This window comes from Rhamphochromis longiceps, linkage group LG10, assembly GCF_057381845.1.
Source record: "Rhamphochromis longiceps isolate RC_006_pf linkage group LG10, R_longiceps_female_GT1.1, whole genome shotgun sequence".
In the NCBI taxonomy this organism is placed as follows: Eukaryota; Metazoa; Chordata; class Actinopteri; order Cichliformes; family Cichlidae; genus Rhamphochromis; species Rhamphochromis longiceps.
In genome coordinates this window covers 17,003,930-17,142,382 of record NC_140566.1, presented here as the reverse complement: position 1 = coordinate 17,142,382, position 138,453 = coordinate 17,003,930, and the positions used below count along the sequence as shown (strand labels likewise).

The following is a 138,453-nucleotide window of genomic DNA, read 5'->3' as shown; positions in this document are numbered from 1 at the left end:
ACAACAGATGACCACAACAAGAAGCATGGCCAACAGGGGAACAAACGCCGACTCTGCGGTGCAAGTCTCGGATGACAGTACACCTAAAGCTGGGCAAACACTGTGCGATTTTTTTCAGTCACGTTATTCAGCTCCTGCTCAAACTGCACGATTGACTCGCAGGGGTTAGAAGTTCGTATGTCACGATGTACTCTCACACTATACGGCCCGATGCTCTGATGGGACCTGAGTGCTCACACTGTGCCTCCATAACATGAAGGTTATAACAGAAAATCTGTCGCTCGCTCTCTGTCTTTCACTCACACAGACACACCACTACCATCAACTTTGCTAAATTGCTAATGAAAAACATTGATCAGGCAGCTGTGATTGAGCAGCAGTGTAAATCCAACTATTTTCACGGTTGTTGTGGTTGTGATAATTTTGTGATGCCACATCGAAAAGGCTCGGATGAGCTTTCCAAAGTTCTACAAGTTGTGCCTCCATCGCTTGTGTCCAGATCACACGCTGCACAGCCGTGCTGCGCCGTCTTTTTCACCAACGTTTACGTTTGCGCGCGAGCAGTGTGAGCGGCTGTGGTGAGAACCTCACGAGCGATTGATGATCGGGAGCTGGTCGTGAGGTGTTAATCACTTCTCGTTACCCCACGTATACTACACGACGCACGATGAAGGCCAAAATCGGTCCGATCACTCAAAAATCGGCTCAAAATGGGCCAAAAATCGCACAGTGTGAGCCCAGCATTAGAGCAGCAATGTTTGTTCCCCTCAGAGAAAGGGAAGAATGGGAAAAGGAAAACACCTGGCTGGAAAAAGTTAATATGGGCATGTGCAGTGAATATCAGCGCTATGTGGCCAGAAGTGTGATAATATAATTTATTTTGTGTAATAAACAACTGCAAGGATAGATGATTACAACAAATTGATGACTAATACATAAAAGTAATACATAGATGAATAATGATGATGAGTTAAGATGCGTAATCATGGGAACAAGCGGGTTTACAAACAGGAGCAGCTGATTAGCATTAGAAAAGCTGAAATAATACCTCAACTGAAGCCAATTGTACTAAATGCACTAAATGTGCACTGTTACAAGAATATTTTTCTTTCTATTGTTTTCTATTATTTTAAGTTAAGCAGGACAGAGTGCTTTTAAAGAAAGATTTACTTATATTCTCAAAAGTTAAGCATGACAGGCTTCTGTTTAAGAAAGAGACCTGTTTTACTGTGTTAATGTTGTCATTTTGAGCTAAAAATAAATGGCTAAATGATCATTTGTTTCACATGTGTTCATATCACAAAGAATAGAATATGCATCTACTTAAATCAACTTCAAGTCAAATGGTTAAAAAAATAATTTCACACACAAAAAAAGAGCTAGAAAATTCACCACACTGGGAAGGGTGAAGACAACTGGGTCGCCCGGCCCTGGCCACGAGGTGTCCCTTATTTATTTTTCAGGGAGTTGACAACCCTATCTGCGTTTAATATGGCTTTTGTGTTGTTAACATGTTTAATGTTTTGTATTTTCTTCTATTTAATCTCAAAAAGCTCCTAAAACAGTCAGTGATCACTGTTGACCTCCCTCGGCTTTTATTACCGCTAATCATTTATTTAAGCTCAGTTTTTAAAACCTTAGAATGTAACTGCAGCCCAGCCCATGCAGCAGTATATGAATGACTAACCTCGTATTGTGGATGGATTATCTCAGTTGTTCTCCTGGCTGAAGTTTGGTCCTTTTACAGCATCCTGCCATGCCATTACATTTGTTCCTGACCACCGAGAACACTCACGTTAACTTTTATCGAGTGGGGAAAAAGTTAGCTTGTTTATATTATGCTAACATAGCTGTGTTGCTAGCGGTCACATAGCACATCATTATATACCAGCTAGCCCAACTTCAGTAACCCTACAAACGTCACTGCTGTTTAGCTTTCTGTCTTCATTTATGTTGGAAGTGATAGCAGAGCTGTACGTTTTCATTTGTTTCCAAAACCCGGCAGTCAGGACATGCTATATTGTATTTAGATAGAAGCTAGCGAGCTAACTCCCTGCTAACTTCTAACTCCGTTAAATGTCATAAATTCCGTTTTCATGGATGCCTGGATGTTAAACTCAATTGTTACACCTGGTAGAGCAGAACGCTGATCATTTTATTAAAGATGAAAGACTTTAGACAGTTTTTCAACGCTTAGTAATGCCATAGTTATCGTTTGATATATGGACCTGCAGCAGAGTTTAGGTCCAGACACGGCTAGTGACGTCAGACTGAACAAGGAGACGACTAAGCTCCAGTTACATCAGTGCAAGTAAACAAACAATATATATAAGAAGAGTAAGAAAATAAATATACACTTTAGGACTAGGGATAAAGGGATCAATAACAATTTAAAATTTACAGTTTGATGATTTAAAGTCTCACACACAACCGAAAGGGGAGGAGGGGGCGGCTGCTTCCAAATAGAGCGCATTTCATTCATAATGATGTAAATCCAAGCCCATTATGTATTCATGATTTGAATCCTGGGTTGTGTGAAATCTCAGAAATGCACCCTAGACAAAGTGAATCTGTGAAAGGTGTGTTAGATCATGTTGTGGTGATCCTTGGGTTGAGGGATGGGTGTTCATACTGCAGTGCAAAATTAAAACCAATGGAAGATGGACAAGAAAAGTTCAAAGCCATCAGGTCCTCAGTTTAGAAAAAAGAGAAAAGAAGAGGAGGAGAAACGAGCAAAAGATACAGGTAAGCAGATGTGTCATTGGATAATGGCAGGTCATCCTGAAACAATCAGAATCAAAATACTTTATTAATCCCTAAGGAAATTATGTGGATTACAGTTGCTCCAAGAAGAAATGGTAAAAATAGTAACAGTAACGGACTAAACTCCAAACAATACATTATATTACAGATTTTAATATTAATTAGTCATTGTCAATTGTTGATTTGTTCTGTTCTCATTGTATGACGAATTATGATGGCTGTTTGGTAGCCGTTTGCATACTATGCATACTCTCTCTCTCTCTTCATATGTGTGTGTGTGTGTGTGTGTACAACAGCTTTATGTTAATGTACAAATATGTTTATGTGGTTTCCATGGTTTTTGCATCTTCTTTAAGTGCGCGTCATTCCATCTCGGATTTGGACAAGACTGGTAAGCTCTCAACTTGCTCTCCGTCTGATATGATCAGGGTTTTTTGTGTGTTTTCTTGAGGTTTTGCGACGCTGCGTGTTAAAGGCCTAGCAGCCGTCATTTAGCCAATGTGAGCCACTCTGTAAGAGCAGGTGGGAGGGAACAGCTGCTTCTGTTGTAAACGTGCTTCCGACTTGGAAATTTCCTCGGTCGAGTGGGTTATCTGGCATTTCCCCTCTTAAGTTTTCTAAACACTAATTTTTGTCGATATTTTAAGTTTGTTAGTTGGACAGAGTTAAATTAGATGTCGAAAGTTACTCTTGTCTACTGGTGTTTGTTATTTAAAAGGAATCTGACAAGATGATTCAAATAAAAACAAACGGTCAAAAACTAATATTTGGCTCTCACTTATGCTAGTCTGTTTTTGAATGTAAACAAATCATCCAATCTAACACAATTTCTGATACTTGTTTGCTGAAAGTTTAGGCGATGGTATGAGGGCAGTGTTTAATATAGCGTTATTTAACTATAAGCTATAAGAGACTTAGAGCTTTTTATTGTCATTGTGCAGTTTTTTGCACAGCGAAATTGGGTATAATCTGTTAATGTGGCTTTTGTATTTAGTTGTTGTTGTCCAAACTCACTGTACTGCTACCTAACCAGTGTAGGATTGATGTAGTATTTAAGTTTTCTTTCCCTTTCCCTTTTTCCAAAATAACAATGAGTTGTTGTTGTTTTTTTTGTTTTGTTTTGTTTTCAGTTCATAAACGTATGTGTCTATGTTCCTAATGCAGCTATGAACAATGACCATAGTTGACAGATCTTCAGAAAAGTCTGACCACGAGTCAGCCGGACTCGGACCTGGAGCTGCTGTGTACAACAGTACACCCTCCTCTGAGGACCAGCCCAAGGACCAAGGGGCTGGTCCTCAGAGTACACCCTCCTCTGAGGACCAGCCCAAGGACCAAGGGGCTGGTCCTCAGAGTACACCCTCCTCTGAGGACCAGCCCAAGGACCAAGGTCAGAGCAAAGCCTGGCTTTTTTTCAAAATGTCTTTTTAAGCTGTTTGAAGATTTTTATTGTCAGACAGAATAGTTTTCCAACCAGTTTTAGTAAATATGGAACCACACTTTTTAGCCATTATTTACCCATATTTGTCAGAATTGGTTTTAGTAACGTACAGCTAATCTTTTTGCTTCTGCTTTCACACAAGTTTGACAACTGCTTTTGTGGGTGTTGTGTTGCTGCTTCCCTTCTCCGTTCATTCATCCAGTTATGTAATGCATCCAGCTTTGCATGATCAGTCACTTCAGCTCGTGATGCAATTGCTGTTTTTATATAAAGACCGGCAGCCCAACTTGTTTAGCAGAAACAAAGGAGAAGGCAAATTGTCCTATCTTTCTTCCTGAGGCTGTTTAGGAGTTTTTCACAGTGGCCAGAATCACATTATATAACTGTTAATAGTTGTAGCTATTACTGTGATGTCCTGACATGACTTTGCCATGTGCCAGTGTGTGGTTGTATAAGTAAGGTGGCATTAAATTATCTCCTTTTTAAAATGTATTGAAACAGATTTTTAGTAATAATTGTGGCTCTGTGTGTCAGTGATCAGCAGTGGCGATGGAATTGACTTGCCCCAGAAGGTGCTGTTCTCACCAGATCGGCTCAGCCTAAATTGGGCCCAGGTTCACCTCATTGGTGCAGGCCTCCAGAACATGGGGAACACCTGCTTCCTCAACTCAGCCCTGCAGTGTCTCAGCTACACCCCTCCTTTAGCAAACTACATGCTGACGCGGGAGCACTCCAAAACATGTAAGTTTATTTCACCAACAGTGGTGTTACGCAGTCCTGCGCTGATTCTCACATTGTATCACTCCTTACTCACTCAGTATTTTGTCTCTGTCTCTGCTGCAGGTCATGAGCCAGGGTTCTGTATGATGTGTACCATGCAAAACCACATCATTCAGGTTTTTACCAACTCTGGGAATGTCATTAAGCCCATTGGTGTACTCAATGAGCTTGGGTGTAAGTGGATGACTGTTGTTGCTGTGCTCTGTGCAAAGTGTTTACCTATATTTTAATGATAGGAGGCGCTGTGTGACTGTTTACCTTTTGTAATTTTGGAGGGAAATAATCTGGAGGGATTTTGAATTCTGTTTTTAAATAAGTGTAAACTTGCATTTAACTGTGGTATCCTTTACAATAATTCACCTCCTGCTTTGTTTTTTGGTTCTGTTTTTCCTCGTTCCCCTCACACAGGGATTGCAAACCACTTCTGCTATGGAAGCCAGGAAGATGCTCATGAATTCCTGCGGTGCACAGTGGATGCTATGCAAAGGTCCTGCTTACCTGGAACCAAGTGAGTGTCATTTTACATTGCATGCATTCTAAACAAGTTAAACACACAAAAATATTTTTACTTGGGCTTGACAGTGTTTGCACTTTATTATGTAGTAAGATCCATAATTAGCTACGTAGAGGTAACACCGTGACAGTAGGAGAATATGAAATAAATCCTTTATCCTGTTTTTCAGGAAGTGCAGTTTATACTAGTTCCTTTTAACTATTAATGCTTCAATTGCTGAGAGTATTTTTCAGAAATGCAGATTCCTCAGTCTCTTGCCTGACTGACACCTCAGTTTACATACTAGGCAAGCCACTTGATATAATACCTCATTATTATATCAAGTTTTTTAATGAACTTGACTGCTCCAACACAGAAAGTATTCTTACACTGGGTGTGGTAGCTTGTTTTGGTAACAGGGCTTGAAAAGATCAGAAGCGGCTTAAACGTGTAGTAAAACAGGTGTCTGGGATTATGGCAGAGAGCTGCCAGACTTAGTGTCTAGTATAGATTTCTTCTGAGGCAACAGGGTAAGCAGTGTGAGCAGGAGCACTCAACCCCTCAGGTCATCTCTTATTCACCCTAATGGCATTAGTGCTATTATTGCAGCAGCAAAATTCAGAAAATCCAGGTTTTTCTATGTGTTACTATAGAGCTTCGAAGTCTATGTGCACATTTAACCAAAACTACACGTTTAACAGATGCACTGGGCTGAGTGTTGTGCTTCTTGTTAGACTCCTAAAAATAATTTATTAATTCATTTATTTTTTTAAGAACCTAAAGTGTCAATTCTCATCAAATCAATTCTTCCCGTGTAGCAGCAGATGGCCTCTTAAGTAATTAATCGTGCTCCAATTCCTCCTATTGTCTTTTCTGCTACTTGAATACTGTAAAGTGATTGTCTGGTTCCAAAATGCTAAAAAATAAATGGTCAGTCAGTTAATTGTTGCACTGTCCTTATTAGTTAACTTTTGTGCTTTATCTTTTTATTATAGATTGGACAGGCAAACGCAGGCAACCTCTTTCATCCATCAAGTGTTTGGCGGGTACCTAAGATCCAGAGGTAAGTCACTGTTTTTTAAGGTTGATTTATTTTTCTTTTATTTGTCTTTTTATGTCTTACAGCTTGTGTGATACTCATAGCACTGATTTCTGTTTCAGTTAAATGTTTAAACTGCAAAGCTGTCTCAGATACATTTGACCCTTTTCTGGATATCACTCTGGAAATTAAGGTAATTGGACAACATTCAAAGTGACGTTGCTACTATGTATTCTCTGCATTATGGAGTGTGAGGTTTTTCCTCTCTCTCTCTGTTCATATAGACTGCTCCAAATGTCTCCAAAGCTCTGGAGCAGTTTGTCAAGCCAGAACAGCTGGGTGGCGAAAATGCGTACAAATGCACCAAGTAAGTCAAATCAAATCAAATCAAATCAAATCACTTTTATTGTCACATCACATGTGCAGGCACACTGGCACAGCACATGCGAGTGAAATTCTTGTGTGCGAGCCCCACAAGCAACAGAGATGTGCAAACACAACAACACAAACGAGCAAAATACAAGAATGGCCAACCTGAAACGAATAAATATATGTACAATATATAATAGTGTATGCATTTCTGGATGTGTATACTAAATATTTTCCTACGTGTGTGTGTGTGTGTGTGTGTGTGTGTGTGTGTGTGTGTGTGTGTGTATACACATTTTTACAAATTAAATAGTAAAAAAATAAAATAAAATAAAATAATAATAATAATAATAATAATAAAATATATAAAATATACAGAGTTGAATATGTGCAAAGAGATGCCAAACCATGATGAGTTTTAGTGTTTAGGTGTGATTTTTGTCAACAAGCTGAATGTTTGTTTCCTTCAGGTGCAACAAAATGGTAACGGCCTCAAAAAGATTTACAATCCATCGCAGCGCCAATGTGCTCACCATCTCACTCAAACGCTTTGCAGACTTCAGTGGAGGCAAAATCACAAAGGCAAATGGCCAATAGTGTCTGCTTAAGTCATAAAGATACATGACAGATGCTTTGTTTTATTATAAAACAGGATATTTGCATGTAATGTTTGAATTTTTTTGTTTGGTGGTCATCAGGATGTGAAGTATTTGGAGCATCTGGATCTGCGGCCCTTTATGTCGCAGTCCCACGGGGAGCCCCAGCTCTACAGGCTGTATGCTGTGCTGGTTCACTCTGGATTGAGTTGTCATACTGGACACTATTTCTGCTATATTAAGGTACTGGCTGTGCCCGAATCTGTTTGAATGCTGCTGTTGCGTAGTACAAACAAACAAACACCATAAACAACACATTTCAGCAGAAAACTACTTTGTATGCATTGAAAGAAAGAAAAAAAAGACCCCTATATAACCATAAGATTCTTCTTTTTAGCTCAAATTCAATTCAGAAACTGAATCTGCTGTGTCACATCTCTCTCATTCTGTCTCACAGGCCAGCAATGAGCAGTGGTTTCAGATGAATGACTCGTCCGTGTCAGTCAGTGACATTAGCACTGTTCTCAACCAGCAGGCCTATGTCCTCTTCTACATCAAGTGAGTAAACATCGGTATTTTTAAACATTCTAGGCTTATTCCTTCAGTAGAACTTTTCCCATCATTATTTAATAATGTAGACATGTTTATTCTCACTTTTCTTGTAGAAAATGTATTATTATAACCTAATGTTATAATGTTGATGCTTTGTCATGGTTAATATTCTTTTTTCCATGTCATCAGGTGCACAGATGTGGGAAAAACTGGGGACTACAGCCACTTGAACCATAACGCTGGCATATCTGGTCAGGCATCTCCCCAGCCGGTGGTGAGCCCAGGCACCATCGCCACCATGCCTCACAACAGTGTTGGCTTCATAGGTCCCCAGCTGCCACCACACATGAACAAGGTACTTCCTCACCTGAGGGTACTGATAATGTTGTTGTTTTTGTTAAACCCAGTGTTTCATGCAAAATACATTTGTACCTTTCAATTGTGTCTGTTTGAAAAGAATGAAATGATATCATATATTCCTTATTGGCCTACATTTGTACAAAATTCCAAATTATATACACAAAGTCATAGAAATCACTGCTCCAATTGGTCATCATGATTTTAATATTCTCTTTTTCCATAACAATGAAATACGCCTTGGACAAATATGACACGTCAATATTTCATTAGTGTTGTCACATCACATCCTGTAAGCATCGTCTGTCTGTGTCCTTTCTCTGGAAATTAATATTTCCAGCCAATATAGGCAATCCATCAACATGGCTGGAGAGTTGGTAGTTATATACAGTCTGTATAAGTGTGGTTAATCCAATGAAGATTTGTAAGGAGATGGCAGTTACTGTGAATTTACAGCAGTTACACAGTGATTAGTAATAAACAGAGCCAGTGAGAGTGAGTGGATATAAGAAAGTCAGTGACTCAGGTGTGTCGATTGGTTCTGTTTGTGAGACTGGAGGAGACGTAGAAATCTTTTGTTTTAAATCTTAGTTAGGAAGATTCCTGTTTGAAAACAAGCACTTTTTGTGAGAAATACAAGAAGTACATCTGCAGAAAGCACACAGTTACATTCTGTCCATCATGTGGACAAAATCGAAAATGTTGAGCATTGAAAAACTGAGAACGTTGGGCAAGTTCAAAATACGTGTTTGTAAGAACGAAAAACCAAATTGTTCCTAAAATAGTTATGGAAAGTCACTGTTGTATGTCTGTGTTCTACATGTTTATCTGATGGAAAATAAAGGTGCTATTGTTTTATTGCAGTTTCTTGACAATTCTGAGTGGATTTACACAGTATGGGTCAAAATGACCCGCAACAAAATCAATGTCACTTTTTTGTTTTTCAACATAATACAAGGGTTAATTTCCAAAACTTCCATATGATCTTCAATTTGTAGCAGATCCACTATCACACAGCAGCTGGAGCAGTTTCAAATGGAGGTCAGTCCACTGCTGCCACCTGTGGCCAAATACCAAGCCTACCATAGCCTACTACTAGATTAACTTGCTATGATGACATTGAGTAGAGGCTGAGTGGCTGCACTTACCCCTGGTACATCCAAATCTACCCACAAACATGTTGAAAGATGCAATGGCAGCAATGTGGCTTGTCAACACTGAAAACAATCAGTAAGCAAAGACAACAGGGATCACTTTTTTCTGTTTATTTAGCACCCACAACATTTGTAGTCGCCTTCTGCACAGGGGAAGTCCACACACACTGTGTGGTACCACTTTCCACAGAAGGTGCATTCAATCTACAAGACTGAATGAGAAAGTCAGGGTCATTGTCTGACTGTTTGACTGGGGCGATCGTGGCTCAAGAGTTGGGAGTTCGCCTTGTAATCGGAAGGTTGCTGGTTCGAGCCCCGGCTTGGACAGTCTCGGTCGTTGTGTCCTTGGGCAAGACACCTCACCCGTTGCCTATTGGTGGTGGTCAGAGGGCCCGGTGGCGCCAGTGTCCGGCAGCCTCGCCTCTGTCAGTGTGCCCCAGGGTGGCTGTGGCTACAATGTAGCTTGCCATCACCAGTGTGTGAATGTGTGCGTGAATGGGTGGATGACTGGATATGTAAAGCGCTTTGGGGTCCTTAGGGACTAGTAAAGCGCTATATAAATACAGGCCATTTACCATTTACTGTTTATTACTAATCACTGTGTAACTGCTGTACATTCACAGTAACTGCCATCTCCTTACAAATGTTTATTAGATTAACCACACTTATACAGACTGTATATAACAACCAACTCTAAAATGTTTGTTCGCAGAGAAAAGACACAGACTACGGTAACGACATGTGATGTTACAAAACTAGTGAAATATTAGTGTCATTTCATTCATTTCAAAGGTTTATTTGCATGACGCACAAACAGACACAATTGAAAGGTACAAATGTGCATGAAACGAATTCAGACGTGCTGCAGATGTGTGTCACAAGTTGATCTGGCTGTAGGCTGTGGCACTTGGCCAGTGGTGGCGCTGGTTGACTCGAGTCCATGTTAGTGCACACAAAGTAAACTGCTCGCTTTAGTTGTGAAGCAAAAACGCTGAATTCGGAGAAACAAACCGTGTGAGGGGAACGATAACGACAACAAGAGTCTCCCGATCGTTTACTCTTGTTGTCCTGTGAACAACATCGGCATGGTGTTAATTGTTTGCTGTTTTCGCGATCGCGTCGCGCATGAGGATAACCCTAGGTAAACTCGCCACATTTTTAAACATTTTGTTGTTCAACAGCATCAAGACTGACGGAGTGTGTTTGAGATAACCTCACAAGTGTCACAGATGACACATTTGGCGTTTTTTTGCTAGTCTGTAGGTAGCAGCTCCTGAAACGGAAGTCTGCCACACATCTGTTCGACTAACGCCAGTTGATCTAAATGCCAGTAGATCTGGAACACCGGCAGCCTCGCCTCTGTCAGTGCGCCTCAGGGCGGCTGTGGCTACAATTTAGCTTGCCATCACCAGTGTGTGTGAATGGGTGGATGACTGAACGTGTAAAGTGCTTTGGGGTCCTTAGGGACTAAGTAAAGCGCTATACAAATACAGGCCATTTACTTAATGCTGAAATCTAATCTATTGTATTAAATGGGTATGCTTGTAGTTTGGGTAATTTTGTTATGTCAACAAGTTCTGTTTTAAAACTTAATCTCTTGTTAACTGTTCAGATTGCTGAGGTGATTGATGATCGACCTGAGGAAGTGAAACAGATGGAAGTTTTTAGGACCAGCAACAGATGGAAAGCAATTGGAGGTAAATAAGAAGTCACAGAAGTAGGGGGGGATTTGTGCAATATTAAGTTAAGACTGTTGTTTACTATAGTTTTACTTCCTCTCCTAAAAGTGGATCAAAATGATGACACAGAGGAAGGAAATGGAAAAGAACATCAAAATACAGAGGCTGGCTCATTAAGCAGAGGTCGACATGACTCACCCGAGTTGTCTTCAAAGAGAAGAGGACAGGATTCTCCTGTCAAAAAGACCCGGCATGACTCTCCAGACATCTCTCCACCAAAGAGAAGTCGGAAGTACTCTCCGGATGTCTCTCCTCACAGGACAAGACGTCACGACTCTCCTGATGTCTCTCCTCCCAGGATTAGACCTCACGACTCTCCAGATGTCTCTCCTCCCAGGAGAAGACGTCATGACTCTCCAGATGTCTCTCCTCCCAGGACTAGACCTCACGACTCTCCAGATGTCTCTCCTCCCAAGAGAAGACGCCACGACTCTCCAGATGTCTCTCCTCCCAGGACTAGACCTCACGACTCTCCAGATGTCTCTCCTCCCAGGAGAAGACGTCATGACTCTCCAGATGTCTCTCCTCCCAGGACTAGACCTCACGACTCTCCAGATGTCTCTCCTCCCAGGAGAAGACGTCATGACTCTCCAGATGTCTCTCCTCCCAGGACTAGACCTCATGACTCTCCAGATGTCTCTCCTCCCAAGAGAAGACGTCACGACTCTCCTGTTGTCTCTCCTCCCAAGAGAAGACGTCATGACTCTCCAGATGTCTCTCCTCACAGGACTAGACCTCACGACTCTCCAGATGTCTCTCCTCCCAGGAGAAGACGTCATGACTCTCCAGATGTCTCTCCTCCCAGGACTAGACATCACAACTCTCCAGATGTCTCTCCTCCCAGGAGAAGACGTCATGACTCTCCAGATGTCTCTCCTCCCAGGACTAGACATCACAACTCTCCAGATGTCTCTCCTCCCAAGAGAAGACGTCACGACTCTCCTGATGTCTCTCCTCCCAGGAGAAGACGTCATGACTCTCCAGATGTCTCTCCTCCCAAGAGAAGACGTCACGACTCTCCAGATGTCTCTCCTCCCAGGAGAAGACGCCATGACTCCCCAGACTTGTCACCACCAAGACAGTGTTCAGGAAAGTCAGAAAAAATGCAAAGTAAAGGTGAGTGATCCATTTAAATTGTAAAGTGGAATCTGGTGTGGCATATGAATAAAAGTAAAAAGCAGAGACCCATTTAACATGAGTTTTGAATTGAAATTTATTTTAAAGACATAGCTTGATCTAATAATAAATCTTTAATTTTTGTTCAAAAGGCATTACAAAATGAAAATTAACAAATTAACTGTGTCTTTGTCAGATTCAGCCTCCAACAAAAGCAAGCTCAGCTCATCCTTGTTAAGTAAAAAACGCTCACCGGATCCTCATCGGTCAGCGGTGGCTAAGAAGGGTCAGAATAGACATGATTCAGACTCGGATCCGTCTCCCCCGAGGAAAAGGCCCCTGAAGGGAAACGCCTCAGACTCCGACCAATCTCCCCCAAGGAGGCCCTCAAAAACTAAACGGGGCTCAGACTCTGACCAGTCTCCACCCAGGGGGCAGCCACCGAGTGGAAGGGACTCGGATGGAGATTTGTCACCACCTCGTAGGCCAGGCCAGTCACAGGTAAGCAGACTGTGTTGGAACAAAGATTAATGTCAAATCTGATTTCACTCAAATGTTATTATATTTTTCAATTGTCTTTTTTTTTTTTATAACCAGGGCCAAAGGATGCTATCTGGTGGAAAGGCAGGCCTGGTTTCTGTGGACATTTTAAGGAAAGAGCAAAAGGAGAACAGACGCAGAGAAAAACACAATCAGCCACTTGAAGGTTTCATCAACTTTTCTCTCTTAAGATATTTTTACACCCATTGATGGAAGAGCTTCATACAGCTTTGCATCTCATTTCAGCTTATCATCTATATTGTCGTATTTTATTTAGTCCTAAAATTAAATAATGAAGTTTCTACATACTTACCCATTCATCCCCTTTGACCAGATGAATCGCGTAACGCTCAGACGATTTTCAGAGACAAAAGTGGCAAAAGCAGGGATCTGGATTCAGAGAGAAATGAACAGAAAAAGAAAGCTGGTGAAAAAGCGGCAACAGACAAGAAATACGCTCAGTGGGGAAAAGGGTAAATGTGCATGATCATTTCAAATATCACAGTTTATGTGATTATATCCACATAAAAAATTATAAAAGTGGTTCAATGGTTTATGTTAAAATGTATGTATAGGTTGGCACAGATCCAGATGCATCACCAGAAACTTAAGGAAGCGCTGCGCGAAGCCCTTAAGCCACTTGAGGATCTTGACCGCATGTTGAGAGAACAGGAAAGAGAAGGCGATCCTATGGCTGCAATGCTCAGGCGTAAAAAGGACCGTGGCACAAAAACACAAGATGTTTAACATTACATATGTTTTATTTTATTTATGACTTTATTTTATTTCACCAGGTCAATCCTTGTAAGAAGCTTTTAAATAGCAGCAGTTTTGTTTTTGCTACTGTTTGTATTTTTATTTATTTGTATGTTTGTTTTGATTTTTTGTAGAGAAACCTCGATATAAAGGCCCTGCTCCACCTCCAAACCGGTTCAATATTCCACCGGGGTACCGCTGGGACGGAGTTGACAGGTAGAGTTTGTGCATCGGTGACAGAGGAAAACTGTTGAGGACAGAACTGTAGTTTAATATTGAATGTTTTTAATACACACATCAGTTTGTCATTTTGCACATTAATGGTAAAGAAATTGTGATCATTTTTTTCCACGTCTATATTAAATTTGCGCCTAATTGAATGGATTGTCTTTGGCCTTTTAGCTTGTCGTATCATAATTAATAGGGTTATTTTATTTGTGTCTTGCAGGTCAAATGGTTTTGAACAGAAACGCTACCAGAGGATAAAAAGGCTGTGCAGGAAGCGGCCTATAAATGGAGTGTGGAGGATATGTAAAGGCTTTCAGAAAATGATGAATCTGGAGCAGAGCTAAAGAGCACACCTTCTCAACCTTTATGTATAATTGTTATGCTGTTAGAACAACAAGACTAGATGCATCTACGCAGCAAAAGTTCTTTTTTAAATAAACTACATAGAAGAATTTGTTTCACCTTTCCAAACCCTTTTGATACTGTACCATGTGTATCAGATGGAACTGTACAGAAAAATGAAGTGAAGCATGTTCACAATTTTTGTAAGAAGTTATTCACCGTGGAGCAGAAGCTGTTGTGGTTTCAGTGTTTTATTAAAGAATGTTTTTGTAATGCATTGTCCCAAGAGTGTTCAGGCACCTGTAACTTGGATAGCATTTGACATTCAGTCTTTTTAGATAATTTTATACACTTACCACCCATTTTATTAGGCAACAGTAACTCAAATAACCGCTTGTTACAACCAACATATTTTGGTCCTGGACATAGAAATAGAGACATGTCCCTCATGACTCCAAATGAAACGTAGTGCACAGCAACCAAATGCTGAAAGAGAGTGTCCACAGCTGACTGTCGATGGTATGGTATAGCTGTGAGGCGTTTGTGTACAAGATAAATGCACATTTGAGAGTTCTGTGGTGTAGCTAAAAAGACTGGCCTACAGAGATGTGAAAAAAGCGGCATTCAAATAAGTCATTCCTTGCCATATTAATCAGGGAGTGCATACACTGACAGGATGCTGTGACTCTCACAGTGAGGGAATCAGGTTGGGCTCTAATATTTTTTCTAGCAATGTCCGATTCAGTCTAACATCTGTAAAAGTTTTAAGGCACTTTCCACCAGCACTGTCAAAAAGAATTATGGAAGAATGATTTGTAGAATCAAGGAATCGGTGTCCTGGTTGCACATGCTAGACCAATGGCTTAATAACACAACAATGCTATTGCCTTTAATCTGTCACTATCTATGCTATTGATTATGGTGTAATTATATAAAATTATTTTTTTTTTTAAAAAAGTGACAGTATTGTGCAATGAATAAAAAGTTTTATTTATAAACTTTTTATTTTTATAAAAAGTATTATTTATTATTAATAATAATAATAAACCTTACTTCATATAAACTACACAAAGTGTTCTCTAAGTACGGAGACATCCAGCGGCTCCGGCTGGTCCGGGACATTGTCACGGGTTTCTCCAAAAGATATGCCTTCATTGAGTACAAAGAGGAGCGATCTGTGGTCGGGACAGCTAACAAGCTGGTGGTCGACCAGCATGAAGTGTTCGTGGATTTTGAGCAAGAGAGGACTCTTAAAGGATGGGTGCCGCGGCGGCTCGGCGGCGGGCTTGGAGGGAAAAAGGAATCCGGACAGCTGCGGTTCGGCGGCAGGGACAGGCCTTTCCGTAAACCCATCAATCTCGGGGTAGACCCGGTGCAGGAACGAGGTGGTGGTGGTGGTGGTGGAGGGAGGGAGTGGGGCAGACCAAGCGGGAGAGCCAGAGAGGATCGGGACCGACACAGAACAGAAGAGTGGGGCAACAGAGGAAGGAGAGATGACCGGGACAGAGGCCGAGAGTGGGATGACCGCAGGCACGGAGACAGGAGCAGGCACCGGGACCGGAGATGAAGCATGTGGCTGCACTTCAGCACTTCAGCTTTCAAAGGAGGACAGTGAATGAGTGTGTGACTTGGATAACTGTTTGTGTGAAAGGTTACTTTTTTGTATGCTGATATTCTTCAGATTGTACTGTATGGTAATCAGGACTCTGCCTGTGGCTGTCATATTCAGTTCTTCTCAGGGAAGTCTCAGGAATGACAAAGTAGGGTTGTTGTGTTTTGTTGGGGTTTTTTTTTTTTTTTTTTACAAGTCTTTATTCTAGCGAAAAAATTACAATACGGGTGGTGTCCAGCCAAATGAGACTTACATCCATCATGTCAAACATGAGCGCCAGCAGCCAGAATCACTGCTTAAGAGTCCAATTGGATTGCTTTGGGAAATCGGAACTGTATTTTTATACAGTTATCATAAATATTATTACCCCACATATACAATTCAAATTTTATTTCTTGCAATTTAAGTCCCAACAGACTTTTTTCCCCATTTACTACAGAATGTTGTTTATCATGTAGATAAACTGAGACAAACAAAACTGCATTTCTTTTTCTGATATTAAGATATTCCAGGGATTAAATGCATAGTTAAACTTCTTTTCACTGACAGAAAGGGAAGTTTCGCTGGTCCGGCCCACTCAATGTCAAAGGCTATATGTGACTCGCAATGTAAAATGAGTTTGCAGTTTTGTTTTGTTTTTAAAAAAGCATAAGTTTAAGAGCACATTGTCAGCCCCATTTCTTTTTAAAAAATGTAAATCAGATTATATCATAAACAATAAAATTCGTCATTGTTTTGAAATCTAAGGTGTTACTGTTTGTCAAAGTGTTGCAACATGTTTAAGATTTCCCAAGTTGGGTAGTTTTCCAGTGTAGCCTCATGTGACCCCTGTTTTCAGAGTTGGTAATGATGTGTTGTGCAAGATTTATACTTGAGGGAAGAAAACTCAGTATTCAAACACATTTACTCCTTTTTCCATATACATGCAACTCAGGAATTTGAATCAAATGCTTACTCAAATCAAATCAAAATCAAATCAAATCACTTTTATTGTCACATCACATGTGCAGGCACACTGGCACAGCACATGCGAGTGAAATTCTTGTGTGCGAGCCCCACAAGCAACAGAGATGTGCAAACACAACAACACAAACGAGCAAAATACAAGAATGGCCAACCTGAAACTAATAAATATATGTACAATATATAATAGTGTATGCATTTCTGGATGTGTATACTAAATATTTTCCTACGTGTGTGTGTGTGTGTGTGTGTGTATACACATTTTTACAAATTAAATAGTAAAAAAAAAAAAAAAAAAAAAAAAAAAAAAATAATAATAATAAAATATATAAAATATACAGAGTTGAATATGTGCAAAACAAGTGGCATTTATATACAGTGTGGAGTGCATAATGTTGACGTTCCAGTAGTGAAGCTGAGGTGTCTATGACGTGTTCAGCAGTCTGATGGCCTGGTGGAAGAAGCTGTCTCTCAGTCTGCTGGTACGGGACCGGATGCTGCAGAGCCTCCTTCCTGATGGAAGCAGTCTGAACAGTTTATGGCTGGGGTGACTGGAGTCCTTGATGATCCTCCCCGCTTTCCTCAGGCACCGCTTCCTGTAGATGTCTTGGAGGGAGGGAAGCTCACCTCCAATTATCCGTTCAGAGCACCGCACTACTCGCTGGAGAGCTTTGCAGTTGTAGGCGGTGCTGTTGCCATACCAGGTGGTGATGCATCCAGTGAGGATGCTCTCAATGGCACAGTGATAGAAGGTCCTGAGGATGCGGGGGCTCATGCCGAATCTTTTCAGTCTCCTGAGAAAGAAGAGGCGCTGCTGCGCCTTCTTCACTGTTTTGTTTGTGTGTACTGACCACGTAAGATCCTCAGCCAGATGTACTCCAAGGAACCGGAAGCTGCTCACTCTCTCCACAGCAGCGCCGTTGATGGTGATGGGGGTGTGTACTTCTCTGCACCTCCGGAAGTCCACTATCAACTCCTTTGTCTTTGCGACGTTGAGGGTGAGATGGTTGTCTTGACACCAGTGGGTCAGGGCGCTGACCTCCTCCCTGTAAGCCGTCTCATCACCATTGGTGATAAGACCCACCACTGTAGTGTCGTCCGCAAACTTCACAATGATGTTGGAGCTGTTAGTGGCTGTGCAGTCGTAGGGAGTAGAGTGTGTGTGTGTGTGTGTGTGTAGAGTGTAGAGTGAGTACAGGAGAGGGCTCAGTACACACCCCTGTGGAGCACCAGTGTTCAGTGTGATGAGGTGATGCTGCCCAGTCTGACCACCTGGCGTCTGTCAGACAGGAAGCTAAGGATCCAGCTGCAGAGGGAGCTGCTCAGTCCTAGATCCTGCAGTTTCCTGTCCAGCTTCGAGGGAACGATGGTATTGAATGCTGAGCTGTAATCTACAAACAGCATCCTCACATACGTGTCTCTCTTCTCCAGGTGTGACAGGGCAGTGTGTAGTGTCAGGGCTATGGCATCATCAGTGGACCTGTTGTGGCGGTATGCAAACTGTAGAGGGTCCAGTGAGTCGGGTAGTGCAGAGCAGATGAAGTCCCTGACCAGCTACTCAGCTCTTACTCAGCCATCTGATCCTCGGTCCTGCCCAGTGAGGTCAATCAGCTTTCGGTTATGGGTCACTGGGTGGATTCTTAAACTGTGCACAAGTATTTCTGAAGTCATCAATATGAAAGATGACGGGAAATGAATCTCTTATTTCATTAAAAGGTAATTCTCTAATGTACCAGAAAAAAACAAGAGGTAGAACTGACTTTTATTTCCAAGTATGTTCTGAGTAGTAAGCTGTCAATTGTAGTGTTATTTATACGAAGAGACAATGAAGTTAGTGCAAACACATATACGTCAAACACACTGAAAACTGAGGCTTTTTTCCACTGGTTTGTGTTTATTACTGTATGATTATTGGGAATACATGCTGGGACAAGACAAATTTCAAGCATTTGTTAAATATGACTTTGACATTTAATATTAATCATGCATGTATGCAAACATGCAAGATGATTTCCACTGCCACTTAGAAGTCATGCTTAGCTGGTCTTTGCCTTCCACCGTACCCGACATTCACGATGGGCCAGCCTGGGTAAGTCTCTCTTTGGACCGTGCTGAAGTTGATCCTGTGAATCAGAAGAATCAGAGCACGCAGACACAGAGTAGCTGCTCCCTACATGAAGGACACTGTGATGATGATAAACCTGCTCTCACCTGAACGCAGGGTTAATGCCAATGTTGTCAGGCTGCGGGAAAGCAGGTGTCCGCCTCCTGTGGCAGGAGGATGGGGGAGGGAAGTCTTTCTGATACTGAGACTGCATCTGGGCTGTTTCCTGTTCGTTTTTTGCTGCTGCTGACATGTGATCACGGTTGCCTTCTTGCTCATTCCCTCTCACTTCTCTGTCCTCGCGTCTGTTTCCTCTTCCTGTTTATCATGAGGATGCAGGAGGAGAATGGTGAGATTCCTGTTGTGTGTTACAGCCTGCTGAAGGGTAATCAGAACTTTGCTAAAGGCAGAATTTCATCAACAGTAATCACACTTTCCATAAATAAACTTTCTTACTTTCTTGATCATACTACATGTATTACACTATTTGCTTTTTTCATTTTAATCTTGAGAGAATAATACTTTATACATAAATGAGATGAAATGTTCTTATGAATATAAATCATTTGCTTTGGATGTCGCAGAGCTGTGTGAAGGACACGGGAACACATACACAAATAATTACTGCTGAGGGCAATCCAATCCTGTGTCTGTGAGTAAGAGTGGCAGGAATTTCACTGCACAGCAGAGAAAACAATATCACTCCTCCAGATGCTCTGTGTCTATAACAGCATTTTCACATTTAACCTTATATGGTCTTTCTTATGTTCTATTTGAGGTATTAAATACTTTATTACAGTGTTTTTCAGTTTAATGGCAGTGTAGGGTTTTTTTTTAATCTAAGCTTTAATCACAAAATCACCTTTATAATCTCTACCATCTCTGCCTTCTCACTCATAGCACACTGCCCAAACCATTTCCAAGACACACACATGCACTGAACAGAAAGCCACAGCCTTGCGTGCCATCATAAATGAGTCTTATCTTTATACAGACATGATGAGTTTACTCTCTAGGGTGAGCCAAGTCTGTTGACCTTTGCCTGGATCTTGGTCTGGGATAGGCCTGAAGCAGAAAGCCTCACGTGATGTGGTCTCCATCTTAGCAGGTGTGTCCGGGTAGAGGAGGAATCCTAAAAAGGGTGAAACGTAGACTGTTGACTCTTGTTCCCCTTTTTTAACCCACTACTTTGGAGTGATTCCAGTTAAATCAAATCAAATCAAATCAAATCACTTTTATTGTCACATCACATGTGCAGGTACATTGGTACAGCACATGTGAGTGAAATTCTTGTGTGCGTGTGTACACATATTTTACAAGTTTCACAGTTTCTGAAATCTTTCCAGTTAGGTCTCTTTTTCACAGCTTGTTTACTTTGCATATAAATTCTATAAAATATGCTTAATGACAGTGACAATTAATCATTCACACAGACCTGATTTTTGTGACAACAAAACAAAGTTTTATTTCTGTCTGTTTATTTAGTGATGTGCACCGAGATTAAAGCGAGATCAGAAATAATGACGGTAATTTTGAATCCTTTTGTTATTTCTTGACTAGGACATTGTTTCTATTTCTGTTTTACTCTTTTCAGTGTTTGAACTTTCTTTCTTTTTTTCCTTTGCCACTGAGCTTTTTTTACAAACACTAATTTAGATGATTAAAGCTGACAGTGGAGGATTTGAGAGCATAAGTAACTTTATCTGTTGCTGGTATGAAGGAGCAGCAGGACTTTACCTGCCACTGTTGGTGGTTCGCCCCTGTAGGGTCTACTGCGCAGAAAGAATTCGTGGTGGCGACGTGGTTGCTGCAGGCTGGCATTTTCAAAGAACATTTTGTCTGCTGGTTCCTGGATCACTGGCATCACCCGATGTTCTAAATCTTTGGTGTCTGCTCCTAAAAAAGTTTTAGAAAAGATGCATTAAAAAGTAAGACAAAAAAACTATCAGAATTTAATTTAAAAAAAACTACCAAATCCAAGAATAATAACTATGAAATTTAAAATGGAGGGCATTGTGACTGTAATGCTTACCTTCCTTTAAAAAAACACATAAGCTTTCTGCCGTGTTACCCTCTACTTCCTATATTTCTCTGCACTGTGAGTGTTTGTGTGCCCGCTTATACAAAGAGCTTCTTAAAGCTTGTTTACTGCAGTAGTCATGGTGTTCTGTTGTTCACCGGTGGCTGGCAGATAGAGCAGTAACCAGCTGGGACAATAAAGCAGATGAAGTACCAGAATGCTGAAACTTTGGTCCGTGAGTTCAGTCAGACAGGTTTAAAAGGGAATATGCTCCAAAATGAGAATTTTTATAAGTAATATTATTAAAATAAAGGCTGGATGACCATTTTTTAAAAACTGATTCAACTAGGTAATAAGTAAACTAGAAAGTTGGCCAGAGACTCCATTCTCCACTAAAGCCAACGATCTGTTTTTGAGTTTAAAATAAAAGTGATCTGGATTCGCTTCACCTGTCCACCAAGCTTGACTTGGTAGTTTGTCTTGCTGACAGACAGGCATAAAATATCAGCACCCGTAAGCTAGAAGTGCCGAGCTAAGCCTTGTTTCCAAAGTTAATGCGTTTAAATGTCTTGCAAGGGTGGCTGCACAGTACCAAGTGTGATGATGGCAAAATAAATTTGACCACAGCAGTGTTAAGTGACACACCAAGCCAAGAAAGGAATGGGAAAAAAGAAGGGGGGAAGAGAAAATGACAAGTTTCCCATTCAGTAGTTACCCTGGGGCATTTGGCTAGAACTCAGCAATGTTCCCTGCGTCTTTGACATGAATCCAGCATTACTTTTTTCACATTAGAGGGCTTGTTTGAGCCTGCACTTTTCAGCAGGTAGTCTTATATTTATGGAAAAACTCTTAAGTGATGCAATCCTTTTTAAGGTATTTTTTTGTTTATTGTAAATTCCTCACAAGCTTGCAAATCACTTACTATAATATATGACAACAATAATCTGAGGTGTTGGCGGAAGATGTCATTTTAAACCCTATTTGTCTGAGACTTTTACCACTATGTTGTGCATTTTCAGTATGTGAGTGTTATTTTTTTTTATCCTTTTTATCCAATTTCCCCCAATTTTTATCCGTTGTTCTCCTAACCCACATACTGAGTATGTCTCGGTACAAGGTCTACCGAACCTCTGAATCTCGTGGTGCTTCTTTTTGTTTTTCGAATGTTTTTTTTTTTTTTAAAGGGAGAGAGCGGCATGACAAAACTAATTTCAAAAAACAAAAACCCTCTGCATCTGGTGAAGAAAGTTAAAATTACAGAGTGAATCTTAGGCTTCACAAATGGGAACGAAGATGAAAATGAAAGCTGGGAAATGTTCTCAAGTCTTTCCAGGGTTAACATGGAGGTATCAGTCAGCAAAGCTCTGTTCCCACCACTGCACTCATCACCCCCCACACCACCCTCCCTCCCTCCCCTTGCACAAATAACTCCATTAGTTTCACGGCTCCCAGTGGGATCAAAGAAAGAAATACAGTAAAACATTGCATCGTTTTTTTCAAAAATGAAAGAAAGTTCAAACACTGAAAAGAGTAAAACAGAAATAGAAACAATGTCCTAGTCAAGAAATAACAAAAGGATTCAAAATTACCGTCATTATTTCTGATCTCGCTTTAATCTCGGTGCACATCACTAAATAAACAGACAGAAATAAAACTTTGTTTTGTTGTCACAAAAATCAGGTCTGTGTGAATGATTAATTGTCACTGCCATTACGCATATTTTATAGAATTTATATGCAAAGTAAACAAGCTGTGAAAAAGAGACCTAACTGGAAAGATTTCAGAAACTGTGAACAGCGTTGGGCTACATGTTCTGTGCTAACTGGAATCACTCCAAAGTAGTGGGTTTAAAAAAGGGGAACAAGAGTCAACAGTCTACGTTTCACCCTTTTTAGGATTCCTCCTCTACCCGGACACACCTGCTAAGATGGAGACCACATCACGTGAGGCTTTCTGCTTCAGGCCTATCCCAGACCAAGATCCAGGCAAAGGTCAACAGACTTGGCTCACCCTAGAGAGTAAACTCATCATGTCTGTATAAAGATAAGACTCATTTATGATGGCACAGTGCACGCAAGGCTGTGGCTTTCTGTTCAGTGCATGTGTGTGTCTTGGAAATGGTTTGGGCAGTGTGCTATGAGTGAGAAGGCAGAGATGGTAGAGATTATAAAGGTGATTTTGTGATTAAAGCTTAGATTAAAAAAAAACCCTACACTGCCATTAAACTGAAAAACACTGTAATAAAGTATTTAATACCTCAAATAGAACATAAGAAAGACCATATAAGGTTAAATGTGAAAATGCTGTTATAGACACAGAGCATCTGGAGGAGTGATATTGTTTTCTCTGCTGTGCAGTGAAATTCCTGCCACTCTTACTCACAGACACAGGATTGGATTGCCCTCAGCAGTAATTATTTGTGTATGTGTTCCCGTGTCCTTCACACAGCTCTGCGACATCCAAAGCAAATGATTTATATTCATAAGAACATTTCATCTCATTTATGTATAAAGTATTATTCTCTCAAGATTAAAATGAAAAAAGCAAATAGTGTAATACATGTAGTATGATCAAGAAAGTAAGAAAGTTTATTTATGGAAAGTGTGATTACTGTTGATGAAATTCTGCCTTTAGCAAAGTTCTGATTACCCTTCAGCAGGCTGTAACACACAACAGGAATCTCACCATTCTCCTCCTGCATCCTCATGATAAACAGGAAGAGGAAACAGACGCGAGGACAGAGAAGTGAGAGGGAATGAGCAAGAAGGCAACCGTGATCACATGTCAGCAGCAGCAAAAAACGAACAGGAAACAGCCCAGATGCAGTCTCAGTATCAGAAAGACTTCCCTCCCCCATCCTCCTGCCACAGGAGGCGGACACCTGCTTTCCCGCAGCCTGACAACATTGGCATTAACCCTGCGTTCAGGTGAGAGCAGGTTTATCATCATCACAGTGTCCTTCATGTAGGGAGCAGCTACTCTGTGTCTGCGTGCTCTGATTCTTCTGATTCACAGGATCAACTTCAGCACGGTCCAAAGAGAGACTTACCCAGGCTGGCCCATCGTGAATGTCGGGTACGGTGGAAGGCAAAGACCAGCTAAGCATGACTTCTAAGTGGCAGTGGAAATCATCTTGCATGTTTGCATACATGCATGATTAATATTAAATGTCAAAGTCATATTTAACAAATGCTTGAAATTTGTCTTGTCCCAGCATGTATTCCCAATAATCATACAGTAATAAACACAAACCAGTGGAAAAAAGCCTCAGTTTTCAGTGTGTTTGACGTATATGTGTTTGCACTAACTTCATTGTCTCTTCGTATAAATAACACTACAATTGACAGCTTACTACTCAGAACATACTTGGAAATAAAAGTTGGTTCTACCTCTTGTTTTTTTCTGGTACATTAGAGAATTACCTTTTAATGAAATAAGAGATTCATTTCCCGTCATCTTTCATATTGATGACTTCAGAAATACTTGTGCACAGTTTAAGAATCCACCCAGTGACCCATAACCAAAAGCTGATTGACCTCACTGGGCAGGACCGAGGATCAGATGGCTGAGTAAGAGCTGAGTAGCTGGTCAGGGACTTCATCTGCTCTGCACTACCTGACTCACTGGACCCTCTACAGTTTGCATACCGCCACAACAGGTCCACTGATGATGCCATAGCCCTGACACTACACACTGCCCTGTCACACCTGGAGAAGAGAGACACGTATGTGAGGATGCTGTTTGTAGATTACAGCTCAGCATTCAATACCATCGTTCCCTCGAAGCTGGACAGGAAACTGCAGGATCTAGGACTGAGCAGCTCCCTCTGCAGCTGGATCCTTAGCTTCCTGTCTGACAGACGCCAGGTGGTCAGACTGGGCAGCATCACCTCATCCCCCATCACACTGAACACTGGTGCTCCACAGGGGTGTGTACTGAGCCCTCTCCTGTACTCACTCTACACCTACGACTGCACAGCCACTAACAGCTCCAACATCATTGTGAAGTTTGCGGACGACACTACAGTGGTGGGTCTTATCACCAACGGTGATGAGACGGCTTACAGGGAGGAGGTCAGCGCCCTGACCCACTGGTGTCAAGACAACCATCTCACCCTCAACGTCGCAAAGACAAAGGAGTTGATAGTGGACTTCCGGAGGTGCAGAGAAGTACACACCCCCATCACCATCAACGGCGCTGCTGTGGAGAGAGTGAGCAGCTTCCGGTTCCTTGGAGTACATCTGGCTGAGGATCTTACGTGGTCAGTACACACAAACAAAACAGTGAAGAAGGCGCAGCAGCGCCTCTTCTTTCTCAGGAGACTGAAAAGATTCGGCATGAGCCCCCGCATCCTCAGGACCTTCTATCACTGTGCCATTGAGAGCATCCTCACTGGATGCATCACCACCTGGTATGGCAACAGCACCGCCTACAACTGCAAAGCTCTCCAGCGAGTAGTGCGGTGCTCTGAACGGATAATTGGAGGTGAGCTTCCCTCCCTCCAAGACATCTACGGGAAGCGGTGCCTGAGGAAAGCGGGGAGGATCATCAAGGACTCCAGTCACCCCAGCCATAAACTGTTCAGACTGCTTCCATCAGGAAGGAGGTTCTGCAGCATCCGGTCCCGTACCAGCAGACTGAGAGACAGCTTCTTCCACCAGGCCATCAGACTGCTGAACACGTCATAGACACCTCAGCTTCACTACTGGAACTTCAACATTATGCACTCCACACTGTATATAAATGCCACTTGTTTTGCACATATTCAACTCTGTATATTTTATATATTTTATTATTATTATTATTATTATTATTATTTTTTTTTTTTTTTTTTTTACTATTTAATTTGTAAAAATGTGTATACACACACACACACACACACGTAGGAAAATATTTAGTATACACATCCAGAAATGCATACACTATTATATATTGTACATATATTTATTAGTTTCAGGTTGGCCATTCTTGTATTTTGCTCGTTTGTGTTGTTGTGTTTGCACATCTCTGTTGCTTGTGGGGCTCGCACACAAGAATTTCCCTCGCATGTGCTGTGCCAGTGTGCCTGCACATGTGATGTGACAATAAAAGTGATTTGATTTGATTTTGATTTGATTTGAGTAAGCATTTGATTCAAATTCCTGAGTTGCATGTATATGGAAAAAGGAGTAAATGTGTTTGAATACTGAGTTTTCTTCCCTCAAGTATAAATCTTGCACAACACATCATTACCAACTCTGAAAACAGGGGTCACATGAGGCTACACTGGAAAACTACCCAACTTGGGAAATCTTAAACATGTTGCAACACTTTGACAAACAGTAACACCTTAGATTTCAAAACAATGACGAATTTTATTGTTTATGATATAATCTGATTTACATTTTTTAAAAAGAAATGGGGCTGACAATGTGCTCTTAAACTTATGCTTTTTTAAAAACAAAACAAAACTGCAAACTCATTTTACATTGCGAGTCACATATAGCCTTTGACATTGAGTGGGCCGGACCAGTGAAACTTCCCTTTCTGTCAGTGAAAAGAAGTTTAACTATGCATTTAATCCCTGGAATATCTTAATATCAGAAAAAGAAATGCAGTTTTGTTTGTCTCAGTTTATCTACATGATAAACAACATTCTGTAGTAAATGGGGAAAAAAGTCTGTTGGGACTTAAATTGCAAGAAATAAAATTTGAATTGTATATGTGGGGTAATAATATTTATGATAACTGTATAAAAGTACAGTTCCGATTTCCCAAAGCAATCCAATTGGACTCTTAAGCAGTGATTCTGGCTGCTGGCGCTCATGTTTGACATGATGGATGTAAGTCTCATTTGGCTGGACACCACCCGTATTGTAATTTTTTCGCTAGAATAAAGACTTGTAAAAAAAAAAAAAACCCCAACAAAACACAACAACCCTACTTTGTCATTCCTGAGACTTCCCTGAGAAGAACTGAATATGACAGCCACAGGCAGAGTCCTGATTACCATACAGTACAATCTGAAGAATATCAGCATACAAAAAAGTAACCTTTCACACAAACAGTTATCCAAGTCACACACTCATTCACTGTCCTCCTTTGAAAGCTGAAGTGCTGAAGTGCAGCCACATGCTTCATCTCCGGTCCCGGTGCCTGCTCCTGTCTCCGTGCCTGCGGTCATCCCACTCTCGGCCTCTGTCCCGGTCATCTCTCCTTCCTCTGTTGCCCCACTCTTCTGTTCTGTGTCGGTCCCGATCCTCTCTGGCTCTCCCGCTTGGTCTGCCCCACTCCCTCCCTCCACCACCACCACCACCACCTCGTTCCTGCACCGGGTCTACCCCGAGATTGATGGGTTTACGGAAAGGCCTGTCCCTGCCGCCGAACCGCAGCTGTCCGGATTCCTTTTTCCCTCCAAGCCCGCCGCCGAGCCGCCGCGGCACCCATCCTTTAAGAGTCCTCTCTTGCTCAAAATCCACGAACACTTCATGCTGGTCGACCACCAGCTTGTTAGCTGTCCCGACCACAGATCGCTCCTCTTTGTACTCAATGAAGGCATATCTTTTGGAGAAACCCGTGACAATGTCCCGGACCAGCCGGAGCCGCTGGATGTCTCCGTACTTAGAGAACACTTTGTGTAGTTTATATGAAGTAAGGTTTATTATTATTATTAATAATAAATAATACTTTTTATAAAAATAAAAAGTTTATAAATAAAACTTTTTATTCATTGCACAATACTGTCACTTTTTTAAAAAAAATTTTTTTTTATATAATTACACCATAATCAATAGCATAGATAGTGACAGATTAAAGGCAATAGCATTGTTGTGTTATTAAGCCATTGGTCTAGCATGTGCAACCAGGACACCGATTCCTTGATTCTACAAATCATTCTTCCATAATTCTTTTTGACAGTGCTGGTGGAAAGTGCCTTAAAACTTTTACAGATGTTAGACTGAATCGGACATTGCTAGAAAAAATATTAGAGCCCAACCTGATTCCCTCACTGTGAGAGTCACAGCATCCTGTCAGTGTATGCACTCCCTGATTAATATGGCAAGGAATGACTTATTTGAATGCCGCTTTTTTCACATCTCTGTAGGCCAGTCTTTTTAGCTACACCACAGAACTCTCAAATGTGCATTTATCTTGTACACAAACGCCTCACAGCTATACCATACCATCGACAGTCAGCTGTGGACACTCTCTTTCAGCATTTGGTTGCTGTGCACTACGTTTCATTTGGAGTCATGAGGGACATGTCTCTATTTCTATGTCCAGGACCAAAATATGTTGGTTGTAACAAGCGGTTATTTGAGTTACTGTTGCCTAATAAAATGGGTGGTAAGTGTATAAAATTATCTAAAAAGACTGAATGTCAAATGCTATCCAAGTTACAGGTGCCTGAACACTCTTGGGACAATGCATTACAAAAACATTCTTTAATAAAACACTGAAACCACAACAGCTTCTGCTCCACGGTGAATAACTTCTTACAAAAATTGTGAACATGCTTCACTTCATTTTTCTGTACAGTTCCATCTGATACACATGGTACAGTATCAAAAGGGTTTGGAAAGGTGAAACAAATTCTTCTATGTAGTTTATTTAAAAAAGAACTTTTGCTGCGTAGATGCATCTAGTCTTGTTGTTCTAACAGCATAACAATTATACATAAAGGTTGAGAAGGTGTGCTCTTTAGCTCTGCTCCAGATTCATCATTTTCTGAAAGCCTTTACATATCCTCCACACTCCATTTATAGGCCGCTTCCTGCACAGCCTTTTTATCCTCTGGTAGCGTTTCTGTTCAAAACCATTTGACCTGCAAGACACAAATAAAATAACCCTATTAATTATGATACGACAAGCTAAAAGGCCAAAGACAATCCATTCAATTAGGCGCAAATTTAATATAGACGTGGAAAAAAATGATCACAATTTCTTTACCATTAATGTGCAAAATGACAAACTGATGTGTGTATTAAAAACATTCAATATTAAACTACAGTTCTGTCCTCAACAGTTTTCCTCTGTCACCGATGCACAAACTCTACCTGTCAACTCCGTCCCAGCGGTACCCCGGTGGAATATTGAACCGGTTTGGAGGTGGAGCAGGGCCTTTATATCGAGGTTTCTCTACAAAAAATCAAAACAAACATACAAATAAATAAAAATACAAACAGTAGCAAAAACAAAACTGCTGCTATTTAAAAGCTTCTTACAAGGATTGACCTGGTGAAATAAAATAAAGTCATAAATAAAATAAAACATATGTAATGTTAAACATCTTGTGTTTTTGTGCCACGGTCCTTTTTACGCCTGAGCATTGCAGCCATAGGATCGCCTTCTCTTTCCTGTTCTCTCAACATGCGGTCAAGATCCTCAAGTGGCTTAAGGGCTTCGCGCAGCGCTTCCTTAAGTTTCTGGTGATGCATCTGGATCTGTGCCAACCTATACATACATTTTAACATAAACCATTGAACCACTTTTATAATTTTTTATGTGGATATAATCACATAAACTGTGATATTTGAAATGATCATGCACATTTACCCTTTTCCCCACTGAGCGTATTTCTTGTCTGTTGCCGCTTTTTCACCAGCTTTCTTTTTCTGTTCATTTCTCTCTGAATCCAGATCCCTGCTTTTGCCACTTTTGTCTCTGAAAATCGTCTGAGCGTTACGCGATTCATCTGGTCAAAGGGGATGAATGGGTAAGTATGTAGAAACTTCATTATTTAATTTTAGGACTAAATAAAATACGACAATATAGATGATAAGCTGAAATGAGATGCAAAGCTGTATGAAGCTCTTCCATCAATGGGTGTAAAAATATCTTAAGAGAGAAAAGTTGATGAAACCTTCAAGTGGCTGATTGTGTTTTTCTCTGCGTCTGTTCTCCTTTTGCTCTTTCCTTAAAATGTCCACAGAAACCAGGCCTGCCTTTCCACCAGATAGCATCCTTTGGCCCTGGTTATAAAAAAAAAAAAGACAATTGAAAAATATAATAACATTTGAGTGAAATCAGATTTGACATTAATCTTTGTTCCAACACAGTCTGCTTACCTGTGACTGGCCTGGCCTACGAGGTGGTGACAAATCTCCATCCGAGTCCCTTCCACTCGGTGGCTGCCCCCTGGGTGGAGACTGGTCAGAGTCTGAGCCCCGTTTAGTTTTTGAGGGCCTCCTTGGGGGAGATTGGTCGGAGTCTGAGGCGTTTCCCTTCAGGGGCCTTTTCCTCGGGGGAGACGGATCCGAGTCTGAATCATGTCTATTCTGACCCTTCTTAGCCACCGCTGACCGATGAGGATCCGGTGAGCGTTTTTTACTTAACAAGGATGAGCTGAGCTTGCTTTTGTTGGAGGCTGAATCTGACAAAGACACAGTTAATTTGTTAATTTTCATTTTGTAATGCCTTTTGAACAAAAATTAAAGATTTATTATTAGATCAAGCTATGTCTTTAAAATAAATTTCAATTCAAAACTCATGTTAAATGGGTCTCTGCTTTTTACTTTTATTCATATGCCACACCAGATTCCACTTTACAATTTAAATGGATCACTCACCTTTACTTTGCATTTTTTCTGACTTTCCTGAACACTGTCTTGGTGGTGACAAGTCTGGGGAGTCATGGCGTCTTCTCCTGGGAGGAGAGACATCTGGAGAGTCGTGACGTCTTCTCTTGGGAGGAGAGACATCTGGAGAGTCATGACGTCTTCTCCTGGGAGGAGAGACATCAGGAGAGTCGTGACGTCTTCTCTTGGGAGGAGAGACATCTGGAGAGTTGTGATGTCTAGTCCTGGGAGGAGAGACATCTGGAGAGTCATGACGTCTTCTCCTGGGAGGAGAGACATCTGGAGAGTTGTGATGTCTAGTCCTGGGAGGAGAGACATCTGGAGAGTCATGACGTCTTCTCCTGGGAGGAGAGACATCTGGAGAGTCGTGAGGTCTAGTCCTGTGAGGAGAGACATCTGGAGAGTCATGACGTCTTCTCTTGGGAGGAGAGACAACAGGAGAGTCGTGACGTCTTCTCTTGGGAGGAGAGACATCTGGAGAGTCATGAGGTCTAGTCCTGGGAGGAGAGACATCTGGAGAGTCATGACGTCTTCTCCTGGGAGGAGAGACATCTGGAGAGTCGTGAGGTCTAGTCCTGGGAGGAGAGACATCTGGAGAGTCATGACGTCTTCTCCTGGGAGGAGAGACATCTGGAGAGTCGTGAGGTCTAGTCCTGGGAGGAGAGACATCTGGAGAGTCGTGGCGTCTTCTCTTGGGAGGAGAGACATCTGGAGAGTCGTGAGGTCTAGTCCTGGGAGGAGAGACATCTGGAGAGTCATGACGTCTTCTCCTGGGAGGAGAGACATCTGGAGAGTCGTGAGGTCTAATCCTGGGAGGAGAGACATCAGGAGAGTCGTGACGTCTTGTCCTGTGAGGAGAGACATCCGGAGAGTACTTCCGACTTCTCTTTGGTGGAGAGATGTCTGGAGAGTCATGCCGGGTCTTTTTGACAGGAGAATCCTGTCCTCTTCTCTTTGAAGACAACTCGGGTGAGTCATGTCGACCTCTGCTTAATGAGCCAGCCTCTGTATTTTGATGTTCTTTTCCATTTCCTTCCTCTGTGTCATCATTTTGATCCACTTTTAGGAGAGGAAGTAAAACTATAGTAAACAACAGTCTTAACTTAATATTGCACAAATCCCCCCCTACTTCTGTGACTTCTTATTTACCTCCAATTGCTTTCCATCTGTTGCTGGTCCTAAAAACTTCCATCTGTTTCACTTCCTCAGGTCGATCATCAATCACCTCAGCAATCTGAACAGTTAACAAGAGATTAAGTTTTAAAACAGAACTTGTTGACATAACAAAATTACCCAAACTACAAGCATACCCATTTAATACAATAGATTAGATTTCAGCATTAAGTAAATGGCCTGTATTTGTATAGCGCTTTACTTAGTCCCTAAGGACCCCAAAGCACTTTACACGTTCAGTCATCCACCCATTCACACACACTGGTGATGGCAAGCTAAATTGTAGCCACAGCCGCCCTGAGGCGCACTGACAGAGGCGAGGCTGCCGGTGTTCCAGATCTACTGGCATTTAGATCAACTGGCGTTAGTCGAACAGATGTGTGGCAGACTTCCGTTTCAGGAGCTGCTACCTACAGACTAGCAAAAAAACGCCAAATGTGTCATCTGTGACACTTGTGAGGTTATCTCAAACACACTCCGTCAGTCTTGATGCTGTTGAACAACAAAATGTTTAAAAATGTGGCGAGTTTACCTAGGGTTATCCTCATGCGCGACGCGATCGCGAAAACAGCAAACAATTAACACCATGCCGATGTTGTTCACAGGACAACAAGAGTAAACGATCGGGAGACTCTTGTTGTCGTTATCGTTCCCCTCACACGGTTTGTTTCTCCGAATTCAGCGTTTTTGCTTCACAACTAAAGCGAGCAGTTTACTTTGTGTGCACTAACATGGACTCGAGTCAACCAGCGCCACCACTGGCCAAGTGCCACAGCCTACAGCCAGATCAACTTGTGACACACATCTGCAGCACGTCTGAATTCGTTTCATGCACATTTGTACCTTTCAATTGTGTCTGTTTGTGCGTCATGCAAATAAACCTTTGAAATGAATGAAATGACACTAATATTTCACTAGTTTTGTAACATCACATGTCGTTACCGTAGTCTGTGTCTTTTCTCTGCGAACAAACATTTTAGAGTTGGTTGTTATATACAGTCTGTATAAGTGTGGTTAATCTAATAAACATTTGTAAGGAGATGGCAGTTACTGTGAATGTACAGCAGTTACACAGTGATTAGTAATAAACAGTAAATGGTAAATGGCCTGTATTTATATAGCGCTTTACTAGTCCCTAAGGACCCCAAAGCGCTTTACATATCCAGTCATCCACCCATTCACGCACACATTCACACACTGGTGATGGCAAGCTACATTGTAGCCACAGCCACCCTGGGGCACACTGACAGAGGCGAGGCTGCCGGACACTGGCGCCACCGGGCCCTCTGACCACCACCAATAGGCAACGGGTGAGGTGTCTTGCCCAAGGACACAACGACCGAGACTGTCCAAGCCGGGGCTCGAACCAGCAACCTTCCGATTACAAGGCGAACTCCCAACTCTTGAGCCACGATCGCCCCAGTCAAACAGTCAGACAATGACCCTGACTTTCTCATTCAGTCTTGTAGATTGAATGCACCTTCTGTGGAAAGTGGTACCACACAGTGTGTGTGGACTTCCCCTGTGCAGAAGGCGACTACAAATGTTGTGGGTGCTAAATAAACAGAAAAAAGTGATCCCTGTTGTCTTTGCTTACTGATTGTTTTCAGTGTTGACAAGCCACATTGCTGCCATTGCATCTTTCAACATGTTTGTGGGTAGATTTGGATGTACCAGGGGTAAGTGCAGCCACTCAGCCTCTACTCAATGTCATCATAGCAAGTTAATCTAGTAGTGGGCTATGGTATTTGGCCACAGGTGGCAGCAGTGGACTGACCTCCATTTGAAACTGCTCCAGCTGCTGTGTGATAGTGGATCTGCTACAAATTGAAGATCATATGGAAGTTTTGGAAATTAACCCTTGTATTATGTTGAAAAACAAAAAAGTGACATTGATTTTGTTGCGGGTCATTTTGACCCATACTGTGTAAATCCACTCAGAATTGTCAAGAAACTGCAATAAAACAATAGCACCTTTATTTTCCATCAGATAAACATGTAGAACACAGACATACAACAGTGACTTTCCATAACTATTTTAGGAACAATTTGGTTTTTCGTTCTTACAAACACGTATTTTGAACTTGCCCAACGTTCTCAGTTTTTCAATGCTCAACATTTTCGATTTTGTCCACATGATGGACAGAATGTAACTGTGTGCTTTCTGCAGATGTACTTCTTGTATTTCTCACAAAAAGTGCTTGTTTTCAAACAGGAATCTTCCTAACTAAGATTTAAAACAAAAGATTTCTACGTCTCCTCCAGTCTCACAAACAGAACCAATCGACACACCTGAGTCACTGACTTTCTTATATCCACTCACTCTCACTGGCTCTGTTTGTTACTAATCACTGTGTAACTGCTGTAAATTCACAGTAACTGCCATCTCCTTACAAATCTTCATTGGATTAACCACACTTATACAGACTGTATATAACTACCAACTCTCCAGCCATGTTGATGGATTGCCTATATTGGCTGGAAATATTAATTTCCAGAGAAAGGACACAGACAGACGATGCTTACAGGATGTGATGTGACAACACTAATGAAATATTGACGTGTCATATTTGTCCAAGGCGTATTTCATTGTTATGGAAAAAGAGAATATTAAAATCATGATGACCAATTGGAGCAGTGATTTCTATGACTTTGTGTATATAATTTGGAATTTTGTACAAATGTAGGCCAATAAGGAATATATGATATCATTTCATTCTTTTCAAACAGACACAATTGAAAGGTACAAATGTATTTTGCATGAAACACTGGGTTTAACAAAAACAACAACATTATCAGTACCCTCAGGTGAGGAAGTACCTTGTTCATGTGTGGTGGCAGCTGGGGACCTATGAAGCCAACACTGTTGTGAGGCATGGTGGCGATGGTGCCTGGGCTCACCACCGGCTGGGGAGATGCCTGACCAGATATGCCAGCGTTATGGTTCAAGTGGCTGTAGTCCCCAGTTTTTCCCACATCTGTGCACCTGATGACATGGAAAAAAGAATATTAACCATGACAAAGCATCAACATTATAACATTAGGTTATAATAATACATTTTCTACAAGAAAAGTGAGAATAAACATGTCTACATTATTAAATAATGATGGGAAAAGTTCTACTGAAGGAATAAGCCTAGAATGTTTAAAAATACCGATGTTTACTCACTTGATGTAGAAGAGGACATAGGCCTGCTGGCTGAGAACAGTGCTAATGTCACTGACTGACACGGACGAGTCATTCATCTGAAACCACTGCTCATTGCTGGCCTGTGAGACAGAATGAGAGAGATGTGACACAGCAGATTCAGTTTCTGAATTGAATTTGAGCTAAAAAGAAGAATCTTATGGTTATATAGGGGTCTTTTTTTTCTTTCTTTCAATGCATACAAAGTAGTTTTCTGCTGAAATGTGTTGTTTATGGTGTTTGTTTGTTTGTACTACGCAACAGCAGCATTCAAACAGATTCGGGCACAGCCAGTACCTTAATATAGCAGAAATAGTGTCCAGTATGACAACTCAATCCAGAGTGAACCAGCACAGCATACAGCCTGTAGAGCTGGGGCTCCCCGTGGGACTGCGACATGAAGGGCCGCAGATCCAGATGCTCCAAATACTTCACATCCTGATGACCACCAAACAAAAAAATTCAAACATTACATGCAAATATCCTGTTTTATAATAAAACAAAGCATCTGTCATGTATCTTTATGACTTAAGCAGACACTATTGGCCATTTGCCTTTGTGATTTTGCCTCCACTGAAGTCTGCAAAGCGTTTGAGTGAGATGGTGAGCACATTGGCGCTGCGATGGATTGTAAATCTTTTTGAGGCCGTTACCATTTTGTTGCACCTGAAGGAAACAAACATTCAGCTTGTTGACAAAAATCACACCTAAACACTAAAACTCATCATGGTTTGGCATCTCTTTGACTTACTTGGTGCATTTATAAGCATTTTCACCACCCAGCTGTTCTGGCTTGACAAACTGCTCCAGAGCTTTGGAGACATTTGGAGCAGTCTATATGAACAGAGAGAGAGAGGAAAAACCTCACACTCCATAATGCAGAGAATACATAGTAGCAACGTCACTTTGAATGTTGTCCAATTACCTTAATTTCCAGAGTGATATCCAGAAAAGGGTCAAATGTATCTGAGACAGCTTTGCAGTTTAAACATTTAACTGAAACAGAAATCAGTGCTATGAGTATCACACAAGCTGTAAGACATAAAAAGACAAATAAAAGAAAAATAAATCAAACCTTAAAAAACAGTGACTTACCTCTGGATCTTAGGTACCCGCCAAACACTTGATGGATGAAAGAGGTTGCCTGCGTTTGCCTGTCCAATCTATAATAAAAAGATAAAGCACAAAAGTTAACTAATAAGGACAGTGCAACAATTAACTGACTGACCATTTATTTTTTAGCATTTTGGAACCAGACAATCACTTTACAGTATTCAAGTAGCAGAAAAGACAATAGGAGGAATTGGAGCACGATTAATTACTTAAGAGGCCATCTGCTGCTACACGGGAAGAATTGATTTGATGAGAATTGACACTTTAGGTTCTTAAAAAAATAAATGAATTAATAAATTATTTTTAGGAGTCTAACAAGAAGCACAACACTCAGCCCAGTGCATCTGTTAAACGTGTAGTTTTGGTTAAATGTGCACATAGACTTCGAAGCTCTATAGTAACACATAGAAAAACCTGGATTTTCTGAATTTTGCTGCTGCAATAATAGCACTAATGCCATTAGGGTGAATAAGAGATGACCTGAGGGGTTGAGTGCTCCTGCTCACACTGCTTACCCTGTTGCCTCAGAAGAAATCTATACTAGACACTAAGTCTGGCAGCTCTCTGCCATAATCCCAGACACCTGTTTTACTACACGTTTAAGCCGCTTCTGATCTTTTCAAGCCCTGTTACCAAAACAAGCTACCACACCCAGTGTAAGAATACTTTCTGTGTTGGAGCAGTCAAGTTCATTAAAAAACTTGATATAATAATGAGGTATTATATCAAGTGGCTTGCCTAGTATGTAAACTGAGGTGTCAGTCAGGCAAGAGACTGAGGAATCTGCATTTCTGAAAAATACTCTCAGCAATTGAAGCATTAATAGTTAAAAGGAACTAGTATAAACTGCACTTCCTGAAAAACAGGATAAAGGATTTATTTCATATTCTCCTACTGTCACGGTGTTACCTCTACGTAGCTAATTATGGATCTTACTACATAATAAAGTGCAAACACTGTCAAGCCCAAGTAAAAATATTTTTGTGTGTTTAACTTGTTTAGAATGCATGCAATGTAAAATGACACTCACTTGGTTCCAGGTAAGCAGGACCTTTGCATAGCATCCACTGTGCACCGCAGGAATTCATGAGCATCTTCCTGGCTTCCATAGCAGAAGTGGTTTGCAATCCCTGTGTGAGGGGAACGAGGAAAAACAGAACCAAAAAACAAAGCAGGAGGTGAATTATTGTAAAGGATACCACAGTTAAATGCAAGTTTACACTTATTTAAAAACAGAATTCAAAATCCCTCCAGATTATTTCCCTCCAAAATTACAAAAGGTAAACAGTCACACAGCGCCTCTTATCATTAAAATATAGGTAAACACTTTGCACAGAGCACAGCAACAACAGTCATCCACTTACACCCAAGCTCATTGAGTACACCAATGGGCTTAATGACATTCCCAGAGTTGGTAAAAACCTGAATGATGTGGTTTTGCATGGTACACATCATACAGAACCCTGGCTCATGACCTGCAGCAGAGACAGAGACAAAATACTGAGTGAGTAAGGAGTGATACAATGTGAGAATCAGCGCAGGACTGCGTAACACCACTGCTGGTGAAATAAACTTACATGTTTTGGAGTGCTCCCGCGTCAGCATGTAGTTTGCTAAAGGAGGGGTGTAGCTGAGACACTGCAGGGCTGAGTTGAGGAAGCAGGTGTTCCCCATGTTCTGGAGGCCTGCACCAATGAGGTGAACCTGGGCCCAATTTAGGCTGAGCCGATCTGGTGAGAACAGCACCTTCTGGGGCAAGTCAATTCCATCGCCACTGCTGATCACTGACACACAGAGCCACAATTATTACTAAAAATCTGTTTCAATACATTTTAAAAAGGAGATAATTTAATGCCACCTTACTTATACAACCACACACTGGCACATGGCAAAGTCATGTCAGGACATCACAGTAATAGCTACAACTATTAACAGTTATATAATGTGATTCTGGCCACTGTGAAAAACTCCTAAACAGCCTCAGGAAGAAAGATAGGACAATTTGCCTTCTCCTTTGTTTCTGCTAAACAAGTTGGGCTGCCGGTCTTTATATAAAAACAGCAATTGCATCACGAGCTGAAGTGACTGATCATGCAAAGCTGGATGCATTACATAACTGGATGAATGAACGGAGAAGGGAAGCAGCAACACAACACCCACAAAAGCAGTTGTCAAACTTGTGTGAAAGCAGAAGCAAAAAGATTAGCTGTACGTTACTAAAACCAATTCTGACAAATATGGGTAAATAATGGCTAAAAAGTGTGGTTCCATATTTGCTAAAACTGGTTGGAAAACTATTCTGTCTGACAATAAAAATCTTCAAACAGCTTAAAAAGACATTTTGAAAAAAAGCCAGGCTTTGCTCTGACCTTGGTCCTTGGGCTGGTCCTCAGAGGAGGGTGTACTCTGAGGACCAGCCCCTTGGTCCTTGGGCTGGTCCTCAGAGGAGGGTGTACTGTTGTACACAGCAGCTCCAGGTCCGAGTCCGGCTGACTCGTGGTCAGACTTTTCTGAAGATCTGTCAACTATGGTCATTGTTCATAGCTGCATTAGGAACATAGACACATACGTTTATGAACTGAAAACAAAACAAAACAAAAAAAACAACAACAACTCATTGTTATTTTGGAAAAAGGGAAAGGGAAAGAAAACTTAAATACTACATCAATCCTACACTGGTTAGGTAGCAGTACAGTGAGTTTGGGCAACAACAACTAAATACAAAAGCCACATTAACAGATTATACCCAATTTCGCTGTGCAAAAAACTGCACAATGACAATAAAAAGCTCTAAGTCTCTTATAGCTTATAGTTAAATAACGCTATATTAAACACTGCCCTCATACCATCGCCTAAACTTTCAGCAAACAAGTATCAGAAATTGTGTTAGATTGGATGATTTGTTTACATTCAAAAACAGACTAGCATAAGTGAGAGCCAAATATTAGTTTTTGACCGTTTGTTTTTATTTGAATCATCTTGTCAGATTCCTTTTAAATAACAAACACCAGTAGACAAGAGTAACTTTCGACATCTAATTTAACTCTGTCCAACTAACAAACTTAAAATATCGACAAAAATTAGTGTTTAGAAAACTCAAGAGGGGAAATGCCAGATAACCCACTCGACCGAGGAAATTTCCAAGTCGGAAGCACGTTTACAACAGAAGCAGCTGTTCCCTCCCACCTGCTCTTACAGAGTGGCTCACATTGGCTAAATGACGGCTGCTAGGCCTTTAACACGCAGCGTCGCAAAACCTCAAGAAAACACACAAAAAACCCTGATCATATCAGACGGAGAGCAAGTTGAGAGCTTACCAGTCTTGTCGAATTCCGAGATGGACTGACGCGCACTTAAAGAAGATGCAAAAACCATGGAAACCACATAAACATATTTGTACATTAACATAAAGCTGTTGTACACACACACACACACACACATATGAAGAGAGAGAGAGAGTATGCATAGTATGCAAACGGCTACCAAACAGCCATCATAATTCGTCATACAATGAGAACAGAACAAATCAACAATTGTTATAAACACTGTTATAAACACTGAAAAGTTATAAACACTGAAAAGAGTAAAACAGAAATAGAAACAATGTCCTAGTCAAGAAATAACAAAAGGATTCAAAATTACCGTCATTATTTCTGATCTCGCTTTAATCTCGGTGCACATCACTAAATAAACAGACAGAAATAAAACTTTGTTTTGTTGTCACAAAAATCAGGTCTGTGTGAATGATTAATTGTCACTGTCATTAAGCATATTTTATATAATTTATATGCAAAGTAAACAAGCTGTGAAAAAGAGACCTAACTGGAAAGATTTCAGAAACTGTGAAACTTGTAAAATATGTGTACACACACACACACACACACACACACACACACACACACACACACACACACACACACACACACACACACACACACACGTAGGAAAATATTTAGTATACACATCCAGAAATGCATATACTATTATATATTGTACATATATTTATTAGTTTCAGATGTAGCCATTCTTGTGTTTTGCTTGTTTACATTATTGTATTTTGCACAACTCTGTTGCTTGTGGAGCTCGCACACAAGAATTTCACTCACATGTGCTGTACCAATGTACCTGCACATGTGATGTGACAATAAAAGTGATTTGATTTGATTTGATTTAACTGGAATCACTCCAAAGTAGTGGGTTAAAAAAGGGGAACAAGAGTCAACAGTCTACATTTCACCCTTTTTAGGATTCCTCCTCTACCCGGACACACCTGCTAAGATGGAGACCACATCACGTGAGGCTTTCTGCTTCAGGCCTATCCCAGACCAAGATCCAGGCAAAGGTCAACAGACTTGGCTCACCCTAGAGAGTAAACTCATCATGTCTGTATAAAGATAAGACTCATTTATGATGGCACGCAAGGCTGTGGCTTTGTGTTCAGTGCATGTGTGTGTCTTGGAAATGGTTTGGGCAGTGTGCTATGAGTGAGAAGGCAGAGATGGTAGAGATTATAAAGGTGATTTTGTGATTAAAGCTTAGATTAAAAAAAAACCCTACACTGCCATTAAACTGAAAAACACTGTAATAAAGTATTTAATACCTCAAATAGAACATAAGAAAGACCATATAAGGTTAAATGTGAAAATGCTGTTATAGACACAGAGCATCTGGAGGAGTGATATTGTTTTCTCTGCTGTGCAGTGAAATTCCTGCCACTCTTACTCACAGACACAGGATTGGATTGCCCTCAGCAGTAATTATTTGTGTATGTGTTCCCGTGTCCTTCACACAGCTCTGCGACATCCAAAGCAAATGATTTATATTCATAAGAACATTTCATCTCATTTATGTATAAAGTATTATTCTCTCAAGATTAAAATGAAAAAAGCAAATAGTGTAATACATGTAGTATGATCAAGAAAGTAAGAAAGTTTATTTATGGAAAGTGTGATTACTGTTGATGAAATTCTGCCTTTAGCAAAGTTCTGATTACCCTTCAGCAGGCTGTAACACACAACAGGAATCTCACCATTCTCCTCCTGCATCCTCATGATAAACAGGAAGAGGAAACAGACGCGAGGACAGAGAAGTGAGAGGGAATGAGCAAGAAGGCAACCGTGATCACATGTCAGCAGCAGCAAAAAACGAACAGGAAACAGCCCAGATGCAGTCTCAGTATCAGAAAGACTTCCCTCCCCCATCCTCCTGCCACAGGAGGCGGACACCTGCTTTCCCGCAGCCTGACAACATTGGCATCAACCCTGCGTTCAGGTGAGAGCAGGTTTATCATCATCACAGTGTCCTTCATGTAGGGAGCAGCTACTCTGTGTCTGCGTGCTCTGATTCTTCTGATTCACAGGATCAACTTCAGCACGGTCCAAAGAGAGACTTACCCAGGCTGGCCCATCGTGAATGTCGGGTACGGTGGAAGGCAAAGACCAGCTAAGCATGACTTCTAAGTGGCAGTGGAAATCATCTTGCATGTTTGCATACATGCATGATTAATATTAAATGTCAAAGTCATATTTAACAAATGCTTGAAATTTGTCTTGTCCCAGCATGTATTCCCAATAATCATACAGTAATAAACACAAACCAGTGGAAAAAAGCCTCAGTTTTCAGTGTGTTTGACGTATATGTGTTTGCACTAACTTCATTGTCTCTTCGTATAAATAACACTACAATTGACAGCTTACTACTCAGAACATACTTGGAAATAAAAGTCAGTTCTGCCTCTTGTTTTTTTCTGGTACATTAGAGAATTACCTTTTAATGAAATAAGAGATTCATTTCCCGTCATCTTTCATATTGATGACTTCAGAAATACTTGTGCACAGTTTAAGAATCCACCCAGTGACCCATAACCGAAAGCTGATTGACCTCACTGGGCAGGACCGAGGATCAGATGGCTGAGTAAGAGCTGAGTAAGCATTTGATTCAAATTCCTGAGTTGCATGTATATGGAAAAAGGAGTAAATGTGTTTGAATACTGAGTTTTCTTCCCTCAAGTATAAATCTTGCACAACACATCATTACCAACTCTGAAAACAGGGGTCACATGAGGCTACACTGGAAAACTACCCAACTTGGGAAATCTTAAACATGTTGCAACACTTTGACAAACAGTAACACCTTAGATTTCAAAACAATGACGAATTTTATTGTTTATGATATAATCTGATTTACATTTTTTAAAAAGAAATGGGGCTGACAATGTGCTCTTAAACTTATGCTTTTTTAAAAACAAAACAAAACTGCAAACTCATTTTACATTGCGAGTCACATATAGCCTTTGACCTTGAGTGGGCCGGACCAGCGAAACTTCCCTTTCTGTCAGTGAAAAGAAGTTTAACTATGCATTTAATCCCTGGAATATCTTAATATCAGAAAAAGAAATGCAGTTTTGTTTGTCTCAGTTTATCTACATGATAAACAACATTCTGTAGTAAATGGGGAAAAAAGTCTGTTGGGACTTAAATTGCAAGAAATAAAATTTGAATTGTATATGTGGGGTAATAATATTTATGATAACTGTATAAAAATACAGTTCCGATTTCCCAAAGCAATCCAATTGGACTCTTAAGCAGTGATTCTGGCTGCTGGCGCTCATGTTTGACATGATGGATGTAAGTCTCATTTGGCTGGACACCACCCGTATTGTAATTTTTTCGCTAGAATAAAGACTTGTAAAAAAAAAAAAAAACCCCAACAAAACACAACAACCCTACTTTGTCATTCCTGAGACTTCCCTGAGAAGAACTGAATATGACAGCCACAGGCAGAGTCCTGATTACCATACAGTACAATCTGAAGAATATCAGCATACAAAAAAGTAACCTTTCACACAAACAGTTATCCAAGTCACACACTCATTCACTGTCCTCCTTTGAAAGCTGAAGTGCTGAAGTGCAGCCACATGCTTCATCTCCGGTCCCGGTGCCTGCTCCTGTCTCCGTGCCTGCGGTCATCCCACTCTCGGCCTCTGTCCCGGTCATCTCTCCTTCCTCTGTTGCCCCACTCTTCTGTTCTGTGTCGGTCCCGATCCTCTCTGGCTCTCCCGCTTGGTCTGCCCCACTCCCTCCCTCCACTACCACCACCACCTCGTTCCTGCACCGGGTCTACCCCGAGATTGATGGGTTTACGGAAAGGCCTGTCCCTGCCGCCGAACCGCAGCTGTCCGGATTCCTTTTTCCCTCCAAGCCCGCCGCCGAGCCGCCGCGGCACCCATCCTTTAAGAGTCCTCTCTTGCTCAAAATCCACGAACACTTCATGCTGGTCGACCACCAGCTTGTTGGCGTCCCGGTGTTCCAGATCTACTGGCGTTTAGATCAACTGGCGTTGGTCGAACAGATGTGTGGCAGTCTTGCGTTTCAGTAGCTCCTACCGACAAACCAGCAAAAAAAGCCAAATGTGTCATCTGTGACACTTGTGAGGTTATCTCAAACACACTCCGTCAGTCTTGATGCTGTTGAACAACAAAATGTTTAAAAATGTGGCGAGTTTACCTGGTGATATCCTCGTGCGCGACGCGATCGCGAAAACAGCAAACAAGTAACACCACGCCGATGTTGTTCACGGGACAGCAAGAGTAAACGATCGGGAGACTCTTGTCGTCGTTATCGTCCCCCTCGCACGGTTTATTTCTCCGAATTCAGCGTTTTTGCTTCACAACTACAGCGTGCAGTTTACTTTGTGCACTAACATGGACTCGAGTCAACCAGCGCCACCTCTGGCCAAGTGCCACAGCCTACAGCCAGATCAACCTGTGACACACATCTGCACCACGTTTGAATTCGTGTCATGCACATTTGTACCTTTCAATTGTGTCTGTTTGTGCGTCATGCAAATAAACCTTTGGAAAGAATGAAATGATATCATATATTCCTTATTGGCCTACATTTGTACAAAATTCCAAATTATATACACAAAGTCATAGAAATCACTGCTCCAATTGGTCATCATGATTTTAATATTCTCTTTTTCCATAACAATGAAATACACCTTGGACAAATATGACACATCAATATTTCATTAGTGTTGTCACATCACATCCTGTAAGCATCGTCTGTCTGTGTCTTTTCCCTGAAAATGAATATTTCCAGCCAATATAGGCAATTCATCAACATGGCTGGAGTTATATACAGTCTGTATAAGTGTGGTTAATCTAATGAAGATTTGTAAGGAGACGGCAGTTACTGTGAATTCACAGCAGTTACACAGTGATTAGTAATAAACAGCCAGTGAGAGTGAGTGGATATGACTGTTCCCACCACTAACACATGACCATAGGCCACTACTAGATAAACTTGTGACACATCTGCACCTGCTGCTATGATCACATTGAGTAGAGGCTGAGTGGCTGCACTTACCCCTGGTACATCCAAATCTACCCACAAACATGTTGAAAGATGCAATGCCAGCAATGTGGATTGTCAACACTGAAAACAATCAGTAAGCAAAGACAACAGGGATCATTTGTTTCTGTTTATTTAGCACCCACAACATTTGTAGTCGCCTTCTGCACAGGGGAAGTCCACACACACCGTGTGGTATCACTTTCCACAGAAGGTGCAATCTGCAAGATTGAATGAGATTGTCAGGGTCATTGTCTGACTGTTTATTACTAATCACTGTGTAACTGCTGTACATTCACAGTAACTGCCATCTCCTTATAAATGTTTATTAGATTGACCACACTTATGCAGACTGTATATCACAACCAACTCTAACATGTTTGTTTGCAGAGGGAAGACACAGACAGACTACGCTAACGACATGTGATGTTACAACACTGGTGAAATATTAGTGTGTTCACGACATTTTTCGTATGGGCATAAGTATTGATATCAGGATGGTGATTCTTATGTGTATGTCATTTGGCATTTTGTACAAATGTAGGCTGATAATAAATACATGATATCATTTCATTCATTTCAAAGGTTTATTTGCATGACGCACAAACAGACACAATTGAAAGGTACAAATGTGCATGACACGAATTCAAACGTGGTGCAGATGTGTGTCACAGGTTGATCTGGCTGTAGGCTGTGGCACTTGGCCAGAGGTGGCGCTGGTTGACTCGAGTCCATGTTAGTGCACAAAGTAAACTGCACGCTGTAGTTGTGAAGCAAAAACGCTGAATTCGGAGAAATAAACCGTGCGAGGGGAACGATAACGACGACAAGAGTCTCCCGATCGTTTACTCTTGCTGTCCTGTGAACAACAACGGCGTGGTGTTACTTGTTTGCTGTTTTCGCGATCGCGTCACGCATGAGGATATCACCAGGTAAACTCGCCACATTTTTAAACATTTTGTTGTTCAACAGCATCAAGACTGACGGAGTGTGTTTGAGATAACCTCACAAGTGTCACAGGTGACACATTTGGCGTTTTTTTGCTGGTTTGTCGGTAGCAGCTCCTGAAACGCAAGTCTGCCACACATCTGTTCGACCAACGCCAGTTGATCTAAACGCCAGTAGATCTGGAACACCGGCGGGCCCGGACCACAGATCGCTCCTCTTTGTACTCAATGAAGGCATATCCTTTGGAGAAACCCGTGACAATGTCCCGGACCAGCCGGAGCCGCTGGATGCCTCCGTACTTAGAGAACACTTTGTGTAGTTTATCTTCGGTGGTCTGTGGGTTCAAGCGGGACACAAAAAGCGTGAGCAGTGGGTCTCCAACGACGCCTTTGTTGGGCTTGTACCGGGCACCCATGGCCCTCCAGACCGCTCGATCATGGGGTTCCACGTCTGTGCCGTCGATGCTACCAGCTTTCAGCGGGTCGTACACCTTCGCTATCGGACTCCAGTCAGCCATTTTAAACTAGAACGATGGCACAGGAGACTGGCGGGCTTTACAAACAGTTTTCAGGGCTAATATTTCTCTGCATTAGTCGCCAATTACGCGTTAAACCACACCAGTACCGCTGAATCTATTCACTCTTCCAAGTGCATCAACAAAAACATTCCGTAATGAAACGGGGTCCAGTGTGTCACATTTTAAAGTCCCCCTACTCGCCCGACTAAGGATACTAGAGTTCCGCTGTGCTAAGATACTTAGACCAACTTAAAACTTAAATTAAAAATAGATAACGTAGATTAATTATAGCATCAGTCGACAAATTTGCAAGTATGAAGTAAGGTTAATTATTATTAATAATAAATAATACTTTTTATAAAAATAAAAAGTTTATAAATAAAACTTTTTATTCATTGCACAATACTGTCACTTTTTTAAAAAAAATAATAATTTTATATAATTACACCATAATCAATAGCATAGATAGTGACAGATTAAAGGCAATAGCATTGTTGTGTTATTAAGCCATTGGTCTAGCATGTGCAACCAGGACACCGATTCCTTGATTCTACAAATCATTCTTCCATAATTCTTTTTGACAGTGCTGGTGGAAAGTGCCTTAAAACTTTTACAGATGTTAGACTGAATCGGACATTGCTAGAAAAAATATTAGAGCCCAACCTGATTCCCTCACTGTGAGAGTCACAGCATCCTGTCAGTGTATGTACTCCCTGATTAATATGGCAAGGAATGGCTTATTTGAATGCCGCTTTTTTCACATCTCTGTAGGTCAGTCTTTTTTAGCTACACCACAGAACTCTCAAATGTGCATTTATCTTGTACACAAAACCCTCACAGCTATACCATACCATCGACAGTCAGCTGTGGACACTCTCTTTCAGCATTTGGTTGCTGTGCACTACGTTTCATTTTGGAGTCATGAGGGACATGTCTCTATTTCTATGTCCAGGACCAAAATATGTTGGTTGTAACAAGCGGTTATTTGAGTTACTGTTGCCTAATAAAATGGGTGGTAAGTGTATAAAATTATCTAAAAAGACTGAATGTCAAATGCTATCCAAGATCCAGGTGCCTGAACACTCTTGGGACAATGCATTACAAAAACATTCTTTAATAAAACACTGAAACCACAACAGCTTCTGCTCCACGGTGAATAACTTCTTACAAAAATTGTGAACATGCTTCACTTCATTTTTCTGTACAGTTCCATCTGATACACATGGTACAGTATCAAAAGGGTTTGGAAAGGTGAAACAAATTCTTCTATGTAGTTTATTTAAAAAAGAACTTTTGCTGCGTAGATGCATCTAGTCTTGTTGTTCTAACAGCATAAAAATTATACATAAAGGTTGAGCAGGTGTGCTCTTTAGCTCTGCTCCAGATTCATCATTTTCTGAAAGCCTTTACATATCCTCCACACTCCATTTATAGGCCGCTTCCTGCACAGCCTTTTTATCTGCCATCCTCTGGTAGCGTTTCTGTTCAAAACCATTTGACCTGCAAGACACAAATAAAATAACCCTATTAATTATGATACGACAAGCTAAAAGGCCAAAGACAATCCATTCAATTAGGCGCAAATTTAATATAGACGTGGAAAAAAATGATCACAATTTCTTTACCATTAATGTGCAAAATGACAAACTGATGTGTGTATTAAAAACATTCAATATTAAACTACAGTTCTGTCCTCAACGGTTTTCCTCTGTCACCGATGCACAAACTCTACCTGTCAACTCCATCCCAGCGGTACCCCGGTGGAATATTGAACCGGTTTGGAGGTGGAGCAGGGCCTTTATATCGAGGTTTCTCTACAAAAAATCAAAACAAACATACAAATAAATAAAAATACAAACAGTAGCAAAAACAAAACTGCTGCTATTTAAAAGCTTCTTACAAGGATTGACCTGGTGAAATAAAATAAAGTCATAAATAAAATAAAACATATATAATGTTAAATACCTTGTGTTTTTGTGCCACGGTCCTTTTTACGCCTGAGCATTGCAGCCATAGGATCGCCTTCTCTTTCCTGTTCTCTCAACATGCGGTCAAGATCCTCATCGTCACGGTGACGTGCCAGTGGCTTCTGGGCTTCGTGCAGCGCGTCCTCAAGTTTCTGCTGATGCATCTGGCTCTGTGCCAACCTATACATACATTTTAACATAAACCATTGAACCACTTTTATAATTTTTTATGTGGATATAATCACATAAACTGTGATATTTGAAATGATCATGCACATTTACCCTTTTCCCCACTGAGCGTATTTCTCGTCTCTTGCCGCTTTTTCACCAGACTTAAGTGTTGTTCAGACTTAAGTGGGTTTTATACTTTCCACATCTGCGAATCTTCTTGGGTGTCTGTGAATTTCAATTACAATGCACCAACTACATATGCGCGTAGGCAGTGCAGTTTAAAGAAGTATAACTGGAATGATTACTCAGTCGTTGGGTCTCCAGTGGTCCGTGTATAATCGAGGCTTTAAAATATCTCATCATCTACATCTCTCCATGCTACCCTGTCGCACCTGGAGCACCAGGGGAGCTACACACGCCTCCTCTTTATTGACTTTAGCTCTGCCTTTAACACCATCTTTCCTCACAGCTGGTGTGCAAGCTGTTAACCCTAGGAGTCCCATATTCCACCTGTCTATGGATTAAGGACTTTCTGACAAACCGTACACAAAGGGTTACGGTGGGCCCCCACATCTCCTTTTTTTAAAAATCAGTCTTTTGTAATTATATTTAAACTTTTTCTCTTGACACCACAGGCTAAAACTTTATCATACAAAGTAGAAGCTATATATGAACATATTCCAGAAACACCACCATCTTCTCTGGGCTAACGCTTATTTGAAATGGACTGAGGCAAAGCAGAAAACTGCTCTGTGGTCAGACTAAAGCGGAGACACACCTTTATCTGGTTTGTTATCAGTGCTCAGCTCAAAAGTTTGAATCTCCTGGGGTGCGTCAGTGCCTGTGAAATTAACAGCTTACACATCTTAAAAGGGGCCGTCAATGCTGAAGGTTTTACAGCAACTTGTGCTCCCAGATTGTCTTTTCAGTGAAGGCCTTGGATATTTCAGCAAGACAATGCCAACTACTCAACCAGTATGGCTTCACAGTAGAAAAGTCTTGCAGTCCAGACCTTTCAGCAGCTGAAAACATTTGGACATTATGAAATAAAAAAATATGGGGCTGTTGAGCAGCTTTAACTGGTTATATTTGCAAATCACTGCGTTCCATTTTTTGTTTCAATTTCTCACATCGTCCTAACTTCTTATGTAATTTGTTTTATTCTACAGATAAAAGTTAGGCAGTCACTAAAGTTTTGAGTTTATCCTGCTGGAACTGTGAGTTTCAGTAGCACATTTTTTGGAAGAGACACACTAAAAATAGTTACGATAACATCTCTTTTACAAAAACAGCTGTAGCTCTCAATGCCACACGTGTATCTCTATTCTCTGAGAAGTGACTACTGGCATTTCTCACGCAAACACCTGCAACATTTCAGGCTGAGGAGTTACTTCCAGTAATACAAAGAAGTGAGCTTTGATTTCATTTTCAGGACTAGTAATCGACCACGTGATGCTGCTATCTACATCCTTATTTTTCACTGAAAAAGAAAAGAGGAAACCAAAAAATAGATAAAACTGGATTATACAACTCGAGACAGCTGCTGAAACCAGACACCAAACTCATTTTTTGTTTACACTGTCTGTCTGAGTTCAACCATCCCTCTGTCTGTGACGTGCTCCTTTTCTTGCCCTCCCAGCGTCCGTTCCCATGACCTTGTTGCTGACACTGGACTGTGATCCATCATTTATCTCGACAAATTGGATTCTCTGATCGCTGACTAACAACCCGAGCGGGACCAGAAAGAAGCAGAGTGATCTGTCTGATCACCACCCAGAGTGCTGCATACCAAATGAAAGCAACATCCATGTTCATAATCTACTCAGCAGTGACCCTTCGACTATAAGAAGAGGAGGTATACCTTTACAGCTCCAATCTGTTCCTTCCGAAACTTCTCGAGTGGTGAGATCAAAACATCATCAGCATTTTGGATCTAAGAGATGAAAACAGAAAATGCAGTCAGCTCAGTGTGTCATATCGAGTAAATATCGAGACAAGCAACATAAATAAAGCAACAGCTCCCATGAGGGCTTTAGCGTCTCACTCAAAATAGCTTTTATCAACTGGTCAGCAGAGGCTTGCCTTTTATTATTCTGAGAGTTTTACCTTAAAACAGGAAAATTTAATTCAAAATATTTCAAATCAATATGCTAACAAGACAATCTATCGAAAACTTCACCAAATTGTTGTATAAAAGCAAATTTCTGGTTGAGATTTACTCTATTTACCTTGTCAATTGTAAACTATTTAAATGGAAATTATTGAGAACAGAGGTAGCAAGGTATGTATATTTGAGCAAAGCAAATGATCTGAATAATCAAACACCTTTTAATGCCTACACTTTACCTGCTGCTGACATAACAAAAAAAAAACAAAGCTTAAGCTTCATCACCTTGAAGAGCTGTTCAAACATCACAGTAACACCCAGCACAAACATTTAGTTATGATTTCGTCATGCTTGGCACATACAGTACTCTGCCAAAGCCTCAAGCCATCTCACATTCCTTTATATTGTGCCAAAGCCAGACTTTCTGAAGGTCTTTTAAAGCTTTTCTTTTGACATCGGCTCCTTTTTCACACATTTGCTATCCAGTCTTTGTATCTGACCATTTGCAAAATGACAATTATCCCAAACAAACTGCATACCTGGATAGAAAACACACAATGAAACACTATTAGTCATGGATTGGCCTCCCCACAATAATGTTGAACCTGGACTTCAACATCAACAACAACAGTGTGAGATTAGAATGGAACAAAAGGCAGCCAACATCCAAAGGATAAAAAGAAAAAATCTGATTGTCCTTCGAGAAGCCTGTAGAATTGTTCCTGAAGACTACTTGAAGAAAGAAAGCTTGCCAAAGAGAGTTCAGGTCTTGTTGAAGAATAAAGTTGCTCGGTGGTGATATCCAATTTTGACTATAAGGTTTGTCAGAAATGCCCTTTTTTTTTTTTTTGCTTTATACAATGTATTCCTGTTGTCCTAGAAAAAGATAAAGACATGAGGGGTGGCTCAAGACTTTTGCACATCACTCTATTTAAAAACACTAGACATAAAACTGTTTTTTTGCCAGTAGTCATTGAAATACTGCAAACCAAAGAGCTCTGATGCAAAGTATTTCACAAAATATTGGCCAACACTGGCCTGTTTCATCAGAAAAATTACAGTAAAACTGCTGTAACATTTCTGCTGGTTGAGTTGCTGCAGTATGTATGAGAAACTTGTGAGTGAGAGGCTGTGGTACAGAGGGGTTATCAGAACTGAGGACTCTGGTGTTTACATTAGGTCTCTGCCCTCTTTAGTCAGGAGTCTATATATTGCAAATGTCGGTCAAATCTTACTTTGTTCTGTCTCAGTTGATTTAAGCATCAGACTATAAATATACCCCCACTCCCACATCATGACTCCACTTTCACTTTGACTTTCGTGCTGCCCTAATACCCCAAAAGAGATCTGGTTTCTTATTACATTCAGCTGGATGAAAGTGAAATCTAAGAGACTGAAGTCCATTGTCAGGTCACAATAATGGTCTTTTTAGGTTGGACGGGTAGGTATTTCAGAGGAACTCATTTGCTGGAATTTCCCTTAAACATAATAATGATAATAATGATGTTGTTAGAAGGGTTGGAGTAGTGCCACATTAAGTGGAAAAGCATGCAATCGAAATGCGTGCACACACATACACACTCACAAAGAGAAATGGGCAGTCAAACACACACACACAGGACCCTTATATGGACTTTCCCAGGCACTGGGGCTGTGCTCACGCTCACAGGGGAATTGGCAGAATAGGTTCCACATGGTGCCTCTGTAACCAGACCGTGCTCACAACCACAAAGACACACACATGAGGTTGCATACTATGCACATACATTGCACATGCGCACAGGTTTGCCTTCACACAGACTGTGCCAGACTCGAGTCACCCTGAAACAAAGACCTCTGACTGATGGAGGTTCTCTGAGTCAAAGACATTTCCCAAATTGCCATGGTGCACAAAGTGCTGTCGGTAAAACGTATTCACTAAAAAAAAAGAAGGTGTGAATCAGACTTGTGGGAACTGGACTGAAGTAGGAGCTCGAGGAAGTGACAGTGGCTAAGAATGAGTTCAGCTTTTAAACAGAAATCCTGTACATAGTAACTAATAGGGCTGCTCAATTAATCGAATTTTAATCACGATTACGATCTGGGCTTTCAACGATCATTAAAAATGACTGAGCCGATTATTAGCCCCTCCCTCATTTATCCGCGACACCTTAAAGGCCGGTCCGTAAAAAGTATTGTCGGGCATAAACTGGTCCGTGGCGCAAAAAAGGTTGGAGACCGCTGATTAAGAGGACCCGAGGGAAGCTCGGAAAGCTAAGCAGAAGTTATTTGGAGAGGAGAGTGACTGCCGTTGGTTGAAAAGAGAGGTTAAAAAAAACTTCAGTGGTGTTGCACACTATTTTATATTATTTTTTAAAGTCATTGTTAACCCTTTAAATCCGGTCAGAGCAGCACGCTCCGTTTTGTGTAACGATTTTTAAATCCCTGTAGAACCTGAACCGTGTAAGCTAGCGCAATAATTTGTTTTGTATATGAAACCGGAGGAGTTGTACTTACATCTTATGCCATCAGCTTGTCCTCGGTCACGGTTTCCTTCCACATATAGCTTTGCAAAAATTGCATAAAAAGCGCTTGCAGGAACAAAAACATAATATTCCAGAAACACGCTTTGCCGATCCGATCAGCTGTTAGTAACACTTCCCACAGTGAAACAGACATCAGCGCGAACTATCGCATGTCCGCCATTTCCTGGCCGAAACTGGAAGTGACGTCATTTTCGCGGAAATGTAGTTTTTTACTTGTAGGCCTTAAAAACCTATACTGGTCATGTTTGACTTTTCTGAATAGTTTCTGAGATGCTTAGAACTCAAATTGCACTGCTGGAAATAGTTTATTTTGATGCACCTGCTGTTTTCTTTGCAAATTTGCATCATAGGATTGTTTTTTTGTTTTTTCTGCAGTGTATATAAAAATTGGTGTATCTCAAAAATAAAACTATGAAGACACTCAAAATAAATTTCCTGTTGTTGTAAACTATTTTTTGCAACTTTTTTGTATTTAAAGTTTTAAGGGATAAACCTCTTAAATTTCTCCAAGTAGAAATATATGTAAAAAACAAAACAAAAACTATTTTCAATTTTTTTGTAGTTTATTGCACTTTTTTGCAATTAATGTAGTTACTATGGACTTAATGCATACATATTATTAAAATATGGGCCATATCAGTTGTATAGCAACTTGAAATGCTCCCACAAATGGCACTACAACATGTAAAAAAATAATATAAGCTCTGGCGGACTTAGTTCTATGGTAGGTCTTAAAGGGTTAAATAAATATCGTCAAATAATCGAGATCTCAATTTCAGTGAAAATAATCGTGATTATCATTTTTGCCATAATCGAGCAGCCCTAGTAACTAATGACTTAAATCTTAATCAGTAATGGTGAATAAACATGTTTTTTTTTTGTCCACTTGGGCTGGTGAAAAAGTTGTGAACACATTTACAGTCACATATTGGGTTGATCATTAGCATTCATTTGAAATTGCTTTCTAGCCTCCTGGTGATCCTATTTTTAATATTTACTCCTTTTTTGGTCAGTGTATAGTAGTTAGTAAGGTAATGTACAGTGAGATGGTTTCAGCTCGGCCAAAATGACACTGAGAAAGAACTGAGAGGGAACCAAAACAGGCTAGTTTCAGTTCTCTCGTGATAAAGTTCTGCAGACCTGAAGGAAGCCTCAGATTCAAGTGGTATTTTTTCCCTTTCATGCTGCCACAGTATTTTCAAATTCTTACTATTAAAAAAAAAATTACAGGTGCTTAAAGATGGGATGCACTTGCTGCTTTCTGCTGCTCAACAGGAGACATAGAGTGCGAACACATTTCTGGTTGGTTTAGACTTTGGTGATAGCAGTTTGGTTAATTTTTTTAAGAGATGAGCATAGTCAGCCAGAGAAAGATGACAGGTATAAATATCTACAAGAACAAACATCCTACAGTTAGTTATCAATGTATCAAACTGCTACCAAGTCTGTATTTCTACGCACCCACACTCAAATACAATCACACATTTTCTTACCAGACGTTTTCTCTCCTCTTCCATGGTGCTTAAGAGCTGAGAGAACTCCTTTAAAGACTGGGCTGCAAAATAAATAACACATCCCACTGCTGTAAAAGGCTTTGCATATCTTAAATATTGTGCAAGCTTGTGTAAAAAGTGGCATTTCTGTCTCACCTATATTGACCTCATCATCAGTCTCTGCATCTCCAATGCATTCAAACTGAAACTCCTGCAGAGACTGTGAGAATCGCTGTACAGCAAGAGAAAGACCTGAGGAAGACAGGTAGAAGTTCATTACGTCAACTAAAGCATTGTTAACAGCTGGATTACGGGTAACATCTTTAACTTAGCCTGTTTAGCTTTTTGCACAAGTTGCCATCAGCGGCCACCTGAAATGCTCCCTTTGTTCTACAGGTTGCAGGGAAAAATCACTTATTCCATCCTGTAATAAACCATTAATATATTTTCCTACAAGTCTCTTCAAGTGTGATGTAAATGAAGTGCCACACCCTGCAACAATCTCCTGTGTGTTTACGTGTCCAAACAACACTCCAATAATAGAGTTTAATACCACAGTTTATTCTCTAAGGCACACAAAATACTTGGCTGCATTCTGTCATTAACACACCCTGAGATTGTTGTGCAGGGCAGCCGCTGAGAAAACATCTTAATCATACCACTCCACTGCAAACTGGTAATAAAACCATTAAACTGTCATTTATATTTCTATCAGTGTACACCAGATTACTGCAAAAACTTTGTTCAGGTTGAATGTATGAAAACAACAAAACAACCACTTCATTCTGCACTCGATTTGGTGTCCAGGACTGTTTATGTCCTAGACTGCATTCGTGCAGAAAAATGTGCTTAATGTGCTTATTGTGATGAGGGTTTGTTTGGTGTCAAATAACTTGCTTTTGACTGGTTTTCAGGTTATTTCACATCTGTGTGGTCACAGAGCAGTCAAACACCTTGTGTGTTTAAGGTGACCCCCTCGTGTTCCCTCAATCTTACAATTCAACACTGTTAGGCACACACTTTTTCCAAAGTATGGCTTTTTACTTAGAGGCTGCACCAAAAGACATCATTTCATCAAGGTTCTCCTGAAGTTAACATGTGGAAATCACCACAATAACACAAACATTGGAGACTTTTGTGAAGTATAAACACAATAAAATATACAACTACAATAAAGACTCGAAAACCCTTAATAACTGTGTAAAACTAGTGGTAGGTGATTCTCAAGAGGTTTTTTTTTTCAGCTCAAAATGAGATGTGCCATTTCATGGATGAACTAAAACCTAGATTATTATCAGAGAAATCATCCTCTGAACAGTTAACAACAGTTTTAAAGGCTGCTGGGATTTTTTTTTTTAAGAGAGAGAGGATGCATGAGAGTAAGACATCTAATGCGAAAAAGTACACATATTTACTTAGCAAGAGATTTGGAAAACATTCAAATAAAATATATCTCTCTTTCACTGATTTACTCTCAGCATTGGTAATATGTCCCACATTGTCCCTCACAAGCATACTTCTTGTCCTATATTTACTGTTTTTGAAGTCTGGTCATGCTTCTTTTAACAGAGGTTAAAACTCCAGCAACACTTGTGGTATTATTGCTTCACCCTGGTGAAAGCTGCAAGCTGAAATGTGGTGATCAAACAATAAAATTGAAGCTTCAGCCTCTTTAGACTTCATGTTCTTCTTCATCCAGTTCGGAAGTAGGTAAGGTTTTCTGACAAACCTCTGCCTTGTTTTGACCTTGTGTGTATACAGCTGGCAGCGGCAGGTGATGACCTCAGCCAACAGGTGAGCCAAAAACCCCACCCCCCCACCTTAATCAAACACTACAAACAACAAGGAGGTATATGCTGTTTGAAAGCTGTCATCAGGACAAGAATATGGCACCCAGTCAGTAACCCAGCCATGTGCCTTTATACTGTCAAATGAAGGTGTCAAAATTAATAAACACACAGTCATTAACACGATCTTTGGGGGCTGACCTGTACTATGTAAGGTTATTTGATGGTGAATGCCATGAGACTGAGCAACCTTCTTTAAGACTTTCTTTGCATAGCATTTGCGTGTTCCAGTTATTTCCAACCATTTAATAAATACAAGGTATTCTGGGGCTGGCGTTTAAAAAAAATTGTATTCAGGAAAAACCCCAAATGTGATAATAATAAAGATTCATATGTGCAAAAATGTGAATATTTCCAGTTTTCCTCTGTTTTAAAGAAATTGAGAGTTTAGTGCCTTTAGGTTTAGTACTAATACCCAAGCAAAACAAGCTAAATTAACATTCTTCTGCCACTTTAAAAAAAAATACCCACTGTTTATAGAAAAAAAAATCAAAAACATCACTGATATAGTTAATGTGGACATGGTCTTTTTATATATTTTCAGTAATCTAGCCGAAATCAGGTAACACCCAATAGTAGCTTGGTGGGTGGAGGTTAGGCGGTGGTCCTGCTGTTTTGGGCCCTCAAGGCAGTTGTCAGCTGTTTGCTGCTTTCTGCTAGTTAAAACCTGTATGTAACAGCAGACTACAATATTGTAAAGGTGACCTACATCAACAAATTAAGGTGAACAAATATTATTAATTATTAACTCGCGCAATAGCTGCTGTGTATATCACAGACCTACACTGTGCATAACACTGTAACTACCTTCCAAACTGTCCTGCTCATACTACACACACAAATGAAAAATGAGACACTCAAGGTTCAAGTCCCTACAGTGGTTCTGTTTGGAATGATACCCAGAGGACTTCCCTTTGGATCAGGTTGCATAAATCACTGCAAACTGCACATTCGCTCCCAAGAATCAGCTATTAATCAGCGCGTACTTACTTTTAAGGGCAGATATGAGCATGTTTCCATCTTTGATGAGGTCTTTTATGAACCTGTTGGTTCGCTCCAACTCTATTTCATGGCACTGCAGCCGCTCTCTGAAATCCGGGCTGTCCAGGAAAGAATCACTGAACTCCAGCGTCGGCAGACCCATCGCTAGATTAATACACGCCGCTAATTACGAGAGAACAACAGCACGACGCCTTCTCTGCCTCCTCGGCGAGACACCAAACGGTGTTTCAGTGTGCTCCGAGCAAATTTCTCAGAAATTTCCTCCAGCTACTCTTTTTCATGCCTTTCTTACTTTTTTCCCAGCAGAACTTCCGGACACAAGAACACAACAGAGTCTCTGATAGAGAAGGCTTGGCTAAGCTATACAACGAGCTCCATGCAGCTTCTCTCCAGCCTTCTTACTGTCGCTACTTTCATATAAGGCGTCGCGCTGACTTCTTATTTACTTATTAGGTGAAGCAAAGCGGACGTACGGCCGTGCAGAGTAACTAACAGGGCTTAATGTTGGTCGCACCAAAGAAAGAAGTCGGCAAAGACTGGCTAACTTTGTCTACGGACGGATCCTAGTCTTGTTACTATGGGAACGGGAGACTCCTGCTGGCGCGTGCTGAAATTGGTGGAAAACTTGGCAAAGAATACAAATGGGCCGATAACTCTGTGATCCACAGGTTTTTAACAATATGAACACCAGCGGCAGCAACAACAACAATAATTTTAATAATAGAAAATACTCGAGCAAATTTTTAAATAAATTATTTTCCTATGAATAAATACTTAAATAACACAACAGCTCAAATTAAAGTCCTGAAAATCTGTTTCATTTCAGCGCGAATTGTCAGTATATTCCGGGTGAAGTGAAAGCGTTACAAGGAACTGTGTATGTCAGCTGATGTGTTAAAGGATTAAAAAGTACCCTGCCGTTTTTCCCTTTTTTTCTCTTTTTTTTAAACCCCGTTTTCCTCACAGACAACTAGAGACGCCTAGATGTACTGTACATCGATGAGCCACCTCATTAACTACATAACTACAGGGTAACTAACACTGATTGCCTGTTACAATGCAGTGTTCATCTGGGATACTTTGGGTGCTGGCACTGGGTGGTGTTTTGACACTTACCAACCCACCTGGACATTGTTGCAGACCAGTCATGCATCCCATCGCAGTTACACTCCCCAGTAACAGCAGCCTCTACAAGTGGATGAAAACCAGACCACAAAAACTGCTCAACAAAGGTATTAAGCTACTTTCCCCAACAAAACAAGCCCACTGAGAATCCAGAGCACACCTGATCTATGGAGGTCCCAGGCAGCCAACAGGACCTAGAAACCAATCCACTGTTAACATCCCAGTGGTAGACTCCAGGAGAACACGTCCTACTGTATTTCAGTACCCCCAATGCATGACAACTAATGTGACCAGATCCAAATAAACGTAGGACCAAATAAATGTGGGACAAAGTGCAGTGACTATAAGGGAGAATGACATGGACATGTTACTCGTACTGAGCAATGGGTTAAAAATGTGCTATATCTGACTCAAACACACACACAATATGTAAGCTAAAGCTTGAGAATCAACCACTCCGTATCGCCATATAACCCCAACAGACCACTTCAGTCTCAGAATGCTGGCTTACTCATGGTTCCTTGGGCATTTGAAAGTAGAAAGGGAGGCAGAGTCTTTGGCTTTCAAGCCTCTCTTCTATGGAACCAGCTCCCAGTTTGGATTCGGGAGATTTTGTTACCCTGCAATAGGTTTATGGTTCTGGGGGCTTTCCATGATACACAGAGTGTTTCTTCTTCACTCATCTTTTTTCGCTCTCCTTGTATTTGTACACTACTCTGCATCATTAAATATTAATACTTTCTGTCTCTCTCCCACAGCCTGTCTTTGTCCTGTCTCCCTCCAGTCATTCACACACACACACAGGGTCAGTTCAAGTGGCTGCCCCTCCGTGAACTTGGTTCTGCTGGAGGTTTCTTCCTGTAAAAGGAGAGCTTTTCCTTCCCACTGTCGCCAAGTGCTAATTGTTGGGGTTTTCTATGTGTTATTGTAGGGTTCTTACCTTACAGTATAAAGCACCTTGAGGAGGTTGTTCTTGTGATCTGGCGGTATATCAATAAAATTGAATTGACTGTGAAGCACAAATATGCTGTATTTATTTAAATTTCTTTCTCTCTCTTTTTTTTTAGTATACACACTTCTGTAGTCCCCCTTAATCTGGACATAACTGTTGAAAGTGTCATCTATTTCACATGCTATCCGATGGTTAAGTGATGACGTGACAAATCCTACTTCCGGGCCTAAAGTAGTCTGCGTTTAGGGTTGCCAACCGTCCCTTAAAATACGGAATCGTCCCGTATTTCGAAACAAAAGTACACGTCCCGTATTGAGCTAATAAGGGACGCACTTTGTCCCGTAATACAGTGAGAATCAAAAGTAGTCTATAAATGTTTATGGAATTAACACTTTGTTTGAAAACATAATTCCCAGCCCCTCTCCTGCTTTGTGACCAATGAGCTGACAGCACACTTATGACAATTCGAGTATGACAATTCAGATTACCGCTCATCTCATTGGTCGAGGAAAGGTCGCTTGCGGAGAAAATACCGGAAGACAACAGATGACCACAACAAGAAGCATGGCCAACAGGGGAACAAACGCCGACTCTGCGGTGCAAGTCTCGGATGACAGTACACCTAAAGCTGGGCAAACACTGTGCGATTTTTTTCAGTCACGTTATTCAGCTCCTGCTCAAACTGCACGATTGACTCGCAGGGGTTAGAAGTTCGTATGTCACGATGTACTCTCACACTATACGGCCCGATGCTCTGATGGGACCTGAGTGCTCACACTGTGCCTCCATAACATGAAGGTTATAACAGAAAATCTGTCGCTCGCTCTCTCTGTCTTTCACTCACACAGACACACCACTACCATCAACTTTGCTAAATTGCTAATGAAAAACATTGATCAGGCAGCTGTGATTGAGCAGCAGTGTAAATCCAACTATTTTCACGGTTGTTGTGGTTGTGATAATTTTGTGATGCCACATCGAAAAGGCTCGGATGAGCTTTCCAAAGTTCTACAAGTTGTGCCTCCATCGCTTGTGTCCAGATCACACGCTGCACAGCCGTGCTGCGCCGTCTTTTTCACCAACGTTTACGTTTGCGCGCGAGCAGTGTGAGCGGCTGTGGTGAGAACCTCACGAGCGATTGATGATCGGGAGCTGGTCGTGAGGTGTTAATCACTTCTCGTTACCCCACGTATACTACACGACGCACGATGAAGGCCAAAATCGGTCCGATCACTCAAAAATCGGCTCAAAATGGGCCAAAAATCGCACAGTGTGAGCCCAGCATTAGAGCAGCAATGTTTGTTCCCCTCAGAGAAAGGGAAGAATGGGAAAAGGAAAACACCTGGCTGGAAAACGTTAATATGGGCATGTGCAGTGAATATCAGCGCTATGTGGCCAGAAGTGTGATAATATAATTTATTTTGTGTAATAAACAACTGCAAGGATAGATGATTACAACAAATTGATGACTAATACATAAAAGTAATACATAGATGAATAATGATGATGAGTTATGATGCGTAATCATGGGAACAAGCGGGTTTACAAACAGGAGCAGCTGATTAGCATTAGAAAAGCTGAAATAATACCTCAACTGAAGCCAATTGTACTAAATGCACTAAATGTGCACTGTTACAAGAATATTTTTCTTTCTATTGTTTTCTATTATTTTAAGTTAAGCAGGACAGAGTGCTTTTAAAGAAAGATTTACTTATATTCTCAAAAGTTAAGCATGACAGGCTTCTGTTTAAGAAAGAGACCTGTTTTACTGTGTTAATGTTGTCATTTTGAGCTAAAAATAAATGGCTAAATGATCATTTGTTTCACATGTGTTCATATCACAAAGAATAGAATATGCATCTACTTAAATCAACTTCAAGTCAAATGGTTAAAAAAATAATTTCACACACAAAAAAAGAGCTAGAAAATTCACCACACTGGGAAGGGTGAAGACAACTGGGTCGCCCGGCCCTGGCCACGAGGTGTCCCTTATTTATTTTTCAGGGAGTTGACAACCCTATCTGCGTTTAATATGGCTTTTGTGTTGTTAACATGTTTAATGTTTTGTATTTTCTTCTATTTAATCTCAAAAAGCTCCTAAAACAGTCAGTGATCACTGTTGACCTCCCTCGGCTTTTATTACCGCTAATCATTTATTTAAGCTCAGTTTTTAAAACCTTAGAATGTAACTGCAGCCCAGCCCATGCAGCAGTATATGAATGACTAACCTCGTATTGTGGATGGATTATCTCAGTTGTTCTCCTGGCTGAAGTTTGGTCCTTTTACAGCATCCTGCCATGCGATTACATTTGTTCCTGACCACCGAGAACACTCACGTTAACTTTTATCGAGTGGGAAAAAAGTTAGCTTGTTTATATTATGCTAACATAGCTGTGTTGCTAGCGGTCACATAGCACATCATTATATACCAGCTAGCCCAACTTCAGTAACCCTACAAACGTCACTGCTGTTTAGCTTTCTGTCTTCATTTATGTTGGAAGTGATAGCAGAGCTGTACGTTTTCATTTGTTTCCAAAACCCGGCAGTCAGGACATGCTATATTGTATTTAGATAGAAGCTAGCGAGCTAACTCCCTGCTAACTTCTAACTCCGTTAAATGTCATAAATTCCGTTTTCATGGATGCCTGGATGTTAAACTCAATTGTTACACCTGGTAGAGCAGAACGCTGATCATTTTATTAAAGATGAAAGACTTTAGACAGTTTTTCAACGCTTAGTAATGCCATAGTTATCGTTTGATATATGGACCTGCAGCAGAGTTTAGGTCCAGACACGGCTAGTGACGTCAGACTGAACAAGGAGACGACTAAGCTCCAGTTACATCAGTGCAAGTAAACAAACAATATATATAAGAAGAGTAAGAAAATAAATATACACTTTAGGACTAGGGATAAAGGGATCAATAACAATTTAAAATTTACAGTTTGATGATTTAAAGTCTCACACACAACCGAAAGGGGAGGAGGGGGCGGCTGCTTCCAAATAGAGCGCATTTCATTCATAATGATGTAAATCCAAGCCCATTATGTATTCATGATTTGAATCCTGGGTTGTGTGAAATCTCAGAAATGCACCCTAGACAAAGTGAATCTGTGAAAGGTGTGTTAGATCATGTTGTGGTGATCCTTGGGTTGAGGGATGGGTGTTCATACTGCAGTGCAAAATTAAAACCAATGGAAGATGGACAAGAAAAGTTCAAAGCCATCAGGTCCTCAGTTTAGAAAAAAGAGAAAAGAAGAGGAGGAGAAACGAGCAAAAGATACAGGTAAGCAGATGTGTCATTGGATAATGGCAGGTCATCCTGAAACAATCAGAATCAAAATACTTTATTAATCCCTAAGGAAATTATGTGGATTACAGTTGCTCCAAGAAGAAATGGTAAAAATAGTAACAGTAACGGACTAAACTCCAAACAATACATTATATTACAGATTTTAATATTAATTAGTCATTGTCAATTGTTGATTTGTTCTGTTCTCATTGTATGACGAATTATGATGGCTGTTTGGTAGCCGTTTGCATACTATGCATACTCTCTCTCTCTCTTCATATGTGTGTGTGTGTGTGTACAACAGCTTTATGTTAATGTACAAATATGTTTATGTGGTTTCCATGGTTTTTGCATCTTCTTTAAGTGCGCGTCAGTCCATCTCGGAATTCGACAAGACTGGTAAGCTCTCAACTTGCTCTCCGTCTGATATGATCAGGGTTTTTTGTGTGTTTTCTTGAGGTTTTGCGACGCTGCGTGTTAAAGGCCTAGCAGCCGTCATTTAGCCAATGTGAGCCACTCTGTAAGAGCAGGTGGGAGGGAACAGCTGCTTCTGTTGTAAACGTGCTTCCGACTTGGAAATTTCCTCGGTCGAGTGGGTTATCTGGCATTTCCCCTCTTGAGTTTTCTAAACACTAATTTTTGTCGATATTTTAAGTTTGTTAGTTGGACAGAGTTAAATTAGATGTCGAAAGTTACTCTTGTCTACTGGTGTTTGTTATTTAAAAGGAATCTGACAAGATGATTCAAATAAAAACAAACGGTCAAAAACTAATATTTGGCTCTCACTTATGCTAGTCTGTTTTTGAATGTAAACAAATCATCCAATCTAACACAATTTCTGATACTTGTTTGCTGAAAGTTTAGGCGATGGTATGAGGGCAGTGTTTAATATAGCGTTATTTAACTATAAGCTATAAGAGACTTGGAGCTTTTTATTGTCATTGTGCAGTTTTTTGCACAGCGAAATTGGGTATAATCTGTTAATGTGGCTTTTGTATTTAGTTGTTGTTGTCCAAACTCACTGTACTGCTACCTAACCAGTGTAGGATTGATGTAGTATTTAAGTTTTCTTTCCCTTTCCCTTTTTCCAAAATAACAATGAGTTGTTGTTGTTTTTTTTGTTTTGTTTTGTTTTCAGTTCATAAACGTATGTGTCTATGTTCCTAATGCAGCTATGAACAATGACCATAGTTGACAGATCTTCAGAAAAGTCTGACCACGAGTCAGCCGGACTCGGACCTGGAGCTGCTGTGTACAACAGTACACCCTCCTCTGAGGACCAGCCCAAGGACCAAGGGGCTGGTCCTCAGAGTACACCCTCCTCTGAGGACCAGCCCAAGGACCAAGGTCAGAGCAAAGCCTGGCTTTTTTTCAAAATGTCTTTTTAAGCTGTTTGAAGATTTTTATTGTCAGACAGAATAGTTTTCCAACCAGTTTTAGCAAATATGGAACCACACTTTTTAGCCATTATTTACCCATATTTGTCAGAATTGGTTTTAGTAACGTACAGCTAATCTTTTTGCTTCTGCTTTCACACAAGTTTGACAACTGCTTTTGTGGGTGTTGTGTTGCTGCTTCCCTTCTCCGTTCATTCATCCAGTTATGTAATGCATCCAGCTTTGCATGATCAGTCACTTCAGCTCGTGATGCAATTGCTGTTTTTATATAAAGACCGGCAGCCCAACTTGTTTAGCAGAAACAAAGGAGAAGGCAAATTGTCCTATCTTTCTTCCTGAGGCTGTTTAGGAGTTTTTCACAGTGGCCAGAATCACATTATATAACTGTTAATAGTTGTAGCTATTACTGTGATGTCCTGACATGACTTTGCCATGTGCCAGTGTGTGGTTGTATAAGTAAGGTGGCATTAAATTATCTCCTTTATAAAATGTATTGAAACAGATTTTTAGTAATAATTGTGGCTCTGTGTGTCAGTGATCAGCAGTGGCGATGGAATTGACTTGCCCCAGAAGGTGCTGTTCTCACCAGATCGGCTCAGCCTAAATTGGGCCCAGGTTCACCTCATTGGTGCAGGCCTCCAGAACATGGGGAACACCTGCTTCCTCAACTCAGCCCTGCAGTGTCTCAGCTACACCCCTCCTTTAGCAAACTACATGCTGACGCGGGAGCACTCCAAAACATGTAAGTTTATTTCACCAACAGTGGTGTTACGCAGTCCTGCGCTGATTCTCACATTGTATCACTCCTTACTCACTCAGTATTTTGTCTCTGTCTCTGCTGCAGGTCATGAGCCAGGGTTCTGTATGATGTGTACCATGCAAAACCACATCATTCAGGTTTTTACCAACTCTGGGAATGTCATTAAGCCCATTGGTGTACTCAATGAGCTTGGGTGTAAGTGGATGACTGTTGTTGCTGTGCTCTGTGCAAAGTGTTTACCTATATTTTAATGATAGGAGGCGCTGTGTGACTGTTTACCTTTTGTAATTTTGGAGGGAAATAATCTGGAGGGATTTTGAATTCTGTTTTTAAATAAGTGTAAACTTGCATTTAACTGTGGTATCCTTTACAATAATTCACCTCCTGCTTTGTTTTTTGGTTCTGTTTTTCCTCGTTCCCCTCACACAGGGATTGCAAACCACTTCTGCTATGGAAGCCAGGAAGATGCTCATGAATTCCTGCGGTGCACAGTGGATGCTATGCAAAGGTCCTGCTTACCTGGAACCAAGTGAGTGTCATTTTACATTGCATGCATTCTAAACAAGTTAAACACACAAAAATATTTTTACTTGGGCTTGACAGTGTTTGCACTTTATTATGTAGTAAGATCCATAATTAGCTACGTAGAGGTAACACCGTGACAGTAGGAGAATATGAAATAAATCCTTTATCCTGTTTTTCAGGAAGTGCAGTTTATACTAGTTCCTTTTAACTATTAATGCTTCAATTGCTGAGAGTATTTTTCAGAAATGCAGATTCCTCAGTCTCTTGCCTGACTGACACCTCAGTTTACATACTAGGCAAGCCACTTGATATAATACCTCATTATTATATCAAGTTTTTTAATGAACTTGACTGCTCCAACACAGAAAGTATTCTTACACTGGGTGTGGTAGCTTGTTTTGGTAACAGGGCTTGAAAAGATCAGAAGCGGCTTAAACGTGTAGTAAAACAGGTGTCTGGGATTATGGCAGAGAGCTGCCAGACTTAGTGTCTAGTATAGATTTCTTCTGAGGCAACAGGGTAAGCAGTGTGAGCAGGAGCACTCAACCCCTCAGGTCATCTCTTATTCACCCTAATGGCATTAGTGCTATTATTGCAGCAGCAAAATTCAGAAAATCCAGGTTTTTCTATGTGTTACTATAGAGCTTCGAAGTCTATGTGCACATTTAACCAAAACTACACGTTTAACAGATGCACTGGGCTGAGTGTTGTGCTTCTTGTTAGACTCCTAAAAATAATTTATTAATTCATTTATTTTTTTAAGAACCTAAAGTGTCAATTCTCATCAAATCAATTCTTCCCGTGTAGCAGCAGATGGCCTCTTAAGTAATTAATCGTGCTCCAATTCCTCCTATTGTCTTTTCTGCTACTTGAATACTGTAAAGTGATTGTCTGGTTCCAAAATGCTAAAAAATAAATGGTCAGTCAGTTAATTGTTGCACTGTCCTTATTAGTTAACTTTTGTGCTTTATCTTTTTATTATAGATTGGACAGGCAAACGCAGGCAACCTCTTTCATCCATCAAGTGTTTGGCGGGTACCTAAGATCCAGAGGTAAGTCACTGTTTTTTAAGGTTTGATTTATTTTTCTTTTATTTGTCTTTTTATGTCTTACAGCTTGTGTGATACTCATAGCACTGATTTCTGTTTCAGTTAAATGTTTAAACTGCAAAGCTGTCTCAGATACATTTGACCCTTTTCTGGATATCACTCTGGAAATTAAGGTAATTGGACAACATTCAAAGTGACGTTGCTACTATGTATTCTCTGCATTATGGAGTGTGAGGTTTTTCCTCTCTCTCTCTGTTCATATAGACTGCTCCAAATGTCTCCAAAGCTCTGGAGCAGTTTGTCAAGCCAGAACAGCTGGGTGGCGAAAATGCGTACAAATGCACCAAGTAAGTCAAATCAAATCAAATCAAATCAAATCAAATCAAATCACTTTTATTGTCACATCACATGTGCAGGCACACTGGCACAGCACATGCGAGTGAAATTCTTGTGTGCGAGCCCCACAAGCAACAGAGATGTGCAAACACAACAACACAAACGAGCAAAATACAAGAATGGCCAACCTGAAACGAATAAATATATGTACAATATATAATAGTGTATGCATTTCCGGATGTGTATACTAAATATTTTCCTACGTGTGTGTGTGTGTGTGTGTGTGTGTGTGTGTGTGTGTATACACATTTTTACAAATTAAATAGTAAAAAAAAAAAATAAAATAATAATAATAATAATAATAATAATAAAATATATAAAATATACAGAGTTGAATATGTGCAAAGAGATGCCAAACCATGATGAGTTTTAGTGTTTAGGTGTGATTTTTGTCAACAAGCTGAATGTTTGTTTCCTTCAGGTGCAACAAAATGGTAACGGCCTCAAAAAGATTTACAATCCATCGCAGCGCCAATGTGCTCACCATCTCACTCAAACGCTTTGCAGACTTCAGTGGAGGCAAAATCACAAAGGCAAATGGCCAATAGTGTCTGCTTAAGTCATAAAGATACATGACAGATGCTTTGTTTTATTATAAAACAGGATATTTGCATGTAATGTTTGAATTTTTTTGTTTGGTGGTCATCAGGATGTGAAGTATTTGGAGCATCTGGATCTGCGGCCCTTCATGTCGCAGTCCCACGGGGAGCCCCAGCTCTACAGGCTGTATGCTGTGCTGGTTCACTCTGGATTGAGTTGTCATACTGGACACTATTTCTGCTATATTAAGGTACTGGCTGTGCCCGAATCTGTTTGAATGCTGCTGTTGCGTAGTACAAACAAACAAACACCATAAACAACACATTTCAGCAGAAAACTACTTTGTATGCATTGAAAGAAAGAAAAAAAAGACCCCTATATAACCATAAGATTCTTCTTTTTAGCTCAAATTCAATTCAGAAACTGAATCTGCTGTGTCACATCTCTCTCATTCTGTCTCACAGGCCAGCAATGAGCAGTGGTTTCAGATGAATGACTCGTCCGTGTCAGTCAGTGACATTAGCACTGTTCTCAGCCAGCAGGCCTATGTCCTCTTCTACATCAAGTGAGTAAACATCGGTATTTTTAAACATTCTAGGCTTATTCCTTCAGTAGAACTTTTCCCATCATTATTTAATAATGTAGACATGTTTATTCTCACTTTTCTTGTAGAAAATGTATTATTATAACCTAATGTTATAATGTTGATGCTTTGTCATGGTTAATATTCTTTTTTCCATGTCATCAGGTGCACAGATGTGGGAAAAACTGGGGACTACAGCCACTTGAACCATAACGCTGGCATATCTGGTCAGGCATCTCCCCAGCCGGTGGTGAGCCCAGGCACCATCGCCACCATGCCTCACAACAGTGTTGGCTTCATAGGTCCCCAGCTGCCACCACACATGAACAAGGTACTTCCTCACCTGAGGGTACTGATAATGTTGTTGTTTTTGTTAAACCCAGTGTTTCATGCAAAATACATTTGTACCTTTCAATTGTGTCTGTTTGAAAAGAATGAAATGATATCATATATTCCTTATTGGCCTACATTTGTACAAAATTCCAAATTATATACACAAAGTCATAGAAATCACTGCTCCAATTGGTCATCATGATTTTAATATTCTCTTTTTCCATAACAATGAAATACGCCTTGGACAAATATGACACGTCAATATTTCATTAGTGTTGTCACATCACATCCTGTAAGCATCGTCTGTCTGTGTCCTTTCTCTGGAAATTAATATTTCCAGCCAATATAGGCAATCCATCAACATGGCTGGAGAGTTGGTAGTTATATACAGTCTGTATAAGTGTGGTTAATCCAATGAAGATTTGTAAGGAGATGGCAGTTACTGTGAATTTACAGCAGTTACACAGTGATTAGTAATAAACAGAGCCAGTGAGAGTGAGTGGATATAAGAAAGTCAGTGACTCAGGTGTGTCGATTGGTTCTGTTTGTGAGACTGGAGGAGACGTAGAAATCTTTTGTTTTAAATCTTAGTTAGGAAGATTCCTGTTTGAAAACAAGCACTTTTTGTGAGAAATACAAGAAGTACATCTGCAGAAAGCACACAGTTACATTCTGTCCATCATGTGGACAAAATCGAAAATGTTGAGCATTGAAAAACTGAGAACGTTGGGCAAGTTCAAAATACGTGTTTGTAAGAACAAAAAACCAAATTGTTCCTAAAATAGTTATGGAAAGTCACTGTTGTATGTCTGTGTTCTACATGTTTATCTGATGGAAAATAAAGGTGCTATTGTTTTATTGCAGTTTCTTGACAATTCTGAGTGGATTTACACAGTATGGGTCAAAATGACCCGCAACAAAATCAATGTCACTTTTTTGTTTTTCAACATAATACAAGGGTTAATTTCCAAAACTTCCATATGATCTTCAATTTGTAGCAGATCCACTATCACACAGCAGCTGGAGCAGTTTCAAATGGAGGTCAGTCCACTGCTGCCACCTGTGGCCAAATACCATAGCCCACTACTAGATTAACTTGCTATGATGACATTGAGTAGAGGCTGAGTGGCTGCACTTACCCCTGGTACATCCAAATCTACCCACAAACATGTTGAAAGATGCAATGGCAGCAATGTGGCTTGTCAACACTGAAAACAATCAGTAAGCAAAGACAACAGGGATCACTTTTTTCTGTTTATTTAGCACCCACAACATTTGTAGTCGCCTTCTGCACAGGGGAAGTCCACACACACTGTGTGGTACCACTTTCCACAGAAGGTGCATTCAATCTACAAGACTGAATGAGAAAGTCAGGGTCATTGTCTGACTGTTTGACTGGGGCGATCGTGGCTCAAGAGTTGGGAGTTCGCCTTGTAATCGGAAGGTTGCTGGTTCGAGCCCCGGCTTGGACAGTCTCGGTCGTTGTGTCCTTGGGCAAGACACCTCACCCGTTGCCTATTGGTGGTGGTCAGAGGGCCCGGTGGCGCCAGTGTCCGGCAGCCTCGCCTCTGTCAGTGTGCCCCAGGGTGGCTGTGGCTACAATGTAGCTTGCCATCACCAGTGTGTGAATGTGTGCGTGAATGGGTGGATGACTGGATATGTAAAGCGCTTTGGGGTCCTTAGGGACTAGTAAAGCGCTATATAAATACAGGCCATTTACCATTTACTGTTTATTACTAATCACTGTGTAACTGCTGTACATTCACAGTAACTGCCATCTCCTTACAAATGTTTATTAGATTAACCACACTTATACAGACTGTATATAACAACCAACTCTAAAATGTTTGTTCGCAGAGAAAAGACACAGACTACGGTAACGACATGTGATGTTACAAAACTAGTGAAATATTAGTGTCATTTCATTCATTTCAAAGGTTTATTTGCATGACGCACAAACAGACACAATTGAAAGGTACAAATGTGCATGAAACGAATTCAGACGTGCTGCAGATGTGTGTCACAAGTTGATCTGGCTGTAGGCTGTGGCACTTGGCCAGTGGTGGCACTGGTTGACTCGAGTCCATGTTAGTGCACACAAAGTAAACTGCTCGCTTTAGTTGTGAAGCAAAAACGCTGAATTCGGAGAAACAAACCGTGTGAGGGGAACGATAACGACAACAAGAGTCTCCCGATCGTTTACTCTTGTTGTCCTGTGAACAACATCGGCATGGTGTTAATTGTTTGCTGTTTTCGCGATCGCGTCGCGCATGAGGATAACCCTAGGTAAACTCGCCACATTTTTAAACATTTTGTTGTTCAACAGCATCAAGACTGACGGAGTGTGTTTGAGATAACCTCACAAGTGTCACAGATGACACATTTGGCGTTTTTTTGCTAGTCTGTAGGTAGCAGCTCCTGAAACGGAAGTCTGCCACACATCTGTTCGACTAACGCCAGTTGATCTAAACGCCAGTAGATCTGGAACACCGGCAGCCTCGCCTCTGTCAGTGCGCCTCAGGGCGGCTGTGGCTACAATTTAGCTTGCCATCACCAGTGTGTGTGAATGGGTGGATGACTGAACGTGTAAAGTGCTTTGGGGTCCTTAGGGACTAAGTAAAGCGCTATACAAATACAGGCCATTTACTTAATGCTGAAATCTAATCTATTGTATTAAATGGGTATGCTTGTAGTTTGGGTAATTTTGTTATGTCAACAAGTTCTGTTTTAAAACTTAATCTCTTGTTAACTGTTCAGATTGCTGAGGTGATTGATGATCGACCTGAGGAAGTGAAACAGATGGAAGTTTTTAGGACCAGCAACAGATGGAAAGCAATTGGAGGTAAATAAGAAGTCACAGAAGTAGGGGGGGATTTGTGCAATATTAAGTTAAGACTGTTGTTTACTATAGTTTTACTTCCTCTCCTAAAAGTGGATCAAAATGATGACACAGAGGAAGGAAATGGAAAAGAACATCAAAATACAGAGGCTGGCTCATTAAGCAGAGGTCGACATGACTCACCCGAGTTGTCTTCAAAGAGAAGAGGACAGGATTCTCCTGTCAAAAAGACCCGGCATGACTCTCCAGACATCTCTCCACCAAAGAGAAGTCGGAAGTACTCTCCGGATGTCTCTCCTCACAGGACAAGACGTCACGACTCTCCTGATGTCTCTCCTCCCAGGATTAGACCTCACGACTCTCCAGATGTCTCTCCTCCCAGGAGAAGACGTCATGACTCTCCAGATGTCTCTCCTCCCAGGACTAGACCTCACGACTCTCCAGATGTCTCTCCTCCCAAGAGAAGACGCCACGACTCTCCAGATGTCTCTCCTCCCAGGACTAGACCTCACGACTCTCCAGATGTCTCTCCTCCCAGGAGAAGACGTCATGACTCTCCAGATGTCTCTCCTCCCAGGACTAGACCTCACGACTCTCCAGATGTCTCTCCTCCCAGGAGAAGACGTCATGACTCTCCAGATGTCTCTCCTCCCAGGACTAGACCTCATGACTCTCCAGATGTCTCTCCTCCCAAGAGAAGACGTCACGACTCTCCTGTTGTCTCTCCTCCCAAGAGAAGACGTCATGACTCTCCAGATGTCTCTCCTCACAGGACTAGACCTCACGACTCTCCAGATGTCTCTCCTCCCAGGAGAAGACGTCATGACTCTCCAGATGTCTCTCCTCCCAGGACTAGACATCACAACTCTCCAGATGTCTCTCCTCCCAGGAGAAGACGTCATGACTCTCCAGATGTCTCTCCTCCCAGGACTAGACATCACAACTCTCCAGATGTCTCTCCTCCCAAGAGAAGACGTCACGACTCTCCTGATGTCTCTCCTCCCAGGAGAAGACGTCATGACTCTCCAGATGTCTCTCCTCCCAAGAGAAGACGTCACGACTCTCCAGATGTCTCTCCTCCCAGGAGAAGACGCCATGACTCCCCAGACTTGTCACCACCAAGACAGTGTTCAGGAAAGTCAGAAAAAATGCAAAGTAAAGGTGAGTGATCCATTTAAATTGTAAAGTGGAATCTGGTGTGGCATATGAATAAAAGTAAAAAGCAGAGACCCATTTAACATGAGTTTTGAATTGAAATTTATTTTAAAGACATAGCTTGATCTAATAATAAATATTTAATTTTTGTTCAAAAGGCATTACAAAATGAAAATTAACAGATTAACTGTGTCTTTGTCAGATTCAGCCTCCAACAAAAGCAAGCTCAGCTCATCCTTGTTAAGTAAAAAACGCTCACCGGATCCTCATCGGTCAGCGGTGGCTAAGAAGGGTCAGAATAGACATGATTCAGACTCGGATCCGTCTCCCCCGAGGAAAAGGCCCCTGAAGGGAAACGCCTCAGACTCCGACCAATCTCCCCCAAGGAGGCCCTCAAAAACTAAACGGGGCTCAGACTCTGACCAGTCTCCACCCAGGGGGCAGCCACCGAGTGGAAGGGACTCGGATGGAGATTTGTCACCACCTCGTAGGCCAGGCCAGTCACAGGTAAGCAGACTGTGTTGGAACAAAGATTAATGTCAAATCTGATTTCACTCAAATGTTATTATATTTTTCAATTGTCTTTTTTTTTTTTATAACCAGGGCCAAAGGATGCTATCTGGTGGAAAGGCAGGCCTGGTTTCTGTGGACATTCTAAGGAAAGAGCAAAAGGAGAACAGACGCAGAGAAAAACACAATCAGCCACTTGAAGGTTTCATCAACTTTTCTCTCTTAAGATATTTTTACACCCATTGATGGAAGAGCTTCATACAGCTTTGCATCTCATTTCAGCTTATCATCTATATTGTCGTATTTTATTTAGTCCTAAAATTAAATAATGAAGTTTCTACATACTTACCCATTCATCCCCTTTGACCAGATGAATCGCGTAACGCTCAGACGATTTTCAGAGACAAAAGTGGCAAAAGCAGGGATCTGGATTCAGAGAGAAATGAACAGAAAAAGAAAGCTGGTGAAAAAGCGGCAACAGACAAGAAATACGCTCAGTGGGGAAAAAGGTAAATGTGCATGATCATTTCAAATATCACAGTTTATGTGATTATATCCACATAAAAAATTATAAAAGTGGTTCAATGGTTTATGTTAAAATGTATGTATAGGTTGGCACAGATCCAGATGCATCACCAGAAACTTAAGGAAGCGCTGCGCGAAGCCCTTAAGCCACTTGAGGATCTTGACCGCATGTTGAGAGAACAGGAAAGAGAAGGCGATCCTATGGCTGCAATGCTCAGGCGTAAAAAGGACCGTGGCACAAAAACACAAGATGTTTAACATTACATATGTTTTATTTTATTTATGACTTTATTTTATTTCACCAGGTCAATCCTTGTAAGAAGCTTTTAAATAGCAGCAGTTTTGTTTTTGCTACTGTTTGTATTTTTATTTATTTGTATGTTTGTTTTGATTTTTTGTAGAGAAACCTCGATATAAAGGCCCTGCTCCACCTCCAAACCGGTTCAATATTCCACCGGGGTACCGCTGGGACGGAGTTGACAGGTAGAGTTTGTGCATCGGTGACAGAGGAAAACTGTTGAGGACAGAACTGTAGTTTAATATTGAATGTTTTTAATACACACATCAGTTTGTCATTTTGCACATTAATGGTAAAGAAATTGTGATCATTTTTTTCCACGTCTATATTAAATTTGCGCCTAATTGAATGGATTGTCTTTGGCCTTTTAGCTTGTCGTATCATAATTAATAGGGTTATTTTATTTGTGTCTTGCAGGTCAAATGGTTTTGAACAGAAACGCTACCAGAGGATAAAAAGGCTGTGCAGGAAGCGGCCTATAAATGGAGTGTGGAGGATATGTAAAGGCTTTCAGAAAATGATGAATCTGGAGCAGAGCTAAAGAGCACACCTTCTCAACCTTTATGTATAATTGTTATGCTGTTAGAACAACAAGACTAGATGCATCTACGCAGCAAAAGTTCTTTTTTAAATAAACTACATAGAAGAATTTGTTTCACCTTTCCAAACCCTTTTGATACTGTACCATGTGTATCAGATGGAACTGTACAGAAAAATGAAGTGAAGCATGTTCACAATTTTTGTAAGAAGTTATTCACCGTGGAGCAGAAGCTGTTGTGGTTTCAGTGTTTTATTAAAGAATGTTTTTGTAATGCATTGTCCCAAGAGTGTTCAGGCACCTGTAACTTGGATAGCATTTGACATTCAGTCTTTTTAGATAATTTTATACACTTACCACCCATTTTATTAGGCAACAGTAACTCAAATAACCGCTTGTTACAACCAACATATTTTGGTCCTGGACATAGAAATAGAGACATGTCCCTCATGACTCCAAATGAAACGTAGTGCACAGCAACCAAATGCTGAAAGAGAGTGTCCACAGCTGACTGTCGATGGTATGGTATAGCTGTGAGGCGTTTGTGTACAAGATAAATGCACATTTGAGAGTTCTGTGGTGTAGCTAAAAAGACTGGCCTACAGAGATGTGAAAAAAGCGGCATTCAAATAAGTCATTCCTTGCCATATTAATCAGGGAGTGCATACACTGACAGGATGCTGTGACTCTCACAGTGAGGGAATCAGGTTGGGCTCTAATATTTTTTCTAGCAATGTCCGATTCAGTCTAACATCTGTAAAAGTTTTAAGGCACTTTCCACCAGCACTGTCAAAAAGAATTATGGAAGAATGATTTGTAGAATCAAGGAATCGGTGTCCTGGTTGCACATGCTAGACCAATGGCTTAATAACACAACAATGCTATTGCCTTTAATCTGTCACTATCTATGCTATTGATTATGGTGTAATTATATAAAATTATTTTTTTTTTAAAAAGTGACAGTATTGTGCAATGAATAAAAAGTTTTATTTATAAACTTTTTATTTTTATAAAAAGTATTATTTATTATTAATAATAATAATAAACCTTACTTCATATAAACTACACAAAGTGTTCTCTAAGTACGGAGACATCCAGCGGCTCCGGCTGGTCCGGGACATTGTCACGGGTTTCTCCAAAAGATATGCCTTCATTGAGTACAAAGAGGAGCGATCTGTGGTCGGGACAGCTAACAAGCTGGTGGTCGACCAGCATGAAGTGTTCGTGGATTTTGAGCAAGAGAGGACTCTTAAAGGATGGGTGCCGCGGCGGCTCGGCGGCGGGCTTGGAGGGAAAAAGGAATCCGGACAGCTGCGGTTCGGCGGCAGGGACAGGCCTTTCCGTAAACCCATCAATCTCGGGGTAGACCCGGTGCAGGAACGAGGTGGTGGTGGTGGTGGTGGAGGGAGGGAGTGGGGCAGACCAAGCGGGAGAGCCAGAGAGGATCGGGACCGACACAGAACAGAAGAGTGGGGCAACAGAGGAAGGAGAGATGACCGGGACAGAGGCCGAGAGTGGGATGACCGCAGGCACGGAGACAGGAGCAGGCACCGGGACCGGAGATGAAGCATGTGGCTGCACTTCAGCGCTACTGCAAGACTGACGGATGGTTCAAAGCACAGCTGAAGGCTTTCAAAGGAGGACAGTGAATGAGTGTGTGACTTGGATAACTGTTTGTGTGAAAGGTTACTTTTTTGTATGCTGATATTCTTCAGATTGTACTGTATGGTAATCAGGACTCTGCCTGTGGCTGTCATATTCAGTTCTTCTCAGGGAAGTCTCAGGAATGACAAAGTAGGGTTGTTGTGTTTTGTTGGGGTTTTTTTTTTTTTTTTTTTTACAAGTCTTTATTCTAGCGAAAAAATTACAATACGGGTGGTGTCCAGCCAAATGAGACTTACATCCATCATGTCAAACATGAGCGCCAGCAGCCAGAATCACTGCTTAAGAGTCCAATTGGATTGCTTTGGGAAATCGGAACTGTATTTTTATACAGTTATCATAAATATTATTACCCCACATATACAATTCAAATTTTATTTCTTGCAATTTAAGTCCCAACAGACTTTTTTCCCCATTTACTACAGAATGTTGTTTATCATGTAGATAAACTGAGACAAACAAAACTGCATTTCTTTTTCTGATATTAAGATATTCCAGGGATTAAATGCATAGTTAAACTTCTTTTCACTGACAGAAAGGGAAGTTTCGCTGGTCCGGCCCACTCAATGTCAAAGGCTATATGTGACTCGCAATGTAAAATGAGTTTGCAGTTTTGTTTTGTTTTTAAAAAAGCATAAGTTTAAGAGCACATTGTCAGCCCCATTTCTTTTTAAAAAATGTAAATCAGATTATATCATAAACAATAAAATTCGTCATTGTTTTGAAATCTAAGGTGTTACTGTTTGTCAAAGTGTTGCAACATGTTTAAGATTTCCCAAGTTGGGTAGTTTTCCAGTGTAGCCTCATGTGACCCCTGTTTTCAGAGTTGGTAATGATGTGTTGTGCAAGATTTATACTTGAGGGAAGAAAACTCAGTATTCAAACACATTTACTCCTTTTTCCATATACATGCAACTCAGGAATTTGAATCAAATGCTTACTCAAATCAAATCAAAATCAAATCAAATCACTTTTATTGTCACATCACATGTGCAGGCACACTGGCACAGCACATGCGAGTGAAATTCTTGTGTGCGAGCCCCACAAGCAACAGAGATGTGCAAACACAACAACACAAACGAGCAAAATACAAGAATGGCCAACCTGAAACTAATAAATATATGTACAATATATAATAGTGTATGCATTTCTGGATGTGTATACTAAATATTTTCCTACGTGTGTGTGTGTGTGTGTGTGTGTGTGTGTGTGTGTGTATACACATTTTTACAAATTAAATAGTAAAAAAAAAAAAAAAAAAAAAAAATAATAATAATAATAATAATATATATAAAATATACAGAGTTGAATATGTGCAAAACAAGTGGCATTTATATACAGTGTGGAGTGCATAATGTTGAAGTTCCAGTAGTGAAGCTGAGGTGTCTATGACGTGTTCAGCAGTCTGATGGCCTGGTGGAAGAAGCTGTCTCTCAGTCTGCTGGTACGGGACCGGATGCTGCAGAGCCTCCTTCCTGATGGAAGCAGTCTGAACAGTTTATGGCTGGGGTGACTGGAGTCCTTGATGATCCTCCCCGCTTTCCTCAGGCACCGCTTCCTGTAGATGTCTTGGAGGGAGGGAAGCTCACCTCCAATTATCCGTTCAGAGCACCGCACTACTCGCTGGAGAGCTTTGCAGTTGTAGGCGGTGCTGTTGCCATACCAGGTGGTGATGCATCCAGTGAGGATGCTCTCAATGGCACAGTGATAGAAGGTCCTGAGGATGCGGGGGCTCATGCCGAATCTTTTCAGTCTCCTGAGAAAGAAGAGGCGCTGCTGCGCCTTCTTCACTGTTTTGTTTGTGTGTACTGACCACGTAAGATCCTCAGCCAGATGTACTCCAAGGAACCGGAAGCTGCTCACTCTCTCCACAGCAGCGCCGTTGATGGTGATGGGGGTGTGTACTTCTCTGCACCTCCGGAAGTCCACTATCAACTCCTTTGTCTTTGCGACGTTGAGGGTGAGATGGTTGTCTTGACACCAGTGGGTCAGGGCGCTGACCTCCTCCCTGTAAGCCGTCTCATCACCATTGGTGATAAGACCCACCACTGTAGTGTCGTCCGCAAACTTCACAATGATGTTGGAGCTGTTAGTGGCTGTGCAGTCGTAGGGAGTAGAGTGTGTGTGTGTGTGTGTGTGTAGAGTGTAGAGTGAGTACAGGAGAGGGCTCAGTACACACCCCTGTGGAGCACCAGTGTTCAGTGTGATGGGGGATGAGGTGATGCTGCCCAGTCTGACCACCTGGCGTCTGTCAGACAGGAAGCTAAGGATCCAGCTGCAGAGGGAGCTGCTCAGTCCTAGATCCTGCAGTTTCCTGTCCAGCTTCGAGGGAACGATGGTATTGAATGCTGAGCTGTAATCTACAAACAGCATCCTCACATACGTGTCTCTCTTCTCCAGGTGTGACAGGGCAGTGTGTAGTGTCAGGGCTATGGCATCATCAGTGGACCTGTTGTGGCGGTATGCAAACTGTAGAGGGTCCAGTGAGTCGGGTAGTGCAGAGCAGATGAAGTCCCTGACCAGCTACTCAGCTCTTACTCAGCCATCTGATCCTCGGTCCTGCCCAGTGAGGTCAATCAGCTTTCGGTTATGGGTCACTGGGTGGATTCTTAAACTGTGCACAAGTATTTCTGAAGTCATCAATATGAAAGATGACGGGAAATGAATCTCTTATTTCATTAAAAGGTAATTCTCTAATGTACCAGAAAAAAACAAGAGGTAGAACTGACTTTTATTTCCAAGTATGTTCTGAGTAGTAAGCTGTCAATTGTAGTGTTATTTATACGAAGAGACAATGAAGTTAGTGCAAACACATATACGTCAAACACACTGAAAACTGAGGCTTTTTTCCACTGGTTTGTGTTTATTACTGTATGATTATTGGGAATACATGCTGGGACAAGACAAATTTCAAGCATTTGTTAAATATGACTTTGACATTTAATATTAATCATGCATGTATGCAAACATGCAAGATGATTTCCACTGCCACTTAGAAGTCATGCTTAGCTGGTCTTTGCCTTCCACCGTACCCGACATTCACGATGGGCCAGCCTGGGTAAGTCTCTCTTTGGACCGTGCTGAAGTTGATCCTGTGAATCAGAAGAATCAGAGCACGCAGACACAGAGTAGCTGCTCCCTACATGAAGGACACTGTGATGATGATAAACCTGCTCTCACCTGAACGCAGGGTTAATGCCAATGTTGTCAGGCTGCGGGAAAGCAGGTGTCCGCCTCCTGTGGCAGGAGGATGGGGGAGGGAAGTCTTTCTGATACTGAGACTGCATCTGGGCTGTTTCCTGTTCGTTTTTTGCTGCTGCTGACATGTGATCACGGTTGCCTTCTTGCTCATTCCCTCTCACTTCTCTGTCCTCGCGTCTGTTTCCTCTTCCTGTTTATCATGAGGATGCAGGAGGAGAATGGTGAGATTCCTGTTGTGTGTTACAGCCTGCTGAAGGGTAATCAGAACTTTGCTAAAGGCAGAATTTCATCAACAGTAATCACACTTTCCATAAATAAACTTTCTTACTTTCTTGATCATACTACATGTATTACACTATTTGCTTTTTTCATTTTAATCTTGAGAGAATAATACTTTATACATAAATGAGATGAAATGTTCTTATGAATATAAATCATTTGCTTTGGATGTCGCAGAGCTGTGTGAAGGACACGGGAACACATACACAAATAATTACTGCTGAGGGCAATCCAATCCTGTGTCTGTGAGTAAGAGTGGCAGGAATTTCACTGCACAGCAGAGAAAACAATATCACTCCTCCAGATGCTCTGTGTCTATAACAGCATTTTCACATTTAACCTTATATGGTCTTTCTTATGTTCTATTTGAGGTATTAAATACTTTATTACAGTGTTTTTCAGTTTAATGGCAGTGTAGGGGTTTTTTTTTAATCTAAGCTTTAATCACAAAATCACCTTTATAATCTCTACCATCTCTGCCTTCTCACTCATAGCACACTGCCCAAACCATTTCCAAGACACACACATGCACTGAACAGAAAGCCACAGCCTTGCGTGCCATCATAAATGAGTCTTATCTTTATACAGACATGATGAGTTTACTCTCTAGGGTGAGCCAAGTCTGTTGACCTTTGCCTGGATCTTGGTCTGGGATAGGCCTGAAGCAGAAAGCCTCACGTGATGTGGTCTCCATCTTAGCAGGTGTGTCCGGGTAGAGGAGGAATCCTAAAAAGGGTGAAACGTAGACTGTTGACTCTTGTTCCCCTTTTTTAACCCACTACTTTGGAGTGATTCCAGTTAAATCAAATCAAATCAAATCAAATCACTTTTATTGTCACATCACATGTGCAGGTACATTGGTACAGCACATGTGAGTGAAATTCTTGTGTGCGTGTGTACACATATTTTACAAGTTTCACAGTTTCTGAAATCTTTCCAGTTAGGTCTCTTTTTCACAGCTTGTTTACTTTGCATATAAATTCTATAAAATATGCTTAATGACAGTGACAATTAATCATTCACACAGACCTGATTTTTGTGACAACAAAACAAAGTTTTATTTCTGTCTGTTTATTTAGTGATGTGCACCGAGATTAAAGCGAGATCAGAAATAATGACGGTAATTTTGAATCCTTTTGTTATTTCTTGACTAGGACATTGTTTCTATTTCTGTTTTACTCTTTTCAGTGTTTGAACTTTCTTTCTTTTTTTCCTTTGCCACTGAGCTTTTTTTACAAACACTAATTTAGATGATTAAAGCTGACAGTGGAGGATTTGAGAGCATAAGTAACTTTATCTGTTGCTGGTATGAAGGAGCAGCAGGACTTTACCTGCCACTGTTGGTGGTTCGCCCCTGTAGGGCCTACTGCGCAGAAAGAATTCGTGGTGGCGACGTGGTTGCTGCAGGCTGGCATTTTCAAAGAACATTTTGTCTGCTGGTTCCTGGATCACTGGCATCACCCGATGTTCTAAATCTTTGGTGTCTGCTCCTAAAAAAGTTTTAGAAAAGATGCATTAAAAAGTAAGACAAAAAAACTATCAGAATTTAATTTAAAAAAAACTACCAAATCCAAGAATAATAACTATGAAATTTAAAATGGAGGGCATTGTGACTGTAATGCTTACCTTCCTTTAAAAAAACACATAAGCTTTCTGCCGTGTTACCCTCTACTTCCTATATTTCTCTGCACTGTGAGTGTTTGTGTGCCCGCTTATACAAAGAGCTTCTTAAAGCTTGTTTACTGCAGTAGTCATGGTGTTCTGTTGTTCACCGGTGGCTGGCAGATAGAGCAGTAACCAGCTGGGACAATAAAGCAGATGAAGTACCAGAATGCTGAAACTTTGGTCCGTGAGTTCAGTCAGACAGGTTTAAAAGGGAATATGCTCCAAAATGAGAATTTTTATAAGTAATATTATTAAAATAAAGGCTGGATGACCATTTTTTAAAAACTGATTCAACTAGGTAATAAGTAAACTAGAAAGTTGGCCAGAGACTCCATTCTCCACTAAAGCCAACGATCTGTTTTTGAGTTTAAAATAAAAGTGATCTGGATTCGCTTCACCTGTCCACCAAGCTTGACTTGGTAGTTTGTCTTGCTGACAGACAGGCATAAAATATCAGCACCCGTAAGCTAGAAGTGCCGAGCTAAGCCTTGTTTCCAAAGTTAATGCGTTTAAATGTCTTGCAAGGGTGGCTGCACCGTACCAAGTGTGATGATGGCAAAATAAATTTGACCACAGCAGTGTTAAGTGACACACCAAGCCAAGAAAGGAATGGGAAAAAAGAAGGGGGGAAGAGAAAATGACAAGTTTCCCATTCAGTAGTTACCCTGGGGCATTTGGCTAGAACTCAGCAATGTTCCCTGCGTCTTTGACATGAATCCAGCATTACTTTTTTCACATTAGAGGGCTTGTTTGAGCCTGCACTTTTCAGCAGGTAGTCTTATATTTATGGAAAAACTCTTAAGTGATGCAATCCTTTTTAAGGTATTTTTTTGTTTATTGTAAATTCCTCACAAGCTTGCAAATCACTTACTATAATATATGACAACAATAATCTGAGGTGTTGGCGGAAGATGTCATTTTAAACCCTATTTGTCTGAGACTTTTACCACTATGTTGTGCATTTTCAGTATGTGAGTGTTATTTTTTTTTATCCTTTTTATCCAATTTCCCCCAATTTTTATCCGTTGTTCTCCTAACCCACATACTGAGTATGTCTCGGTACAAGGTCTACCGAACCTCTGAATCTCGTGGTGCTTCTTTTTGTTTTTCGAATGTTTTTTTTTTTTTTAAAGGGAGAGAGCGGCATGACAAAACTAATTTCAAAAAACAAAAACCCTCTGCATCTGGTGAAGAAAGTTAAAATTACAGAGTGAATCTTAGGCTTCACAAATGGGAACGAAGATGAAAATGAAAGCTGGGAAATGTTCTCAAGTCTTTCCAGGGTTAACATGGAGGTATCAGTCAGCAAAGCTCTGTTCCCACCACTGCACTCATCACCCCCCACACCACCCTCCCTCCCTCCCCTTGCACAAATAACTCCATTAGTTTCACGGCTCACAGTGGGATCAAAGAAAGAAATACAGTAAAACATTGCATCGTTTTTTTCAAAAATGAAAGAAAGTTCAAACACTGAAAAGAGTAAAACAGAAATAGAAACAATGTCCTAGTCAAGAAATAACAAAAGGATTCAAAATTACCGTCATTATTTCTGATCTCGCTTTAATCTCGGTGCACATCACTAAATAAACAGACAGAAATAAAACTTTGTTTTGTTGTCACAAAAATCAGGTCTGTGTGAATGATTAATTGTCACTGCCATTACGCATATTTTATAGAATTTATATGCAAAGTAAACAAGCTGTGAAAAAGAGACCTAACTGGAAAGATTTCAGAAACTGTGAACAGCGTTGGGCTACATGTTCTGTGCTAACTGGAATCACTCCAAAGTAGTGGGTTTAAAAAAGGGGAACAAGAGTCAACAGTCTACGTTTCACCCTTTTTAGGATTCCTCCTCTACCCGGACACACCTGCTAAGATGGAGACCACATCACGTGAGGCTTTCTGCTTCAGGCCTATCCCAGACCAAGATCCAGGCAAAGGTCAACAGACTTGGCTCACCCTAGAGAGTAAACTCATCATGTCTGTATAAAGATAAGACTCATTTATGATGGCACAGTGCACGCAAGGCTGTGGCTTTCTGTTCAGTGCATGTGTGTGTCTTGGAAATGGTTTGGGCAGTGTGCTATGAGTGAGAAGGCAGAGATGGTAGAGATTATAAAGGTGATTTTGTGATTAAAGCTTAGATTAAAAAAAACCCTACACTGCCATTAAACTGAAAAACACTGTAATAAAGTATTTAATACCTCAAATAGAACATAAGAAAGACCATATAAGGTTAAATGTGAAAATGCTGTTATAGACACAGAGCATCTGGAGGAGTGATATTGTTTTCTCTGCTGTGCAGTGAAATTCCTGCCACTCTTACTCACAGACACAGGATTGGATTGCCCTCAGCAGTAATTATTTGTGTATGTGTTCCCGTGTCCTTCACACAGCTCTGCGACATCCAAAGCAAATGATTTATATTCATAAGAACATTTCATCTCATTTATGTATAAAGTATTATTCTCTCAAGATTAAAATGAAAAAAGCAAATAGTGTAATACATGTAGTATGATCAAGAAAGTAAGAAAGTTTATTTATGGAAAGTGTGATTACTGTTGATGAAATTCTGCCTTTAGCAAAGTTCTGATTACCCTTCAGCAGGCTGTAACACACAACAGGAATCTCACCATTCTCCTCCTGCATCCTCATGATAAACAGGAAGAGGAAACAGACGCGAGGACAGAGAAGTGAGAGGGAATGAGCAAGAAGGCAACCGTGATCACATGTCAGCAGCAGCAAAAAACGAACAGGAAACAGCCCAGATGCAGTCTCAGTATCAGAAAGACTTCCCTCCCCCATCCTCCTGCCACAGGAGGCGGACACCTGCTTTCCCGCAGCCTGACAACATTGGCATCAACCCTGCGTTCAGGTGAGAGCAGGTTTATCATCATCACAGTGTCCTTCATGTAGGGAGCAGCTACTCTGTGTCTGCGTGCTCTGATTCTTCTGATTCACAGGATCAACTTCAGCACGGTCCAAAGAGAGACTTACCCAGGCTGGCCCATCGTGAATGTCGGGTACGGTGGAAGGCAAAGACCAGCTAAGCATGACTTCTAAGTGGCAGTGGAAATCATCTTGCATGTTTGCATACATGCATGATTAATATTAAATGTCAAAGTCATATTTAACAAATGCTTGAAATTTGTCTTGTCCCAGCATGTATTCCCAATAATCATACAGTAATAAACACAAACCAGTGGAAAAAAGCCTCAGTTTTCAGTGTGTTTGACGTATATGTGTTTGCACTAACTTCATTGTCTCTTCGTATAAATAACACTACAATTGACAGCTTACTACTCAGAACATACTTGGAAATAAAAGTCAGTTCTGCCTCTTGTTTTTTTCTGGTACATTAGAGAATTACCTTTTAATGAAATAAGAGATTCATTTCCCGTCATCTTTCATATTGATGACTTCAGAAATACTTGTGCACAGTTTAAGAATCCACCCAGTGACCCATAACCGAAAGCTGATTGACCTCACTGGGCAGGACCGAGGATCAGATGGCTGAGTAAGAGCTGAGTAAGCATTTGATTCAAATTCCTGAGTTGCATGTATATGGAAAAAGGAGTAAATGTGTTTGAATACTGAGTTTTCTTCCCTCAAGTATAAATCTTGCACAACACATCATTACCAACTCTGAAAACAGGGGTCACATGAGGCTACACTGGAAAACTACCCAACTTGGGAAATCTTAAACATGTTGCAACACTTTGACAAACAGTAACACCTTAGATTTCAAAACAATGACGAATTTTATTGTTTATGATATAATCTGATTTACATTTTTTAAAAAGAAATGGGGCTGACAATGTGCTCTTAAACTTATGCTTTTTTAAAAACAAAACAAAACTGCAAACTCATTTTACATTGCGAGTCACATATAGCCTTTGACCTTGAGTGGGCCGGACCAGCGAAACTTCCCTTTCTGTCAGTGAAAAGAAGTTTAACTATGCATTTAATCCCTGGAATATCTTAATATCAGAAAAAGAAATGCAGTTTTGTTTGTCTCAGTTTATCTACATGATAAACAACATTCTGTAGTAAATGGGGAAAAAAGTCTGTTGGGACTTAAATTGCAAGAAATAAAATTTGAATTGTATATGTGGGGTAATAATATTTATGATAACTGTATAAAAATACAGTTCCGATTTCCCAAAGCAATCCAATTGGACTCTTAAGCAGTGATTCTGGCTGCTGGCGCTCATGTTTGACATGATGGATGTAAGTCTCATTTGGCTGGACACCACCCGTATTGTAATTTTTTCGCTAGAATAAAGACTTGTAAAAAAAAAAAAAAACCCCAACAAAACACAACAACCCTACTTTGTCATTCCTGAGACTTCCCTGAGAAGAACTGAATATGACAGCCACAGGCAGAGTCCTGATTACCATACAGTACAATCTGAAGAATATCAGCATACAAAAAAGTAACCTTTCACACAAACAGTTATCCAAGTCACACACTCATTCACTGTCCTCCTTTGAAAGCTGAAGTGCTGAAGTGCAGCCACATGCTTCATCTCCGGTCCCGGTGCCTGCTCCTGTCTCCGTGCCTGCGGTCATCCCACTCTCGGCCTCTGTCCCGGTCATCTCTCCTTCCTCTGTTGCCCCACTCTTCTGTTCTGTGTCGGTCCCGATCCTCTCTGGCTCTCCCGCTTGGTCTGCCCCACTCCCTCCCTCCACTACCACCACCACCTCGTTCCTGCACCGGGTCTACCCCGAGATTGATGGGTTTACGGAAAGGCCTGTCCCTGCCGCCGAACCGCAGCTGTCCGGATTCCTTTTTCCCTCCAAGCCCGCCGCCGAGCCGCCGCGGCACCCATCCTTTAAGAGTCCTCTCTTGCTCAAAATCCACGAACACTTCATGCTGGTCGACCACCAGCTTGTTGGCGTCCCGGTGTTCCAGATCTACTGGCGTTTAGATCAACTGGCGTTGGTCGAACAGATGTGTGGCAGTCTTGCGTTTCAGTAGCTCCTACCGACAAACCAGCAAAAAAAGCCAAATGTGTCATCTGTGACACTTGTGAGGTTATCTCAAACACACTCCGTCAGTCTTGATGCTGTTGAACAACAAAATGTTTAAAAATGTGGCGAGTTTACCTGGTGATATCCTCGTGCGCGACGCGATCGCGAAAACAGCAAACAAGTAACACCACGCCGATGTTGTTCACGGGACAGCAAGAGTAAACGATCGGGAGACTCTTGTCGTCGTTATCGTCCCCCTCGCACGGTTTATTTCTCCGAATTCAGCGTTTTTGCTTCACAACTACAGCGTGCAGTTTACTTTGTGCACTAACATGGACTCGAGTCAACCAGCGCCACCTCTGGCCAAGTGCCACAGCCTACAGCCAGATCAACCTGTGACACACATCTGCACCACGTTTGAATTCGTGTCATGCACATTTGTACCTTTCAATTGTGTCTGTTTGTGCGTCATGCAAATAAACCTTTGGAAAGAATGAAATGATATCATATATTCCTTATTGGCCTACATTTGTACAAAATTCCAAATTATATACACAAAGTCATAGAAATCACTGCTCCAATTGGTCATCATGATTTTAATATTCTCTTTTTCCATAACAATGAAATACACCTTGGACAAATATGACACATCAATATTTCATTAGTGTTGTCACATCACATCCTGTAAGCATCATCTGTCTGTGTCTTTTCCCTGAAAATTAATATTTCCAGCCAATATAGGCAATTCATCAACATGGCTGGAGTTATATACAGTCTGTATAAGTGTGGTTAATCTAATGAAGATTTGTAAGGAGACGACAGTTACTGTGAATTCACAGCAGTTACACAGTGATTAGTAATAAACAGCCAGTGAGAGTGAGTGGATATGACTGTTCCCACCACTAACACATGACCATAGGCCACTACTAGATAAACTTGTGACACATCTGCACCTGCTGCTATGATCACATTGAGTAGAGGCTGAGTGGCTGCACTTACCCCTGGTACATCCAAATCTACCCACAAACATGTTGAAAGATGCAATGCCAGCAATGTGGATTGTCAACACTGAAAACAATCAGTAAGCAAAGACAACAGGGATCATTTGTTTCTGTTTATTTAGCACCCACAACATTTGTAGTCGCCTTCTGCACAGGGGAAGTCCACACACACCGTGTGGTATCACTTTCCACAGAAGGTGCAATCTGCAAGATTGAATGAGATTGTCAGGGTCATTGTCTGACTGTTTATTACTAATCACTGTGTAACTGCTGTACATTCACAGTAACTGCCATCTCCTTATAAATGTTTATTAGATTGACCACACTTATGCAGACTGTATATCACAACCAACTCTAACATGTTTGTTTGCAGAGGGAAGACACAGACAGACTACGCTAACGACATGTGATGTTACAACACTGGTGAAATATTAGTGTGTTCACGACATTTTTCGTATGGGCATAAGTATTGATATCAGGATGGTGATTCTTATGTGTATGTCATTTGGCATTTTGTACAAATGTAGGCTGATAATAAATACATGATATCATTTCATTCATTTCAAAGGTTTATTTGCATGACGCACAAACAGACACAATTGAAAGGTACAAATGTGCATGACACGAATTCAAACGTGGTGCAGATGTGTGTCACAGGTTGATCTGGCTGTAGGCTGTGGCACTTGGCCAGAGGTGGCGCTGGTTGACTCGAGTCCATGTTAGTGCACAAAGTAAACTGCACGCTGTAGTTGTGAAGCAAAAACGCTGAATTCGGAGAAATAAACCGTGCGAGGGGAACGATAACGACGACAAGAGTCTCCCGATCGTTTACTCTTGCTGTCCTGTGAACAACAACGGCGTGGTGTTACTTGTTTGCTGTTTTCGCGATCGCGTCACGCATGAGGATATCACCAGGTAAACTCGCCACATTTTTAAACATTTTGTTGTTCAACAGCATCAAGACTGACGGAGTGTGTTTGAGATAACCTCACAAGTGTCACAGGTGACACATTTGGCGTTTTTTTGCTGGTTTGTCGGTAGCAGCTCCTGAAACGCAAGTCTGCCACACATCTGTTCGACCAACGCCAGTTGATCTAAACGCCAGTAGATCTGGAACACCGGCGGGCCCGGACCACAGATCGCTCCTCTTTGTACTCAATGAAGGCATATCCTTTGGAGAAACCCGTGACAATGTCCCGGACCAGCCGGAGCCGCTGGATGCCTCCGTACTTAGAGAACACTTTGTGTAGTTTATCTTCGGTGGTCTGTGGGTTCAAGCGGGACACAAAAAGCGTGAGCAGTGGGTCTCCAACGACGCCTTTGTTGGGCTTGTACCGGGCACCCATGGCCCTCCAGACCGCTCGATCATGGGGTTCCACGTCTGTGCCGTCGATGCTACCAGCTTTCAGCGGGTCGTACACCTTCGCTATCGGACTCCAGTCAGCCATTTTAAACTAGAACGATGGCACAGGAGACTGGCGGGCTTTACAAACAGTTTTCAGGGCTAATATTTCTCTGCATTAGTCGCCAATTACGCGTTAAACCACACCAGTACCGCTGAATCTATTCACTCTTCCAAGTGCATCAACAAAAACATTCCGTAATGAAACGGGGTCCAGTGTGTCACATTTTAAAGTCCCCCTACTCGCCCGACTAAGGATACTAGAGTTCCGCTGTGCTAAGATACTTAGACCAACTTAAAACTTAAATTAAAAATAGATAACGTAGATTAATTATAGCATCAGTCGACAAATTTGCAAGTATGAAGTAAGGTTAATTATTATTAATAATAAATAATACTTTTTATAAAAATAAAAAGTTTATAAATAAAACTTTTTATTCATTGCACAATACTGTCACTTTTTTAAAAAAAATAATAATTTTATATAATTACACCATAATCAATAGCATAGATAGTGACAGATTAAAGGCAATAGCATTGTTGTGTTATTAAGCCATTGGTCTAGCATGTGCAACCAGGACACCGATTCCTTGATTCTACAAATCATTCTTCCATAATTCTTTTTGACAGTGCTGGTGGAAAGTGCCTTAAAACTTTTACAGATGTTAGACTGAATCGGACATTGCTAGAAAAAATATTAGAGCCCAACCTGATTCCCTCACTGTGAGAGTCACAGCATCCTGTCAGTGTATGTACTCCCTGATTAATATGGCAAGGAATGGCTTATTTGAATGCCGCTTTTTTCACATCTCTGTAGGTCAGTCTTTTTTAGCTACACCACAGAACTCTCAAATGTGCATTTATCTTGTACACAAAACCCTCACAGCTATACCATACCATCGACAGTCAGCTGTGGACACTCTCTTTCAGCATTTGGTTGCTGTGCACTACGTTTCATTTTGGAGTCATGAGGGACATGTCTCTATTTCTATGTCCAGGACCAAAATATGTTGGTTGTAACAAGCGGTTATTTGAGTTACTGTTGCCTAATAAAATGGGTGGTAAGTGTATAAAATTATCTAAAAAGACTGAATGTCAAATGCTATCCAAGATCCAGGTGCCTGAACACTCTTGGGACAATGCATTACAAAAACATTCTTTAATAAAACACTGAAACCACAACAGCTTCTGCTCCACGGTGAATAACTTCTTACAAAAATTGTGAACATGCTTCACTTCATTTTTCTGTACAGTTCCATCTGATACACATGGTACAGTATCAAAAGGGTTTGGAAAGGTGAAACAAATTCTTCTATGTAGTTTATTTAAAAAAGAACTTTTGCTGCGTAGATGCATCTAGTCTTGTTGTTCTAACAGCATAAAAATTATACATAAAGGTTGAGCAGGTGTGCTCTTTAGCTCTGCTCCAGATTCATCATTTTCTGAAAGCCTTTACATATCCTCCACACTCCATTTATAGGCCGCTTCCTGCACAGCCTTTTTATCTGCCATCCTCTGGTAGCGTTTCTGTTCAAAACCATTTGACCTGCAAGACACAAATAAAATAACCCTATTAATTATGATACGACAAGCTAAAAGGCCAAAGACAATCCATTCAATTAGGCGCAAATTTAATATAGACGTGGAAAAAAATGATCACAATTTCTTTACCATTAATGTGCAAAATGACAAACTGATGTGTGTATTAAAAACATTCAATATTAAAACTACAGTTCTGTCCTCAACGGTTTTCCTCTGTCACCGATGCACAAACTCTACCTGTCAACTCCATCCCAGCGGTACCCCGGTGGAATATTGAACCGGTTTGGAGGTGGAGCAGGGCCTTTATATCGAGGTTTCTCTACAAAAAATCAAAACAAACATACAAATAAATAAAAATACAAACAGTAGCAAAAACAAAACTGCTGCTATTTAAAAGCTTCTTACAAGGATTGACCTGGTGAAATAAAATAAAGTCATAAATAAAATAAAACATATATAATGTTAAATACCTTGTGTTTTTGTGCCACGGTCCTTTTTACGCCTGAGCATTGCAGCCATAGGATCGCCTTCTCTTTCCTGTTCTCTCAACATGCGGTCAAGATCCTCATCGTCACGGTGACGTGCCAGTGGCTTCTGGGCTTCGTGCAGCGCGTCCTCAAGTTTCTGCTGATGCATCTGGCTCTGTGCCAACCTATACATACATTTTAACATAAACCATTGAACCACTTTTATAATTTTTTATGTGGATATAATCACATAAACTGTGATATTTGAAATGATCATGCACATTTACCCTTTTCCCCACTGAGCGTATTTCTCGTCTCTTGCCGCTTTTTCACCAGACTTAAGTGTTGTTCAGACTTAAGTGGGTTTTATACTTTCCACATCTGCGAATCTTCTTGGGTGTCTGTGAATTTCAATTACAATGCACCAACTACATATGCGCGTAGGCAGTGCAGTTTAAAGAAGTATAACTGGAATGATTACTCAGTCGTTGGGTCTCCAGTGGTCCGTGTATAATCGAGGCTTTAAAATATCTCATCATCTACATCTCTCCATGCTACCCTGTCGCACCTGGAGCACCAGGGGAGCTACACACGCCTCCTCTTTATTGACTTTAGCTCTGCCTTTAACACCATCTTTCCTCACAGCTGGTGTGCAAGCTGTTAACCCTAGGAGTCCCATATTCCACCTGTCTATGGATTAAGGACTTTCTGACAAACCGTACACAAAGGGTTACGGTGGGCCCCCACATCTCCTTTTTTTAAAAATCAGTCTTTTGTAATTATATTTAAACTTTTTCTCTTGACACCACAGGCTAAAACTTTATCATACAAAGTAGAAGCTATATATGAACATATTCCAGAAACACCACCATCTTCTCTGGGCTAACGCTTATTTGAAATGGACTGAGGCAAAGCAGAAAACTGCTCTGTGGTCAGACTAAAGCGGAGACACACCTTTATCTGGTTTGTTATCAGTGCTCAGCTCAAAAGTTTGAATCTCCTGGGGTGCGTCAGTGCCTGTGAAATTAACAGCTTACACATCTTAAAAGGGGCCGTCAATGCTGAAGGTTTTACAGCAACTTGTGCTCCCAGATTGTCTTTTCAGTGAAGGCCTTGGATATTTCAGCAAGACAATGCCAACTACTCAACCAGTATGGCTTCACAGTAGAAAAGTCTTGCAGTCCAGACCTTTCAGCAGCTGAAAACATTTGGACATTATGAAATAAAAAAATATGGGGCTGTTGAGCAGCTTTAACTGGTTATATTTGCAAATCACTGCGTTCCATTTTTTGTTTCAATTTCTCACATCGTCCTAACTTCTTATGTAATTTGTTTTATTCTACAGATAAAAGTTAGGCAGTCACTAAAGTTTTGAGTTTATCCTGCTGGAACTGTGAGTTTCAGTAGCACATTTTTTGGAAGAGACACACTAAAAATAGTTACGATAACATCTCTTTTACAAAAACAGCTGTAGCTCTCAATGCCACACGTGTATCTCTATTCTCTGAGAAGTGACTACTGGCATTTCTCACGCAAACACCTGCAACATTTCAGGCTGAGGAGTTACTTCCAGTAATACAAAGAAGTGAGCTTTGATTTCATTTTCAGGACTAGTAATCGACCACGTGATGCTGCTATCTACATCCTTATTTTTCACTGAAAAAGAAAAGAGGAAACCAAAAAATAGATAAAACTGGATTATACAACTCAAGACAGCTGCTGAAACCAGACACCAAACTCATTTTTTGTTTACACTGTCTGTCTGAGTTCAACCATCCCTCTGTCTGTGACGTGCTCCTTTTCTTGCCCTCCCAGCGTCCGTTCCCATGACCTTGTTGCTGACACTGGACTGTGATCCATCATTTATCTCGACAAATTGGATTCTCTGATCGCTGACTAACAACCCGAGCGGGACCAGAAAGAAGCAGAGTGATCTGTCTGATCACCACCCAGAGTGCTGCATACCAAATGAAAGCAACATCCATGTTCATAATCTACTCAGCAGTGACCCTTCGACTATAAGAAGAGGAGGTATACCTTTACAGCTCCAATCTGTTCCTTCCGAAACTTCTCGAGTGGTGAGATCAAAACATCATCAGCATTTTGGATCTAAGAGATGAAAACAGAAAATGCAGTCAGCTCAGTGTGTCATATCGAGTAAATATCGAGACAAGCAACATAAATAAAGCAACAGCTCCCATGAGGGCTTTAGCGTCTCACTCAAAATAGCTTTTATCAACTGGTCAGCAGAGGCTTGCCTTTTATTATTCTGAGAGTTTTACCTTAAAACAGGAAAATTTAATTCAAAATATTTCAAATCAATATGCTAACAAGACAATCTATCGAAAACTTCACCAAATTGTTGTATAAAAGCAAATTTCTGGTTGAGATTTACTCTATTTACCTTGTCAATTGTAAACTATTTAAATGGAAATTATTGAGAACAGAGGTAGCAAGGTATGTATATTTGAGCAAAGCAAATGATCTGAATAATCAAACACCTTTTAATGCCTACACTTTACCTGCTGCTGACATAACAAAAAAAAAACAAAGCTTAAGCTTCATCACCTTGAAGAGCTGTTCAAACATCACAGTAACACCCAGCACAAACATTTAGTTATGATTTCGTCATGCTTGGCACATACAGTACTCTGCCAAAGCCTCAAGCCATCTCACATTCCTTTATATTGTGCCAAAGCCAGACTTTCTGAAGGTCTTTTAAAGCTTTTCTTTTGACATCGGCTCCTTTTTCACACATTTGCTATCCAGTCTTTGTATCTGACCATTTGCAAAATGACAATTATCCCAAACAAACTGCATACCTGGATAGAAAACACACAATGAAACACTATTAGTCATGGATTGGCCTCCCCACAATAATGTTGAACCTGGACTTCAACATCAACAACAACAGTGTGAGATTAGAATGGAACAAAAGGCAGCCAACATCCAAAGGATAAAAAGAAAAAATCTGATTGTCCTTCGAGAAGCCTGTAGAATTGTTCCTGAAGACTACTTGAAGAAAGAAAGCTTGCCAAAGAGAGTTCAGGTCTTGTTGAAGAATAAAGTTGCTCGGTGGTGATATCCAATTTTGACTATAAGGTTTGTCAGAAATGCCCTTTTTTTTTTTTTTGCTTTATACAATGTATTCCTGTTGTCCTAGAAAAAGATAAAGACATGAGGGGTGGCTCAAGACTTTTGCACATCACTCTATTTAAAAACACTAGACATAAAACTGTTTTTTTGCCAGTAGTCATTGAAATACTGCAAACCAAAGAGCTCTGATGCAAAGTATTTCACAAAATATTGGCCAACACTGGCCTGTTTCATCAGAAAAATTACAGTAAAACTGCTGTAACATTTCTGCTGGTTGAGTTGCTGCAGTATGTATGAGAAACTTGTGAGTGAGAGGCTGTGGTACAGAGGGGTTATCAGAACTGAGGACTCTGGTGTTTACATTAGGTCTCTGCCCTCTTTAGTCAGGAGTCTATATATTGCAAATGTCGGTCAAATCTTACTTTGTTCTGTCTCAGTTGATTTAAGCATCAGACTATAAATATACCCCCACTCCCACATCATGACTCCACTTTCACTTTGACTTTCGTGCTGCCCTAATACCCCAAAAGAGATCTGGTTTCTTATTACATTCAGCTGGATGAAAGTGAAATCTAAGAGACTGAAGTCCATTGTCAGGTCACAATAATGGTCTTTTCAGGTTGGACGGGTAGGTATTTCAGAGGAACTCATTTGCTGGAATTTCCCTTAAACATAATAATGATAATAATGATGTTGTTAGAAGGGTTGGAGTAGTGCCACATTAAGTGGAAAAGCATGCAATCGAAATGCGTGCACACACATACACACTCACAAAGAGAAATGGGCAGTCAAACACACACACACAGGACCCTTATATGGACTTTCCCAGGCACTGGGGCTGTGCTCACGCTCACAGGGGAATTGGCAGAATAGGTTCCACATGGTGCCTCTGTAACCAGACCGTGCTCACAACCACAAAGACACACACATGAGGTTGCATACTATGCACATACATTGCACATGCGCACAGGTTTGCCTTCACACAGACTGTGCCAGACTCGAGTCACCCTGAAACAAAGACCTCTGACTGATGGAGGTTCTCTGAGTCAAAGACATTTCCCAAATTGCCATGGTGCACAAAGTGCTGTCGGTAAAACACTAAAAAAAAAGAAGGTGTGAATCAGACTTGTGGGAACTGGACTGAAGTAGGAGCTCGAGGAAGTTACAGTGGCTAAGAATGAGTTCAGCTTTTAAACAGAAATCCTGTACATAGTAACTAATAGGGCTGCTCAATTAATCGAATTTTAATCACGATTACGATCTGGGCTTTCAACGATCATTAAAAATGACTGCGCCGATTATTAGCCCCTCCCTCATTTATCCGCGACACCTTAAAGGCCGGTCCGTAAAAAGTATTGTCGGGCATAAACTGGTCCGTGGCGCAAAAAAGGTTGGAGACCGCTGATTAAGAGGACCCGAGGGAAGCTCGGAAAGCTAAGCAGAAGTTATTTGGAGAGGAGAGTGACTGCCGTTGGTTGAAAAGAGAGGTTAAAAAAAACTTCAGTGGTGTTGCACACTATTTTATATTATTTTTTAAAGTCATTGTTAACCCTTTAAATCCGGTCAGAGCAGCACGCTCCGTTTTGTGTAACGATTTTTAAATCCCTGTAGAACCTGAACCGTGTAAGCTAGCGCAATAATTTGTTTTGTATATGAAACCGGAGGAGTTGTACTTACATCTGATGCCATCAGCTTGTCCTCGGTCACGGTTTCCTTCCACATATAGCTTTGCAAAAATTGCATAAAAAGCGCTTGCAGGAACAAAAACATAATATTCCAGAAACATGCTTTGCCGATCCGATCAGCTGTTAGTAACACTTCCCACAGTGAAACAGACATCAGCGCGAACTATCGCATGTCCGCCATTTCCTGGCCGAAACCGGAAGTGACGTCATTTTCGCGGAAATGTAGTTTTTTACTTGTAGGCCTTAAAAACCTATACTGGTCATGTTTGACTTTTCTGAATAGTTTCTGAGATGCTTAGAACTCAAATTGCACTGCTGGAAATAGTTTATTTTGATGCACCTGCTGTTTTCTTTGCAAATTTGCATCATAGGATTGTTTTTTTGTTTTTTCTGCAGTGTATATAAAAATTGGTGTATCTCAAAAATAAAACTATGAAGACACTCAAAATAAATTTCCTGTTGTTGTAAACTATTTTTTGCAACTTTTTTGTATTTAAAGTTTTAAGGGATAAACCTCTTAAATTTCTCCAAGTAGAAATATATGTAAAAAACAAAACAAAAACTATTTTCAATTTTTTTGTAGTTTATTGCACTTTTTTGCAATTAATGTAGTTACTATGGACTTAATGCATACATATTATTAAAATATGGGCCATATCAGTTGTATAGCAACTTGAAATGCTCCCACAAATGGCACTACAACATGTAAAAAAATAATATAAGCTCTGGCGGACTTAGTTCTATGGTAGGTCTTAAAGGGTTAAATAAATATCGTCAAATAATCGAGATCTCAATTTCAGTGAAAATAATCGTGATTATCATTTTTGCCATAATCGAGCAGCCCTAGTAACTAATGACTTAAATCTTAATCAGTAATGGTGAATAAACATGTTTTTTTTTTGTCCACTTGGGCTGGTGAAAAAGTTGTGAACACATTTACAGTCACATATTGGGTTGATCATTAGCATTCATTTGAAATTGCTTTCTAGCCTCCTGGTGATCCTGTTTTTAATATTTACTCCTTTTTTGGTCAGTGTATAGTAGTTAGTAAGGTAATGTACAGTGAGATGGTTTCAGCTCGGCCAAAATGACACTGAGAAAGAACTGAGAGGGAACCAAAACAGGCTAGTTTCAGTTCTCTCGTGATAAAGTTCTGCAGACCTGAAGGAAGCCTCAGATTCAAGTGGTATTTTTTCCCTTTCATGCTGCCACAGTATTTTCAAATTCTTACTATTAAAAAAAAAATTACAGGTGCTTAAAGATGGGATGCACTTGCTGCTTTCTGCTGCTCAACAGGAGACATAGAGTGCGAACACATTTCTGGTTGGTTTAGACTTTGGTGATAGCAGTTTGGTTAATTTTTTTAAGAGATGAGCATAGTCAGCCAGAGAAAGATGACAGGTATAAATATCTACAAGAACAAACATCCTACAGTTAGTTATCAATGTATCAAACTGCTACCAAGTCTGTATTTCTACGCACCCACACTCAAATACAATCACACATTTTCTTACCAGACGTTTTCTCTCCTCTTCCATGGTGCTTAAGAGCTGAGAGAACTCCTTTAAAGACTGGGCTGCAAAATAAATAACACATCCCACTGCTGTAAAAGGCTTTGCATATCTTAAATATTGTGCAAGCTTGTGTAAAAAGTGGCATTTCTGTCTCACCTATATTGACCTCATCATCAGTCTCTGCATCTCCAATGCATTCAAACTGAAACTCCTGCAGAGACTGTGAGAATCGCTGTACAGCAAGAGAAAGACCTGAGGAAGACAGGTAGAAGTTCATTACGTCAACTAAAGCATTGTTAACAGCTGGATTACGGGTAACATCTTTAACTTAGCCTGTTTAGCTTTTTGCACAAGTTGCCATCAGCGGCCACCTGAAATGCTCCCTTTGTTCTACAGGTTGCAGGGAAAAATCACTTATTCCATCCTGTAATAAACCATTAATATATTTTCCTACAAGTCTCTTCAAGTGTGATGTAAATGAAGTGCCACACCCTGCAACAATCTCCTGTGTGTTTACGTGTCCAAACAACACTCCAATAATAGAGTTTAATACCACAGTTTATTCTCTAAGGCACACAAAATACTTGGCTGCATTCTGTCATTAACACACCCTGAGATTGTTGTGCAGGGCAGCCGCTGAGAAAACATCTTAATCATACCACTCCACTGCAAACTGGTAATAAAACCATTAAACTGTCATTTATATTTCTATCAGTGTACACCAGATTACTGCAAAAACTTTGTTCAGGTTGAATGTATGAAAACAACAAAACAACCACTTCATTCTGCACTCGATTTGGTGTCCAGGACTGTTTATGTCCTAGACTGCATTCGTGCAGAAAAATGTGCTTAATGTGCTTATTCTGATGAGGGTTTGTTTGGTGTCAAATAACTTGCTTTTGACTGGTTTTCAGGTTATTTCACATCTGTGTGGTCACAGAGCAGTCAAACACCTTGTGTGTTTAAGGTGACCCCCTCGTGTTCCCTCAATCTTACAATTCAACACTGTTAGGCACACACTTTTTCCAAAGTATGGCTTTTTACTTAGAGGCTGCACCAAAAGACATCATTTCATCAAGGTTCTCCTGAAGTTAACATGTGGAAATCACCACAATAACACAAACATTGGAGACTTTTGTGAAGTATAAACACAATAAAATATACAACTACAATAAAGACTCGAAAACCCTTAATAACTGTGTAAAACTAGTGGTAGGTGATTCTCAAGAGGTTTTTTTTTTTCAGCTCAAAATGAGATGTGCCATTTCATGGATGAACTAAAACCTAGATTATTATCAGAGAAATCATCCTCTGAACAGTTAACAACAGTTTTAAAGGCTGCTGGGATTTTTTTTTTAAGAGAGAGAGGATGCATGAGAGTAAGACATCTAATGCGAAAAAGTACACATATTTACTTAGCAAGAGATTTGGAAAACATTCAAATAAAATATATCTCTCTTTCACTGATTTACTCTCAGCATTGGTAATATGTCCCACATTGTCCCTCACAAGCATACTTCTTGTCCTATATTTACTGTTTTTGAAGTCTGGTCATGCTTCTTTTAACAGAGGTTAAAACTCCAGCAACACTTGTGGTATTATTGCTTCACCCTGGTGAAAGCTGCAAGCTGAAATGTGGTGATCAAACAATAAAATTGAAGCTTCAGCCTCTTTAGACTTCATGTTCTTCTTCATCCAGTTCGGAAGTAGGTAAGGTTTTCTGACAAACCTCTGCCTTGTTTTGACCTTGTGTGTATACAGCTGGCAGCGGCAGGTGATGACCTCAGCCAACAGGTGAGCCAAAAACCCCACCCCCCCACCTTAATCAAACACTACAAACAACAAGGAGGTATATGCTGTTTGAAAGCTGTCATCAGGACAAGAATATGGCACCCAGTCAGTAACCCAGCCATGTGCCTTTATACTGTCAAATGAAGGTGTCAAAATTAATAAACACACAGTCATTAACGCGATCTTTGGGGGCTGACCTGTACTATGTAAGGTTATTTGATGGTGAATGCCATGAGACTGAGCAACCTTCTTTAAGACTTTCTTTGCATAGCATTTGCGTGTTCCAGTTATTTCCAACCATTTAATAAATACAAGGTATTCTGGGGCTGGCGTTTAAAAAAAATTGTATTCAGGAAAAACCCCAAATGTGATAATAATAAAGATTCATATGTGCAAAAATGTGAATATTTCCAGTTTTCCTCTGTTTTAAAGAAATTGAGAGTTTAGTGCCTTTAGGTTTAGTACTAATACCCAAGCAAAACAAGCTAAATTAACATTCTTCTGCCACTTTTAAAAAAAATACCCACTGTTTATAGAAAAAAAAATCAAAAACATCACTGATATAGTTAATGTGGACATGGTCTTTTTATATATTTTCAGTAATCTAGCCGAAATCAGGTAACACCCAATAGTAGCTTGGTGGGTGGAGGTTAGGCGGTGGTCCTGCTGTTTTGGGCCCTCAAGGCAGTTGTCAGCTGTTTGCTGCTTTCTGCTAGTTAAAACCTGTATGTAACAGCAGACTACAATATTGTAAAGGTGACCTACATCAACAAATTAAGGTGAACAAATATTATTAATTATTAACTCGCGCAATAGCTGCTGTGTATATCACAGACCTACACTGTGCATAACACTGTAACTACCTTCCAAACTGTCCTGCTCATACTACACACACAAATGAAAAATGAGACACTCAAGGTTCAAGTCCCTACAGTGGTTCTGTTTGGAATGATACCCAGAGGACTTCCCTTTGGATCAGGTTGCATAAATCACTGCAAACTGTAAAGCACATTCGCTCCCAAGAATCAGCTATTAATCAGCGCGTACTTACTTTTAAGGGCAGATATGAGCATGTTTCCATCTTTGATGAGGTCTTTTATGAACCTGTTGGTTCGCTCCAACTCTATTTCATGGCACTGCAGCCGCTCTCTGAAATCCGGGCTGTCCAGGAAAGAATCACTGAACTCCAGCGTCGGCAGACCCATCGCTAGATTAATACACGCCGCTAATTACGAGAGAACAACAGCACGACGCCTTCTCTGCCTCCTCGGCGAGACACCAAACGGTGTTTCAGTGTGCTCCGAGCAAATTTCTCAGAAATTTCCTCCAGCTACTCTTTTTCATGCCTTTCTTACTTTTTCCCCAGCAGAACTTCCGGACACAAGAACACAACAGAGTCTCTGATAGAGAAGGCTTGGCTAAGCTATACAACGAGCTCCATGCAGCTTCTCTCCAGCCTTCTTACTGTCGCTACTTTCATATAAGGCGTCGCGCTGACTTCTTATTTACTTATTAGGTGAAGCAAAGCGGACGTACGGCCGTGCAGAGTAACTAACAGGGCTTAATGTTGGTCGCACCAAAGAAAGAAGTCGGCAAAGACTGGCTAACTTTGTCTACGGACGGATCCTAGTCTTGTTACTATGGGAACGGGAGACTCCTGCTGGCGCGTGCTGAAATTGGTGGAAAACTTGGCAAAGAATACAAATGGGCCGATAACTCTGTGATCCACAGGTTTTTAACAATATGAACACCAGCGGCAGCAACAACAACAATAATTTTAATAATAGAAAATACTCGAGCAAATTTTTAAATAAATTATTTTCCTATGAATAAATACTTAAATAACACAACAGCTCAAATTAAAGTCCTGAAAATCTGTTTCATTTCAGCGCGAATTGTCAGTATATTCCGGGTGAAGTGAAAGCGTTACAAGGAACTGAGTATGTCAGCTGATGTGTTAAAGGATTAAAAAGTACCCTGCCGTTTTTCCCTTTTTTTCTCTTTTTTTTAAACCCCGTTTTCCTCACAGACAACTAGAGACGCCTAGATGTACTGTACATCGATGAGCCACCTCATTAACTACATAACTACAGGGTAACTAACACTGATTGCCTGTTACAATGCAGTGTTCATCTGGGATACTTTGGGTGCTGGCACTGGGTGGTGTTTTGACACTTACCAACCCACCTGGACATTGTTGCAGACCAGTCATGCATCCCATCGCAGTTACACTCCCCAGTAACAGCAGCCTCTACAAGTGGATGAAAACCAGACCACAAAAACTGCTCAACAAAGGTATTAAGCTACTTTCCCCAACAAAACAAGCCCACTGAGAATCCAGAGCACACCTGATCTATGGAGGTCCCAGGCAGCCAACAGGACCTAGAAACCAATCCACTGTTAACATCCCAGTGGTAGACTCCAGGAGAACACGTCCTACTGTATTTCAGTACCCCCAATGCATGACAACTAATGTGACCAGATCCAAATAAACGTAGGACCAAATAAATGTGGGACAAAGTGCAGTGACTATAAGGGAGAATGACATGGACATGTTACTCGTACTGAGCAATGGGTTAAAAATGTGCTATATCTGACTCAAACACACACACAATATGTAAGCTAAAGCTTGAGAATCAACCACTCCGTATCGCCATATAACCCCAACAGACCACTTCAGTCTCAGAATGCTGGCTTACTCATGGTTCCTTGGGCATTTGAAAGTAGAAAGGGAGGCAGAGTCTTTGGCTTTCAAGCCTCTCTTCTATGGAACCAGCTCCCAGTTTGGATTCGGGAGATTTTGTTACCCTGCAATAGGTTTATGGTTCTGGGGGCTTTCCATGATACACAGAGTGTTTCTTCTTCACTCATCTTTTTTCGCTCTCCTTGTATTTGTACACTACTCTGCATCATTAAATATTAATACTTTCTGTCTCTCTCCCACAGCCTGTCTTTGTCCTGTCTCCCTCCAGTCATTCACACACACACACAGGGTCAGTTCAAGTGGCTGCCCCTCCGTGAACTTGGTTCTGCTGGAGGTTTCTTCCTGTAAAAGGAGAGCTTTTCCTTCCCACTGTCGCCAAGTGCTAATTGTTGGGGTTTTCTATGTGTTATTGTAGGGTTCTTACCTTACAGTATAAAGCACCTTGAGGAGGTTGTTCTTGTGATCTGGCGGTATATCAATAAAATTGAATTGACTGTGAAGCACAAATATGCTGTATTTATTTAAATTTCTTTCTCTCTCTTTTTTTTTAGTATACACACTTCTGTAGTCCCCCTTAATCTGGACATAACTGTTGAAAGTGTCATCTATTTCACATGCTATCCGATGGTTAAGTGATGACCTGACAAATCCTACTTCCGGGCCTAAAGTAGTCTGCGTTTAATATGGCTTTTGTGTTGTTAACATGTTTAATGTTTTGTATTTTCTTCTATTTAATCTCAAAAAGCTCCTAAAACAGTCAGTGATCACTGTTGACCTCCCTCGGCTTTTATTACCGCTAATCATTTATTTAAGCTCAGTTTTTAAAACCTTAGAATGTAACTGCAGCCCAGCCCATGCAGCAGTATATGAATGACTAACCTCGTATTGTGGATGGATTATCTCAGTTGTTCTCCTGGCTGAAGTTTGGTCCTTTTACAGCATCCTGCCATGCGATTACATTTGTTCCTGACCACCGAGAACACTCACGTTAACTTTTATCGAGTGGGAAAAAAGTTAGCTTGTTTATATTATGCTAACATAGCTGTGTTGCTAGCGGTCACATAGCACATCATTATATACCAGCTAGCCCAACTTCAGTAACCCTACAAACGTCACTGCTGTTTAGCTTTCTGTCTTCATTTATGTTGGAAGTGATAGCAGAGCTGTACGTTTTCATTTGTTTCCAAAACCCGGCAGTCAGGACATGCTATATTGTATTTAGATAGAAGCTAGCGAGCTAACTCCCTGCTAACTTCTAACTCCGTTAAATGTCATAAATTCCGTTTTCATGGATGCCTGGATGTTAAACTCAATTGTTACACCTGGTAGAGCAGAACGCTGATCATTTTATTAAAGATGAAAGACTTTAGACAGTTTTTCAACGCTTAGTAATGCCATAGTTATCGTTTGATATATGGACCTGCAGCAGAGTTTAGGTCCAGACACGGCTAGTGACGTCAGACTGAACAAGGAGACGACTAAGCTCCAGTTACATCAGTGCAAGTAAACAAACAATATATATAAGAAGAGTAAGAAAATAAATATACACTTTAGGACTAGGGATAAAGGGATCAATAACAATTTAAAATTTACAGTTTGATGATTTAAAGTCTCACACACAACCGAAAGGGGGAGGAGGGGGCGGCTGCTTCCAAATAGAGCGCATTTCATTCATAATGTTGTAAATCCAAGCCCATTATGTATTCATGATTTGAATCCTGGGTTGTGTGAAATCTCAGAAATGCACCCTAGACAAAGTGAATCTGTGAAAGGTGTGTTAGATCATGTTGTGGTGATCCTTGGGTTGAGGGATGGGTGTTCATACTGCAGTGCAAAATTAAAACCAATGGAAGATGGACAAGAAAAGTTCAAAGCCATCAGGTCCTCAGTTTAGAAAAAAGAGAAAAGAAGAGGAGGAGAAACGAGCAAAAGATACAGGTAAGCAGATGTGTCATTGGATAATGGCAGGTCATCCTGAAACAATCAGAATCAAAATACTTTATTAATCCCTATGGAAATTATGTGGATTACAGTTGCTCCAAGAAGAAATGGTAAAAATAGTAACAGTAACGGACTAAACTCCAAACAATATATTATATTACAGATTTTAATATTAATTAGTCATTGTCAATTGTTGATTTGTTCTGTTCTCATTGTATGACGAATTATGATGGCTGTTTGGTAGCCGTTTGCATACTATGCATACTCTCTCTCTCTCTTCATATGTGTGTGTGTGTGTGTGTGTGTGTGTGTGTACAACAGCTTTATGTTAATGTACAAATATGTTTATGTGGTTTCCATGGTTTTTGCATCTTCTTTAAGTGCGCGTCAGTCCATCTCGGAATTCGACAAGACTGGTAAGCTCTCAACTTGCTCTCCGTCTGATATGATCAGGGTTTTTTGTGTGTTTTCTTGAGGTTTTGCGACGCTGCGTGTTAAAGGCCTAGCAGCCGTCATTTAGCCAATGTGAGCCACTCTGTAAGAGCAGGTGGGAGGGAACAGCTGCTTCTGTTGTAAACGTGCTTCCGACTTGGAAATTTCCTCGGTCGAGTGGGTTATCTGGCATTTCCCCTCTTGAGTTTTCTAAACACTAATTTTTGTCGATATTTTAAGTTTGTTAGTTGGACAGAGTTAAATTAGATGTCGAAAGTTACTCTTGTCTACTGGTGTTTGTTATTTAAAAGGAATCTGACAAGATGATTCAAATAAAAACAAACGGTCAAAAACTAATATTTGGCTCTCACTTATGCTAGTCTGTTTTTGAATGTAAACAAATCATCCAATCTAACACAATTTCTGATACTTGTTTGCTGAAAGTTTAGGCGATGGTATGAGGGCAGTGTTTAATATAGCGTTATTTAACTATAAGCTATAAGAGACTTGGAGCTTTTTATTGTCATTGTGCAGTTTTTTGCACAGCGAAATTGGGTATAATCTGTTAATGTGGCTTTTGTATTTAGTTGTTGTTGTCCAAACTCACTGTACTGCTACCTAACCAGTGTAGGATTGATGTAGTATTTAAGTTTTCTTTCCCTTTCCCTTTTTCCAAAATAACAATGAGTTGTTGTTGTTTTTTTTGTTTTGTTTTGTTTTCAGTTCATAAACGTATGTGTCTATGTTCCTAATGCAGCTATGAACAATGACCATAGTTGACAGATCTTCAGAAAAGTCTGACCACGAGTCAGCCGGACTCGGACCTGGAGCTGCTGTGTACAACAGTACACCCTCCTCTGAGGACCAGCCCAAGGACCAAGGGGCTGGTCCTCAGAGTACACCCTCCTCTGAGGACCAGCCCAAGGACCAAGGGGCTGGTCCTCAGAGTACACCCTCCTCTGAGGACCAGCCCAAGGACCAAGGTCAGAGCAAAGCCTGGCTTTTTTTCAAAATGTCTTTTTAAGCTGTTTGAAGATTTTTATTGTCAGACAGAATAGTTTTCCAACCAGTTTTAGCAAATATGGAACCACACTTTTTAGCCATTATTTACCCATATTTGTCAGAATTGGTTTTAGTAACGTACAGCTAATCTTTTTGCTTCTGCTTTCACACAAGTTTGACAACTGCTTTTGTGGGTGTTGTGTTGCTGCTTCCCTTCTCCGTTCATTCATCCAGTTATGTAATGCATCCAGCTTTGCATGATCAGTCACTTCAGCTCGTGATGCAATTGCTGTTTTTATATAAAGACCGGCAGCCCAACTTGTTTAGCAGAAACAAAGGAGAAGGCAAATTGTCCTATCTTTCTTCCTGAGGCTGTTTAGGAGTTTTTCACAGTGGCCAGAATCACATTATATAACTGTTAATAGTTGTAGCTATTACTGTGATGTCCTGACATGACTTTGCCATGTGCCAGTGTGTGGTTGTATAAGTAAGGTGGCATTAAATTATCTCCTTTTTAAAATGTATTGAAACAGATTTTTAGTAATAATTGTGGCTCTGTGTGTCAGTGATCAGCAGTGGCGATGGAATTGACTTGCCCCAGAAGGTGCTGTTCTCACCAGATCGGCTCAGCCTAAATTGGGCCCAGGTTCACCTCATTGGTGCAGGCCTCCAGAACATGGGGAACACCTGCTTCCTCAACTCAGCCCTGCAGTGTCTCAGCTACACCCCTCCTTTAGCAAACTACATGCTGACGCGGGAGCACTCCAAAACATGTAAGTTTATTTCACCAACAGTGGTGTTACGCAGTCCTGCGCTGATTCTCACATTGTATCACTCCTTACTCACTCAGTATTTTGTCTCTGTCTCTGCTGCAGGTCATGAGCCAGGGTTCTGTATGATGTGTACCATGCAAAACCACATCATTCAGGTTTTTACCAACTCTGGGAATGTCATTAAGCCCATTGGTGTACTCAATGAGCTTGGGTGTAAGTGGATGACTGTTGTTGCTGTGCTCTGTGCAAAGTGTTTACCTATATTTTAATGATAGGAGGCGCTGTGTGACTGTTTACCTTTTGTAATTTTGGAGGGAAATAATCTGGAGGGATTTTGAATTCTGTTTTTAAATAAGTGTAAACTTGCATTTAACTGTGGTATCCTTTACAATAATTCACCTCCTGCTTTGTTTTTTGGTTCTGTTTTTCCTCGTTCCCCTCACACAGGGATTGCAAACCACTTCTGCTATGGAAGCCAGGAAGATGCTCATGAATTCCTGCGGTGCACAGTGGATGCTATGCAAAGGTCCTGCTTACCTGGAACCAAGTGAGTGTCATTTTACATTGCATGCATTCTAAACAAGTTAAACACACAAAAATATTTTTACTTGGGCTTGACAGTGTTTGCACTTTATTATGTAGTAAGATCCATAATTAGCTACGTAGAGGTAACACCGTGACAGTAGGAGAATATGAAATAAATCCTTTATCCTGTTTTTCAGGAAGTGCAGTTTATACTAGTTCCTTTTAACTATTAATGCTTCAATTGCTGAGAGTATTTTTCAGAAATGCAGATTCCTCAGTCTCTTGCCTGACTGACACCTCAGTTTACATACTAGGCAAGCCACTTGATATAATACCTCATTATTATATCAAGTTTTTTAATGAACTTGACTGCTCCAACACAGAAAGTATTCTTACACTGGGTGTGGTAGCTTGTTTTGGTAACAGGGCTTGAAAAGATCAGAAGCGGCTTAAACGTGTAGTAAAACAGGTGTCTGGGATTATGGCAGAGAACTGCCAGACTTAGTGTCTAGTATAGATTTCTTCTGAGGCAACAGGGTAAGCAGTGTGAGCAGGAGCACTCAACCCCTCAGGTCATCTCTTATTCACCCTAATGGCATTAGTGCTATTATTGCAGCAGCAAAATTCAGAAAATCCAGGTTTTTCTATGTGTTACTATAGAGCTTCGAAGTCTATGTGCACATTTAACCAAAACTACACGTTTAACAGATGCACTGGGCTGAGTGTTGTGCTTCTTGTTAGACTCCTAAAAATAATTTATTAATTCATTTATTTTTTTAAGAACCTAAAGTGTCAATTCTCATCAAATCAATTCTTCCCGTGTAGCAGCAGATGGCCTCTTAAGTAATTAATCGTGCTCCAATTCCTCCTATTGTCTTTTCTGCTACTTGAATACTGTAAAGTGATTGTCTGGTTCCAAAATGCTAAAAAATAAATGGTCAGTCAGTTAATTGTTGCACTGTCCTTATTAGTTAACTTTTGTGCTTTATCTTTTTATTATAGATTGGACAGGCAAACGCAGGCAACCTCTTTCATCCATCAAGTGTTTGGCGGGTACCTAAGATCCAGAGGTAAGTCACTGTTTTTTAAGGTTTGATTTATTTTTCTTTTATTTGTCTTTTTATGTCTTACAGCTTGTGTGATACTCATAGCACTGATTTCTGTTTCAGTTAAATGTTTAAACTGCAAAGCTGTCTCAGATACATTTGACCCTTTTCTGGATATCACTCTGGAAATTAAGGTAATTGGACAACATTCAAAGTGACGTTGCTACTATGTATTCTCTGCATTATGGAGTGTGAGGTTTTTCCTCTCTCTCTCTGTTCATATAGACTGCTCCAAATGTCTCCAAAGCTCTGGAGCAGTTTGTCAAGCCAGAACAGCTGGGTGGCGAAAATGCTTATAAATGCACCAAGTAAGTCAAATCAAATCAAATCAAATCAAATCAAATCACTTTTTATTGTCACATCACATGTGCAGGCACACTGGCACAGCACATGCGAGTGAAATTCTTGTGTGCGAGCCCCACAAGCAACAGAGATGTGCAAACACAACAACACAAACGAGCAAAATACAAGAATGGCCAACCTGAAACTAATAAATATATGTACAATATATAATAGTGTATGCATTTCTGGATGTGTATACTAAATATTTTCCTACGTGTGTGTGTGTGTGTGTGTGTGTGTGTGTGTGTATACACATTTTTACAAATTAAATAGTAAAAAAATAAAATAAAATAATAATAATAATAATAATAATAATAAAATATATAAAATATACAGAGTTGAATATGTGCAAAGAGATGCCAAACCATGATGAGTTTTAGTGTTTAGGTGTGATTTTTGTCAACAAGCTGAATGTTTGTTTCCTTCAGGTGCAACAAAATGGTAACGGCCTCAAAAAGATTTACAATCCATCGCAGCGCCAATGTGCTCACCATCTCACTCAAACGCTTTGCAGACTTCAGTGGAGGCAAAATCACAAAGGCAAATGGCCAATAGTGTCTGCTTAAGTCATAAAGATACATGACAGATGCTTTGTTTTATTATAAAACAGGATATTTGCATGTAATGTTTGAATTTTTTTGTTTGGTGGTCATCAGGATGTGAAGTATTTGGAGCATCTGGATCTGCGGCCCTTCATGTCGCAGTCCCACGGGGAGCCCCAGCTCTACAGGCTGTATGCTGTGCTGGTTCACTCTGGATTGAGTTGTCATACTGGACACTATTTCTGCTATATTAAGGTACTGGCTGTGCCCGAATCTGTTTGAATGCTGCTGTTGCGTAGTACAAACAAACAAACACCATAAACAACACATTTCAGCAGAAAACTACTTTGTATGCATTGAAAGAAAGAAAAAAAAGACCCCTATATAACCATAAGATTCTTCTTTTTAGCTCAAATTCAATTCAGAAACTGAATCTGCTGTGTCACATCTCTCTCATTCTGTCTCACAGGCCAGCAATGAGCAGTGGTTTCAGATGAATGACTCGTCCGTGTCAGTCAGTGACATTAGCACTGTTCTCAACCAGCAGGCCTATGTCCTCTTCTACATCAAGTGAGTAAACATCGGTATTTTTAAACATTCTAGGCTTATTCCTTCAGTAGAACTTTTCCCATCATTATTTAATAATGTAGACATGTTTATTCTCACTTTTCTTGTAGAAAATGTATTATTATAACCTAATGTTATAATGTTGATGCTTTGTCATGGTTAATATTCTTTTTTCCATGTCATCAGGTGCACAGATGTGGGAAAAACTGGGGACTACAGCCACTTGAACCATAACGCTGGCATATCTGGTCAGGCATCTCCCCAGCCAGTGGTGAGCCCAGGCACCATCGCCACCATGCCTCACAACAGTGTTGGCTTCATAGGTCCCCAGCTGCCACCACACATGAACAAGGTACTTCCTCACCTGAGGGTACTGATAATGTTGTTGTTTTTGTTAAACCCAGTGTTTCATGCAAAATACATTTGTACCTTTCAATTGTGTCTGTTTGAAAAGAATGAAATGATATCATATATTCCTTATTGGCCTACATTTGTACAAAATTCCAAATTATATACACAAAGTCATAGAAATCACTGCTCCAATTGGTCATCATGATTTTAATATTCTCTTTTTCCATAACAATGAAATACGCCTTGGACAAATATGACACGTCAATATTTCATTAGTGTTGTCACATCACATCCTGTAAGCATCGTCTGTCTGTGTCCTTTCTCTGGAAATTAATATTTCCAGCCAATATAGGCAATCCATCAACATGGCTGGAGAGTTGGTAGTTATATACAGTCTGTATAAGTGTGGTTAATCCAATGAAGATTTGTAAGGAGATGGCAGTTACTGTGAATTTACAGCAGTTACACAGTGATTAGTAATAAACAGAGCCAGTGAGAGTGAGTGGATATAAGAAAGTCAGTGACTCAGGTGTGTCGATTGGTTCTGTTTGTGAGACTGGAGGAGACGTAGAAATCTTTTGTTTTAAATCTTAGTTAGGAAGATTCCTGTTTGAAAACAAGCACTTTTTGTGAGAAATACAAGAAGTACATCTGCAGAAAGCACACAGTTACATTCTGTCCATCATGTGGACAAAATCGAAAATGTTGAGCATTGAAAAACTGAGAACGTTGGGCAAGTTCAAAATACGTGTTTGTAAGAACGAAAAACCAAATTGTTCCTAAAATAGTTATGGAAAGTCACTGTTGTATGTCTGTGTTCTACATGTTTATCTGATGGAAAATAAAGGTGCTATTGTTTTATTGCAGTTTCTTGACAATTCTGAGTGGATTTACACAGTATGGGTCAAAATGACCCGCAACAAAATCAATGTCACTTTTTTGTTTTTCAACATAATACAAGGGTTAATTTCCAAAACTTCCATATGATCTTCAATTTGTAGCAGATCCACTATCACACAGCAGCTGGAGCAGTTTCAAATGGAGGTCAGTCCACTGCTGCCACCTGTGGCCAAGTACCAAGCCTACCATAGCCTACTACTAGATTAACTTGCTATGATGACATTGAGTAGAGGCTGAGTGGCTGCACTTACCCCTGGTACATCCAAATCTACCCACAAACATGTTGAAAGATGCAATGGCAGCAATGTGGCTTGTCAACACTGAAAACAATCAGTAAGCAAAGACAACAGGGATCACTTTTTTCTGTTTATTTAACATGCACAACATTTGTAGTCGCCTTCTGCACAGGGGAAGTCCACACACACTGTGTGGTACCACTTTCCACAGAAGGTGCATTCAATCTACAAGACTGAATGAGAAAGTCAGGGTCATTGTCTGACTGTTTATTACTAATCACTGTGTAACTGCTGTACATTCACAGTAACTGCCATCTCCTTACAAATGTTTATTAGATTAACCACACTTATACAGACTGTATATAACAACCAACTCTAAAATGTTTGTTCGCAGAGAAAAGACACAGACTACGGTAACGACATGTGATGTTACAAAACTAGTGAAATATTAGTGTCATTTCATTCATTTCAAAGGTTTATTTGCATGACGCACAAACAGACACAATTGAAAGGTACAAATGTATTGTGCATGAAACGAATTCAGACGTGCTGCAGATGTGTGTCACAAGTTGATCTGGCTGTAGGCTGTGGCACTTGGCCAGTGGTGGCACTGGTTGACTCGAGTCCATGTTAGTGCACACAAAGTAAACTGCTCGCTTTAGTTGTGAAGCAAAAACGCTGAATTCGGAGAAACAAACCGTGTGAGGGGAACGATAACGACAACAAGAGTCTCCCGATCGTTTACTCTTGTTGTCCTGTGAACAACATCGGCATGGTGTTAATTGTTTGCTGTTTTCGCGATCGCGTCGCGCATGAGGATAACCCTAGGTAAACTCGCCACATTTTTAAACATTTTGTTGTTCAACAGCATCAAGACTGACGGAGTGTGTTTGAGATAACCTCACAAGTGTCACAGATGACACATTTGGCGTTTTTTTGCTAGTCTGTAGGTAGCAGCTCCTGAAACGGAAGTCTGCCACACATCTGTTCGACTAACGCCAGTTGATCTAAACGCCAGTAGATCTGGAACACCGGCAGCCTCGCCTCTGTCAGTGCGCCTCAGGGCGGCTGTGGCTACAATTTAGCTTGCCATCACCAGTGTGTGTGAATGGGTGGATGACTGAACGTGTAAAGTGCTTTGGGGTCCTTAGGGACTAAGTAAAGCGCTATACAAATACAGGCCATTTACTTAATGCTGAAATCTAATCTATTGTATTAAATGGGTATGCTTGTAGTTTGGGTAATTTTGTTATGTCAACAAGTTCTGTTTTAAAACTTAATCTCTTGTTAACTGTTCAGATTGCTGAGGTGATTGATGATCGACCTGAGGAAGTGAAACAGATGGAAGTTTTTAGGACCAGCAACAGATGGAAAGCAATTGGAGGTAAATAAGAAGTCACAGAAGTAGGGGGGGATTTGTGCAATATTAAGTTAAGACTGTTGTTTACTATAGTTTTACTTCCTCTCCTAAAAGTGGATCAAAATGATGACACAGAGGAAGGAAATGGAAAAGAACATCAAAATACAGAGGCTGGCTCATTAAGCAGAGGTCGACATGACTCACCCGAGTTGTCTTCAAAGAGAAGAGGACAGGATTCTCCTGTCAAAAAGACCCGGCATGACTCTCCAGACATCTCTCCACCAAAGAGAAGTCGGAAGTACTCTCCGGATGTCTCTCCTCACAGGACAAGACGTCACGACTCTCCTGATGTCTCTCCTCCCAGGACTAGACCTCACGACTCTCCAGATGTCTCTCCTCCCAGGAGAAGACGTCATGACTCTCCAGATGTCTCTCCTCCCAGGACTAGACCTCACGACTCTCCAGATGTCTCTCCTCCCAAGAGAAGACGCCACGACTCTCCAGATGTCTCTCCTCCCAGGACTAGACCTCACGACTCTCCAGATGTCTCTCCTCCCAGGAGAAGACGTCATGACTCTCCAGATGTCTCTCCTCCCAGGACTAGACCTCACGACTCTCCAGATGTCTCTCCTCCCAGGAGAAGACGTCATGACTCTCCAGATGTCTCTCCTCCCAGGACTAGACCTCATGACTCTCCAGATGTCTCTCCTCCCAAGAGAAGACGTCACGACTCTCCTGTTGTCTCTCCTCCCAAGAGAAGATGTCATGACTCTCCAGATGTCTCTCCTCACAGGACTAGACCTCACGACTCTCCAGATGTCTCTCCTCCCAGGAGAAGACGTCATGACTCTCCAGATGTCTCTCCTCCCAGGACTAGACATCACAACTCTCCAGATGTCTCTCCTCCCAGGAGAAGACGTCATGACTCTCCAGATGTCTCTCCTCCCAGGACTAGACATCACAACTCTCCAGATGTCTCTCCTCCCAGGAGAAGACGTCATGACTCTCCAGATGTCTCTCCTCCCAGGACTAGACATCACAACTCTCCAGATGTCTCTCCTCCCAAGAGAAGACGTCACGACTCTCCAGATGTCTCTCCTCCCAGGAGAAGACGTCATGACTCTCCAGATGTCTCTCCTCCCAGGACTAGACATCACAACTCTCCAGATGTCTCTCCTCCCAGGAGAAGACATCACAACTCTCCAGATGTCTCTCCTCCCAGGAGAAGACGTCATGACTCTCCAGATGTCTCTCCTCCCAGGACTAGACCTCATGACTCTCCAGATGTCTCTCCTCCCAGGACTAGACATCACAACTCTCCAGATGTCTCTCCTCCCAAGAGAAGACGTCACGACTCTCCTGATGTCTCTCCTCCCAGGAGAAGACGTCATGACTCTCCAGATGTCTCTCCTCCCAAGAGAAGACGTCACGACTCTCCAGATGTCTCTCCTCCCAGGAGAAGACGCCATGACTCCCCAGACTTGTCACCACCAAGACAGTGTTCAGGAAAGTCAGAAAAAATGCAAAGTAAAGGTGAGTGATCCATTTAAATTGTAAAGTGGAATCTGGTGTGGCATATGAATAAAAGTAAAAAGCAGAGACCCATTTAACATGAGTTTTGAATTGAAATTTATTTTAAAGACATAGCTTGATCTAATAATAAATCTTTAATTTTTGTTCAAAAGGCATTACAAAATGAAAATTAACAAATTAACTGTGTCTTTGTCAGATTCAGCCTCCAACAAAAGCAAGCTCAGCTCATCCTTGTTAAGTAAAAAACGCTCACCGGATCCTCATCGGTCAGCGGTGGCTAAGAAGGGTCAGAATAGACATGATTCAGACTCGGATCCGTCTCCCCCGAGGAAAAGGCCCCTGAAGGGAAACGCCTCAGACTCCGACCAATCTCCCCCAAGGAGGCCCTCAAAAACTAAACGGGGCTCAGACTCTGACCAGTCTCCACCCAGGGGGCAGCCACCGAGTGGAAGGGACTCGGATGGAGATTTGTCACCACCTCGTAGGCCAGGCCAGTCACAGGTAAGCAGACTGTGTTGGAACAAAGATTAATGTCAAATCTGATTTCACTCAAATGTTATATTTTTCAATTGTCTTTTTTTTTTTTATAACCAGGGCCAAAGGATGCTATCTGGTGGAAAGGCAGGCCTGGTTTCTGTGGACATTTTAAGGAAAGAGCAAAAGGAGAACAGACGCAGAGAAAAACACAATCAGCCACTTGAAGGTTTCATCAACTTTTCTCTCTTAAGATTTTTTTACACCCATTGATTGAAGAGCTTCATACAGCTTTGCATCTCATTTCAGCTTATCATCTATATTGTCGTATTTTATTTAGTCCTAAAATTAAATAATGAAGTTTCTACATACTTACCCATTCATCCCCTTTGACCAGATGAATCGCGTAACGCTCAGACGATTTTCAGAGACAAAAGTGGCAAAAGCAGGGATCTGGATTCAGAGAGAAATGAACAGAAAAAGAAAGCTGGTGAAAAAGCGGCAACAGACGAGAAATACGCTCAGTGGGGAAAAGGGTAAATGTGCATGATCATTTCAAATATCACAGTTTATGTGATTATATCCACATAAAAAATTATAAAAGTGGTTCAATGGTTTATGTTAAAATGTATGTATAGGTTGGCACGGATCCAGATGCATCACCAGAAACTTAAGGAAGCGCTGCGCGAAGCCCTTAAGCCACTTGAGGATCTTGACCGCATGTTGAGAGAACAGGAAAGAGAAGGCGATCCTATGGCTGCAATGCGCAGGCGTAAAAAGGACCGTGGCACAAAAACACAAGATGTTTAACATTACATATGTTTTATTTTATTTATGACTTTATTTTATTTCACCAGGTCAATCCTTGTAAGAAGCTTTTAAATAGCAGCAGTTTTGCTTTTGCTACTGTTTGTATTTTTATTTATTTGTATGTTTGTTTTGATTTTTTGTAGAGAAACCTCGATATAAAGGCCCTGCTCCACCTCCAAACCGGTTCAATATTCCACCGGGGTACCGCTGGGACGGAGTTGACAGGTAGAGTTTGTGCATCGGTGACAGAGGAAAACTGTTGAGGACAGAACTGTAGTTTAATATTGAATGTTTTTAATACACACATCAGTTTGTCATTTTGCACATTAATGGTAAAGAAATTGTGATCATTTTTTTCCACGTCTATATTAAATTTGCGCCTAATTGAATGGATTGTCTTTGGCCTTTTAGCTTGTCGTATCATAATTAATAGGGTTATTTTATTTGTGTCTTGCAGGTCAAATGGTTTTGAACAGAAACGCTACCAGAGGATAAAAAGGCTGTGCAGGAAGCGGCCTATAAATGGAGTGTGGAGGATATGTAAAGGCTTTCAGAAAATGATGAATCTGGAGCAGAGCTAAAGAGCACACCTTCTCAACCTTTATGTATAATTGTTATGCTGTTAGAACAACAAGACTAGATGCATCTACGCAGCAAAAGTTCTTTTTTAAATAAACTACATAGAAGAATTTGTTTCACCTTTCCAAACCCTTTTGATACTGTACCATGTGTATCAGATGGAACTGTACAGAAAAATGAAGTGAAGCATGTTCACAATTTTTGTAAGAAGTTATTCACCGTGGAGCAGAAGCTGTTGTGGTTTCAGTGTTTTATTAAAGAATGTTTTTGTAATGCATTGTCCCAAGAGTGTTCAGGCACCTGTAACTTGGATAGCATTTGACATTCAGTCTTTTTAGATAATTTTATACACTTACCACCCATTTTATTAGGCAACAGTAACTCAAATAACCGCTTGTTACAACCAACATATTTTGGTCCTGGACATAGAAATAGAGACATGTCCCTCATGACTCCAAATGAAACGTAGTGCACAGCAACCAAATGCTGAAAGAGAGTGTCCACAGCTGACTGTCGATGGTATGGTATAGCTGTGAGGCGTTTGTGTACAAGATAAATGCACATTTGAGAGTTCTGTGGTGTAGCTAAAAAGACTGGCCTACAGAGATGTGAAAAAAGCGGCATTCAAATAAGCCATTCCTTGCCATATTAATCAGGGAGTACATACACTGACAGGATGCTGTGACTCTCACAGTGAGGGAATCAGGTTGGGCTCTAATATTTTTTCTAGCAATGTCCGATTCAGTCTAACATCTGTAAAAGTTTTAAGGCACTTTCCACCAGCACTGTCAAAAAGAATTATGGAAGAATGATTTGTAGAATCAAGGAATCGGTGTCCTGGTTGCACATGCTAGACCAATGGCTTAATAACACAACAATGCTATTGCCTTTAATCTGTCACTATCTATGCTATTGATTATGGTGTAATTATATAAAATTATTATTTTTTTAAAAAAAGTGACAGTATTGTGCAATGAATAAAAAGTTTTATTTATAAACTTTTTATTTTTATAAAAAGTATTATTTATTATTAATAATAATAATAAACCTTACTTCATATAAACTACACAAAGTGTTCTCTAAGTACGGAGACATCCAGCGGCTCCGGCTGGTCCGGGACATTGTCACGGGTTTCTCCAAAAGATATGCCTTCATTGAGTACAAAGAGGAGCGATCTGTGGTCGGGACAGCTAACAAGCTGGTGGTCGACCAGCATGAAGTGTTCGTGGATTTTGAGCAAGAGAGGACTCTTAAAGGATGGGTGCCGCGGCGGCTCGGCGGCGGGCTTGGAGGGAAAAAGGAATCCGGACAGCTGCGGTTCGGCGGCAGGGACAGGCCTTTCCGTAAACCCATCAATCTCGGGGTAGACCCGGTGCAGGAACGAGGTGGTGGTGGTGGTGGTGGTGGAGGGAGGGAGTGGGGCAGACCAAGCGGGAGAGCCAGAGAGGATCGGGACCGACACAGAACAGAAGAGTGGGGCAACAGAGGAAGGAGAGATGACCGGGACAGAGGCCGAGAGTGGGATGACCGCAGGCACGGAGACAGGAGCAGGCACCGGGACCGGAGATGAAGCATGTGGCTGCACTTCAGCGGTACTGCAAGACTGACGGATGGTTCAAAGCACAGCTGAAGGCTTTCAAAGGAGGACAGTGAATGAGTGTGTGACTTGGATAACTGTTTGTGTGAAAGGTTACTTTTTTGTATGCTGATATTCTTCAGATTGTACTGTATGGTAATCAGGACTCTGCCTGTGGCTGTCATATTCAGTTCTTCTCAGGGAAGTCTCAGGAATGACAAAGTAGGGTTGTTGTGTTTTGTTGGGGTTTTTTTTTTTTTTTTACAAGTCTTTATTCTAGCGAAAAAATTACAATACGGGTGGTGTCCAGCCAAATGAGACTTACATCCATCATGTCAAACATGAGCGCCAGCAGCCAGAATCACTGCTTAAGAGTCCAATTGGATTGCTTTGGGAAATCGGAACTGTATTTTTATACAGTTATCATAAATATTATTACCCCACATATACAATTCAAATTTTATTTCTTGCAATTTAAGTCCCAACAGACTTTTTTCCCCATTTACTACAGAATGTTGTTTATCATGTAGATAAACTGAGACAAACAAAACTGCATTTCTTTTTCTGATATTAAGATATTCCAGGGATTAAATGCATAGTTAAACTTCTTTTCACTGACAGAAAGGGAAGTTTCGCTGGTCCGGCCCACTCAAGGTCAAAGGCAACATGTTTAAGATTTCCCAAGTTGGGTAGTTTTCCAGTGTAGCCTTATGTGACCCCTGTTTTCAGAGTTGGTAATGATGTGTTGTGCAAGATTTATACTTGAGGGAAGAAAACTCAGTATTCAAACACATTTACTCCTTTTTCCATATACATGCAACTCAGGAATTTGAATCAAATGCTTACTCAAATCAAATCAAAATCAAATCAAATCACTTTTATTGTCACATCACATGTGCAGGCACACTGGCACAGCACATGCGAGTGAAATTCTTGTGTGCGAGCCCCACAAGCAACAGAGATGTGCAAACACAACAACACAAACGAGCAAAATACAAGAATGGCCAACCTGAAACTAATAAATATATGTACAATATATAATAGTGTATGCATTTCTGGATGTGTATACTAAATATTTTCCTACGTGTGTGTGTGTGTGTGTGTGTGTGTGTGTGTGTGTGTGTGTGTGTGTGTGTGTGTGTGTGTGTGTGTGTGTGTATACACATTTTTACAAATTAAATAGTAAAAAAAAAAATAAAAAAATAAAAAATAATAATAATAATAATAATAAAATATATAAAATATACAGAGTTGAATATGTGCAAAACAAGTGGCATTTATATACAGTGTGGAGTGCATAATGTTGAAGTTCCAGTAGTGAAGCTGAGGTGTCTATGACGTGTTCAGCAGTCTGATGGCCTGATGGAAAAAGCTGTCTCTCAGTCTGCTGGTACGGGACCGGATGCTGCAGAGCCTCCTTCCTGATGGAAGCAGTCTGAACAGTTTATGGCTGGGGTGACTGGAGTCCTTGATGATCCTCCCCGCTTTCCTCAGGCAGCGCTTCCTGTAGATGTCTTGGAGGGAGGGAAGCTCACCTCCAATTATCCGTTCAGAGCACCGCACTACTCGCTGGAGAGCTTTGCAGTTGTAGGCGGTGCTGTTGCCATACCAGGTGGTGATGCATCCAGTGAGGATGCTCTCAATGGCACAGTGATAGAAGGTCCTGAGGATGCGGGGGCTCATGCCGAATCTTTTCAGTCTCCTGAGAAAGAAGAGGCGCTGCTGCGCCTTCTTCACTGTTTTGTTTGTGTGTACTGACCACGTAAGATCCTCAGCCAGATGTACTCCAAGGAACCGGAAGCTGCTCACTCTCTCCACAGCAGCGCCGTTGATGGTGATGGGGGTGTGTACTTCTCTGCACCTCCGGAAGTCCACTATCAACTCCTTTGTCTTTGCGACGTTGAGGGTGAGATGGTTGTCTTGACACCAGTGGGTCAGGGCGCTGACCTCCTCCCTGTAAGCCGTCTCATCACCGTTGGTGATAAGACCCACCACTGTAGTGTCGTCCGCAAACTTCACAATGATGTTGGAGCTGTTAGTGGCTGTGCAGTCGTAGGTGTAGAGTGAGTACAGGAGAGGGCTCAGTACACACCCCTGTGGAGCACCAGTGTTCAGTGTGATGGGGGATGAGGTGATACTGCCCAGTCTGACCACCTGGCGTCTGTCAGACAGGAAGCTAAGGATCCAGCTGCAGAGGGAGCTGCTCAGTCCTAGATCCTGCAGTTTCCTGTCCAGCTTCGAGGGAACGATGGTATTGAATGCTGAGCTGTAATCTACAAACAGCATCCTCACATACGTGTCTCTCTTCTCCAGGTGTGACAGGGCAGTGTGTAGTGTCAGGGCTATGGCATCATCAGTGGACCTGTTGTGGCGGTATGCAAACTGTAGAGGGTCCAGTGAGTCAGGTAGTGCAGAGCAGATGAAGTCCCTGACCAGCTACTCAGCTCTTACTCAGCCATCTGATCCTCGGTCCTGCCCAGTGAGGTCAATCAGCTTTCGGTTATGGGTCACTGGGTGGATTCTTAAACTGTGCACAAGTATTTCTGAAGTCATCAATATGAAAGATGACGGGAAATGAATCTCTTATTTCATTAAAAGGTAATTCTCTAATGTACCAGAAAAAAACAAGAGGTAGAACCAACTTTTATTTCCAAGTATGTTCTGAGTAGTAAGCTGTCAATTGTAGTGTTATTTATACGAAGAGACAATGAAGTTAGTGCAAACACATATACGTCAAACACACTGAAAACTGAGGCTTTTTTCCACTGGTTTGTGTTTATTACTGTATGATTATTGGGAATACATGCTGGGACAAGACAAATTTCAAGCATTTGTTAAATATGACTTTGACATTTAATATTAATCATGCATGTATGCAAACATGCAAGATGATTTCCACTGCCACTTAGAAGTCATGCTTAGCTGGTCTTTGCCTTCCACCGTACCCGACATTCACGATGGGCCAGCCTGGGTAAGTCTCTCTTTGGACCGTGCTGAAGTTGATCCTGTGAATCAGAAGAATCAGAGCACGCAGACACAGAGTAGCTGCTCCCTACATGAAGGACACTGTGATGATGATAAACCTGCTCTCACCTGAACGCAGGGTTAATGCCAATGTTGTCAGGCTGCGGGAAAGCAGGTGTCCGCCTCCTGTGGCAGGAGGATGGGGGAGGGAAGTCTTTCTGATACTGAGACTGCATCTGGGCTGTTTCCTGTTCGTTTTTTGCTGCTGCTGACATGTGATCACGGTTGCCTTCTTGCTCATTCCCTCTCACTTCTCTGTCCTCGCGTCTGTTTCCTCTTCCTGTTTATCATGAGGATGCAGGAGGAGAATGGTGAGATTCCTGTTGTGTGTTACAGCCTGCTGAAGGGTAATCAGAACTTTGCTAAAGGCAGAATTTCATCAACAGTAATCACACTTTCCATAAATAAACTTTCTTACTTTCTTGATCATACTACATGTATTACACTATTTGCTTTTTTCATTTTAATCTTGAGAGAATAATACTTTATACATAAATGAGATGAAATGTTCTTATGAATATAAATCATTTGCTTTGGATGTCGCAGAGCTGTGTGAAGGACACGGGAACACATACACAAATAATTACTGCTGAGGGCAATCCAATCCTGTGTCTGTGAGTAAGAGTGGCAGGAATTTCACTGCACAGCAGAGAAAACAATATCACTCCTCCAGATGCTCTGTGTCTATAACAGCATTTTCACATTTAACCTTATATGGTCTTTCTTATGTTCTATTTGAGGTATTAAATACTTTATTACAGTGTTTTTCAGTTTAATGGCAGTGTAGGGTTTTTTTTAATCTAAGCTTTAATCACAAAATCACCTTTATAATCTCTACCATCTCTGCCTTCTCACTCATAGCACACTGCCCAAACCATTTCCAAGACACACACATGCACTGAACAGAAAGCCACAGCCTTGCGTGCACTGTGCCATCATAAATGAGTCTTATCTTTATACAGACATGATGAGTTTACTCTCTAGGGTGAGCCAAGTCTGTTGACCTTTGCCTGGATCTTGGTCTGGGATAGGCCTGAAGCAGAAAGCCTCACGTGATGTGGTCTCCATCTTAGCAGGTGTGTCCGGGTAGAGGAGGAATCCTAAAAAGGGTGAAACGTAGACTGTTGACTCTTGTTCCCCTTTTTTAACCCACTACTTTGGAGTGATTCCAGTTAGCACAGAACATGTAGCCCAACGCTGTTCACAGTTTCTGAAATCTTTCCAGTTAGGTCTCTTTTTCACAGCTTGTTTACTTTGCATATAAATTCTATAAAATATGCGTAATGGCAGTGACAATTAATCATTCACACAGACCTGATTTTTGTGACAACAAAACAAAGTTTTATTTCTGTCTGTTTATTTAGTGATGTGCACCGAGATTAAAGCGAGATCAGAAATAATGACGGTAATTTTGAATCCTTTTGTTATTTCTTGACTAGGACATTGTTTCTATTTCTGTTTTACTCTTTTCAGTGTTTGAACTTTCTTTCATTTTTGAAAAAAACGATGCAATGTTTTACTGTATTTCTTTCTTTGATCCCACTGGGAGCCGTGAAACTAATGGAGTTATTTGTGCAAGGGGAGGGAGGGAGGGTGGTGTGGGGGGTGATGAGTGCAGTGGTGGGAACAGAGCTTTGCTGACTGATACCTCCATGTTAACCCTGGAAAGACTTGAGAACATTTCCCAGCTTTCATTTTCATCTTCGTTCCCATTTGTGAAGCCTAAGATTCACTCTGTAATTTTAACTTTCTTCACCAGATGCAGAGGGTTTTTGTTTTTTGAAATTAGTTTTGTCATGCCGCTCTCTCCCTTTAAAAAAAAAAACCATTCGAAAAACAAAAAGAAGCACCACGAGATTCAGAGGTTCGGTAGACCTTGTACCGAGACATACTCAGTATGTGGGCTAGGAGAACAACGGATAAAAATTGGGGGAAATTGGATAAAAAGGATAAAAAAAAATAACACTCACATACTGAAAATGCACAACATAGTGGTAAAAGTCTCAGACAAATAGGGTTTAAAATGACATCTTCCACCAACACCTCAGATTATTGTTGTCATATATTATAGTAAGTGATTTGCAAGCTTGTGAGGAATTTACAATAAACAAAAAAATACCTTAAAAAGGATTGCATCACTTAAGAGTTTTTCCATAAATATAAGACTACCTGCTGAAAAGTGCAGGCTCAAACAAGCCCTCTAATGTGAAAAAAGTAATGCTGGATTCATGTCAAAGACGCAGGGAACATTGCTGAGTTCTAGCCAAATGCCCCAGGGTAACTACTGAATGGGAAACTTGTCATTTTCTCTTCCCCCCTTCTTTTTTCCCATTCCTTTCTTGGCTTGGTGTGTCACTTAACACTGCTGTGGTCAAATTTATTTTGCCATCATCACACTTGGTACTGTGCAGCCACCCTTGCAAGACATTTAAACGCATTAACTTTGGAAACAAGGCTTAGCTCGGCACTTCTAGCTTACGGGTGGTGATATTTTATGCCTGTCTGTCAGCAAGACAAACTACCAAGTCAAGCTTGGTGGACAGGTGAAGCGAATCCAGATCACTTTTATTTTAAATTCAAAAACAGATCGTTGGCTTTAGTGGAGAATGGAGTCTCTGGCCAACTTTCTAGTTTACTTATTACCTAGTTGAATCAGTTTTTAAAAAATGGTCATCCAGCCTTTATTTTAATAATATTACTTATAAAAATTCTCATTTTGGAGCATATTCCCTTTTAAACCTGTCTGACTGAACTCACGGACCAAAGTTTCAGCATTCTGGTACTTCATCTGCTTTATTGTCCCAGCTGGTTACTGCTCTATCTGCCAGCCACCGGTGAACAACAGAACACCATGACTACTGCAGTAAACAAGCTTTAAGAAGCTCTTTGTATAAGCGGGCACACAAACACTCACAGTGCAGAGAAATATAGGAAGTAGAGGGTAACACGGCAGAAAGCTTATGTGTTTTTTTAAAGGAAGGTAAGCATTACAGTCACAATGCCCTCCATTTTAAATTTCATAGTTATTATTCTTGGATTTGGTAGCTTTTTTTTAAATTCAATTCTGATAGTTTTTTTGTCTTACTTTTTAATGCATCTTTTCTAAAACTTTTTTAGGAGCAGACACCAAAGATTTAGAACATCGGGTGATGCCAGTGATCCAGGAACCAGCAGACAAAATGTTCTTTGAAAATGCCAGCCTGCAGCAACCACGTCGCCACCACGAATTCTTTCTGCGCAGTAGACCCTACAGGGGCGAACCACCAACAGTGGCAGGTAAAGTCCTGCTGCTCCTTCATACCAGCAACAGATAAAGTTACTTATGCTCTCAAATCCTCCACTGTCAGCTTTAATCATCTAAATTAGTGTTTGTAAAAAAAGCTCAGTGGCAAAGGAAAAAAAGAAAGAAAGTTCAAACACTGAAAAGAGTAAAACAGAAATAGAAACAATGTCCTAGTCAAGAAATAACAAAAGGATTCAAAATTACCGTCATTATTTCTGATCTCGCTTTAATCTCGGTGCACATCACTAAATAAACAGACAGAAATAAAACTTTGTTTTGTTGTCACAAAAATCAGGTCTGTGTGAATGATTAATTGTCACTGTCATTAAGCATATTTTATAGAATTTATATGCAAAGTAAACAAGCTGTGAAAAAGAGACCTAACTGGAAAGATTTCAGAAACTGTGAAACTTGTAAAATATGTGTACACACACACACACACACACACACACACACACACACACACACACACACACACACACACACACACACACACACACACACGTAGGAAAATATTTAGTATACACATCCAGAAATGCATATACTATTATATATTGTACATATATTTATTAGTTTCAGATGTAGCCATTCTTGTGTTTTGCTTGTTTACATTATTGTATTTTGCACAACTCTGTTGCTTGTGAAGCTCGCACACAAGAATTTCACTCACATGTGCTGTACCAATGTACCTGCACATGTGATGTGACAATAAAAGTGATTTGATTTGATTTGATTTGATTTAACTGGAATCACTCCAAAGTAGTGGGTTAAAAAAGGGGAACAAGAGTCAACAGTCTACATTTCACCCTTTTTAGGATTCCTCCTCTACCTCAGCCAACAGGTGAGCCAAAAACCCCACCCCCCCACCTTAATCAAACACTACAAACAACAAGGAGGTATATGCTGTTTGAAAGCTGTCATCAGGACAAGAATATGGCACCCAGTCAGTAACCCAGCCATGTGCCTTTATACTGTCAAATGAAGGTGTCAAAATTAATAAACACACAGTCATTAACGCGATCTTTGGGGGCTGACCTGTACTATGTAAGGTTATTTGATGGTGAATGCCATGAGACTGAGCAACCTTCTTTAAGACTTTCTTTGCATAGCATTTGCGTGTTCCAGTTATTTCCAACCATTTAATAAATACAAGGTATTCTGGGGCTGGCGTTTAAAAAAAATTGTATTCAGGAAAAACCCCAAATGTGATAATAATAAAGATTCATATGTGCAAAAATGTGAATATTTCCAGTTTTCCTCTGTTTTAAAGAAATTGAGAGTTTAGTGCCTTTAGGTTTAGTACTAATACCCAAGCAAAACAAGCTAAATTAACATTCTTCTGCCACTTTTAAAAAAAATACCCACTGTTTATAGAAAAAAAAAAATCAAAAACATCACTGATATAGTTAATGTGGACATGGTCTTTTTATATATTTTCAGTAATCTAGCCGAAATCAGGTAACACCCAATAGTAGCTTGGTGGGTGGAGGTTAGGCGGTGGTCCTGCTGTTTTGGGCCCTCAAGGCAGTTGTCAGCTGTTTGCTGCTTTCTGCTAGTTAAAACCTGTATGTAACAGCAGACTACAATATTGTAAAGGTGACCTACATCAACAAATTAAGGTGAACAAATATTATTAATTATTAACTCGCGCAATAGCTGCTGTGTATATCACAGACCTACACTGTGCATAACACTGTAACTACCTTCCAAACTGTCCTGCTCATACTACACACACAAATGAAAAATGAGACACTCAAGGTTCAAGTCCCTACAGTGGTTCTGTTTGGAATGATACCCAGAGGACTTCCCTTTGGATCAGGTTGCATAAATCACTGCAAACTGTAAAGCACATTCGCTCCCAAGAATCAGCTATTAATCAGCGCGTACTTACTTTTAAGGGCAGATATGAGCATGTTTCCATCTTTGATGAGGTCTTTTATGAACCTGTTGGTTCGCTCCAATTCTATTTCATGGCACTGCAGCCGCTCTCTGAAATCCGGGCTGTCCAGGAAAGAATCACTGAACTCCAGCGTCGGCAGACCCATCGCTAGATTAATACACGCCGCTAATTACGAGAGAACAACAGCACGACGCCTTCTCTGCCTCCTCGGCGAGACACCAAACGGTGTTTCAGTGTGCTCCGAGCAAATTTCTCAGAAATTTCCTCCAGCTACTCTTTTTCATGCCTTTCTTACTTTTTTCCCAGCAGAACTTCCGGACACAAGAACACAACAGAGTCTCTGATAGAGAAGGCTTGGCTAAGCTATACAACGAGCTCCATGCAGCTTCTCTCCAGCCTTCTTACTGTCGCTACTTTCATATAAGGCGTCGCGCTGACTTCTTATTTACTTATTAGGTGAAGCAAAGCGGACGTACGGCCGTGCAGAGTAACTAACAGGGCTTAATGTTGGTCGCACCAAAGAAAGAAGTCGGCAAAGACTGGCTAACTTTGTCTACGGACGGATCCTAGTCTTGTTACTATGGGAACGGGAGACTCCTGCTGGCGCGTGCTGAAATTGGTGGAAAACTTGGCAAAGAATACAAATGGGCCGATAACTCTGTGATCCACAGGTTTTTAACAATATGAACACCAGCGGCAGCAACAACAACAATAATTTTAATAATAGAAAATACTCGAGAAAATTTTTAAATAAATTATTTTCCTATGAATAAATACTTAAATAACACAACAGCTCAAATTAAAGTCCTGAAAATCTGTTTCATTTCAGCGCGAATTGTCAGTATATTCCGGGTGAAGTGAAAGCGTTACAAGGAACTGAGTATGTCAGCTGATGTGTTAAAGGATTAAAAAGTACCCTGCCGTTTTTCCCTTTTTTTCTCTTTTTTTTAAACCCCGTTTTCCTCACAGACAACTAGAGACGCCTAGATGTACTGTACATCGATGAGCCACCTCATTAACTACATAACTACAGGGTAACTAACACTGATTGCCTGTTACAATGCAGTGTTCATCTGGGATACTTTGGGTGCTGGCACTGGGTGGTGTTTTGACACTTACCAACCCACCTGGACATTGTTGCAGACCAGTCATGCATCCCATCGCAGTTACACTCCCCAGTAACAGCAGCCTCTACAAGTGGATGAAAACCAGACCACAAAAACTGCTCAACAAAGGTATTAAGCTACTTTCCCCAACAAAACAAGCCCACTGAGAATCCAGAGCACACCTGATCTATGGAGGTCCCAGGCAGCCAACAGGACCTAGAAACCAATCCACTGTTAACATCCCAGTGGTAGACTCCAGGAGAACACGTCCTACTGTATTTCAGTACCCCCAATGCATGACAACTAATGTGACCAGGTCCAAATAAATGTAGGACCAAATAAATGTGGGACAAAGTGCAGTGACTATAAGGGAGAATGACATGGACATGTTACTCGTACTGAGCAATGGGTTAAAAATGTGCTATATCTGACTCAAACACACACACAATATGTAAGCTAAAGCTTGAGAATCAACCACTCCGTATCGCCATATAACCCCAACAGACCACTTCAGTCTCAGAATGCTGGCTTACTCATGGTTCCTTGGGCATTTGAAAGTAGAAAGGGAGGCAGAGTCTTTGGCTTTCAAGCCTCTCTTCTATGGAACCAGCTCCCAGTTTGGATTCGGGAGATTTTGTTACCCTGCAATAGGTTTATGGTTCTGGGGGCTTTCCATGATACACAGAGTGTTTCTTCTTCACTCATCTTTTTTCGCTCTCCTTGTATTTGTACACTACTCTGCATCATTAAATATTAATACTTTCTGTCTCTCTCCCACAGCCTGTCTTTGTCCTGTCTCCCTCCAGTCATTCACACACACACACAGGGTCAGTTCAAGTGGCTGCCCCTCCGTGAACTTGGTTCTGCTGGAGGTTTCTTCCTGTAAAAGGAGAGCTTTTCCTTCCCACTGTCGCCAAGTGCTAATTGTTGGGGTTTTCTATGTGTTATTGTAGGGTTCTTACCTTACAGTATAAAGCACCTTGAGGAGGTTGTTCTTGTGATCTGGCGGTATATCAATAAAATTGAATTGACTGTGAAGCACAAATATGCTGTATTTATTTAAATTTCTTTCTCTCTCTTTTTTTTTAGTATACACACTTCTGTAGTCCCCCTTAATCTGGACATAACTGTTGAAAGTGTCATCTATTTCACATGCTATCCGATGGTTAAGTGACGACGTGACAAATCCTACTTCCGGGCCTAAAGTAGTCTGCGTTTAGGGTTGCCAACCGTCCCTTAAAATACGGAATCGTCCCGTATTTCGAAACAAAAGTACACGTCCCGTATTGAGCTAATAAGGGACGCACTTTGTCCCGTAATACAGTGAGAATCAAAAGTAGTCTATAAATGTTTATGGAATTAACACTTTGTTTGAAAACATAATTCCCAGCCCCTCTCCTGCTTTGTGACCAATGAGCTGACAGCACACTTATGACAATTCGAGTATGACAATTCAGATTACCGCTCATCTCATTGGTCGAGGAAAGGTCGCTTGCGGAGAAAATACCGGAAGACAACAGATGACCACAACAAGAAGCATGGCCAACAGGGGAACAAACGCCGACTCTGCGGTGCAAGTCTCGGATGACAGTACACCTAAAGCTGGGCAAACACTGTGCGATTTTTTTCAGTCACGTTATTCAGCTCCTGCTCAAACTGCACGATTGACTCGCAGGGGTTAGAAGTTCGTATGTCACGATGTACTCTCACACTATACGGCCCGATGCTCTGATGGGACCTGAGTGCTCACACTGTGCCTCCATAACATGAAGGTTATAACAGAAAATCTGTCGCTCGCTCTCTCTGTCTTTCACTCACACAGACACACCACTACCATCAACTTTGCTAAATTGCTAATGAAAAACATTGATCAGGCAGCTGTGATTGAGCAGCAGTGTAAATCCAACTATTTTCACGGTTGTTGTGGTTGTGATAATTTTGTGATGCCACATCGAAAAGGCTCGGATGAGCTTTCCAAAGTTCTACAAGTTGTGCCTCCATCGCTTGTGTCCAGATCACACGCTGCACAGCCGTGCTGCGCCGTCTTTTTCACCAACGTTTACGTTTGCGCGCGAGCAGTGTGAGCGGCTGTGGTGAGAACCTCACGAGCGATTGATGATCGGGAGCTGGTCGTGAGGTGTTAATCACTTCTCGTTACCCCACGTATACTACACGACGCACGATGAAGGCCAAAATCGGTCCGATCACTCAAAAATCGGCTCAAAATGGGCCAAAAATCGCACAGTGTGAGCCCAGCATTAGAGCAGCAATGTTTGTTCCCCTCAGAGAAAGGGAAGAATGGGAAAAGGAAAACACCTGGCTGGAAAAAGTTAATATGGGCATGTGCAGTGAATATCAGCGCTATGTGGCCAGAAGTGTGATAATATAATTTATTTTGTGTAATAAACAACTGCAAGGATAGATGATTACAACAAATTGATGACTAATACATAAAAGTAATACATAGATGAATAATGATGATGAGTTATGATGCGTAATCATGGGAACAAGCGGGTTTACAAACAGGAGCAGCTGATTAGCATTAGAAAAGCTGAAATAATACCTCAACTGAAGCCAATTGTACTAAATGCACTAAATGTGCACTGTTACAAGAATATTTTTCTTTCTATTGTTTTCTATTATTTTAAGTTAAGCAGGACAGAGTGCTTTTAAAGAAAGATTTACTTATATTCTCAAAAGTTAAGCATGACAGGCTTCTGTTTAAGAAAGAGACCTGTTTTACTGTGTTAATGTTGTCATTTTGAGCTAAAAATAAATGGCTAAATGATCATTTGTTTCACATGTGTTCATATCACAAAGAATAGAATATGCATCTACTTAAATCAACTTCAAGTCAAATGGTTAAAAAAATAATTTCACACACAAAAAAAGAGCTAGAAAATTCACCACACTGGGAAGGGTGAAGACAACTGGGTCGCCCGGCCCTGGCCACGAGGTGTCCCTTATTTATTTTTCAGGGAGTTGGCAACCCTATCTGCGTTTAATATGGCTTTTGTGTTGTTAACATGTTTAATGTTTTGTATTTTCTTCTATTTAATCTCAAAAAGCTCCTAAAACAGTCAGTGATCACTGTTGACCTCCCTCGGCTTTTATTACCGCTAATCATTTATTTAAGCTCAGTTTTTAAAACCTTAGAATGTAACTGCAGCCCAGCCCATGCAGCAGTATATGAATGACTAACCTCGTATTGTGGATGGATTATCTCAGTTGTTCTCCTGGCTGAAGTTTGGTCCTTTTACAGCATCCTGCCATGCGATTACATTTGTTCCTGACCACCGAGAACACTCACGTTAACTTTTATCGAGTGGGAAAAAAGTTAGCTTGTTTATATTATGCTAACATAGCTGTGTTGCTAGCGGTCACATAGCACATCATTATATACCAGCTAGCCCAACTTCAGTAACCCTACAAACGTCACTGCTGTTTAGCTTTCTGTCTTCATTTATGTTGGAAGTGATAGCAGAGCTGTACGTTTTCATTTGTTTCCAAAACCCGGCAGTCAGGACATGCTATATTGTATTTAGATAGAAGCTAGCGAGCTAACTCCCTGCTAACTTCTAACTCCGTTAAATGTCATAAATTCCGTTTTCATGGATGCCTGGATGTTAAACTCAATTGTTACACCTGGTAGAGCAGAACGCTGATCATTTTATTAAAGATGAAAGACTTTAGACAGTTTTTCAACGCTTAGTAATGCCATAGTTATCGTTTGATATATGGACCTGCAGCAGAGTTTAGGTCCAGACACGGCTAGTGACGTCAGACTGAACAAGGAGACGACTAAGCTCCAGTTACATCAGTGCAAGTAAACAAACAATATATATAAGAAGAGTAAGAAAATAAATATACACTTTAGGACTAGGGATAAAGGGATCAATAACAATTTAAAATTTACAGTTTGATGATTTAAAGTCTCACACACAACCGAAAGGGGAGGAGGGGGCGGCTGCTTCCAAATAGAGCGCATTTCATTCATAATGTTGTAAATCCAAGTCCATTATGTATTCATGATTTGAATCCTGGGTTGTGTGAAATCTCAGAAATGCACCCTAGACAAAGTGAATCTGTGAAAGGTGTGTTAGATCATGTTGTGGTGATCCTTGGGTTGAGGGATGGGTGTTCATACTGCAGTGCAAAATTAAAACCAATGGAAGATGGACAAGAAAAGTTCAAAGCCATCAGGTCCTCAGTTTAGAAAAAAGAGAAAAGAAGAGGAGGAGAAACGAGCAAAAGATACAGGTAAGCAGATGTGTCATTGGATAATGGCAGGTCATCCTGAAACAATCAGAATCAAAATACTTTATTAATCCCTAAGGAAATTATGTGGATTACAGTTGCTCCAAGAAGAAATGGTAAAAATAGTAACAGTAACGGACTAAACTCCAAACAATATATTATATTACAGATTTTAATATTAATTAGTCATTGTCAATTGTTGATTTGTTCTGTTCTCATTGTATGACGAATTATGATGGCTGTTTGGTAGCCGTTTGCATACTATGCATACTCTCTCTCTCTCTCTTCATATGTGTGTGTGTGTGTGTGTGTGTGTGTGTGTGTGTACAACAGCTTTATGTTAATGTACAAATATGTTTATGTGGTTTCCATGGTTTTTGCATCTTCTTTAAGTGCGCGTCATTCCATCTCGGATTTGGACAAGACTGGTAAGCTCTCAACTTGCTCTCCGTCTGATATGATCAGGGTTTTTTGTGTGTTTTCTTGAGGTTTTGCGACGCTGCGTGTTAAAGGCCTAGCAGCCGTCATTTAGCCAATGTGAGCCACTCTGTAAGAGCAGGTGGGAGGGAACAGCTGCTTCTGTTGTAAACGTGCTTCCGACTTGGAAATTTCCTCGGTCGAGTGGGTTATCTGGCATTTCCCCTCTTAAGTTTTCTAAACACTAATTTTTGTCGATATTTTAAGTTTGTTAGTTGGACAGAGTTAAATTAGATGTCGAAAGTTACTCTTGTCTACTGGTGTTTGTTATTTAAAAGGAATCTGACAAGATGATTCAAATAAAAACAAACGGTCAAAAACTAATATTTGGCTCTCACTTATGCTAGTCTGTTTTTGAATGTAAACAAATCATCCAATCTAACACAATTTCTGATACTTGTTTGCTGAAAGTTTAGGCGATGGTATGAGGGCAGTGTTTAATATAGCGTTATTTAACTATAAGCTATAAGAGACTTAGAGCTTTTTATTGTCATTGTGCAGTTTTTTGCACAGCGAAATTGGGTATAATCTGTTAATGTGGCTTTTGTATTTAGTTGTTGTTGTCCAAACTCACTGTACTGCTACCTAACCAGTGTAGGATTGATGTAGTATTTAAGTTTTCTTTCCCTTTCCCTTTTTCCAAAATAACAATGAGTTGTTGTTGTTTTTTTTGTTTTGTTTTGTTTTCAGTTCATAAACGTATGTGTCTATGTTCCTAATGCAGCTATGAACAATGACCATAGTTGACAGATCTTCAGAAAAGTCTGACCACGAGTCAGCCGGACTCGGACCTGGAGCTGCTGTGTACAACAGTACACCCTCCTCTGAGGACCAGCCCAAGGACCAAGGGGCTGGTCCTCAGAGTACACCCTCCTCTGAGGACCAGCCCAAGGACCAAGGGGCTGGTCCTCAGAGTACACCCTCCTCTGAGGACCAGCCCAAGGACCAAGGTCAGAGCAAAGCCTGGCTTTTTTTCAAAATGTCTTTTTAAGCTGTTTGAAGATTTTTATTGTCAGACAGAATAGTTTTCCAACCAGTTTTAGCAAATATGGAACCACACTTTTTAGCCATTATTTACCCATATTTGTCAGAATTGGTTTTAGTAACGTACAGCTAATCTTTTTGCTTCTGCTTTCACACAAGTTTGACAACTGCTTTTGTGGGTGTTGTGTTGCTGCTTCCCTTCTCCGTTCATTCATCCAGTTATGTAATGCATCCAGCTTTGCATGATCAGTCACTTCAGCTCGTGATGCAATTGCTGTTTTTATATAAAGACCGGCAGCCCAACTTGTTTAGCAGAAACAAAGGAGAAGGCAAATTGTCCTATCTTTCTTCCTGAGGCTGTTTAGGAGTTTTTCACAGTGGCCAGAATCACATTATATAACTGTTAATAGTTGTAGCTATTACTGTGATGTCCTGACATGACTTTGCCATGTGCCAGTGTGTGGTTGTATAAGTAAGGTGGCATTAAATTATCTCCTTTTTAAAATGTATTGAAACAGATTTTTAGTAATAATTGTGGCTCTGTGTGTCAGTGATCAGCAGTGGCGATGGAATTGACTTGCCCCAGAAGGTGCTGTTCTCACCAGATCGGCTCAGCCTAAATTGGGCCCAGGTTCACCTCATTGGTGCAGGCCTCCAGAACATGGGGAACACCTGCTTCCTCAACTCAGCCCTGCAGTGTCTCAGCTACACCCCTCCTTTAGCAAACTACATGCTGACGCGGGAGCACTCCAAAACATGTAAGTTTATTTCACCAACAGTGGTGTTACGCAGTCCTGCGCTGATTCTCACATTGTATCACTCCTTACTCACTCAGTATTTTGTCTCTGTCTCTGCTGCAGGTCATGAGCCAGGGTTCTGTATGATGTGTACCATGCAAAACCACATCATTCAGGTTTTTACCAACTCTGGGAATGTCATTAAGCCCATTGGTGTACTCAATGAGCTTGGGTGTAAGTGGATGACTGTTGTTGCTGTGCTCTGTGCAAAGTGTTTACCTATATTTTAATGATAAGAGGCGCTGTGTGACTGTTTACCTTTTGTAATTTTGGAGGGAAATAATCTGGAGGGATTTTGAATTCTGTTTTTAAATAAGTGTAAACTTGCATTTAACTGTGGTATCCTTTACAATAATTCACCTCCTGCTTTGTTTTTTGGTTCTGTTTTTCCTCGTTCCCCTCACACAGGGATTGCAAACCACTTCTGCTATGGAAGCCAGGAAGATGCTCATGAATTCCTGCGGTGCACAGTGGATGCTATGCAAAGGTCCTGCTTACCTGGAACCAAGTGAGTGTCATTTTACATTGCATGCATTCTAAACAAGTTAAACACACAAAAATATTTTTACTTGGGCTTGACAGTGTTTGCACTTTATTATGTAGTAAGATCCATAATTAGCTACGTAGAGGTAACACCGTGACAGTAGGAGAATATGAAATAAATCCTTTATCCTGTTTTTCAGGAAGTGCAGTTTATACTAGTTCCTTTTAACTATTAATGCTTCAATTGCTGAGAGTATTTTTCAGAAATGCAGATTCCTCAGTCTCTTGCCTGACTGACACCTCAGTTTACATACTAGGCAAGCCACTTGATATAATACCTCATTATTATATCAAGTTTTTTAATGAACTTGACTGCTCCAACACAGAAAGTATTCTTACACTGGGTGTGGTAGCTTGTTTTGGTAACAGGGCTTGAAAAGATCAGAAGCGGCTTAAACGTGTAGTAAAACAGGTGTCTGGGATTATGGCAGAGAGCTGCCAGACTTAGTGTCTAGTATAGATTTCTTCTGAGGCAACAGGGTAAGCAGTGTGAGCAGGAGCACTCAACCCCTCAGGTCATCTCTTATTCACCCTAATGGCATTAGTGCTATTATTGCAGCAGCAAAATTCAGAAAATCCAGGTTTTTCTATGTGTTACTATAGAGCTTCGAAGTCTATGTGCACATTTAACCAAAACTACACGTTTAACAGATGCACTGGGCTGAGTGTTGTGCTTCTTGTTAGACTCCTAAAAATAATTTATTAATTCATTTATTTTTTTAAGAACCTAAAGTGTCAATTCTCATCAAATCAATTCTTCCCGTGTAGCAGCAGATGGCCTCTTAAGTAATTAATCGTGCTCCAATTCCTCCTATTGTCTTTTCTGCTACTTGAATACTGTAAAGTGATTGTCTGGTTCCAAAATGCTAAAAAATAAATGGTCAGTCAGTTAATTGTTGCACTGTCCTTATTAGTTAACTTTTGTGCTTTATCTTTTTATTATAGATTGGACAGGCAAACGCAGGCAACCTCTTTCATCCATCAAGTGTTTGGCGGGTACCTAAGATCCAGAGGTAAGTCACTGTTTTTTAAGGTTTGATTTATTTTTCTTTTATTTGTCTTTTTATGTCTTACAGCTTGTGTGATACTCATAGCACTGATTTCTGTTTCAGTTAAATGTTTAAACTGCAAAGCTGTCTCAGATACATTTGACCCTTTTCTGGATATCACTCTGGAAATTAAGGTAATTGGACAACATTCAAAGTGACGTTGCTACTATGTATTCTCTGCATTATGGAGTGTGAGGTTTTTCCTCTCTCTCTCTGTTCATATAGACTGCTCCAAATGTCTCCAAAGCTCTGGAGCAGTTTGTCAAGCCAGAACAGCTGGGTGGCGAAAATGCTTATAAATGCACCAAGTAAGTCAAAGAGATGCCAAACCATGATGAGTTTTAGTGTTTAGGTGTGATTTTTGTCAACAAGCTGAATGTTTGTTTCCTTCAGGTGCAACAAAATGGTAACGGCCTCAAAAAGATTTACAATCCATCGCAGCGCCAATGTGCTCACCATCTCACTCAAACGCTTTGCAGACTTCAGTGGAGGCAAAATCACAAAGGCAAATGGCCAATAGTGTCTGCTTAAGTCATAAAGATACATGACAGATGCTTTGTTTTATTATAAAACAGGATATTTGCATGTAATGTTTGAATTTTTTTGTTTGGTGGTCATCAGGATGTGAAGTATTTGGAGCATCTGGATCTGCGGCCCTTCATGTCGCAGTCCCACGGGGAGCCCCAGCTCTACAGGCTGTATGCTGTGCTGGTTCACTCTGGATTGAGTTGTCATACTGGACACTATTTCTGCTATATTAAGGTACTGGCTGTGCCCGAATCTGTTTGAATGCTGCTGTTGCGTAGTACAAACAAACAAACACCATAAACAACACATTTCAGCAGAAAACTACTTTGTATGCATTGAAAGAAAGAAAAAAAAGACCCCTATATAACCATAAAATTCTTCTTTTTAGCTCAAATTCAATTCAGAAACTGAATCTGCTGTGTCACATCTCTCTCATTCTGTCTCACAGGCCAGCAATGAGCAGTGGTTTCAGATGAATGACTCGTCCGTGTCAGTCAGTGACATTAGCACTGTTCTCAACCAGCAGGCCTATGTCCTCTTCTACATCAAGTGAGTAAACATCGGTATTTTTAAACATTCTAGGCTTATTCCTTCAGTAGAACTTTTCCCATCATTATTTAATAATGTAGACATGTTTATTCTCACTTTTCTTGTAGAAAATGTATTATTATAACCTAATGTTATAATGTTGATGCTTTGTCATGGTTAATATTCTTTTTTCCATGTCATCAGGTGCACAGATGTGGGAAAAACTGGGGACTACAGCCACTTGAACCATAACGCTGGCGTATCTGGTCAGGCATCTCCCCAGCCGGTGGTGAGCCCACGCACCATCGCCACCATGCCTCACAACAGTGTTGGCTTCATAGGTCCCCAGCTGCCACCACACATGAACAAGGTACTTCCTCACCTGAGGGTACTGATAATGTTGTTGTTTTTGTTAAACCCAGTGTTTCATGCAAAATACATTTGTACCTTTCAATTGTGTCTGTTTGAAAAGAATGAAATGATATCATATATTCCTTATTGGCCTACATTTGTACAAAATTCCAAATTATATACACAAAGTCATAGAAATCACTGCTCCAATTGGTCATCATGATTTTAATATTCTCTTTTTCCATAACAATGAAATACGCCTTGGACAAATATGACACGTCAATATTTCATTAGTGTTGTCACATCACATCCTGTAAGCATCGTCTGTCTGTGTCCTTTCTCTGGAAATTAATATTTCCAGCCAATATAGGCAATCCATCAACATGGCTGGAGAGTTGGTAGTTATATACAGTCTGTATAAGTGTGGTTAATCCAATGAAGATTTGTAAGGAGATGGCAGTTACTGTGAATTTACAGCAGTTACACAGTGATTAGTAATAAACAGAGCCAGTGAGAGTGAGTGGATATAAGAAAGTCAGTGACTCAGGTGTGTCGATTGGTTCTGTTTGTGAGACTGGAGGAGACGTAGAAATCTTTTGTTTTAAATCTTAGTTAGGAAGATTCCTGTTTGAAAACAAGCACTTTTTGTGAGAAATACAAGAAGTACATCTGCAGAAAGCACACAGTTACATTCTGTCCATCATGTGGACAAAATCGAAAATGTTGAGCATTGAAAAACTGAGAACGTTGGGCAAGTTCAAAATACGTGTTTGTAAGAACGAAAAACCAAATTGTTCCTAAAATAGTTATGGAAAGTCACTGTTGTATGTCTGTGTTCTACATGTTTATCTGATGGAAAATAAAGGTGCTATTGTTTTATTGCAGTTTCTTGACAATTCTGAGTGGATTTACACAGTATGGGTCAAAATGACCCGCAACAAAATCAATGTCACTTTTTTGTTTTTCAACATAATACAAGGGTTAATTTCCAAAACTTCCATATGATCTTCAATTTGTAGCAGATCCACTATCACACAGCAGCTGGAGCAGTTTCAAATGGAGGTCAGTCCACTGCTGCCACCTGTGGCCAAGTACCAAGCCTACCATAGCCTACTACTAGATTAACTTGCTATGATGACATTGAGTAGAGGCTGAGTGGCTGCACTTACCCCTGGTACATCCAAATCTACCCACAAACATGTTGAAAGATGCAATGGCAGCAATGTGGCTTGTCAACACTGAAAACAATCAGTAAGCAAAGACAACAGGGATCACTTTTTTCTGTTTATTTAACATGCACAACATTTGTAGTCGCCTTCTGCACAGGGGAAGTCCACACACACTGTGTGGTACCACTTTCCACAGAAGGTGCATTCAATTTACAAGACTGAATGAGAAAGTCAGGGTCATTGTCTGACTGTTTATTACTAATCACTGTGTAACTGCTGTACATTCACAGTAACTGCCATCTCCTTACAAATGTTTATTAGATTAACCACACTTATACAGACTGTATATAACAACCAACTCTAAAATGTTTGTTCGCAGAGAAAAGACACAGACTACGGTAACGACATGTGATGTTACAAAACTAGTGAAATATTAGTGTCATTTCATTCATTTCAAAGGTTTATTTGCATGACGCACAAACAGACACAATTGAAAGGTACAAATGTATTGTGCATGAAACGAATTCAGACGTGGTGCAGATGTGTGTCACAAGTTGATCTGGCTGTAGGCTGTGGCACTTGGCCAGTGGTGGCACTGGTTGACTCGAGTCCATGTTAGTGCACACAAAGTAAACTGCTCGCTTTAGTTGTGAAGCAAAAACGCTGAATTCGGAGAAACAAACCGTGTGAGGGGAACGATAACGACAACAAGAGTCTCCCGATCGTTTACTCTTGTTGTCCTGTGAACAACATCGGCATGGTGTTAATTGTTTGCTGTTTTCGCGATCGCGTCGCGCATGAGGATAACCCTAGGTAAACTCGCCACATTTTTAAACATTTTGTTGTTCAACAGCATCAAGACTGACGGAGTGTGTTTGAGATAACCTCACAAGTGTCACAGATGACACATTTGGCGTTTTTTTGCTAGTCTGTAGGTAGCAGCTCCTGAAACGGAAGTCTGCCACACATCTGTTCGACTAACGCCAGTTGATCTAAACGCCAGTAGATCTGGAACACCGGCAGCCTCGCCTCTGTCAGTGCGCCTCAGGGCGGCTGTGGCTACAATTTAGCTTGCCATCACCAGTGTGTGTGAATGGGTGGATGACTGAACGTGTAAAGTGCTTTGGGGTCCTTAGGGACTAAGTAAAGCGCTATACAAATACAGGCCATTTACTTAATGCTGAAATCTAATCTATTGTATTAAATGGGTATGCTTGTAGTTTGGGTAATTTTGTTATGTCAACAAGTTCTGTTTTAAAACTTAATCTCTTGTTAACTGTTCAGATTGCTGAGGTGATTGATGATCGACCTGAGGAAGTGAAACAGATGGAAGTTTTTAGGACCAGCAACAGATGGAAAGCAATTGGAGGTAAATAAGAAGTCACAGAAGTAGGGGGGGATTTGTGCAATATTAAGTTAAGACTGTTGTTTACTATAGTTTTACTTCCTCTCCTAAAAGTGAATCAAAATGATGACACAGAGGAAGGAAATGGAAAAGAACATCAAAATACAGAGGCTGGCTCATTAAGCAGAGGTCGACATGACTCACCAGAGTTGTCTTCAAAGAGAAGAGGACAGGATTCTCCTGTCAAAAAGACCCGGCATGACTCTCCAGACATCTCTCCACCAAAGAGAAGTCGGAAGTACTCTCCGGATGTCTCTCCTCACAGGACAAGACGTCACGACTCTCCTGATGTCTCTCCTCCCAGGACTAGACCTCACGACTCTCCAGATGTCTCTCCTCCCAGGAGAAGACGTCATGACTCTCCAGATGTCTCTCCTCCCAGGACTAGACCTCACGACTCTCCAGATGTCTCTCCTCCCAAGAGAAGACGCCACGACTCTCCAGATGTCTCTCCTCCCAGGACTAGACCTCACGACTCTCCAGATGTCTCTCCTCCCAGGAGAAGACGTCATGACTCTCCAGATGTCTCTCCTCCCAGGACTAGACCTCACGACTCTCCAGATGTCTCTCCTCCCAGGAGAAGACGTCATGACTCTCCAGATGTCTCTCCTCCCAGGACTAGACCTCATGACTCTCCAGATGTCTCTCCTCCCAAGAGAAGACGTCACGACTCTCCTGTTGTCTCTCCTCCCAAGAGAAGACGTCATGACTCTCCAGATGTCTCTCCTCACAGGACTAGACCTCACGACTCTCCAGATGTCTCTCCTCCCAGGAGAAGACGTCACGACTCTCCTGATGTCTCTCCTCACAGGACTAGACCTCACGACTCTCCAGATGTCTCTCCTCCCAGGAGAAGACGTCATGACTCTCCAGATGTCTCTCCTCCCAGGACTAGACATCACAACTCTCCAGATGTCTCTCCTCCCAAGAGAAGACGTCACGACTCTCCTGATGTCTCTCCTCCCAGGAGAAGACGTCATGACTCTCCAGATGTCTCTCCTCCCAGGACTAGACATCACAACTCTCCAGATGTCTCTCCTCCCAAGAGAAGACGTCACGACTCTCCAGATGTCTCTCCTCCCAGGAGAAGACGCCATGACTCCCCAGACTTGTCACCACCAAGACAGTGTTCAGGAAAGTCAGAAAAAATGCAAAGTAAAGGTGAGTGATCCATTTAAATTGTAAAGTGGAATCTGGTGTGGCATATGAATAAAAGTAAAAAGCAGAGACCCATTTAACATGAGTTTTGAATTGAAATTTATTTTAAAGACATAGCTT

At 40.8% G+C, this 138,453-nt stretch overlaps 13 protein-coding genes and 1 pseudogene across 22 annotated transcripts in view; 7 read left to right on the top strand and 7 right to left on the bottom strand.

The window, feature by feature from the left end:
* Window positions 1–1,504: 1,504 nt before the first annotated feature.
* On the top strand, window positions 1,505–14,212 carry LOC146660635 (uncharacterized). The gene is made up of 20 exons (XM_085420603.1): window positions 1,505–2,745; window positions 3,120–3,154; window positions 3,928–4,153; window positions 4,739–4,945; window positions 5,048–5,158; window positions 5,393–5,492; window positions 6,473–6,540; window positions 6,639–6,709; window positions 6,801–6,883; window positions 7,356–7,467; window positions 7,584–7,724; window positions 7,939–8,039; window positions 8,223–8,388; window positions 11,157–11,241; window positions 11,332–12,399; window positions 12,596–12,900; window positions 12,997–13,105; window positions 13,274–13,412; window positions 13,515–13,911; window positions 14,144–14,212. Exons 3-19 carry the CDS (start codon window positions 3,937–3,939, stop codon window positions 13,684–13,686), a joined length of 3,255 nt encoding a protein of 1,084 aa, XP_085276729.1. The 5' UTR covers window positions 1,505–2,745; window positions 3,120–3,154; window positions 3,928–3,936; the 3' UTR covers window positions 13,687–13,911; window positions 14,144–14,212.
* Window positions 14,213–14,723: 511 nt separating this feature from the next.
* Window positions 14,724–16,618, top strand: LOC146660634 (U11/U12 small nuclear ribonucleoprotein 35 kDa protein-like). Its single transcript, XM_085421654.1, has 2 exons — window positions 14,724–14,789; window positions 15,284–16,618. The coding sequence occupies exons 1-2, from the start codon at window positions 14,724–14,726 to the stop codon at window positions 15,830–15,832; spliced, it is 615 nt and encodes a 204-aa protein (XP_085277780.1). The 3' UTR covers window positions 15,833–16,618.
* Window positions 16,619–26,299: 9,681 nt separating this feature from the next.
* LOC146660633 (U11/U12 small nuclear ribonucleoprotein 35 kDa protein-like) lies at window positions 26,300–28,188 on the bottom strand. The gene is made up of 2 exons (XM_085421653.1): window positions 28,123–28,188; window positions 26,300–27,629 (listed from the first exon to the last, which is right to left on the bottom strand). Exons 1-2 carry the CDS (start codon window positions 28,186–28,188, stop codon window positions 27,081–27,083), a joined length of 615 nt encoding a protein of 204 aa, XP_085277779.1. The 3' UTR covers window positions 26,300–27,080.
* Window positions 28,189–28,699: 511 nt separating this feature from the next.
* On the bottom strand, window positions 28,700–38,538 carry LOC146660632 (uncharacterized). The gene is made up of 18 exons (XM_085420597.1): window positions 38,364–38,538; window positions 37,572–37,778; window positions 37,359–37,469; window positions 37,025–37,124; window positions 35,977–36,044; window positions 35,807–35,877; window positions 35,633–35,715; window positions 35,436–35,547; window positions 35,179–35,319; window positions 34,864–34,964; window positions 34,515–34,680; window positions 31,671–31,755; window positions 30,513–31,580; window positions 30,012–30,316; window positions 29,807–29,915; window positions 29,500–29,638; window positions 29,001–29,397; window positions 28,700–28,768 (listed from the first exon to the last, which is right to left on the bottom strand). The coding sequence occupies exons 1-17, from the start codon at window positions 38,527–38,529 to the stop codon at window positions 29,226–29,228; spliced, it is 3,204 nt and encodes a 1,067-aa protein (XP_085276723.1). The 5' UTR covers window positions 38,530–38,538; the 3' UTR covers window positions 28,700–28,768; window positions 29,001–29,225.
* A 3,595-nt stretch (window positions 38,539–42,133) lies between these two features.
* Window positions 42,134–45,974, bottom strand: LOC146660631 (U11/U12 small nuclear ribonucleoprotein 35 kDa protein-like). Its single transcript, XM_085420602.1, has 2 exons — window positions 45,483–45,974; window positions 42,134–43,307 (listed from the first exon to the last, which is right to left on the bottom strand). Exons 1-2 carry the CDS (start codon window positions 45,811–45,813, stop codon window positions 42,916–42,918), a joined length of 723 nt encoding a protein of 240 aa, XP_085276728.1. The 5' UTR covers window positions 45,814–45,974; the 3' UTR covers window positions 42,134–42,915.
* Window positions 45,975–46,911: 937 nt separating this feature from the next.
* On the bottom strand, window positions 46,912–57,522 carry LOC146660630 (rho GTPase-activating protein 42-like). 3 transcript variants are annotated; one of them, XM_085420599.1, is made up of 8 exons: window positions 56,914–57,522; window positions 54,233–54,328; window positions 54,077–54,138; window positions 49,813–49,884; window positions 48,063–48,176; window positions 47,779–47,960; window positions 47,546–47,627; window positions 46,912–47,313 (listed from the first exon to the last, which is right to left on the bottom strand). In XM_085420599.1, the coding sequence occupies exons 1-5, from the start codon at window positions 57,065–57,067 to the stop codon at window positions 48,114–48,116; spliced, it is 447 nt and encodes a 148-aa protein (XP_085276725.1). In that variant the 5' UTR covers window positions 57,068–57,522; the 3' UTR covers window positions 46,912–47,313; window positions 47,546–47,627; window positions 47,779–47,960; window positions 48,063–48,113. The 3 variants fall into 3 exon arrangements, with proteins under 3 accessions (XP_085276725.1, XP_085276724.1, XP_085276726.1); XM_085420598.1 differs by having other exon boundaries at window positions 47,779–48,176; XM_085420600.1 differs by lacking the exon at window positions 48,063–48,176.
* Window positions 57,523–63,208: 5,686 nt separating this feature from the next.
* LOC146660629 (uncharacterized) lies at window positions 63,209–74,016 on the top strand. 2 transcript variants are annotated; one of them, XM_085420594.1, is made up of 18 exons: window positions 63,209–63,641; window positions 64,227–64,433; window positions 64,536–64,646; window positions 64,881–64,980; window positions 65,961–66,028; window positions 66,128–66,198; window positions 66,290–66,372; window positions 66,843–66,954; window positions 67,071–67,211; window positions 67,426–67,526; window positions 67,710–67,875; window positions 70,635–70,719; window positions 70,810–71,877; window positions 72,074–72,378; window positions 72,475–72,583; window positions 72,752–72,890; window positions 72,993–73,389; window positions 73,622–73,690. In XM_085420594.1, the coding sequence occupies exons 1-17, from the start codon at window positions 63,476–63,478 to the stop codon at window positions 73,162–73,164; spliced, it is 3,204 nt and encodes a 1,067-aa protein (XP_085276720.1). In that variant the 5' UTR covers window positions 63,209–63,475; the 3' UTR covers window positions 73,165–73,389; window positions 73,622–73,690. The 2 variants fall into 2 exon arrangements, with proteins under 2 accessions (XP_085276720.1, XP_085276722.1); XM_085420596.1 differs by lacking the exons at window positions 63,209–63,641; window positions 64,227–64,433; window positions 64,536–64,646; ... (2 more) ...; window positions 66,128–66,198; window positions 66,290–66,372 and having other exon boundaries at window positions 66,833–66,954; window positions 72,993–73,158; window positions 73,310–73,389; window positions 73,622–74,016.
* Window positions 74,017–74,201: 185 nt separating this feature from the next.
* On the top strand, window positions 74,202–76,131 carry LOC146660628 (U11/U12 small nuclear ribonucleoprotein 35 kDa protein-like). Its single transcript, XM_085421652.1, has 3 exons — window positions 74,202–74,267; window positions 74,760–75,327; window positions 75,371–76,131. Exons 1-2 carry the CDS (start codon window positions 74,202–74,204, stop codon window positions 75,306–75,308), a joined length of 615 nt encoding a protein of 204 aa, XP_085277778.1. The 3' UTR covers window positions 75,309–75,327; window positions 75,371–76,131.
* Window positions 76,132–84,292: 8,161 nt separating this feature from the next.
* LOC146660627 (U11/U12 small nuclear ribonucleoprotein 35 kDa protein-like) lies at window positions 84,293–88,133 on the bottom strand. The gene is made up of 2 exons (XM_085420593.1): window positions 87,642–88,133; window positions 84,293–85,466 (listed from the first exon to the last, which is right to left on the bottom strand). The coding sequence occupies exons 1-2, from the start codon at window positions 87,970–87,972 to the stop codon at window positions 85,075–85,077; spliced, it is 723 nt and encodes a 240-aa protein (XP_085276719.1). The 5' UTR covers window positions 87,973–88,133; the 3' UTR covers window positions 84,293–85,074.
* Window positions 88,134–89,070: 937 nt separating this feature from the next.
* Window positions 89,071–99,677, bottom strand: LOC146660626 (rho GTPase-activating protein 42-like). 3 transcript variants are annotated; one of them, XM_085420591.1, is made up of 8 exons: window positions 99,073–99,677; window positions 96,387–96,482; window positions 96,231–96,292; window positions 91,973–92,044; window positions 90,223–90,336; window positions 89,939–90,120; window positions 89,706–89,787; window positions 89,071–89,472 (listed from the first exon to the last, which is right to left on the bottom strand). In XM_085420591.1, exons 1-5 carry the CDS (start codon window positions 99,224–99,226, stop codon window positions 90,274–90,276), a joined length of 447 nt encoding a protein of 148 aa, XP_085276717.1. In that variant the 5' UTR covers window positions 99,227–99,677; the 3' UTR covers window positions 89,071–89,472; window positions 89,706–89,787; window positions 89,939–90,120; window positions 90,223–90,273. The 3 variants fall into 3 exon arrangements, with proteins under 3 accessions (XP_085276717.1, XP_085276716.1, XP_085276718.1); XM_085420590.1 differs by having other exon boundaries at window positions 89,939–90,336; XM_085420592.1 differs by lacking the exon at window positions 90,223–90,336 and having other exon boundaries at window positions 99,073–99,676.
* A 3,349-nt stretch (window positions 99,678–103,026) lies between these two features.
* Window positions 103,027–114,143, top strand: LOC146660625 (uncharacterized). 2 transcript variants are annotated; one of them, XM_085420587.1, is made up of 19 exons: window positions 103,595–104,081; window positions 104,667–104,873; window positions 104,976–105,086; window positions 105,321–105,420; window positions 106,401–106,468; window positions 106,568–106,638; window positions 106,730–106,812; window positions 107,275–107,386; window positions 107,503–107,643; window positions 107,858–107,958; window positions 108,142–108,307; window positions 110,742–110,826; window positions 110,917–111,993; window positions 112,189–112,335; window positions 112,532–112,836; window positions 112,930–113,038; window positions 113,207–113,345; window positions 113,448–113,844; window positions 114,077–114,143. In XM_085420587.1, the coding sequence occupies exons 1-18, from the start codon at window positions 103,865–103,867 to the stop codon at window positions 113,617–113,619; spliced, it is 3,411 nt and encodes a 1,136-aa protein (XP_085276713.1). In that variant the 5' UTR covers window positions 103,595–103,864; the 3' UTR covers window positions 113,620–113,844; window positions 114,077–114,143. The 2 variants fall into 2 exon arrangements, with proteins under 2 accessions (XP_085276714.1, XP_085276713.1); XM_085420588.1 differs by lacking the exons at window positions 112,930–113,038; window positions 113,207–113,345; window positions 113,448–113,844; window positions 114,077–114,143 and having other exon boundaries at window positions 103,027–104,081; window positions 110,917–111,837; window positions 112,228–112,335; window positions 112,532–112,866.
* A 513-nt stretch (window positions 114,144–114,656) lies between these two features.
* Window positions 114,657–116,100, top strand: LOC146660624 (U11/U12 small nuclear ribonucleoprotein 35 kDa protein-like). Its single transcript, XM_085421651.1, has 3 exons — window positions 114,657–114,722; window positions 115,217–115,787; window positions 115,831–116,100. Exons 1-2 carry the CDS (start codon window positions 114,657–114,659, stop codon window positions 115,766–115,768), a joined length of 618 nt encoding a protein of 205 aa, XP_085277777.1. The 3' UTR covers window positions 115,769–115,787; window positions 115,831–116,100.
* Window positions 116,101–118,182: 2,082 nt separating this feature from the next.
* LOC146660623 (uncharacterized) lies at window positions 118,183–124,588 on the bottom strand. 3 transcript variants are annotated; one of them, XM_085420574.1, is made up of 5 exons: window positions 123,973–124,588; window positions 119,776–119,898; window positions 118,868–119,078; window positions 118,720–118,779; window positions 118,183–118,301 (listed from the first exon to the last, which is right to left on the bottom strand). In XM_085420574.1, the coding sequence occupies exons 1-5, from the start codon at window positions 124,124–124,126 to the stop codon at window positions 118,226–118,228; spliced, it is 624 nt and encodes a 207-aa protein (XP_085276700.1). In that variant the 5' UTR covers window positions 124,127–124,588; the 3' UTR covers window positions 118,183–118,225. The 3 variants fall into 3 exon arrangements, with proteins under 3 accessions (XP_085276700.1, XP_085276701.1, XP_085276702.1); XM_085420575.1 differs by having other exon boundaries at window positions 119,803–119,898; window positions 123,973–124,587; XM_085420576.1 differs by lacking the exon at window positions 119,776–119,898 and having other exon boundaries at window positions 123,973–124,587.
* A 4,537-nt stretch (window positions 124,589–129,125) lies between these two features.
* Window positions 129,126–138,453, top strand: part of LOC146660622 (uncharacterized) — an 11,351-nt pseudogene continuing 2,023 nt past the window's right edge. The window contains exons 1-15 of the transcript XR_014913544.1: window positions 129,126–129,347; window positions 129,738–129,772; window positions 130,546–130,771; window positions 131,357–131,563; window positions 131,666–131,776; window positions 132,011–132,110; window positions 133,091–133,158; window positions 133,258–133,328; window positions 133,420–133,502; window positions 133,588–133,699; window positions 133,816–133,956; window positions 134,171–134,271; window positions 134,455–134,620; window positions 137,055–137,139; window positions 137,230–138,336. The product of XR_014913544.1 is annotated as an uncharacterized LOC146660622 (transcript). The remainder of the gene's footprint in view (window positions 129,348–129,737; window positions 129,773–130,545; window positions 130,772–131,356; window positions 131,564–131,665; window positions 131,777–132,010; window positions 132,111–133,090; window positions 133,159–133,257; window positions 133,329–133,419; window positions 133,503–133,587; window positions 133,700–133,815; window positions 133,957–134,170; window positions 134,272–134,454; window positions 134,621–137,054; window positions 137,140–137,229; window positions 138,337–138,453) is intronic.

Excerpts from the sequence above, each read along its gene's own strand:
- LOC146660635 (XM_085420603.1), top strand. The coding sequence starts at position 3,937 with ATGACCATAGTTGACAGATCTTCAGAAAAGTCTGACCACGAGTCAGCC. Across the intron at positions 6,710-6,800 it reads ATATCACTCTGGAAATTAAG|ACTGCTCCAAATGTCTCCAA; the intron begins GTAATTGGACAA and ends CTGTTCATATAG. Across the intron at positions 8,040-8,222 it reads TATGTCCTCTTCTACATCAA|GTGCACAGATGTGGGAAAAA; the intron begins GTGAGTAAACAT and ends CCATGTCATCAG.
- LOC146660634 (XM_085421654.1), top strand. The coding sequence starts at position 14,724 with ATGAAACGTAGTGCACAGCAACCAAATGCTGAAAGAGAGTGTCCACAG. Across the intron at positions 14,790-15,283 it reads AGCTGACTGTCGATGGTATG|TATTATTTATTATTAATAAT; the intron begins GTATAGCTGTGA and ends TTTTATAAAAAG.
- LOC146660633 (XM_085421653.1), bottom strand. The coding sequence starts at position 28,188 with ATGAAACGTAGTGCACAGCAACCAAATGCTGAAAGAGAGTGTCCACAG. Across the intron at positions 27,630-28,122 it reads AGCTGACTGTCGATGGTATG|TATTATTTATTATTAATAAT; the intron begins GTATAGCTGTGA and ends TTTTATAAAAAG.
- LOC146660632 (XM_085420597.1), bottom strand. The coding sequence starts at position 38,529 with ATGACCATAGTTGACAGATCTTCAGAAAAGTCTGACCACGAGTCAGCC. Across the intron at positions 37,470-37,571 it reads GCGGGAGCACTCCAAAACAT|GTCATGAGCCAGGGTTCTGT; the intron begins GTAAGTTTATTT and ends TCTCTGCTGCAG. Across the intron at positions 36,045-37,024 it reads TCCTGCTTACCTGGAACCAA|ATTGGACAGGCAAACGCAGG; the intron begins GTGAGTGTCATT and ends TTTTTATTATAG.
- LOC146660631 (XM_085420602.1), bottom strand. The coding sequence starts at position 45,813 with ATGGCTGACTGGAGTCCGATAGCGAAGGTGTACGACCCGCTGAAAGCT. Across the intron at positions 43,308-45,482 it reads TGTGGTCCGGGCCCGCCGGT|ATCTGGAACACCGGGACGCC; the intron begins GTTCCAGATCTA and ends AAACGCCAGTAG.
- LOC146660630 (XM_085420598.1), bottom strand. The coding sequence starts at position 57,067 with ATGGGTCTGCCGACGCTGGAGTTCAGTGATTCTTTCCTGGACAGCCCG. Across the intron at positions 54,329-56,913 it reads GCTCATATCTGCCCTTAAAA|GTCTTTCTCTTGCTGTACAG; the intron begins GTAAGTACGCGC and ends TGTCTTCCTCAG. Across the intron at positions 48,177-49,812 it reads AACAGATTGGAGCTGTAAAG|ACACCCAAGAAGATTCGCAG; the intron begins GTATACCTCCTC and ends TGAAATTCACAG.
- LOC146660629 (XM_085420594.1), top strand. The coding sequence starts at position 63,476 with ATGACCATAGTTGACAGATCTTCAGAAAAGTCTGACCACGAGTCAGCC. Across the intron at positions 67,876-70,634 it reads TGCCACCACACATGAACAAG|ATTGCTGAGGTGATTGATGA; the intron begins GTACTTCCTCAC and ends TTAACTGTTCAG. Across the intron at positions 72,584-72,751 it reads ACACAATCAGCCACTTGAAG|ATGAATCGCGTAACGCTCAG; the intron begins GTTTCATCAACT and ends CCCTTTGACCAG.
- LOC146660628 (XM_085421652.1), top strand. The coding sequence starts at position 74,202 with ATGAAACGTAGTGCACAGCAACCAAATGCTGAAAGAGAGTGTCCACAG. Across the intron at positions 74,268-74,759 it reads AGCTGACTGTCGATGGTATG|TATTATTTATTATTAATAAT; the intron begins GTATAGCTGTGA and ends TTTTATAAAAAG.
- LOC146660627 (XM_085420593.1), bottom strand. The coding sequence starts at position 87,972 with ATGGCTGACTGGAGTCCGATAGCGAAGGTGTACGACCCGCTGAAAGCT. Across the intron at positions 85,467-87,641 it reads TGTGGTCCGGGCCCGCCGGT|ATCTGGAACACCGGGACGCC; the intron begins GTTCCAGATCTA and ends AAACGCCAGTAG.
- LOC146660626 (XM_085420590.1), bottom strand. The coding sequence starts at position 99,226 with ATGGGTCTGCCGACGCTGGAGTTCAGTGATTCTTTCCTGGACAGCCCG. Across the intron at positions 96,483-99,072 it reads GCTCATATCTGCCCTTAAAA|GTCTTTCTCTTGCTGTACAG; the intron begins GTAAGTACGCGC and ends TGTCTTCCTCAG. Across the intron at positions 96,293-96,386 it reads TGATGATGAGGTCAATATAG|CCCAGTCTTTAAAGGAGTTC; the intron begins GTGAGACAGAAA and ends TTTATTTTGCAG.
- LOC146660625 (XM_085420587.1), top strand. The coding sequence starts at position 103,865 with ATGACCATAGTTGACAGATCTTCAGAAAAGTCTGACCACGAGTCAGCC. Across the intron at positions 107,644-107,857 it reads ACTATTTCTGCTATATTAAG|GCCAGCAATGAGCAGTGGTT; the intron begins GTACTGGCTGTG and ends TCTGTCTCACAG. Across the intron at positions 113,346-113,447 it reads TACGCTCAGTGGGGAAAAGG|GTTGGCACGGATCCAGATGC; the intron begins GTAAATGTGCAT and ends ATGTATGTATAG.
- LOC146660624 (XM_085421651.1), top strand. The coding sequence starts at position 114,657 with ATGAAACGTAGTGCACAGCAACCAAATGCTGAAAGAGAGTGTCCACAG. Across the intron at positions 114,723-115,216 it reads AGCTGACTGTCGATGGTATG|TATTATTTATTATTAATAAT; the intron begins GTATAGCTGTGA and ends TTTTATAAAAAG.
- LOC146660623 (XM_085420574.1), bottom strand. The coding sequence starts at position 124,126 with ATGGGTCTGCCGACGCTGGAGTTCAGTGATTCTTTCCTGGACAGCCCG. Across the intron at positions 119,079-119,775 it reads GACTTGGCTCACCCTAGAGA|GAAGAGGAAACAGACGCGAG; the intron begins GTAAACTCATCA and ends CATGATAAACAG. Across the intron at positions 118,780-118,867 it reads GGCATTAACCCTGCGTTCAG|GATCAACTTCAGCACGGTCC; the intron begins GTGAGAGCAGGT and ends TCTGATTCACAG.